The sequence below is a fragment of the Coloeus monedula genome (assembly GCF_965178545.1).
Source record: "Coloeus monedula genome assembly, chromosome: 3".
NCBI lineage: Eukaryota > Metazoa > Chordata > Aves > Passeriformes > Corvidae > Coloeus > Coloeus monedula.
In genome coordinates this window covers 92,208,757-92,322,188 of record NC_138783.1, presented here as the reverse complement: position 1 = coordinate 92,322,188, position 113,432 = coordinate 92,208,757, and the positions used below count along the sequence as shown (strand labels likewise).

Genomic DNA, 113,432 nt, shown 5'->3' with positions numbered 1-113,432 from the left:
CAGCAAATCTGTTCTAACTAACATTGCCTTGCAACTATCCTCTTCAGAAATTGGCTTTTCTACAAGCATTTATAAAGGAGATAATAATAGGTAGCTCTGAACAACCCAACAGAGTGCTCAGCATTCAGCAGAAATCACCAGCCTAAATTAATTAGGAATGCAAACACAGTACAACGCTCAGAGAGATTATGATTCCAGCAACTTAATGGATAAATCATTACAGTGGTCCAAAATCAAATCTACTTCATAGGGAAGAGGGGGATGGTACCAAATTAACAGAAATACTGTTTTTACCATTAAACCCCAGTGTGCTGTTGCTAATGTCATTGAAAAGTACTGGTATAATGCTGAGTAAAGCAAGAAATATTGAGCAAATGGTGTAAGTTCTTAGAAACCACCCTAGAAACCGCAGTGACTTGGATACTGTAAGTGTTATCTTCACCTTCCTTCTTTAACCTCTTCAGTACTGAACTGCCTGGCCACAGGTGATTCAGAGCCCCACAGCTTGTGGGATGCAACGATGGTTATTAAAATTCTCTTAACCAAGCTGATGTCAACTTCCTAGCTGCCCTTTTATTTGTGTGTATCATTCACTAACCACTGTTATAAGGCACAGCACTCCTCCCCTGCTTGCTCTTTCCTGAATGGGTGTTCTCACTTTGTCAAAATTTAACTAACTGCACAACACCACCAGCCTTGGAGCAGACCCACATGTGCCCAAGAGATCCCCTGACCTCACCTCTGCCAGAGGCAGAGCCTGGCTCTCAGGGAGGTCACCAGGAACCCCACATCCCACAGTTCCACGGACATCAACCCCACTCCAACCCCCACCCACTTGCAGCAGTAACCCCACTGCCAACCCAGAGCTCAGCTCCCTTTCAGGAACACAACTCACTTGCTCTAAAATTCACACCACAGAGGGGTGTGACTGAGGACTCACAAAAGCTCCTGTGAACAGGAACCTCCTTCTTGCTTACCCATCCATAACCACTTTGTTTGCACCAAAGAACAACATGCAGGCCACCACCAAGTGGCTACTGGGCTAAAAATGTAAATTAAATGATACCAGTTAGCAATACACTGGGTTAATACACAACTTCTTTACACTCCACTGCATAAGACTGGAAACTGTCATTTGGGTTCTGACCCTCTGAGCAAGCAGACCTGTGGTGATGTGACTCGCTCTGCTTTTCCGACTTCTGTTTTCTTTCACACATTTACATGGCCATTTGCCAAACTATACAAACACAATTATATCAAAAAAAAGAAGAAGACATTGTAGAGATCTGTTGAAAAACACTGTAAGTAAAACTATAGGGTCATATATGTATATAGTACAATGATAATTTTTTTATTAAATTCAGGTCTTTTGAATGAAAAAAAAAAAAAGGCTGAAACAGCCTTAGTCACTATTTATAAAAACAAGACAAAAAGTATGCAAAATATACTTTGCTAGGTATCAAATCCAATGTATGACAACTGAAGGCATTTATCTATAGGCACAGGGATGTGACACTGGCCAGGCATGCTGGACCCATCTGTCTCACAACCAGCTGCTCTTCTTTAAAGGTGAGAAATCAGAGATTAGGAAACCACCCTTCTCTTCGGAGGTTGACCTTACTGCACCATCCATACAAAGCTAATTCAGGACAGTGGCGGTTTTGTCCCTATACTTCAGACACAGCAGCAAGGTTTCAAAGCTGACAGAACTAGTTTCCCAGTACTAGCAGGTATTTTGTCTCATTTGGCCATTGATGTTCCACTTACAGACCCTTAAGATTAAATCAAGCCCCATTAAAGAGGGCAGTGGAATTTCAATTGGCTTTGAGGAGAATTGGGAAAGACACTGCCTTAACTGTATCAGTTTAACACACTAACCTCTAGAATTTGCATGTTATCAGAAACATTACACAGTGACAGATCAAACATGTGGTCATTTCATCATTCCAAACAACATGCGGAAGATAATCAAACTGGTGTAGAATTCCCCATTTATATGCATACATTCTTGAGGAATTCTCCAGGAGGAAAACCCCACTAATCTACTTCTATTGAAGTTAATGACACATCCCTGCAGATTTGAAAGGAACTTGATTGCGAGTAAGGGGCCATGCAGGCGGTGACTATGCGAGAGCTCTAGTGAATCGAGCAGTAGCACCCTGGCCAGCTAGCTAGAACTGAGCTCAGTTTGGCTCTTCATAACTACTGAATAAGCAAACAATCCCTGACTTCAGCAGTTTCCTCTCTTCTCCCCCCGTACATAAGTTATGAGTGCAATTGGTTCACAGCACAGCATCGTGCCTCTGTGATGAAGGGAAAGCCCCTGTTGCAGTGCGGATTGATGAAGGACTGAATACGTGTGTCCTCTGTAAAAGTGCACATTTATTAGCACAGAAAATGCATTATTTACAGAAGCAAAGAAACAGGATACACCTGAGCTATTAGGAAATCAAACATCCTAGTATGCCACGATAAGGTAATAAAAAAATGATAAGGTACATAAGAAAAAAACTCTTCTGGTGTTGAGAAAAGACAGGAGAGGCAGAATTACGACCTAGTGAGGTGACCAGGAGGGCTCCCACACCTATGTTACTGTGCAGGCTGCCAACTCTTGCCTTCTGTTTGGATGCTCCCAGATGCTGATACTTGTTTCCCTCAACTCCTTTGTTACATATATGGAACAAATTTTGCGTTGTCAGTGCATGAAGCCCATATGGCAGGAAGGTCTGTAACCTTTACCACCCATCGAGCAACCATTCGGGACTCCTCCCTGGCTGAGCTGTGCCATGCCACACCATCAGCTTCTCCTCTGGTATGCAGCATCCTAATGAGGGGCGGCCACAACTTCCCAGCATCCAGGACAAAAATGTCAAATGACCATTTGTGGAGGCAACAGGCAGAACCAAAGCACCCGTTGCCACAGTGCTTTTGGTGCCACACCATCATCTGCTGAGGTTTTAAAGTCTTAATTCCTGTTGGTGCATTTCTTGCTTCGGAAGAAACACTTCAGAACGGGCATCCTGTCTTCATTTATATGCCTGACCAGGCAACTGCTAATAATAATTTGAAGACAACATCCTATTGCAACACCTGCTTGTACACAATGAACGGAGTTAAGGAAAAATTTATGGCAGAATCACTTAAAAAAAAAAAAAAAAAAATCTATGTTTTCTCCTGCCACTCTTCTTACCTATGTGGTTGGTTTAAATATTTTACATGCCAGATAGATGTATGGTACCAAAAAGCTTATAAAGAGAATACAGAACACAGATGCACTCAACCCTCACATAAGCCACAACCTGTGGGAGTGAACCCAGGTCCTGTTAACTGAGGATATGTGTCACACACTTGAATTCTTGGCTTCAAGGAAATTACAATTTAAATTCATAACTTGACCTGAGTGAACTTAGGAATTTAACTTAAGGGCTCTGCATGAGCAGGACTGTATTGTCTTCAGACTAAATAAATTAATCTGATTATTTTTACTTAGATACATTTCACTGTCTGTCAATTTCTGAAAAGCAAGTGTGTCCTTTTTAAACATCTTTAATGTTCACTTTAAAGTAAGAATACTTGAAACAAATATGATCTCCTTGTCCTTCCTGATGTCTCTTAATATCATAAGGAAAAAAACACAGGAAAAAGTTTTCAGTAAATGCAATTCTGTTAATGCCCTTGCAACACTTCCACTCGACAACCAATTCAGCACCAAAACATGAAATATTAGATATTGAAAGCACCAACGCTTTTGCCTTATTAAATTTTAAATCAACATGAACTTTATACCATGAAATCTCTGTGGTATAAAGAAAAGCATTTTTTAACTATGAATTTCCTTACAATTAATTCAGGTAGACCCTGCCTTCCATGCATTACCAAGACCAGCTCCAAAAGCATTACTATTTCAATCATCAACACAGAGTCGATATACTATTCTTTCCAAGTTTGATTGAAAACCTTTTGACTTGGAACTAAGGCCCTGCTCATTTTGCATTTGCTTTCATGACAAAGGATTAATGATAGGTTAGAAAATTTGGACTCAGCAGCTTTTCACTATATTCCTCTCCCACTGTGGCAGGGACAACTAGTAAATACCTGGAAACGCAAACCAAGGAAGAAGCATTACTCAATGTATAAGAGAAAAATCCTCTGCTTGACATTTGTACCATCAACACCCTCCATGCCCACACACGCTGGACACTAGAAGACAGCTTTCAGCGGTGCAGTTCCTCCTCTGGGAGAACAGAGCCCTTCTTCCTGCACAAGACCTCCCACACCATATTACCACCACCTCAGCCACGCTAGCGACGGCTGTGGTGGCTACAGCTGCTCCGCTGGGCACACAGTGACTGAGATCCCAGCATCTGCCCCATCCCATCCCTTCTGTGAACCCTGGCACTTGTTTTTGTACATGCATGGAAGGAACACCACTGCAAATTTTTAATTGTGTGCTATTTGGACTTAATAGAAAATCCATGATTGAAATCAAACCACTATACAGCTAAACATTATCAAAACCCATCAGGTAAAAATGATTAGACCGTTTTGACCTCAAATCACACAAAATACTCATTTTGTAATTCTGCCTTTGTTGGGAATTGGTCCCAGGTGAAACTGCCCTGAAAAGACATGAGTATCACGCAATGGCATTAAATTTATTGAATGTCTCCTTCAAGTACAAGTTGACAAAGCTATTCATAAATTAATAAATGGCCCAAGGTGAGCAGAAAGATTTCTCATGAAACCTGAGCAGTAATGCACTATTACTGTTCCTGGATCCTTTGCCATTTTATCATGTGGTAGTAATTCTCCCAAGGGTGATGTCAAGGATCCCCTTAACTGTACTGTTTGCCCATCTCTGCATGGTAATGATAAAAATATTGATTTTCACATCTGTGACTCAGATGCAATTTGACACAAGAAGTCCAAATTATTTCCCCCTTGCAGGGCATCAGCAATCACAAGCACAAACAGCTTCACTCACATCAAAATGAAGCAGCCTCCTTAACATGTGACACTGAAAACAGTGCTTCATTTTCTCTGTACTTTTCAAAATGAAGGCCTGGTCCAGCAGTAGATTTTAATACAGGCTGAGGAGGAGATCATAGAATGGTTTGGGCTGGAAGAGAGGTCTACCTTGGGCAGGGACATCTTCAACTCAGTCGGATGGGTCTGAAGAGCAGCAGTTGCAGGGTGAGATTTGCCTTGGGTATTTGCTGACACCAAGGAGCATCCTGCCTTTCCTTGAGAACCTTGACACATGAAACACCCCACCACCCCTGTAAGCCCTAGGATCCTCTCCAGGTCCTGCTGGAGAGGACAGTTTGATAAGTCCTATCCTGCATGTGACAATAAGGAAAATGTGGCTTTCAGTCTTGGACAAAGTTTGGAAATTTTGACCTTTAAGCTTACACCATGTGTAGCCACCTGCAATATTCCAGCCCTCCTCCCTCACTTCATCTGACTGCAGAGCTATGGCACAACTCATCTCTCTACCATCCAAAGCTAAACCCAGCCTAGTGACCACATGGCCCTGTGCCAGTGCCTGAAGACATCCAGCTTCCAGCAGGGCATTAAGTGGGGCTGTACAAAGCCATTTCAGAGAGGACATAATGTGAGCAGGATGCCCATGAAGAAGGGGAGCCTTTTCACTTCGAAAAGAGAGAAATTGTAACTGTGAGAGAATTCAACAGAGGGGGATTCATCCCAGGGCTGCGAGCCCTTCAGTTTCCCCCAGAGACTGTCCTGGCTCTGAGAGTTTCTTGCATTTTTTTTTTTTTTAATGTAAACCTGAAACAGTTCTTCAGTGTTGGAAATCAGCCAAAATAATAAGACCCACTGGCGTTTTATTGCAAAGAATTAACAATAAGCTGCTATTCTCTGATATAATTAGAAGTGTGAAATCACACTTCCTTGATGCATGACAGCAAATGAGCCCACTGAAGGGGCAAAAGGAGGTAGATTTTTTTCTGGGAGATAAGTACTTTTCTAAATAACACCTACCCTCAGGACCATTATTTATACAACTATTTCAACAAACAACTTTTGAAAGTCCACTATAATCCACTAACGAGAAAAGATCAAAGAAACTAACAGGAAGGCCAGCATGCAATCAAAATATTTGATACCTGAGCAGTTTTGTATCCAAGCCATAAACTCAAGGGCATTTCAGTGGAAGCTGTGGGAGGAGACGCTGCTGTGAACACCTGGAGGTTGTGTGGCCATGGTAGGTGGAGCCCCTTAGGGGACTCCTCATGCCCCACTGCCATCCCCGCATTGCTCCCCACACAGGACACCACCAGCGCCCACCATCCCCAGCCTCCCACCATTTTCAGTGAAGCTCTGTTAAACAACCAAGGGTGGAAATTTTACTCGTTCCCCTAAATCCCACCACCTCCCCCGCCAAAGTTAAATATTTGGCCTTTGGTTAAACTAAATGGATTTTTGTTTTTCCTTTCAGAGCAGTCTCACGATCTCCGTGTGACCCCGGTGGGAGGACAGAGGGAGGCAGGGAGACCCCACCGTGCACTCAGAGCACTGCTAGAGCCCAATGAATGTCAGCCCACTCAGTAGCAGAGATGGGTGTAATAAGCTTTTAAATACTTCCTTTCCCCTTTTTCTTAAAAAGAAAAAAGAACAAGGGAAAAGCTACTGGGATTTTCTGATTTTCCTTCTCACACCTTTTTTTTTTTTTAAATACATATATAGAAAACATTAAACAACTACATCTTTGGATGCAACTCAAGTTAAACAACTGCTTCGATAGTTTAATTTTTGGAAAAAAATAGCAAATTCTCACTTTCTTGAAAGGCTTTACTTCTACTTATTTGTATATTCCCTAGGTTATCAGCACATTTCCCTTGGCTTTTCTGACAGCAATATACATGTCCTTGTAACCAGAGAAGTATGGGAAATTCTGGAAACATCCAACTGTGTATAAATATTTAAAGCTCAGACACTCTAATACAAAACAAGTACCTCTCTGAAACAAACATCTCCAGATGTTTTAACATTTTTATATATAGATAGATATATATATAAGATGTGACTCAGGCACGGAAAGCCAAAAGAATGTTCTCATTTCCTGAGACTGGCTAACAAAAAGGAAAAAAAAGAGCATGAAGGAACAAAGATTTCAAAAGTCAGCTTTTTCTTAACAGCAGCAGCTTTAGAATGCTCCACTTCAAATCCTTTTCCATATAATCAGAATATTGCCTCTCTCTTGCAATTGCATATACTCTCAAAAGGAAACACAGAAAGGAGAAAAAAATGCTTTCTGGGTTGTTAAAAGTACTACAGAAATGTCTCATTAGAGAAGTGCCTGTCCTTGTTTCAGTTCCAGTGAAGCTTACCGACACCTCCCAGCAAGCCCCTCTCCCACAGCCTGCCTTGTCTCCAGGGCACAGTGGTCGAGAACAAGCCAGCAGCCACGTGCGCTGTGCTGTCCCTCAGCTCTGTCTCTGCATGGCAGGACTCAGCCTGCAAGACCTCACAGCACATCTTGCTCCATTTTTTTTTCCCCCGACAGTACAAGCCGGTATAAACAGCATCCAGTTCCTCTGGGACCTGACAGCAATGGGTGAAGAAAGCCCATGGACATCATCAGATCATGAAGTCTTGTCCTACCAACAAATGTCAGGTAGATTTAAACAGGCACCAGATGTGTCCCTATACTCTGTGCCCTTTCTAACCATAACCTACATGTCGGGGGGGCAGGACATGGGATTTCCTTCCTCTGAATCCTTTGAAGATGAATTTCTGCAAACCAGTTCTGTGAGAACGATGACAAAACCACTACTGGGGTGGTTTCCCTTCAGGCAGAGCAGTAGGAAGGGACAGCAAGCTGCAGAGAGAACATACTCAAGTGCACTTTCCACAACAGAAAGCAAAATTGCTCAGACAATCCTTCTGCAACAACCTACAGGCAGGTGATCCCTCTTCCAGTGCAACAGAGCATGGACTCCGAATCCTGACACTGCACCCAGGGCAGCCACAAGCAGTCCCCAGACCACCACCAAACACTGCTCCCTCTATCTTTAAATCCCCAGCACCCTGTCACAGAACCCCACTTTTAACACTGCTCTCTGGGCCATAGCTACATGACCCATGCACAAATGCTTCTACCGAAATGGGTATTGCTACCTTTCCCAAGTTCTTTCCCCTCGACATCACTGCCACTCACAGGATCAAGGAATCGATGATGGAGATAAATGCAGTTTTAAATCTATGTACCTACCAATCTTTTTCACCATAGGTTTTCAGCTGGCTCAGGTCCCTGGTGCTGGCATGAGAAATGTTGGGGGATGGGAATGTGTGGGTCACCCCAGGCGGCTGTAGCATAACCACACGCTTAATTAAAACATCTCTGTAATCATCACTGCCTGTGGGGAGAGAAGCTGCCCTGGCAGGGCCCACAGATGGTCTGTCCTGAATCGTAGCACTGGCCAGAGCTGGGTCTGGGAGATGGCCATTGCCACATGAATCTCAGCCCACTTACAGCAGACCCTGGCAAAAGTAAGTTACTTAGCACAAATGTCAGTCTCTCTTGCCATGAAACGCAAGTCTGTCTTGCTACCAACACAGCTCAGAAAAGCATGGTGGTCACATGCAAAGCTCAGCAATATGTGCCTATTTGCAAGCATTTCCTCATGAAAACCAGAGGGTTTTGCAAGCAGAGGCTGCTGTGCCAATTCAGCCCTGAATCCACAGGGGCCGCCTTCCCCCGGCAGTGCCGGCAGCATCCCCTGCCGCCCTGCTTGCCAGGCTGTATTCTTCATTCCTAAATCAGAGGTGGAGTGTGCCAGGAGACACCAAAGGAGGGCTCGTGGATGCTGTGGCTCTGCAAGGCAGGAGGCTGACAGCCAGTTTCTTGCCCCTGCCAGGCAGTGCCCAGACCCAGTGCGGATGGCCAGGCTCCCACAAAGAGTCCTTGCAAAGTATCGAGGTCTCCTTTTCCTTCCCAGGTTGAATTTGAAACTAATTCTCTGCGCAGTTCCCTCTCCCCACATCAATCCCACAGCTGCTGCACATCAGTGTGGGGTCTGGACTGAAGCCACTTTGCCATGTTGTTGCCTCCCAAATATTTGCTGGTGTTACTGCATTGCTTTGCTGTGGTCTTTCCCAGTGCCCCCAACTACAGAAAAATAACATATTAATACAGAAAACCCTTTTAACTTTGAGCACAGCAGCTACCCCATGCTGCTCTGGCCACCCAGGAAATGTTCATAAAGTCATTACAATGCCTTAGCTTCCCAGATGATCCACATCAATTCCCCACCCATGATGCGAGCAATAAACCCCCCCTCCTCAGTTTTAATTCTACTGTTCGCACCAGTTTAGGTGTTACTCTGAGACAACAGCCCATCCACCAGCGTGTTCTCAGTTCTTCAAGCTATTTGATGCAAGCAATGTTTGAAACAACCCTAAATGAACCATGTGACTAAGGACCCACCTTCTTACTGAAATCTACAGAAACAGCTGATGAAGCTTTTTAATAAATCAAAAAGTGATGAAAAGAAGGATCATCAGAGCTGGAATTCAAGAACTTCTTATTTAAAATATAAAGAAAAGCCACAATATGAAAAATACAGAGCATAAAACCTCCTCCTGGGTGTCAGCCATGTTGTAACGCTATTTTTCATGCACCCTAGGGTGCCCCAGACTATGCCATTTTGGCACAGGAACGTGGTTTCAGGCTGCAGAGGAGGTTCACTTTGTCCACAGTTTGTCATCGGCCACACCATCAGCTTCTGGCACCCTGGACATCACTGACAGTCTCCAGATGCTGAGACAAATTCAGCAAACTATTCGATACAAAGAGTTACTAAGGCACACAAAACCAGCCAAGGAAATTACAGTATCTTGACTTTTTTCCCCCCCACTTCTATCTGTTTAAAAAACAGAAGTCAGCATTTTCATAAAGACTTACACACCACAGGAAGGGAAATGCTGAAGTAATTGCAAAGGAGTGTCCTAATTTGAAGAAAAGTATGAACCCCAGGGCACAGTCCCCTGCTACATTTTCCCTAATTGTCAGACTGAATTAGGACCTTTCACCCTTTCTGCCCAACACCAGCACTTCTGCACAGGCTGTTAAGGGTGACGTGCTCTGTGACACATCCTAACATGACAAGGACAGCAGACCACGTACACGGCTGCTTCGTTCACACTGTGCAGCGCTTAGACAAGGGAAGGCTTTGGCTATAAAAACGTGACTGTCGGTTTCATTTTCCTTGTCATCAGCACTAGCCATCATGGAAAGACCTGACATGAGAAATTACCCCACTGACTATCAAGCTGCTTTTAGCACAGCTAATAATTAAATCCTCCCTATATTGAAAAGTAGTAAGAGACTGCATTATGCTATGGAGTGAAAAACTTTTGAACTGGGCTTTGGAGGAGAACAAAGCACAGACAAATCAGGATGTGTAACCTAACACACAGCATGAAGCCACAATTGCAGGAGCCGAAAGGCTCGCCTTAAGTGCTCCAATAATAAATATTTTACTGCAGCTTGAAAAAGAATTTGTTAACTGTGCAAACCACCCTCTGTATATTGCAGACCATTAATGGTTCCCCTGCAGTAACTGCATGGAGGCAGTTCTAAGAAAAAGACCTGTGCACTACAACTGAGACCGAACTGCAGCATCACATTTAGCTTCTTATTTAGAGTCCCCTATCAAAGCCAGTAACACCACGAAGAGCCCCCATTTTTCAGCTTCACAGCCTGCAGTGGAATAAGAACTGTAAATCCAATGAGTCTGTGCTAGTTTTTCAAATGTAGTTATACTTGGAACAGAGAGGAGCTGGCTTTGTCCAGTATTTTGCTGCCTGCTGGCCTGTATTTCTTGCTACAAAGAAAAACTCAGTTTGTTCTATGGAACTGCAAAAGCTTAAGATAATAATGGTTCTGAACTGAGAAGCTAATGTTTTTCTCTGAACCACATATGAAACTTATTCCAATGATAATATATCAAGATGAGTTCAGCACAACCAACTGAAAAAGCTGCCAACAAAACTCAGAGGACATTTATAAAGCAAGCAGGCATTGCCACGACGAGCTATCAGCCCCAGGCAGCACACCAAGCAATCCTGAATGACTCACCACTACCCAGCATCAAGCCACTTCGCATCCCTCCTTACCCAAATCCCCCTCTTCCAGGACAGAGTCTGGTCTCCCAGCATGATGCTGAGTGAGAAAGCTGTGCCTCAGTAATGACTGCTCAAGTGACAGCACCAGCCTGCAAGTTCCTCTAGTTGCAAAACAAAAGCCATAGGAGTAACTCAAGTTCAAAAAGCCTCCATAAAAAGAAGAGGAAAAAAAAAAAAAGGGTTAAAAAGAAGAGTATTTCCTTGTGCATACCTGCTGACCAGATGTCTGCTGCTTTTCCGTGTACCAAATCTGGAGAGGGACCTCAAATCATTCTTTCCTTTTTTGTTTTCTTCACCAAAATTCAGATTACTTAAACTCTCTAAATCAGACCAAAAACTCAAGACACAAAACCCCTTAGGAATTTCAGCTTGTGGAGACCTTTGGAATCACTTTACATTTTGTTTAAAAGTAGGTTTGAATGACATATTCACATTTTTAGTGGGGTTTTTTTAAGGATCAAAACAAGAAAACACACCAATTTTAAATTTTCCCTCCTTGTATTTTACAAAATCAAAATGCATCTTTCAAGAGCCTTACCCCTTAGTTTTAGCTTCAGTGGACTGGAATCCTCTACAGAAAACCCCCTCAGCCAGAAGGCTTGGAAACAGTTTTTCCGGAGGAGCTGACTCCACAGTCTCTCGCCACTGTGCCACCCTGCCAGATGAACAGCCCTGCCTGTCCTGGTCAGCACCTCCCTCTGCTCCCTCGAGCTGAGCTTCTGTGACAATGAACTGCACAGCACCTTCACCTCCTTAACCATAGCCCAGCCCCTTGTCCTCCATACAACGATTCACCCCAAAGGAATGGTGAGAGGAACAGAGGAAGCCAGCCAGTTTAGGGAATGGGCCCCATATCCAGCCTTTACTGGGAAAACAGTTCTCATTCAGGGCACACCAGCAGTAGCAGGACTCCAGGCTGACTCTCAGCCAGGGGAGGATTTGCTTGGCCGGGAGCAATGATTGTTCCTGCTGCTGTGAAAGGATACTTGAGCCACCAGCTGTACCCTGGATGGCTCTGCTGCCACCAGTGTTTCCCCAGATGTGCTGGCCAGACACATCCTGCTGCAGGTAAGCTCCCTGCTACTTCATCTCTGCAAGTTTCTGCAAGCATGGGCTCAAGTCTGACTTTGTCCCAAAATTTCTCACTGTGCCAGGGGTGTAGCCTAGTTCATCTCCTTGGAAGCGTGTACCAGCAGGGCAGCTGGCCTGCTCCCTGAGAATTTCAGCAGAACAGATGCCAAATACGTAATTGCTCTGTTTACCTGGCCAAAGAGGCAGCTCAGCCAGAGCACCTGTGTGGGGCTGAAAGACACAGAGCTACACGCAGTCACAACAGCCTGACACTGGCAGCACAAATACCAACAACTCGGCCACTTTCAGGAATGAAGAAAGAATCCCGACCTAGAAGCAACCACCACCCACTACGAAAGCAAGCGGCTTTTGGAACTTCTGAAGAAAAAACAGTTACCTCAATACATACAGACACCTGAATCACATTATCATGTTTTTCTAAGCATGTGGCTGCACTGCAGCTGGAGTGAAAGCTGGTCAAGGCTGGTGAGATCCTGACGAGGGCATCAGGGCACTGACCCTGAGAGCAGAGCTGGCTCACATGGCACAGGATGCCACCACTGTAGCCCAAACTCAGCCTGACTTTGCAGCTGCCACAGCTTTTTTCCAAAGGTATGGCGCAGAGCTGGAGGAGCCTGCAGGAGAAGTTGGGCACAGGAAATATAAGGTGGTTTGTGAACAGGCTAAAGTTTGTGTGCCAGAAACCGTCCTGTACCCGCAGTCCAAGACAGCTACAAAATCACTCTTTTTCCTTCCTTCAGCTCCAGGTTTTGACATATCAGCACAATAGTTTGCCAGGTGCTTTAATTAGGGCCATTTCTTCCCAAGAAACAACTGCACAGGATGAGGCTTTGATACGCCGGGCAATGAGCAGAGCAGCCCTTGCTTTCCATAGTCCACCCCCACTAGACAGGACTTCTCGGTAATTGTGGGATATGCATAAAACATCACGAATCTCACCACATCAACACCCGAGGTTATTTAGTATGATGCTTTTAAAACAACTACCACCCGCCCAGGACAGGGCGTCTTTTAATGCACTGGGCATCAGACCGCGCTCGGGACGTGCGAGCCGCAGTTCTGGGTGTTACCCCCGATCGCTGAAACAAGGGCACAGGAGCCGCCCCAGCGCTCCGTGCGAGCGCCACGCCGCGGGGGGAATTGCGGGGAGAAGGGATTCCTGCAGTGCCCCTCGCTGCCGGGGCTGCCGGGGACAGGGGAAAGTTTCCCCGTGGAACGGACACTTCACAGGGGCAGCAGCCGGGCCACCCTGCACGGCTGCGGGCCGCCCGTCCCCTCGGCGGGACCCCAGCCCGACTCCGCCGGCGCCCGTGGGAGCAGCGGGAAAGCGCCTTTCCCGGGCAGCAGCCGGTGACAGCGGCCCGGCCGAGACAAAGCGCCGCCCTCGGCAGCCGCCCGCCGCGGGAGGCGGGACGGGACGGCGCGGGCGGCCCCTGCTCCTCTCCTACCTGTTACAGTTGATCCCCGCCGCCGCCGCCACCCCCAGCATCCCGCCGGCCGCCGCTCCCGCCGCTCCCGCCAAGCGCTGCCCACCGGCGGCGGGAGGGGCCTCGCCGGGCCGCGGTAATGGCGCTGGGCGGCCCTGACGGCACCCGCCCGCCGCCGGGGGGCGCGCTCCGCCCGCGCCGCGCCCCGCTGCGCCCCCGCGTGGGCAAAGAGGGGAGGCACCGCCGGGAGATGGGATCCCCCCGCCCCCGGCCGGGAAAGAGGGGAGGCACCGCCGGGAGATGGGATCCCATCGCTCAGCCCGGGAAAGAGGGGAGGCACCGCCGGGAGATGGGATCCCCCCGCCCCCGGCCGGGAAAGAGGGGAGGCACCGCCGGGAGATGGGATCCCATCGCTCAGCCCGGGAAAGAGGGGAGGCACCGCCGGGAGATGGGATCCCCCCGCCCCCGGCCGGGAAAGAGGGGAGGCACCGCCGGGAGATGGGATCCCATCGCTCAGCCCGGGAAAGAGGGGAGGCACCGCCGGGAGATGGGATCCCCTCACTCCCGGTCGGGAAAGAGGGGAGGCACCGCCGGGAGATGGGATCCCCCCGCCCCGGCCGGGAAAAAGGGGAGGCACCGCCGGGAGATGGGATCCCATCGCTCAGCCCGGGAAAGGGACGGGAGTCACTGCCAAGAGCTGGAGTCCCCCGGCCCCATGTGCTTCCCGCCGGGCCCGCGGGAGGGATCGTTCGGCTCTCTGTCAGCCCTGGAGGGGCGGCGGCCGGAACGCCCCGCAGAGTTACGTGAAATAGGTGCCTGGAAGCGGCTGTTGTTGGTTTTGTGGTTTTTTGGATTTTTTTTTTTTTTCCCAGAACAGAAAACTGCTTTCAAAACAATTCCAAGTATTTTCACTGTTTCCTACACGTGGTTGTGTATTGCAGGATAATTTGTAGCAAGAGAGCTGTCGCCTCACCTTTGGGCACCAAATATGCTTTGGTTAATTTTGCTGGAGCCAGAATCCGGTTTTAATCAACATTATTTAAACATGTAGCAGCAATAATAGGAATGGCTTGGGGAAAGGCTAGCACCTCACTCAGGCTCAGCAGTGCAGAAAGTAAATGTAAGAAAGTTACCTTCAGCGCTGCTAAACCTGGGGTCAAACCTCTGCTTCACTTGGAGAGAAGCGACCTCATTCCAAACCAAGCAAGTTTCAAAGGCAGACCTATGGACAAATGAAAACAGCATAATAGAAAAGGTGGGATTATTGACCTTTTCTGACCCATTGCCGTCCTTAATATCAGAACAAGGAAGTGGCATGTTGGAATGAAAAATGCAAATATTTGCCTGCCAGGATTAAGGAAATACCTATATGGTTCCAAGAAGACAGCTCAAGGAATATGTTAAGCCAGTGAAAATCAGCATAGAAATGTATGAGTGAGCACAGATCAGAAAGAAAAATTCAAACATTGAGCACATCTACTTTGGTATCCATCAGAACCAGGAAAAGAATGTAAATTTTTTGGGACTATGATGCACAGAAGGTATTTGGTGGACATGCCACAAGCATGATTCTAGAGAGAACTACAGCTGTAGAAACACAGACTGTCTGTAGTACTTCTGTTTGTTTATTTGTTATTTTGCGCCTTGGCAGGATTCAGTTTTGCTTGCCAGGTTGAGGAATCAAACACAGCAAAACTGTAGCATCACAGGGAATACATTTCTGGGAAAAGAGGAAAATAAAGTATATGGCTGAAGAGGGAAGGGATGATATGCCAGAAGAAGGGGATGGGATCCTTCCCCTTTACTCAGCACTGGTCAAGCCACACCTGCAGGGCTGAGTCCAGTTCTGGGTGTCCCAGAAAGAGTTCATCAAATGGCCACTGAGATTATTTAGAGACTGAAGCACTTCTCCTACGAGAAGAGACAGGGAGCTGGGACTGCTCAGCCTGGAGAAGAGAAGGCTCAGAGAGATCTTGCCAATTAATAAAAACATATGAGAAGGGCGGGTACAAGGAGGGCAGAGCCAGTCTCTTTTCAGTGGAGTCCGGTGACAGAACAGAGGCAGGAGAAAAACTGAAACATAGGAGCTTCCCTCTGAATATCGGGGAAGAAGTTTTCACTGTGACAGTGACTGAACGCTGGTAGAGGTTGTCTGTGGAGGCTGTGGAGTCTCCACCCTTAAAGGTACACCATAGCCATCTGAATGTGATCTTAGGAATCTGGCTGTAGGTGGCCCTGCTTGAACAGAGAGGTTGGACAAGTGACCTCCAGAGGCGCCTGCCAACCTCAACAATGGTGTGATTATGTTGGAAAACCAATCACACCCCCCCTCAATTAAAATAAAAGCAAAACACAAAACAACCAAACCTAACCCCAAAACACTCACCCATTTTAATGAGTCTGTCAGCAAAGCTTCCTTATATCATCTAAATAAGTAAGTACTCATTCTGTGCCAGCTGAAGGTAATACAACCCTTTTGGTTCTTTTCTAATCTGCTTTGGGCAGTCTGCCATTACTTGTAGGCAGCTTCATGAATGTCTTTAATTAACCTCAGCTTATCTGCAAGGATTTCAGGGTCCCTCCCATTGCCAGTTCTCCTGGGGAGCTGTAGGAGGTGGTTGTCCCTGGCTGCTGAGCCCAGCTGAAGAGCAGCCCCTCTGACCAGCACAGCCTGAAACGGCAGGGAGGTGGCTGGGCAGGCATGCAACTACCAGGGCCGCAAACTTCAGAACAGTAAATTCTGGAAATAATTAACAGGCAGTGCCAGCCAACAAGCGCAGCCATCGTGGCGCTTCCTTTGGAGAGCACATTAATAGACTTAACAGCAAGTGAATTGCACCATGTGCAGTTTTCCAGTGCTTTTAAAGATGAAATCCCTAAAGCCTAGTCTGCTAGCAATATAATCTCAAAGTAGCAAAGCATTTTCATAGAGAGTGGGAGAGCCTTCCCCAAACATGTACAAATGCCAAACACTAAGTACTAGCAGCTTTTGGAAACGCTGTACCAAGAAAAGCCAGGAATTCAGTTTCACAGTTTGCCTCCCCAGGCTCTGTGCACTTTGCAGCAAGTTTGCGCCTTGGGGTCTGATTTAAATTTTTGTTTTGTCTTGCTGTACAACAGAAATAACAAATCTTAATTGTTATTAATTGTCCATTACATAGTATTAGAGCATGCTGGCATTCTAATTAACTTGTAAAATTCAGTCCAGAATATTCTTAGCCAAGTAATGTAATAGGATTCACAAAACACACACCACAGACTCAAAAGATCATTCCTCCCATTCCAGTGTTAGTGCAGGCTATAACAATTTTCTTCCTATGCAGTTTAAAAAAATATGGTAATCTGCCTACTTATTTCTGCTTACAAACCCATCACAAAGTTTAATATTCTGCTGCTAATGTACTTGGCATCAGGTAGAGAAGTGCCATTATCCCCAGCAGGCGAGTCAGGAAATAGAGGCAGAGAAACTGAAATTAAATTTACAAAGGAAGCATGTGGCAAAGCAGGGAATTTGGACTCTGTGTCTCCAGCCTAGCATATTAATCACAAAATTAATGTGTTTGTTTTTTTTTTTTACTCTCATCTCTCCCTTTAAGACCGAGTAAAATGCAGTTTTAAGTAGGCGTCTGATGTTCTGTTTCCAGAGCACTTTATATTTTCCATCACTGTTGAAATGCCAAACTTATTCTACTGCAGCTGGAAGTGGCACTTTAGTGACATGGACTCAGCAGTGCCAGGTTAACAGCTGAACTCTTTGATAGTCAAGGTCTTCTCCAACTTAAATTATTCTGTCACTCTTAAGTGATAGCACAGAGCCTTTACCTATTTAGAGCTAAACGCATGATCAGCTTTGCTGACATTAAACAAGGCCATTATTGTAGGCCTCAGGAAGAAGTGAGAAAGGAAGGATTATTGGGGACAGATGAGAAGGCAGCTGCTTGGTCAAAGGATTTGACTGCCTGTCTCAAATCACAAATATCTTTACGTCAAGTTCTTCTTCTGGAAATGAAAAAGTATTTTACGATTTTGCCAGAGTGGTATGAAGGGACATGAGTAAGTAACTTCTAACTGTGTTATTTGCTCTAGCTTTTGCTTTCTACCAGAACTTCATGTGACTACAGATGGTAGATTCATAGAAGGGTCTGGGTTGTAAGGGAGCTTAAAGATCATGTAGTTCCAACCCCCCCGCCACAGGCAGGGATGTCTTGCACTAGACAAGGTTGCTCAGAGCCTCATCCAACCTGCCTTAAAACACTTCCAGGAATGGGGCATCCACAGCTTCTCTGGGAAACAGTTCCAGGGCCTCACCACCCTCACAGTACAGAATTTCTTTCTAATATCCAAACTAAGCCTTCTCTGACTCAGAGCGCCTGTTAGCAGAGCAACCCCGTGGTTGTTTTCCTTAATATAATCAATGGATTTAAATTGTAAATTGTCAGTGTTCTTCATGTCACACTTCCAAAGCTGTGAAGTTAAAGCAACAGTGAAGGAAGCTTTGACCATGTAAGCAGGAATAATTTTTGAACACAGGGTGTCCAGCTAAATATTCTTGGCAAAGCTGTTAATGAACTTTGCATTTTTGCTTAGCATTAATAACTTCACTTATCAGTTGAATAAATAAGTTTCAACCACTATTTGATATCTCTATAAAAACTTGGCTATTATTAAAAAAATTATGTAGTATTCTCAGAATACTGGAAGACTTATTTTAGTGATCATTCTGACATCCATATAAAAGGAGTCAGATTTCTGCTTCATGCATTTTAGACACACCTAGTATATTTGGCATCATTGTTTCTTGGAAGAGGGAAGGAGACTCTGCAAAACCAAGGATATAACTTTTACTGATCAATCTCAAACCTCTGCAAAATTTATCAATAAAATTCCGTATTTAGCAGCATAAATTTCTGCCTCATGACAAGATCAGTACTTGGACAGACACAGTAAAGGCTAAAGAAAAAACTTATGGCAGCACCACAAAACAGGTACTTTAAGAAATAATGACTCTTGGAGATCATGGTACTACTCTCACATTTTTAGTAAAAGTGTGTAATTTTTCTGTTCCAAGCTTTTTGTCACTGAAATTCCCATCTTTCCCAGAATGTTAAAACCCTATAATTAGCTTTTTTGTGTTTTCTGAAAATCTTCTTCCTGTAAGATATCTACTATCCCCCACCACTGCAAACAACTGGTTTAACCAGTTTCCAAGAGAAAGGCTGGTGGGTAGTCAGGGCAGGGACAGGGAGCTGCCTCATCAACAACAGGAGATGGTTCAGGTTTTTAACACCACCATCTGCTCTTCTCCCCACTGTTCCTGAGGCTGTAGCCCTCTGTCCACGGAGCAGAGGGGCCACCCATCTGTCCCCTTGCAAAGGCGGGCAGCCTTCCCCTGGACTGCTACAGCTGCAGGTTTAAGTCAATGCTGTGACTAGAGGTGAAAGGAACATTAACGAGTCTGTATAAATATTTGGCTGCTAAAGCCAAAATGGTGTGATTGGCCTTCTCCCTTGGCAAGAATAGTGCTGAGCATCAGCAACTTAACTCCACAAAGGGGAGTAACAACAGTAAAACAGTATTTGGGTAACAGCCTTTTTCTGGAGCTCTGTAATGGCTTCTATGCTTTTTATTTTTGAGATGCTCTGCATCCTGCAAAGAGCAAGAGAGCCAAAAGCTAATATGTACTGCCCCTCCGGAAACAGTCTGAGTGTTCTCAGAACAAGCTTCGATTTTCAGGCAATGAAACAATAAACCCCACTTAAATTCTACATGCATACAATAACTGCTATCCAATGTCTATCAATTTAAAACACTTTAAATGTGGAGGACTGGGATTGTGCCCATGCCCAAAAGTGCACACTGTATTTTACACTGATTACATTTACCTTGGATTCTTAAAAAGCCTTCAGGCATTCAACTGACAGGGAAAAAAAAAAAAAAAAAGGATTTGCTAATACCAAGGCATGGTGAATTGTTGGAACAGTAACTGATGAACTGATGTGCATTTCCATACTTGTTTTACTATTCTCAGTCTTCACTGTTCGATCCAGCCTGAATCCTCAGGACGAGCCTGAGAGACACAGGACACGAAGGAAAGGAAGGAAGCTCCTGAAAGTAAGATGCATCTTCTCATCCTTTCACAACCATATAATAAATTTTAATCAAATTCAGTTTAAAAAGTAGTCAGAATATTATTTCCCTTCCCCATAGCACATATACATTTATGTGAAAGCTGTTAGTGGTTGACTGGAAGTATCAGGCTCTCTTATAGGACTGTTATATCCATTTATTATGTCTTCTTTTCACAGCTTATTATCCCCTCTCTGACCACATATTTACGTAATAAGCACGGTCTAAGAAAACTGGTTGGCAAGAACACCAAACTCTCGCTTAAACCAAACCCAACACTGCTTCATCTACTGAGCATGTAATCTTTGCACTAGGACAATTATGCAGATAAAGAAAAATTATCACAGGGTATTAGGGAAGATGTAATTTTAAAGTTGAGTGCAATTAGAAACTCATGCTGATTTATAAGGTAGGCAGTACCCGTACACAGCGCATTCCGGCTAACAAGGCCATTAATAGCTTCTGCATCCCTCCTCTCCCTCATGTCCCATATTGCCAGATTGCTGGTGACAATCTAGTAATACAGCTGAAGTTTAAAGATGAAGTTGAAGATTTACATGAGCTTTTTTTAAATTTTCTTTTTTTCTAAAACCCCCTGTAACAAACCAATTTCTTTTCTGTTCATCCAGAAGAATCCATTGCCGTAGCTGTCTTCCAAAGTAAAGGCTGTGGATACTATACCAGATCCATAAAATCTCTTCAATACAACGGCAGACATTCCTTGTTTTCTACCTTGCACCTGAGTAGCATTTTCTCAGGTAAGAAAAGGCATTCAGGGAAAAAAAAAAGGCACTCTGTTGAGTTAAGGTGAATTTTATTGATGCGATGGCCACATGAAAAGGCCATCAAAGACATCATTTCCAAACAAAATACTTATCTATCCAGACTAGAAATTCTGAAATTACTACAACAAATATATTTTTACCTCTTCATACATTTGGTTTCTCATCTTGTGAGTGGCGACTGCTATTTGCAAGGTTTCTAAGGGAGATATTTTCACAGTACCAACAACAGCAGAACTAGCAGGTAGTTTAGGAAGTATTGGTGCACTGGGTGAAGCCAAGGCATAAGCCAAATGAAGCATGTATTTTTAAGCTGCCTTCAAAGTCACTTAGTACAAACTAAGGAGAGTTTTTAGGCATTCCTCCACAATGTCACAATATTATCATCTGTTATCACAGCAAAAGGATGGAGAGAGATACACAAAGGAGGATTTAAATTTAGAAAATAATCTAACCCTGTATTCTCAGAGTTATACTTTGGGGAAGGAGGATCATGAAAGAAAAAAAGCAACTTTACTCTCATGTATAATTTCTAACACGGTTCCCATTGGCCATCCTGAACCCCAGATTCAACTGGCCACATCTATACAACAGCCTGACAAGCTCTCATCTTCCTGTCTTTCATCTGGAGCACTTTTTGCTTGCACAGATGACTCTCCCTTCTGGATAAAAGGAACACGAAAGATATATAACCCATTTCTAAGTCAGCATTAGGTAACTAAAGATTCAGCCACAGTGCACATGCAGGTCTGGGAATGTTGAATCACTCCCATTTTTGGTTTTTAATTAATATATACTCTGCATAGTGACAGTAGAATTATTATTACTACTACTATTATTATTATTATTATTATTATGCCCTGCTTAGGCTTGGGCTGAAGCCAGGCTGTTAAAAGATAAAAATTGGTCCTAAGCTTATAAACATTTTGGGCAAGGGTGACATTTTCTGTGAAACATTTTAACAAATGTGGCACTGTAAAGAAAACAAAAAGAACCAGAAAGCAAAGTCAGCACAGTGCTCTTCCAAAAAAGAGCACCACAGTATATCAAGAAGCAGCAGTACTAGTTAAAACTTTAAACTGCTTTTTGAAAGCAAATCACAGCTACAGTGCTGTACATTACAAATGCAAATATATGACATATAAAAAGTTCTCTTTGCAAAATAATCCTGTTTCCAGTTCACATTCTTCTATGCCATTTACTGCAAGTGTCTATTAAACTCTGATATATTTGCTTACAGTCAGTTTATTGCCACATTGGTAAGTTCTGGCAATCCTACCAACAGAACACAGTTTGGTAGCAGTTACTAAAATATTTTTACATTAATTAAGATCTCAATCTTCCATTGTAAAAAAAAATATATTAATGCAAGTTGTTCACTACATTCATAAGTATGGTACTCAAGTTTTACTAAAAACAGTGAGCATGCAACTCAGACTTGAAAGAAGTCAATAAGCAACTGGTATTTAATACAGCCAGTGATATATGTTACTTGCATACCTTTATTCACAGCTTACAATGTTAAATAATTTACAGTTCTGAAATATGTGCATTTTAAGAGGAACTTGTCACAGCTCTTTAGCAACAGTGGAGACTAAATCGGGTCAGCTGCAAAGGGAGTGCGAACTAAGACAAAGCCATACCCTTCCACTCATGTTTCCATTGTTAAAATCACAGCAGGAGGATGACTAGCACTTCGTTTTATACATACTTCAAATCTCTCCTGTTGCTGTGTTATGGCATTCTTTTGAGTGACAATAACCAAACCCAGCCGAATAAGGAGTTAGAACTCAACATCCAAGATCTGGTCCAAATCATGAATGCTGAAGATAGGCTAAACCACTCCAGAAGCAAATGAAAGAAAGCCTAAACAGAGCCTCCTGCTTGCCACCTACAGACACCTAAAGACTCATCCCTACTGTCATACTACCGTTGATCAGTTCTATGTTCTGAATATTCACAGAGAATGTTTTGCCCAGTAGCACAAACCATAAAGGTTCCAGTTAAAACACATATTGGAGGGGAAGAAAAAAAGAGTGCCTAAGGTGGAGGAAAAGAATTAAAATACCTAAATAAAGCCCGTTGGCTTTGTTGAGTGTGTACTGAAATATATACAACAAGCAAAAAACTAAACCAAAAGCACACTTACTGAACAGTTTATTCTCAACATGTTGCCATTCTGCTGTTCATATGTTTAGATTAATCTCAGCCTGAAATAAGGCAATATTAAAGGAACAAGCATCATTTCCTCAGAGCCTGAGCTAAGGTAGATAGAGAGGAACCCTATTTAGTATTTGTATGTGTACCAAGGAAAGACTCTCTGTAAAACAACAAAGAGGACATGAAAAGGTGAGTGAAAAAGACAGAAACTTCCGGTTTAAACATAAGCAGGATTCAAACCCATGTGTATGCTTTTTAAAACCTTACAAATAAATTAAGATGGTGAAAGGCATTATGGGAGAAGACAATTGAAGATAAAAAAAGGTGCTGTGTTGATAATAGAAGCAGAGATGGTAGAAATTTATTTTTCTAGGAAAAAAACCAACATTCTGTTGAGGAATGTGGAACAGAGATCATCTCATCTGTGCAAAAGATCTGTGCAAACAATGTGCACACACACAGGTAGGTGAGAGAATGGTGTAAGATCTTCAGTCATTAGAACACTTAAGAGATGCATCTACTGACAAAAGCTTCATTCTTTTCTCTCAGAAATTAATGATAGGAGTCTGACCTGTGGGCTCAGATTCTTTCTTAGTGTCTTCAATATGATTAAGTCAGTATGAGTAGCCTTGTCATCCCAGTACAGACATCACTACAGTAATGAAACATTTCTCCCTGGTCTTTTCTACAAACTTCCAACCTCAGGTTAAAAAGCCCTAGCTTAAGTTCTTTCTGTCAAAGCTTCAGCTCACTTAGGACCTAAGACCTCTGAGTCTTGGAGTACTCTCCTAAGGCTTCCATAGATGCCATTAATCACTGCTACAGTACCATGCCCAGATGTGACAAGCACTGTAATTCATATAGATTTTTGCACTCTCTACATTTTGTGAACTGTTGCCTTCATGGTTTGCAAAAAAAAAAAAAAAAAAATTAAGAAAGACTACAACCTTAAAGCAGAAAATGCCCTGTTTCTTAATTATCTTACATTTTGTAGCCATCACAAGAGAGGAAATAATTTTAAGTTTCTTAAACGTGCAGAGGATAACACTAACCATATAGATTAGCCAGCTGACAATGATATGTGAAAGCAACTGTAAACACTTTAAAATGCTTTAAATCTAAAGTCTAGTTATTCCAGTTAATATATCAGATCAAACTTTTTAACTATCAAAAGAGCTATCACAGGTTTAACAAATTCTGCTTCCAGGCAATTTGCAATTAATTTGTCAGTTCTCATAGTTCTTATTATCAGCTTTAACATTTACAAGACAAACAGTTCACTGCTGCCAGAGCATAAAATAGGACCATCTTTCAGAGCTACTGCAGGCTTCTTTCTTAGAAGAGCCTAAAAAGCTGAAAATAACACACAAAAATAAAACCCTGTAGTTCAATGCTACAACACCAACAGATCTTCTACAGTAAGATTTCTTGGTTTTGCAGTTGTGGAATGTTTTTAAACAGTGTTTCCACTGTTTTATCGAAGTCCTGACCAGCTGTGGAGGTACGAAGCCCACCCAGAGGGCCGTGAGGTACTCTCTTCTTCACCTGAAGGAGGAACAAAAACATACTTTGTATTATGTTAGACATTGCATCACTTGGTTACATGATCCTGTCCCACTCCTTGCCTTTATCCTTTTTCAAATGCTGTCCTCAAGCTTGCTGAGAAAGGAACTCACTCTTGGGCTGACATAGATATAAATTGTACCACCAAGTCCACTTTACTTTGGGTACTTGAGAATGTCTGAAAAAGGTAATTTATCACCATTCTCCAGAAAAATCCAATCAGTCTTCATTAGAGGGCCAGAACAACATCAACATGCTATGGACTTGACTTGCATCTTTGTTCAAATGCACAGCCTATCATGGAATGCAGTACTTGAACACTTCCCTTTCTAATGTAATTTTGTTCACAAGTTTTAAGTTCTTATATGTACATGTGTTGCTTATTGTTTATATTAATTTAAAAATAAAGTATAGGTCAGTTCCTAATGAAGTACAAGAAGCTACTGTTACTGAGAAATGACAAACAATACCTTAAAAAGTATTTCAAGGGAACAAATGCTCAGAGTATTTGAACGAGAAACAGAACATTATTGTACATGTAAATCCTGTGTTCATTTCTGGCAAATGCCTAACTCTTTTTATTTCCTTCCCTAGTTTTTTTATTTCTTCAACAAAGAGCATATTTTCTTTCAGATATTTTTAAAGGTACTGTATTGAAACTAATATTAGATCTGCAGTACTGCCTTGAGAGGACCACTTCAGTTATCTGTTTAGAACATCTGCAAAGAAAATAATTCAATTATATTAACCTCTATTTTGACAAAAATTTTTTAAACTCTACTCAAAACATGAACACATTAAATTTTTACAACTTACCATTGTCTTCCTAAAATGTGAATGTTTCAGAAGAAATGATATTTTATCTCAATTTTATGGTATTTGTTCTGTTTACTGAAAATTGAATAGTAACTTCCCAACAAAGCAAAATCATTTTATGACTAGCTCACTGGCATTATGTTGCTAAGTTTTGTTTTTTCTCACAACAGACAGCACAGAACTGTCCTTTTCCTTTTTCAATTCTCCTTCTTTTTGTGACAGTATTTTGAACACCACCTACCTTGGGCAATTGCAACCAGCTTCCCCTTCTCTTCAGGGCTGAGCTGCAACATGGTGTCTATTACTGGGAGCAGCCGCTCTTTCTCGCTTCCTGATTTCAGAAATATGAACTGCAACAGAACATTCTTCAAGTATTCTAGATTAGCCACAGACTTTTCTCTCTCTTGATTTCTTTCCAATCTTCTTATTTCATTCTTAAGAAGCTGCAGATGAGGGAAAAAATATGTAATGCTGTTTGTTTCATTTAAAGAGTAATTGAACAAAGGTCTTTTGAAGAGATAAAAAATGAATTGCACAGCTTGCTTCAAAAGGAATCATGCATGTACAGCAATATATTCAGGACAAAAAGCCAGTGAAAATTAAGTATGTGATAATGTTGTAAGAAATAACTTCTTATTGCCTAAAAATAACCTTTTTTGATAAAATTTGTGCAGTACAGAGAATATCAGTGATCAAAGAGTAGATAACAGTGGAACAGTTAAATAATTCAGAAATCTGATGATATTCATTTAGAAGTATTTTATAAAACAAAGCTTAATACATTTAGAAATCTCTTCAGAGAGCTCACTCATATATTAGTTCATGTATCTTCTTTTAACTTAAGACAGCTAAAACGGGTTACAGAAAGAGAAACCAGACAATACTCCTCTTGGGATTTGCTGCTTTTATCTAAGTGAAAATAGTATAGACCCTTTAGTAAACATTAAACTTCCAGACTCCTGAGGTTTTTTTGTAGAAGCTTTTACTCCACACTGCTTCTCCACCTCCCCCACATGCCTACCCAACTACTAACTGTAGTGAAAAAGAAGCCCAAAACTGAAGTAGACACTGGAAGCACTAATTAGACCTGTGGAATAAAAGTCCCTCCAAAATTAGGTTTCATATCACCAAAATTTTATAGACTGGTATTTTCTGAAAGATATTTGGTCTAACAAACAGGCCATGGAAATGAGAGCTGTCCTCATATCTCTTGTATGTTTGCTAACCTTGATTTGTTCCATTAGGATTGCATTGGTTGCTTCTGATTCACGAAGTAATTCATTCAAGTGATCAGCACTCTTAGTTGTTGTGTTTAGTTTCTGAATCAGTTCATCCTTGGTGAGATCTGCTTGCCACTGAGATGGTTCTGTAATTAATTGGAAAAGAAAACTAAGAGAAGGAAAAAGCACTTGTATCTAATTCATACTTACTTAACATCAGGACTTGAATAATGTAGTTTCTTATGAACAATTCATGCAAAGTCAGACTGCAGACTTAACAGCCATCAATGCTGCTGCTGCATGCTTAATTTTCTGATCTATTTTTGTTTATATATTAGATGGGGGCTGGCAAAACAGTTCTAGAGTACACCAAGATACCTTATTTCCTACCCATAAACAGAGATTTTCAATAGTTATCCACAAAGTGTTCAGTAGGCCTTTAAAACGAGATTATATGCTACCACGTATTTTACCGTATTTTGGGTGACTCCTAAAACATTCTTCTTCATGCTGGATTTCAGTTTCCTAGAAGAAATCCTATGAATAAAGACCTGTTCTAATAAGCCTCATTAAGATGAACAGAAGTTTTATCTTTTCATTAATAAGGTTAAATCTCCACTTAATTGTCCCTAGTAGAGACTCATCCAGAATACAAAAATTTCTGTAACTATTCACTGACTTGCTCATCCAGTCTTTTCCATTTAAAAGCTCAGAAATACGACATCTTTAAATCACTAAAACCTGTAGGAATGTTCTACTGTTAGTCCTTACTCAATGACAAAACTCCTACAAAAGTTCAGAACTATGTAAACTCAGCAGCACTTGACTAGACTTGTCAAGTCAATTGTGTCTTGCACCTAAAAGCATGAAACACAATGCTCTAAAATAGTTTGAGGGCACAAACGTCTGCAACCCATGTAGGCAAGTGCTTCTGAAAGCCACGTTCTACGTACCAGGCTTTGCTTCTGACGAGTTCAGAAGCTGCTCCAAGGATTGAACATAGGTGCTGGCTGAGGAGACAGACTCTGTGTCTGTTGTTTCCATACCTTCTCCCTCTTCCCTAGCGACAGTATGCACATCGAGGACAGGAAGGTCAGCGCTCCGCCGTTCTCTCAAGTTCTTCGTTGCCAGATTTGAAACACCTGGACCTGAAAGACACTTACTGATGTTCGTATCAGAATGAAATTGGGAGGGCTATGTCTGTGACTGTCTTGGATTGAGAGCAGTACATAAAACAGTTTTCAAAATGCAGGGGAAGGTGAAGCAAAAAGAGAGAGCCAGATACACACGTAAGAGTTATAATAGCAAAATACAGCCTTTCACTTCTAAATGAACATTCCAATCAAAGTCTGGTTCTAAACCCAAACTTGACTGGCAATTTTTATTTCAATGACTATGAAACCTTCATGCTCATCTCCCTGAAGATGTGTTTTAGCTACGGTAACAAATACTTTCAATGCATAATAGAATTCGCTTTTATTTCCACCAGTCCTGTGGGAAAGTGTAAATTCTTCTGCTTCAGTAGTAACATAGTAACTTCTTAAACTGTTACTGCTGCTTGGCAAATGTCCAGCTACCTCCTTATTAGTAACTTTACAGATACAAAAATAGCACTTGAGCTTGAAGACAGTAAAATCTTAAATTCGAAGAAGGATCAAACAGCAAGTATACTAATAAATAGCATGTATACAAATAACAAACATTCTTAAAACAGCTTTCAATACACTTTTCTTTAGCTTTATACCTTGTACTTGAGGCAGATGTACAGCATGCTCCAAAACCTGAGACAACCTGATAAGAACACCAAATATTTACCAAATAATTTCCCTCCATCTGTCTGACAATGCCGATACTGCAGAATAGATAACAGTGATGCAGATTCTAGAACAGAATAGTTCCACTTGGAAGTGACCTACAAGTATCTAGTCCAACTGCCTGACCACGTCACAGCTGATCAAATGTTAAAACATTATCAAGGGCATTGTCCAAATGCCTCTTAAAACACTGACAGGTTTGAGGCATCAATCAGCTCTTTAAGAAGCCTGTCCCAGAGTTTGACCACTCTTTCAGTAAGAAAATGCTTCCTAATATCCAGTCTGAACCTCCCCATGGCAGCTCTGAACCATTCCCATATGTCCTATATGGTACCAGGGAGAAGAGCTCAGCACTTCCCTCTTCACTTCATCTCCTTCGGAATCTGTAAGACAGCAATGAGGTTGCCCTCATCCTGCTTTCCTCCAAACTAGACCAACCCAGAGTCCTCAGCTGCTCCTCACAGGACAGTCCTTCCAGCCCTTCCACCACCTTTGTTGCCCTCCTCTGCATGTATTCAAGGACCTTGGGATTCTGAAGTGACAGTAAATAATAACAAAGACACATTCCTGACTTGGTATCTGTGGACTGATACAGCATGCTGCAGATTTTCCAGAAAAAGTTTCAGGTGATTTTACAGAATCAAACACTGTAAGCATGTTTTAGCTTCAGACTGGGGTACACAAATCTGTAACCAATCCATGAAAAACTGGTATTCTGCCTGGAAGTTACCTCTAGTGCTTGGTTCACTTTTGAGTTGGAAGAGCTGAGCTTCTACTCTGGAGAGTTGCTGCTGAAGTGTCTCTACTGTCTTCCTGTGCTCCTCTTGCAGGTTCCTGACCTGATCTCTGAAATTGTTCCGGAGAGCTTCATTCTGGGCTGTCAGCTGACTCAACGCCTGGGCGTGCTCTGTTTTGATGAACATGTTCTCAGACTGTATTGTGCAGAGTCTGAAAAGAGTGCATGCACAAACAGTAAGACACAAACAGCAAAACAATGTCATTTTACATATCAAAATTTTTACGGTTTGAGGCAGTTTTCCATTTTCATGTGTATGATTATCTTAGAATGACTGTGTGCAACTGTTTTTCACTTAAAGTCCTCTTTTTACAGGGAAAATCTGAGACTGAAAAAGTTACACTTATTTCCTATCATATGAATGCACTGTGCTATATAAACTCGACTTCTATTTCAGAACAAAAAATTCAGACATCTTTGGGAAATAATGAAAGACTTAACAGACATGGTGGTCTAAACATTCTTAAATTCTAAAACTGCATCATGACTCTTTATAGTGTCATACAGGGCATGCCACTTATAGTCCACTTCCTATAACATCTGCTTACCAAACACTTATGCAGGACTTCTAAAAACACAGGTTTCTAAGAAGGTAAGTTTAATTTTTTTAAACCTCAACTTCCAGTGCAGAAGAGTGTAGCTGTTAGCAAGAAAAATGTCAGTAACTCATCAGTTGTACCTAGTGTGGAGGTACTCCAGAAGCATGACAGAACTGTCACAAGCAATTAAATATATTAAATAATAATATATAATATTAAACAATTAAATATATGCAGTTAAACGAGTGCATTAATGGAAAGACTAAGCCCAGGACTTGCCTTTATAAGCACACAGACTTAAACAGAGCCAGAGTAGCAAAGACCAGTGTCTAGGTATAAAGGGAACCTATTGTGAAATGGTTTGTTTCCAGGAAAATGCAGAACATAATTTCGTTGACTCCAGTGAACCATTACGTAGCTATGAGGAACAGATAAAACTGTACAAAGACAGTGACAAGAAGTCAACAGTTCCTAATACCAATTTGTAATTTCTAATTAATACCTCATGTGAACTTCTTTGTACCCTAAATGGAGAAGGAAAGATGAGGACAGACTCTTTTTGAGGAGTTCAAGCATCAGGTACTCATGTGATTTTTCAAGATGTGATACAGATTAAACAGATTCCTTTCATTTTGAAAGAAACAGAAAATTAAGACTGTGGCAAGCACAAACTGAAAATACAGTACTTTCTGTAAGAAAGGCACTTGGTGGACAAGAACTGGGTATTTTGTCAGTGAACTTGTTTGCTTTGCATATAAGTATCTTATTTTTTTTTTTAATAGGAAACATCCATAAAATTTAGTAGAGCAGTACAACACAAATGTAGTGCTGGGCATTAGACTTAAAAATAGTCAATATGCTTTAAAAATGTTAATTTTTAGATTAGTTTAATTAGATTTAATGAGATTAGATTAATTTAGATTTAGTTAAGAGGTAGAAAGCTTGCAGAAATCTCAAATTCCCTCATCAGCTACTATTTCATTGTCATTGTTGAGACTTCTGATGACTCATGAAAAATAGCTAACAATTCTTTTGAAAATTCCTTTAACTTTCTCAAGAACATGCCTCTTCTTTGTTAAGTACATTTACAGGCTTCTACATGCCAAGATCTTAAAGTTCAAACAAAATAAAATATCTGTATCTATTCATCAGCGGACCATACTTTTCACGGAGTTCTGCTTCTTTTGCAACAGTCTCTTGCAGAATCTTATTGTGTCTTTCCAGCAGGGTGTCATGTTCAGACTGCAATGCCTGGAGTTCAGATGCATTCATTTGTGAATTATGCTGAGCATCCTGCAGCTTCACCTTAAGTTGATCTATCACCATCTCCAACTGTTCCCTGCACATGGAAGAAAAAGTAATATGCAACATGCATTTAAAATAATGAATTATTTCAGAACCTATATGATATCCATAACTTTTTGGATAGCTGATCCAAATTGCATATTTATTAATTAAATCAACACAGCACTAAGACCAAAATAATCTTAGAATGTGGCTACAAGCAGAAACAACCAGATCCTATTTCAATGTAGATACAAATAGGTTTGCCACATCCCATCAGAACTGCTGGGAATGCAACTATTGGTGTAGAAAGCATGACTGATAGCACTTTCCACTTCAAGAAGAGCCAAGACAGAAGGAAATAATATATGGGATTCAGATGGCAGAAAAAATTTCTTCTTAAAAGTGGTGAGGCTTTTTTTTGTATGTTTAGTAAATGCACATCAGTTCAATAAGACCAAATACAGGGGACAAATGGTTGGAGTAGATTTTGAGCAAAGAACTAGAAAGCAACATCAAGTCTGTAACAGACAAACACAGTTGGTCAGAAACAAATCAAAATCAGATATATCAGGAAGAAAAAAATCTTAAGTCACACACATTCTATTTTTACTGATTTCTGTATTTATATATGCAGACACCTCCATTATCTCATGAACTGCCCATCTCACTAATCCTTAGGGTTGATACTTGTAAATAATTTCTTTGGAAAACATCTGTCATCTGTTTATTGCTTATCCAATTTGTTTCTAAGATAGGTCTCTCTCACAAAAACAACGCAAAACAATACCAGAACTTCTTAAAATTCTGCAAAAAGGAGAGACAAAGAAATGTAACTCTTGCAGCTTTGTTGCTTCAAAGGCAAGAATGTTTCAAAAACCCCAAACCAACCCTAAACCCAGGTCTCTAACAAAGCACAAGTCGCCCTCTGGTGGATTTTTGGCTGCAGTTGTTGGTACCGACTGAAGGTCTATCAGAAATGAATCCTGACATTCCACCCATAAACGCCCAGTCTGTCACCAAAGGCAGCCATCAACGACTTATAAAAATAACTTGCAGGAACTGGTTGACTTTTGCAGTGAGTTGAGACATTTTCTGAAGCGAATCTGAATTCACCTGGCTTATGACCGTACTTAAAGGATTTTCAGGGAACTTTCGGTTGTGTAACTTTTTTCTTCCAAGTCTTTCCTCATATGATACAACATATAGGATTTTGTAAATCTACTGGAACTGATGACTGAACTGGCATCCAGAGCTTTACCTATACTAAACCACTAATTCCTGAAAAAGTTTGAAGTGAACTCAGCTGAACCGAACCAATCTGCTCTTTTCTTCTTAGTTGCAAATGGCAGTTGGCTACTTCACATCAGAGAAATGTCAAGTCTACACAGAATGTGCTGGCTAATTTCTGCTCATTAGAGTCATAAAAAACTTCTTAAGACCTTACTTTTCCTTCTAACTGTAACAATAGGTAATCTACATTAAAATAATGGTTAAAAAGACAAACCCAGCTAGAAGTAATACAGCACCACGACAGTAGAAACTGGCATTTCTTCTGTTCAGTTAGGCAGTGCCACAGGCAGATTACAGGTCAAGTAAAAACGTTAGTTTTACCTTTCTTGTTTGGCTCCTTCAGATTCTGTCCGAGCAGCAGATTTATTCTTTTGCTGTTTTAGAACATTATGAACACGGACTTTGTAGCTCTCAAATTCAGATGTAACAGATGCTTGTTCAGCCTATCACACAGAAAACAAACCCATAAGTTTTACTATTGATTATTACTCCCTTATTTCTTGATAATGAAACACATCTTACACTGAAAAAAATGAAAACCACCTGCTGCATTTCCTTCTTTTAAATAGATAATTAAAACAGTGACCACCATAACAGATAATGTTTCTTTAGATTTTAACTGTGTATCATAACATGTGAAACTTGAGACATTGATTTTCAACATTCCAGTGTTCAAGAAATGAAAGAATACTTGAAAATTCAAAAACTGCATTCAACTGAGAGATTCACAAGCCAGGGGTTCTATCAACATCTTTAAATGAAGGCAAAAGTGACAGAAAATACAAAAGGAGGTATAATTCTGTTTCTCTCCAATACTACAAAGGTGACAAAAATTCTAATGTGCCATAAAGTTATGCATAATTCTGAGGAGTTAAGTCAGTCTTGCAGTGGTATTACACAGCACAAGATATAATATTGTAGTTGACTATAAAGGTGTTTAGTGTGTCTTTTCTTCTAAATGCAGCTGTTACATGAGTTCCTGTGGACATACAGAAAATTGCCTCACATCGTAGAAGCTTCATCCTTGACTGCACACTATACAGCAAATATTATTCCATCCTTACAGTACTCATGTTGTACATTTCTCTAAAACAACCCAAAACACTGATGCAGGTTTTCTTTCTTGGGTCTTAGGACAAGCTCATGGATTCATTAGTCACTCCCATTTACAGGTAACTAAAATGCCCTCATTCCTAAGAGGAGGATTTTGGAAACTTTCCCTTCAGCTGAACTGGTGAGTGAAATTCTACAGAACTGACTCTGACTAGCCACTGCTCCAGATTTTCAGAGTCTATAAATTTGTGGTCATTTCTTTAAATTAATCCTTTGCTTTTCATTCTGTCATACTATGTGAGCTAGAATATTCCTAAGTCCTCAGGTACACAGCCTTAAATGTCAGCATGACTTTGTTCTCTACTGTCTGCTTTAGGGTCCACCTTTCCTTTAGATGGAGTTTTCCTTTGCTAATAACCTTGTAATAATATCTATTTTCCAGATGTAGGGCATCTGAATAGGAAAGCTGATCTTCCAAGAGGTTCAAGCCATGCCAGTATGGAAGATCTACAACCTTGCTGATGTCACAGCATCACAGACCAAGCCACCACAGACAGGTATGGTAAGCACCCAGGTATGAAGAATATATTTGTAAAACCACGATCCACGTGTACCAGCACAACTAAGGCAAACCTCCTGAAGCAGCAACCACAAAGTTTGTCCATTTCAGTTCACCTTTTTAAAATGTAGAGGTTTTTTTGAGAGGCTGCATTCAGCTGTTACTTACCTGCAGGATGCACACCTACCATACAACAGTGGCCATAGAGTAGTGTAGTAATCACCATAAAGGTGGTTTGAACATAACAGTCCTACTATATTCTTAATCTGTTTGCCTCCAATGCAAACACTGCATTCCAGGACCATCAAACAGTGTTATATGAGCAAAAAAATCCCAGAAATAATAATAAACTTCAGCAATAGTGTCAGTTTTGCATGTAGTTCAGCTGCCAATTAAGAAGCTGCTCATATTTCAGCATATGAAAAGGTGCTTGCAAATATATTTCTCACAGCTTTTTTTCTTTAAAGTGGTATCTGTGTTAATTCATTTTAAAGGAAGCAAGTCCTATTCCTTTATTTTGTTTGTGCTCTTTTCTTTCAAGACTTTTCTTTTCCCTGAGTGTATACTTACTGATCATCTTAAATAAACCCCGGCTCCCCACTACCACAAGTTTTTCCCTACTGGAAACAGAAGTATGCAAATCCAGATGCGTCACCCCAAGTGATACACGTCAACCAGGACAGTCTGGCTTGTCCTTTATACCACCACTCAATTACGGGGGTAATTCTTAATTCTTGACAGACAAAAAGGGAAGAGTGAAAAATCTGCAAAATATTTTTCAAGAAGCAGAGAGTGCAGTAAATCTCCCTTCGTAAGTCTCTAAGATTACTTCTTCCACTGGAATACCTGGGCTGCTCTGCACTCTTCTTGCAGGGTTGCAATTTTTTGCTGGCAAGTACTCATCATACGCTGGTGCTGCTCTGAAGATGTTCGCAGTTGTTCCTGAACTTTATGCTTTTCTGATGTCAGTACAGCCACTTGAATCTGAAAAAGTCAGTTGAAAACTTCACTATTACAAAAACTTTTCTTCCTTCTCCAAGGGACCATGCCACCTAGGGCTCTATTACAGTAATTCCTGCACAGAACTGGTAAATACCAAATCAAATCCAATAAAAATAGAATTAAAAAAAATAGACATGGGTTACCATGTATTCATTTTTAAAAAGTGATGTTGTTTTAAAGAAAGAATTGAAGATAAAATTACAATGCTGGTGTGGCAGCATTTAAGAAAGCCAACCCTTCCCTGCTTATTCCATTCCATTCCTATTCCTATTCCTACTCCATTCCTATTCCTGTTCTGTATACAGATGGACAACACTTAAGACTTTTGCGGACAATGTTGTGCTCTTCTGTTTTAAAACTGAGCAACTTCCATTTTTAAAGAATCATTTAAAAATATATTCCCATTACAAGCTTCAAACTCCACAGTCCTCTCCTCTGCTGGAAAAGGAAAGACGAAAAAGACAGAGTAAATCCACTTAAAAAAAATCACTGGAAAAAATACTTGGGGAAAGCAGCAAACAGAAAAAACTCATTTAAGAAAAACAACCAGTAACCTAGAAGTAAAAATAGCACCTCTTTATTCTTCATGTGCCCAGTATAAATCACACCCTTAGTACTTAAATGAGAAAACTTGTACTAACAAAACAGTGAAGTTTCTTGCCTTATAGGCTTCCACTTGCTGTTGACTGGCTTCCAGTTCCCCTTTCAATGAGGCCTGCAACATTAGATGGTCATTTTCCTGCAAGATAAAATTACCTGGATATTAAAAAAAAAACCCAAACCTCAGCAACCTAAAAATTCACCTACCATCTGTTTTTTAAAATTTAGTTTAAAAATAGAATACACAGTCATTAGCATATGGACTTACAGCTTGTTTTGAATCAGCCAGTTCTTTTTTGGTTTTTACCAGGAGTTGTTTTATCTTGGCATTTCTTTCCTCATCCTGTTGCATAGTTGACTGAAGTGACTCTAATGCAGAAAACAACAATTATATGCAAAGGAAACCTCCCCACTTGTATTTCCTTAAAAACGCTGGAAAATATTTAAACAAATTCTAACAGATTCCTTAAGAGCTGCAAACAAGTAGCTTATAGTAACGTTAGCATCCTTTTTCAAAGTTGTCCCAAAGATCTTCAAATAAGTGAAATGGTTTTAAGATTTACACTTGAGGATAGGAAGAAATGGAATTTTTAACCACATGGTAATCAATAAAGTTTTATGAGTGTGGTATATAAAACCCTTGTCAGTCACCAAAATTTAGAACTTATGAATAACTTAATCAGGTAAGAAACACAGTATGTCAGGCAGGCAAATTGGCTTTTAAGCGCTGAATTCTGGATTAAGTGATACATAACCTAGTAAAGGTTCCTCTAAGACAAAATTGCTTTCCTGATGCAACTGTTTAGTATTCCCTGCAAAGCTTACTCTCACTCGCTGACTTAAGAAGTTGCTTCTGAATTGTATTTTTGACCACTGCTAACTATAGCATTGTGACTCTTGCTGTTTATAGTTTACTCACTTATTTCTTCCTGTAGGGTCTCTTGTTTCTGTTTCTGAATCCCTGTTTCTTGCTCAAGATCTTCTATTCTGCTGTCTTTATCAGTAATCTTCTGATTAAGTTCTTTTACTAGCCTTTCATAATCAGCTATTTCCATATCCATCAGTGTACTCTTTTGAGCATCCTGCAAGGTACACAAAATGAAGTTAGAGCTTACAATTTGTCTTGGCCGCTATGACTTTTGTAATTCTGTAAAAAACTACTGCTCATCAGACAAAAATTTTGTCTCTATTCATATCCGCAAATACCACCATCCATTTGGTTTCCATATCCTCAGTAAATAATCTGTTTTCAAACAAGAACCAAAAGCTTTGAAAAACCTGTTGCCAGTTTTATCAGTAGGTGTTTTGTATGTATTAGTTTCTGTCATCTTCAGTCCTTACAACCAAGGCAATTTCTTAACAGTGCACTATACATGTATTCCAGACATCTGAATTCTATTCCTATTTCTACTCATGAAAGGCCACATAACCAAAGCTAAACAAACAAACAAAAAATAAAACCAAAACCAACCCTAAAAGAACATTTCAGCTCTCCAAGCACACAAGCAGGGGTAAAAGCCCTCACATTTTCCCTTCTGCAACCCTCCAGCTTTAAAATCCTCAGACCAGAAAGGGAGGCACTCTACACACCCAGATGGGCCAAAATCTTTGGTAGTCCATTAAGCACTAACATGGACAGCAACCCTACCTTTCTGGCCAGTTCTAGTTCTTGCATAGTTTTCTGCAGGTTCTTCTTTTCCTTCTGAAGTTGCATCTGAAGCTCCTCCATTTCTCGGAGAGCACCACTATGTTCCTGAAATTCAAATAGTTGTCAATTACGCAGTCCAATTTCAAAACAGATGTCAGCATCTTTTTATACTTAGACACACACACACTTGGGTTGTACAGATAGTTGACTCCATTTTTAGGAAATCACTGTAAACAGGAGAAAAACCAAAAATCCTACAAAGTGGTTTTCACATTCTGTAACTACCCCCAACCTACTTGAATTGACAGCCTTGCAAAGTTCTTTCAATGAACAGACCAAGTTTTCAAAAAGGACAGTCAAGTAACAAGGAGAGAAAGCATAGAACCTGATCTATGAAAACACAGTTTACAAAGGTCTAACAGAAATCACATCCAGTGAAAGCAATGCTTCAACCCATTCACCATCTCTACAAAGTATTACCTTTGTTTTCTGTTCTTTTAGAAGCTTTTCAGCTTCTAGTTCTTTGTCAACCTTTGCCTTGGCTCTTTGTATTTCCAGTATCTGAGTTTCCAGCAGCTTAATATTATTTTGCAGTGTTTCAACACGAGCCAGGAGGTCTTCATTCGCAGAGTGTAACTGATCATGCTGAAATTAGCACAGTGGAATGATAAAAAGCATAAGTTGAATTCATGTGCAATGTTAACAGATAAAATATTTTCTATATTTAAAAAAATTCCCAACATTGATTTCTATCCAAATCCCTAACAAACACCACTCCTACAGATGAGTCTTTTCTAGCTTAATTCTTTTAAATCAGATTAATAAACAGGTGAAATTAAAGCTATTAGCACATTTTGGTTATTTTGTTCAGTTAATTTGCCCAGCTTTCTGTAAAATGGCAAGAATTGAAAGAAATCTGAAAAAAATACCTCAAAACTTATGCTTTCTGCAAGAATCACCTTCCCCTTGCAACAATACAATACTTCAATACTTATTGCCACACTTCAAATACAGGTGCTGTATTTATAAACAAATGATCATAGTATTAACTCCTAAAAAAGGCTGAACTGCAAGCTTTGACTGAACCACCAAGTCTTCCACCAGCACATAGTAAGAACTCTACTGCATCTGGAATACTTCTGCAGTGACTGTAACAGATTAAATTTTGACATTTTCAGTGATGTATCTTAGTCTTTATTTTGCCTATTAAGAATGCAGTATAAGTGAAAGATGTCAATTACCTAACCAGTGGTTTATTTACAAATTCTTTATAACAAACTTGAAAAATGCAATGCCTGCATAATCAGCAGAATATATACTATTATTTCTTATTTCTTCCTATGATATTCACTACTGGCTTGTGTTTGTAAGGAAACAGTGGCCTAGGTGGATCTTTGGTGCGTGGGGCCCGGAAGTTTAAATCCTAAATACCAAACCCATTGCAGCTAGCTTTGCAAAAATGTGTCTTACAGCTCCTTAATTACCATCTCAGACCCCTCTGAATGCCACTACAGTACTCTACAATGCATCTTAAACTCTCATCGTTGTAAAAAATGCAAACTCCATAATTCATTTAGTATATTTAAACACTCCGTTGGTTAAACAAGAAATTAAAAAAACCCAAACCCACATTTTGTTTGCAAGTTTGATACTTGCAGCAGAGCCGTAGGTCCAAAATCACGTCAGAGATGATCTGCTCTTTTCTGTGAGTTGACCTGGGATAAACTAAACTCCTTCTATTGACAAAGACAGACATTCTAGATATATTTATCCTTCTCACGGCCCAGGTAAGATATCAGATGTTGAAAAGGAACAAACAAACCACTCTGAATTTCAAGTCACTATTCAAAATACACTTAGGTTATGAAACTATAGTAACAATTACATGATTAAAACTTGCACCCAACAGGCAGAATTAATTTTTATGGTACTTATCAATAGATCAGACCCACATACAGAACTGACCTGCTCGGATGACATCTGTAGCTGTCTTGTGAGGTCATCTACCTGATGTTCAAGATTATTTGCTCTGCCTTTTTCAGAATCCAGCTGCTCTCCTTGCTTGTCGTATTCCATCAAAAGATTCTTAACACATACAAACACAAAGGCATAATTTTTTACAAGATACATTGCATAAGCACATTCTACACCTCTGAGGTGTGCTTACCTAATATTTCAGTATAGGAGTTGTCTTACTGCACATCAGAAATACCAGAATGAAATTAAAGCTATGATTCCACTACAGGCTCTGGGAGAAACCCCTTCCAGTTCATGAAATTCTAGAATTCAGGTTGGAAGACAGCTCAGTAGGTGTCATCCTACTGCTTAAAGCAGGGTCAGCAGTGAGATGAGCCCAGGTTACTCAGAGTTTTGTCCAATCAGGTCTTTCCAAGGACCTGTCTCCAAGGGTGGAGATGGCTACTCTACTGGACAACCTATTCCAAAGCTCAACCATTCTCATAGCATAAAAATCCAGGTATCCAGTTGGAACCTCTCATTTCAACTGAGGACTACTGTCTTACCTTGCACCCCCATTAACAACCTGGCTCTATTCCCGTCATGTCTTTGTAGGTACTGGAAGACTTGTATTAGGTTCTTTTGAACCTTTGAAGTCTTCTCCAGGCTGAGCAACTTCTCATCGCTTATTCCAGTCTCTTGACCAACCCGGCCATCCCTCCACTGAAATCGCTTCAAGTTATCAATGTCTTTCTTGTATTTGGGGGTAGAAGGAAGGAAAAGACTGGATGCAATACTCTCAATGATGCCACAAAATCATTTAGATGGGAAATGACCTTTAAGATGACTGAGTCCAACAGTAAACCCAGCACTGCCAAATCCACCACTAACCCACGTCCTTAAGTGCTGTGTTTACTTTATATACATGTATATAAAGTGCTTGCTGTGTTTACTTATTATACTTTAAATACCACCAGGGATGGTGACTCCGTTGTTCCCCTGTTATAACGCCTGAGCACCCTTCTTGTGAAGAAGTTGTTCCTAACATCCAATCTAAACCTCCCCTGGTAGAACTTAAGGCCATTTCCCTCTGTCCTATCACTTGTTGCTTGGGAGAAAAGACTGATCCCCACCTGGCTACATCCTCCTTTTGGGTGGTTGTAAGAGAGCAATAGAGCCTCCCCCAGGGCCTGCGTTTCTCCAGACTACACAACCCAAGTTCCCTCAGCTTCTCCTCATAAGTCTCATGGGGAACAGCTTTCTCTTTGGGAAGCAATGCTGACTTGTCACCTGCTTCTGCCTTCATGTGCCCAGAGGTGTACTCCAAAAAGACTTGCTCCCAAGGAATTACAAGTTCGTCTTCATCATTTAAGGATTTTCAAATGGACCTTCAACTTTGAAGAATTCACAGGGATTTATGTTTTGCCTCAGCAACACATTGCTTGGTATGTATGCTAGATTCAAAAGGTTTAAAAATAACATTCCAGTAGAAAGGAAGTGCCTCATTTTCTTCTGACAGCAGCTGCATGGTTCCATTAAGAGAACCTTACATTTCTGGATTCTGGTATTCAACTGCACTGACACAATTTTTTTTGCCAAATATAGTTGTGCAAGTAAATAGCAATGTATATCCAGGCTAGGCTTCAAACCTGAAGTATTTTCTGACAGTTTACTGTCTTTTGTGAATGCAGCACTACACCTACCTTATAGCTTTCGGCTCCTTGAATTACATCTTTCATTGATGCAGACAACTGTTCTTTTTCTGATCGAACCAACTCCAACTCTTCCTTCATAGCCTGCATCTTAATAAAAAGAAGTGTGCGTCATTAAAACAAAACCCCTCATGCAGAATCTTCTTCATATTAGGAAGTAGTCAGGGTACCTCTTTTCGGCTGGCATCTAATTCTTTCTTTGCTTTCACAGCAACCACTTTAATTTTATTTAGCTTCTCTCCTTTTTCAGCAGATTCTTTTTCGAGCATCCCTAAAATAAATACATAAGAAAATTAAAAATTACATCTTTCCATTTCTTCCCAAGAAGTGAAATGAAATGAAATTCAATTAGAACACAAACATCAGCATGATTTTAAAACCAAACAAAATATAAAGCCGGGGGGGATGTTCAAGTGTTTCATTCAGTTAAGCATTTAATTTGAACCTAAAACATCCAGACACAGAGAGAGCTTAGGGGCAATCCTTCCCTGGACAATCTTTCCCTGTTTCAGAAGCTTCCATCACAGTTAAGAGCCATATTCCTGTCTACTTCTACATAAATTTAACAACTCAGAAGCATTTTCCTGCTAATGTGCTGGCATAACTGCAATAAAGCAACAGTAGTTTTGGCAGTGTTGCTTCCCTTTCCTTCTGGTAGCCTCAAGGATTCTTACTGACAAATTACCCACATTTAAAAAATAAATATTAAATCCACTACACTGTTTATCGACATGTACAGAGGAAGAAAAAGCCTTAAAAAGTATCAAATCATATTCAACTTAAAATTGCTAACAACATTTAAAATTCCCAATGGAAGGAATATTGCAGGAAGCTGCATTAATACCTACTTCCCCATCTTCCTCGACTTGTGGAAATACAGGACAATTATGCAAAGAAAGAAAAAGTAACAATCCAAAGAAGCCAAACCATTTATATAAAAAAAAATGTGAGAAAGATACCAATTTTTTCTTGAAGCTCTGCTACTGAAGACTGTTGATCAGTTTTCTCAGTCATTGTCTCCATTACATTCTGTATTATAAAGATAGATATAAGAAGTATTACAAAAATTTCTTTGTGGTACCTGTATTTTCCCTAAAAAGCCACCAGAAGTTTTAGCTACAGCTAAAACTGTCTACGTTCTTACTACCAAGAAAGCCTTTATGAGCAACTTCGTATCAGCTTGGTGAAAGTAGTTATGTTGAAAGCAGAACACTCCAACCTTTTAAGAGCTGCTTTCCATCCTGTCAAAGCACAAAAAAAAGGGGAGACACCCTCATTCTGGAGCTGTCAGCTTTACATAACCAGCAATTCCCAAGACCTGAAGTTAATGCAGATCAAGCAGTTTTGTTTCAGATGGAACCACAGAAAGTTAGAGGTGAAAGATTATGAAGTCAGTTAGTCCATCTAGTCAATTGATTGCTTTGAGGGGTATTGATAGGAAGAAAGGTTCAACTACAAACAACTTTTGTCAAAAAAGCTTTATGATTGGTTTTGTTTAATTTTTTTTTCCTGGGGGAAAGAAGGGAATTCTGAGGTGCTAGAAAACTCAGAAACACGTGCTTTCTAGAAGGGAAACTCACTTTCAGGCCAAGGGAAAAAAAAAAAGAAAAAAAAAAGAAGAGAGAATTGAAAGTATTTTTTGAACCTTAATTCTGAAGACTTTAGAGGTTTAGTCTTTATACTTCAATAACAAAATATAACCTTTAGAGAACTCAGTTCGTCTTTCACATTTCTAAGCTCAGTTTCCTTTTGTTCCAGAATGAAATTTAAGTCGTCTTGTTTTTCAGATCCTTTTTGCTGTTCTTGTATTTGATTTTCATAAAGAGCAAGTTTTTGACTGATCTCTTCAATATTAGCTAAAAGATCTTGATTTTCAATCCTTGTTTTTTCACTGACATTCCTCAGCTCCTGGATATCATGTTGAAGCGCCTCTTTTTCAGACAACACTCCTTCCAGTTCTTCTCTCAAGAGGTTCTTTTCTTTTTCAAAATCCTCAATCAGGGATCTATGTTCTCTATGTTGAGCTGCATTTTCTTCCTCTAATCTCTCAACTTCCTGCTGCAAATGAACTACTTCCTCCTCCTTTTGTAGAGCAAGGCACTGCTCTTCTTTAATCTTTGACAAGCATTCATTTGCAATTTTTATCAAGTTAAGAGAATCATATTCTTCATTAGAATCTGAAATGCCGAACCCCACTTGCTCAAGTAGGTGGTACAGCTGAGTTCTTACATGGGATGTGTGCACTTGTTCATTTTCAAGTAAGGTTGCTATGTGGTCTTTTTCTGCAGTCATCATTTGTAGTTTCTTTTCTAAGTTTTCAGACTGCTCTTTCAATACTAAACAACCATCTTTTTCAGATGTAGTCTTTCCCAGCTCTTCACTTAATTCACCTTTTTCCTGAATGACTTTCTTGTTTTCCTCACGAAGAGTGTATACTTCAGATGAAAGCTGCTCTTTATCACGCATAAGACATTCAATCTGTTTTTCTAGTTGCTCTAGCATTTGAGCATTTTCACCCTTTGAAGTTAAAGCTTCATTCAGTTTCTCTGTTAATTCCTCTACCTTTTCCTTCAGGTCATTATTGTATTGGTTAGCAACATCTACTTCTTGCTGAAGTTCCTGAATTTTAACTTGTTCTTGCTTGCACCTTTCCTGAAGGGTTTCCCTCTCTTCACCCAAGCATTTCACATCATTTAAAATATCCCTGTTTTGATCAGTAAGAGCAATGATCTTCTCTTCCAGTTCTCTTACAGTAATCTCTTTTTGGTCAATGGAGCTTGTCATTGTGTTATTGTCCTCCTCAAGACTAACAATTTTAGATTTAAGTTCTTCTATCTCTAACTGATTAGATGACAATTTTTCTACTTCTTCGTGTAGGCGATTTACAGTTTCAAGAAGAACATCCTTTTCATTGAAAGCAGCCCGGAGTTTCTGTTGCAGTTGACTGACATCAGAAGCTTGCTGTTGTTTCATTGATTCAAACTCCTGGCTGATCTTTCCAGCAGATTCACCTAGCTCAGCCTGTAGAGTTTCCATTGTTTCTCTCAGGCTGTTGTAATTGGACACAGCTTCTTCTTTCTCCTGAGTTAGCTTTTCAAGTTGTTCTCTAAGTTCCTGCATTTCAAAAATTAATGCCATCTGTTCTTTTTCAGAACCAGCTAACAAAGTTTCATTTAGTTCAGAAATTTCTCTCTTGTGTTGATCTCTCAGAGTCTGAATCTCTAATTTGTGCTCTTTTGCAGCAGTTTCAGAGTGCTGTTCTGCTCCTTGAAGCTCCAGTTTTAGTTTTTCAATTACACAACAGTAATCTTCTTTAGTAAGCTGCAATTCATTTATCTTAAACTCCAAGTCTTCCCGCTCATGAAAGTACTCATCCTTCATACGATGGATTTCCTCTTCCAGTTTTATCTTGACATTGCTCATGTAAGTTAACTCATCTTTTAATATACTATGTTGAGACTGGAGTTCTTCTAAACTATGTTCCAGGTACCTAACCTTTTCTTCCATTCTTGCTTCTACACAAGGTTCTTCTTGTGTATCTGCAACATCTATCTTGTTTTCTAAATTTTTATTTAAGACTTCTCTCAGCTGCTCCAAGTCATATTCACGCTGGTCAGTATGAGCATGCATTTCATCCTTGGCATTTTTCTCTGCCAAATTGTGCTGTAACTGATTTATTTGATTTTGCTTTTCTTTGTTTTCTTTAGATGATACTTCAATCCGATGCATCAATTCTGACACCTCTTCCTGATGGGCACTTTTTAATTTTTTAAGCTCTTCATTCAGATTTTTTATTTCATTATGGTAACACTGAGAGTTGCTTTTAATAGTTTCTTGCAGATTTGTCACTTCTTTGTTTTTGTCTTCATTCACAGTTTCCAACTGCTTCTTCAGACACAGAATTTGCTCCTCATAAGTAGATTTAATTCTTTGGACATCATCTTGTAATCTTTTAACTTCTTTTTGACTATCACTGTGACATTCAACCTGTTCCACCAGCTCAATTTGTTTCTTCACTTGTTCATCTAATTCCAACTTCAGCTTTTTTAAATCCTCATTGTGCTTGCATTGTGCATTTGCTAATTCACTCTTCAGAGCTTTTATTTCTTCCAGAGAGTCAATACTTGATTGTTCCAGTTGTTTTTGCAATTCTTCTGTTTTAGCCACTGCAGCCTAAACAAACAAGAACATTATTAAATAGTGGTAACTTAGCACACAGAATTTCCAAGTGAACTGTTTACAAAAATGAATGAGAAAATGTTTTTTAAAAACTGTTATAGCTTTTAAATATCTAACTGTATTACGACAAATAAATTCAGAAGACACTGCACAGAGTACAAGAACATTTGCAAAATGAGAAAGGAAAGCTAAATCCTAAATCATGTTTACCAGCATAATTTCACAAAACGGTCATGATAGACTTCAGCTTTAGCAACTATTCTGATAATGTATTAAAGATCAGATTAGTTTTAGTGCAACAAATTCAGGTATCTGGAATATAACAATATCCATCAATTGCAAGCAATTCAGTCTTCACTTTATTATTAATTGAGATTATTGATATAATATAGGTGCCTTGGCTGACAGGATCCTTCTTACGAATATCTAAAGGTAAATCTCGTATCTCCCATGGAAAGGCAGAGCTGATGGATTGAAGCCTATGTAGGCTTTTAATGTACACACTGAATTCTTCTCACAGCTGTGGATCTAGACAATGTATGTAAGAATTTTATATTTATTACTATGGACTAGGGGGTACAGAGAAATATGCTTTAATATATAAAGCCTTTAGATTTTTTTAGATTTTTTTAAAAGATAGAACAAAGGTAAGTGAAGAAAAAGATTAAAATTAGATATACAACAAGTAAACCTAGAAAATAAATATAATTCTGAAATATTTCAGTAATGTTCTGTGGCTCATTTCAGTACCTCTGCTTCTTGCTTTATTTGAATATTTTCTTTTTTCAGAGCTATGCACTGCTGCTGACTTTCAGCTTTTTCCAGAAGCACAGCATCCAGCCTTTCTGTGAGAGCCTAATATTAAATGAGAAAGATCATTGAAAGAAGGGTTTCTTAACAATGGAAACAATGATTTCTGCAAAATGTAGGAACTCACATACTGATTACGACGCTTTTTGTCAAATAAACACATCAGTCTGGTTTTAAAAACTGCTTTCAGCCCAAATAAAACTGATATGCAATAAGTAGACTAAAACAATGACTTTGGGTTCTTTTAAAAACTGTACTTGTGATCAGCTAATTTTTATTATCAGGTAGTGGTGGTGAAGTTCCCTTTCTGTAGAAAAGAAATCTCTACCCAAATTATTCAAAACAATTCTACAGTTGAGAAATTCCTCGTCCCTACCAATTTGCACTTTCGTATGCTATGACCCTTACCTTGAGAAAGACAGATCCCAAAAGTACTTCTTGTGACATGCAACTTGAATTATGTGTTTCTAATCTCATCAAATGACTGTCAGAACTTTTGTAAATAGCTGAAGTCTTTCTGCAATGGTCACTCCAAAATGAACAAAAACTGGTCTAACCAGCCACACAAGGAAAAGTCTTGGTGGGGACATTCATAGAGTCATAGAATAGTTTGGGTGGGCAGGGACCTTTAAAGGCCATCTAGTCCAACTGCCCTGTAGCAAGCAGGGACATCTTCAACTCCATCAGGTTGCTGACAGCCCTATTCAACCTGATCTTGAATATTTCCAGGGGTGGGGAATCTACCACCTCTCTGAGCAACCTTTTCCAATATTTCACCACCCTCTGTGTAAAAAACCATCTTCCTTACATCTAATCTAAATTGACCAGCTTTTTGTTTAAAACCATTATGCCTTGTTTTATCACAACAGGTCCTGCTGAAAAGTTTGTCCACATCTTATAAGCCCCCTTCAAGCACTGAAGTGCTGTGATAAGTTCTGCCTGGAAAGTGTACTACTCTGTACTATTCCTCACAGAATCAATAGTGTTTGCTGGCAAGTGGAGTAAGGACATGAGGGGAGAAGGAATAAAAAAGGTTTTAGGAAGTGTCTTGGATTCCTGCAGATTGATTCCATTCAATTTGAATAACAGTTTTCAAGCTATTTACTATTTACCAAATTATTTCTGTGGATGTATGTAAGCTAGCTTTATGTAATACAGTAGAAACCCATTACATATTCCTACCTGAATAATATCATCAGCTCCTGCAGTAGCTGCTTTAGATCTGAGTTCTTCAATTTCTTTCTCCAGTTCTTAAAACGTAAAGAAATTTCACAGTATGAATTGATGCAGCATCACAGTAGCAAATTTCTAGTAAATCTAGTGCCTGACAACACTTTTGTTCAAATCAGAGATGTCTTTTACTTCATCAGTTTTTGTTTGTTACTGAGCGATAGACAGGACTAACAGAAAGAGACCAAATATTCAGTACTACTTCTCCAGTCCTGACACTGAGCATGGCTCCCTGAGGAAGCAAAACTTCCTTCTTTGGATAGAGGGACAACAGATAGAAATTCTTTTGAAGATCATCTTACCTTCTATTTCATGGTCAATTTAAATCAGAGGAAAGATACTCAGTTTCTACTGGTTCTCTAAAAATAGGCAGCAAGCAGAAGAACAAGATCTTATGAATAACCACACTGAGGAAAAGCCTGGTATAGCCCATCCCTATATCCTTATTGTTTCACTGGGCAGCTACCAGCAGTCAGCATAATTGTCATTTCAAACAAGGGGAAGTGACACCAGTCCAAGTAGTGGGCCACTGGAGGAAAAGGGACAGCAGAGAGAAGGACAGCATGTGAGAGCACAGATTTACACATACTTTTTGTTGTTAAGCATAAAATTTTGTTTGGTATATTTTACAATTTCTTGTTAAAGCAACAAATGTTCAAATATAAAGGAGCAAACTATCTTAAAGAAGCCATTGTACTCTACAACAGTACTATTCATGAAAAAAAATATCAGACATTCTTCCTCCCATCTGCTGCCTGAAAAGCAACCTGCAGGGGGAACAGACAATGACAAATCCCACTAAAACTTTTACACAAGCTACACTGTTCCATCATGCCATACTGTCAGACCAAAATTAATGTAATACCTGGCAAAAGCAATACTCCTTTTCCTCTCTTTCTTAATCAAATTACTTCAGCCCTTATCCTCCCACCATAAACAGCAAAATTGAACAAAAATAAAATCTAGGATTTTTGCCTAGAATTTAGATCTACTTATCAAAACCACACAGTGATATTTGAAAAGGTCAGGTAGTGTCAAGCATTCAGCCAGAAATTGTTCTTTCCAGAAAGATACCTGCACATCTTGACTTCACTTTCTGTATAAGCATCATTTGCTTTTTTGCAAATTTGATGAGGTCTTCTTTGGGCAATGTGTCCAGCTGTAAAAAAAAGTATGTATCAGAGAAACTGGTTTCCTTTAACCCGGAGAGAAATAGAGATAAGGCATTTTAGCATCTCACTTCCAAGAAGCTGAATTTTAGGACAAGAAACTCTTACCATACATTTGCAAGAAGAACAACATTTCAAAGAAGAATAACAGTACAAGTTACTGCTATTTTGTTATCCAATTCTGTTATTTCAAGTACAGTAACAGAAACTACTCCTAATTCTGTACTTTTCTGAAACAACTCTGGAGCAGACAATTGGGCAGCATCAGTTAGGAAAATTCATTTGGGAAGGATGGCAATTCAATAATACAATTTGAACAACATTTTGAAATTAGCTGTTGACCTAACATTGTCATTATTTAAATTTACTTCCAACATATGCAAAGATGTCTGTGTCCATTATGAAACATGCTGCCAAAACTGCATGCTATTAATTTATCAAATATAACAGGAAGTGAACATACCAAAAAGACTTTTTTTTCCTCATGGTTTCCAAAACACTTTATCTTAATGTTTCTAAGTTAATTTTTCCTGTCTAGAAGAAATGTTAAAAATATCTTTGTCTTCCTATTAGTCATGGCTCGCAGGCTAAGCTGTAACCCTTGCAACTACTGGTATCCAAATAAATTAGGTTTGTGAGGACTGATTACCTTTGATTTGCCTGGTCCTGGTGTGCCAGAAGACGCCACCATCTCCTGCCCAGCATCTTGAACCTAGAACAAGATAAAGTACAATTTGCAGTAACTAACTTTTCAGTGTAAGACTACCAAAGGAACTAATTGAAAGTCTTCAAACACTGAGACTAACTGAATATAGCAAGAGAACAAGAAAAAAATTAAAATAAAATTTTAAAACAACAAATATTTGTAGTATTAGTCAGAAGCATAATGGAAAAAGATCTACTGTGATTATTAGAACAGCAGAATAGAAAGCTCCCAATGTCCAAACCAGTATGATCTTATGACTCCATTACTGAATTGACATCTAGAACTGATACAGTATTGCAAATTAATTTTATTTACAAGCCGTTTCAAAAGCATGACTCACTATCTTGTTCTTAAAAGAACCATTTAAAAAAAAAGACAAGAACAACAACAACAAAAAACTTGTAGAGGAGTTGCAGTTAAATCAAACCTTGGGAACTTCTGAACCACATAAACTCCTAATCTTTTTTTGTTTCCTTCTTAAACACACTGGTTTATCACTACAATTGTTAGCATATCAAATATATTCCAAAAGACTCAGCAAAGTCAGGGCTCATTTGAACAAATTATAAACCCACTCTTCTTTCTTTTTTCCTTACACATACTAGTTCCCACTAAGATTGCTGGCCTGACAAACATATCTGAAAAGGCTCTGCAAATTCTGGGTTTCCTGTTCCTCACATACACATAAAATGTGCGCGACTGTAAACTTCCACAGATCTAATCTGGGAGACTGTTACTTTACAGTGGTTTATATGGGATATGCTTATGTATCATCAGGAACACAAAGAAACATATACAGCCAGAATGCTGTGAAGGAAAAGGGAACAGACACTTCCAATATATTAGGAATAGCATTTCCAAGCCTTAACCTTTACCCTGCTTTTTCCTTCATACTATCATATGTGCATAGGTATAAAAGTGGAGACATGTATATAGAAATCTTTGTACTTTTATATATCTAGATGTTTGTGTGTGTGTGTGTGTGTACGTATGTATACACACATACCTTCACCTTTATTTTGCTACTCTCTTCATTCTGCCAAAGAAATCAAAACCCTTATGGTAGAAACTAAGGAAGAACCACACTAGATCTAAACACTATGAGAATGGACAGTCACTAAGAATTTAGAGAGAACAGGTGATACAGATAATAAAAAGCATCACCTTTAGAAACATGAGTTCAAGTACAGACAAAGGACAAAGGCAGTTATAGTTATCTATGTAACACCTGGGCTAAGTGTTTGGGGTTTTTTTTTGAGATGGCAAAAGCAAACTTATTAGAAAATAATGTGCTGGTACAGCATTAGGAAAAAAAAGCTATAAAGTTTCAGATTTTCTTAGCATGTAAAACTTTGTCAACATTTACACTCCTAATATTTTAGCACTTGGACAGCATAATGAATTACAACAAACTGCATGTACTGTTCAGAAAATGACAGCTCACCGCTCTTGATACTACAGTAAGATCAGATGAATTTTCTTCTCACAATACTTTTAACTCTTTTAAGCTAATCACAGAGAGGCAGAACCACATACCGTGTGAAACAATGCATCCAGTTTTGCTCTTCTGGCAACAGAAACCAGAAGCAGCTCATGTAGAGGACTTCACCCACTTGAGTTAGAAGAAAAATGAGGAAGATGAGCTACCAAAACACCCTGAATTTTTATTGGTTAGGTGCATTCAAGCTGCGAGCCTGCAGCTACTAAGTATGCTTTTAAGCCCAACACAATCCTGCATGGTTTCTAGTCCACCATTCTGAAATCAGGATGCTTCCACAGTATACCGATATATGTATATATATATATACACACCCAATCTTTTTTTTGGTTTTGTTTCAAGCCTACTTTAGCCCCTACACTAAGGGGTTTCCATAACACACTTCGAGATGACCTATGTACTTTAACTGCTATCTATCCCTTACTTTTGCAGTAGCCTAACATACTCTTAGAAAGCCTAACCAATGCATAATGCAATACAGGAGCCTTTGCTGTGAACTGTGGCAGTAATGGCCACCACGAACAGCAATTTTCTGAGCAGTGTGCAACTATTAGACATCACCAACTCTAAGTGTACCAAGTCCCATCCAAACGCATTTTGAATCGTGATCGCTTCAACAACCAGTGGCACTGAACCGCTATTAGAATGTGTCACGTGAGCAGCACAGATACTACCAGGAGAGTTAATTTAATGTGTGAACTTAAAACTCTTCAGTGTTGCCTTTGGATTTGCCTTGGTGTTTATGAAAGCTACACTAGATTCAGACACTTCAGTGGTTTTATTTGCTTGTGTTGGTAGGTGTTTCACAGTTGACGTACTGCTAACACATCGGGTCACCTCGGTGGAAAAGGAGCCCTTGTTCGCCCGTGGGTGCTTCCACACAGTAACCACTCGACGCCCCCGCCGTGTGTCACCCGGGTGTCGCTCCCATCGAGTCAGCAGCGCCTGCTCTCCCCAGCCCGAGCCAGCAGGGCAACGTCCCCACCTTCTAAGCAGGCGGGGCACTAAGCAACCTCTCTTGTAGCCCTCACCGGCGCTCGCATTTCCGCAGGGCAGAGGCAGCGGCAGGGCCTCCCTTCCCTTCCCACCCCAGCCTCCCTTACAGCTGCCGTCCGCCAGGGCTGCGCCACCCGCGGGGGCTGCGAGGCGGCGGCGAAGGGCGCCCAGCGGCCCGCGGGCTTCTCCGCCCGTCACCGCGGGAAGGGAACCCGCGGCGTGTGAGGGGCTGGTCCGCACCTTCCCAGGTCCCCCATGCTGCATGCCAAGGTCACGCACCGCCCCTCCCCAGCTGCGGTGACCCCCAGGGCTCCGCGGCCCCTCTCCCCCCGCCGCGCCGCCCGCCGCGTTACCTCCATGGCGGGGCCGGTCGGCTGCAGGGGCGGGGAGATCGCGGCGCCGCAGCCGCTGCCAGCGCCGCTACATCCTCCCCGACCCGCTTCCGCCTCCGTCATCCCGGCACGCCGGGCTCGGCCTGCCCGTCACTGAGCACCGCCCCGGGGGCGGGCGGGGCTGGGCTGAGGGTCTGCTGTGTCGGCGGCCGGGTGTAGCTCGGCCGCGGTGTGGGTCTCAGGTGTCGCTGCCGACCTCGTGTTTTCCGCCTTCTAAAAAGGGGAAAGGGTATGGCTACAACACGGTTGCACCCTGTTATTCTCTGTTCCTGAAGGGCTCTTGAGGGCAACGCAGTGCCGTAAGCGCGGGTGTCTCACTGCCGCCATAAGGAGAGCGTGAGGTGAGGAGTAACTGCTCAGGCAGAAGCTTAACGATTTAAGACCCTGTTTTTAATACTTCGATGGAAACACAAAGTGATTAAGTTATTTATCGAATAAATGCAGCGGGTGCCAATAGGATGGTGTCAGACTTTTCATGAGATCCCAGGGACGAGGAGCAATGGCCTTAAACAAAATCACAAGAAGTTTCAGTCCAGCACTAGGGAGAACTTCTTTACATTGAGAGCGTCAGAGCACTGGAACAGGCTGCCAGCGGGGTTGTGGAGTCTCCCTCTCTAGAGACATTCAAACCCCACCTGGATACATTCCTTTGTCACCTGCTCTAGGTGACACTGCCTTGGCAGGGGCGTTGGATGAGATGATCCCCCTTCCAACCCTAACAATTCCATGATAAAGTAAATTCAAAAATGGATGTGAAGGACTACCAGAGCTAATAGAAGAACCCAGGTGTTATGGCTTGTAATTACGTGTTTTGTAAGAGATGCTTTTATGCCGGTTTGAGGGGAGCAATGCCTACTTTAAAGGGCACACATTTTTCATCGTAACCATGCGTTCACTTTGGTAGTGCCTGAATAATTTTTCACATTTTCTGATAAGTAATTGATTTTTAATGAGAAGTTGCCTGGGAAAAAAAATTTAGGCATATTATTCTGTTTATGGTTCACTGGATGAATATCACCAAATTAATTATAATGTCATGAGAGAATATGTATTTTAATAAAAAGTCGCATTAGTTGAAATGCTCATCTTGGAAGAATAATTGCATTTTTTCAAGTGCACTTACTGTCATTCTTCTTGTAAAATTCAAATGGCAAATATTGACAAAAGGCAGAAAGGTTCTTCACATATACCTAAGAAAGTGTTTATTTTTTTCCCCCCTGAAATGCATTCACAGGCCATTATGTATATATTCATGTATATTTATTTATGCAGGTACACAGCTATAGAAGGAACATATGGTTCCATGCTCACAAAGGTTGCTGTCAAGGAACAGATGTCCCTAACCAAACAGCATGAATGTGTTGTTTCTTCATAACTTGTGTTACACTTTTTAGAAGCCTCAGAGGGCATTAAACAGATAATTCTTTCTTTCCCCTTTTACCTTGGGATACTCTGAACTGTTTACCTATGCCTGTGCTGCTGTGATCTAACATGGGGATTTCACACAATTTCAAGAAGAGCCTCTCAAGAAAGAGTCTTTCCAAAACCATTCCTTAGCAAAAGCTTTTACCCCAAACTATGCCGTGCTGCACGGCTCTGTGCTTCGAAGTCAGCCTCCAACTGAATTTTGATATTTGAGAAGAACATTGTAGGAAACTAACCTTCTCTTTTGGAAAACCACAGAGAAAACAATGTTTCATGTAAATTTGTTCCTCTGCCTATCTTCAGACAATATGTATTATGTACCAATTCTTGGGTCATCTCATGATTTAGCCTACGAGGGAATTGATTTTGGAGCCTGTCCAAGGCAGACACAGAAGAGTTTTCAGAGGTGTTTGTACTGAAGGCAATGAGCTACTGGCTCACTCATGGCAGGCTTTCTGAAGCTGATTCTGGCTGATTCAGCCACCCCTCCCTGAGCTCCATGTTCCTGTGAGACAGGAATAGAGCCAAATCAAATATTTGACAGAGACAGGCCAAATCTCCATTCCCACCCTCCTCCATTTTATGCAACAGAATTTAGGTATATTGTACATTTGTCTTAACAGTCTTTTATTCTGGTCCTGAATTGCAACAGCAATTGTAAAGAATCTTGGTTAGGGAATGGTAGAAGAATTTTAAAAAGTTTATAGAATAACTAAAAGAAAAACAATTGAGGATTTTGACTGTTGATTATTTCAGTTTGTTACAATAAAGCACAAGTTGCTCTGAATTTTGTGGGGAAAATTGTTGAAAAATTTGTACCTGCAATAGACTGATAGAGTTTTCTTAAACAATTTAAGAACTGTCTTACCTATCTAGAAGGAGACAGTAAGCTGATACATAATAATGAATGCAGCTAATTTGAGACAAGATAAGTGAGAAAAACAAGAATAATTTACATAGTCCATATATCCCATGATTTTATTATCTTTGTAAAAGATAATTAATTCATATTTAAAAATAGCATTGTCTATGTAAAACAAGATAACAAGATAAACAATAAAAGAGCATAACAAATTTTCTATCCTGCTTTCATTGAGAAGCCAAGTCCCACAGGGCTGTAATTAGCCCTTACATCAAGGCAGGGCACAAATGCTTGTTCACTAGCATTGGAATTATTAGACCTGCAAGAATTTTCTGAAGAGCACAGAATGAGAAAACGCCTGTAATTTTGCTACTGAAGAATGTGTTTTTGGCATAAAGGAGCAGATGCTTTAAATACTTACCGCTGTAGAATCTGTCTTTGCAACAAGTTCTGAGGATTGCAGACTCTCAGTTGTGACCTATGCCAGGCCAGTCAGAGTTCTTGCTTTGAGCTGCTTCTATACCTTTTTTACATGCCAGGTTAATATAAGGGAAAATGGCATATGAATTTATGGTATGTTAACTATTTTCCTCTGTTTGGAAACTTAAAGTACAGCCCCTGCCCTGTGCAGATGAACTGCAAATTATTTGGCTGACTATGTTGGGTTGAAATTCAGTATGTTCCCACAGGAGTGGAATGATACAGTGAAAAAAAGAGTTATTTATCTCAGTACCATTTTGTGTGTGAAGGATTGGTTAGGTGTTAAATAATAGACTGTATATATAGTCCTCAATTCTGGTCTTAAACTGCAACAGGAAAGAGAGGTGAGTAATTTGATATTCTCACCAGCAAAGGCCAACAAGCCTGTTGACAGATTAGTGTAAAACTCACAGGAGGAACCATTTTCTTTTCACACCTGGGATGAGGTCTGGCTACAAAAGACTTCCATTGTTAACAGAACATGGAGATCCTCTAATTGCACACAGAGATAGTAACAAATGTAGCTTAGTGAGTGTTATTGGTACAATAAAAAATTACTGTGAATCAAAAGGCCCAATTTTAACAAATAAAAAAAAACTAGTTACCTTAATTTTTAGGTGCCTGACCTAAGAGTCTACCTGTACTTATATTGCCTGTACCAGAGCAGGACCCAGTGTAGCTTGCTTTTGACATGATGCCTCTGTCTCCACAGTCATGGTAGATGGATATAATTAGACTGTGAGCCTTCAGACAGTTGAAAAAGCAGTCTGAGCTCACGCAGCTGATAGAAACCAACTGCCCTTGTAGCAGGCGATGCCAAAGCCCTTCTGCAAAACAATCCGTGAGTAATTTGCCTCTTTGACATTAACCATGGAACACTGTTGAATGACAACTTTCCTGATCTACCTAGACAGTGCTTGGTCTGGAGGGCAGGCAGAGCCTTGTTATCCAGCCTAAGCCCATTACTTTCAGTCCAGCAGCACAGTTTGGTTGCATCTTAGAAGTATGAAGGACTTAACTCTCACTCTCAATGTGCCTCTAGGCTCACCTACAGCCTCCATTGAGACACTGAGGATGTGAGGGAAATGAAAGCTTCCGTCCAGGCTTAAAATATGTTAATGCACTTCTGAAAAATGCCAGAATTAATGATTAACCTGGTTGTAAAGATAAGGCTCTTTGTGAACATGTTTACATAAACCATTATAAAAAACTTATATAGAGTAAGGTGTCCATATCCTATATGGATAGGACAAATTAAATAAAATCTTCTTCCTCTGCATGTAGTTTTTTTCCTAACTGGAGAAACAAAGACTTTCAGTTCAAGTATGAAGCAGATCATCTGCAGTTAGTTTAGTGGAAGGGAAAGCAGTGTCCCTCTGCCTTTGAATTCTAGCTAGGAAGATAGAACAGCTCCCTTCTCTGTTTCTTTCTTTAATTTTTTTGAAGCTCTGTGCTTCTTTCATTCTCTTTCACAAATGGTTGCGTTCCATGTGAAAGTAAAATAGTAGCTGCTATTGACAGCCAGGCTCAAGGGGGATTATGACTACTCTAGGATTAATACAGCAGTGTCCTTTAAACAGTCTGTATCGAAGCAGGAATCTTCACTCATTCCCATGGGAGGATTTGTTTTCGTAGTCGTTAATGCAGAGCTGCAAAACAAAACCCTGTGAACAGTTAACATGTATTAATCAACGCTGATCTTGAAACATTTTTTAGAGATGAATAACAAAGTTTCGCCACTATCAGAACCCAGCAGGCACACTCTCTTGCAAAAGAAGAAACAAGCAGCATTGAAGAAGTTGCTGTGGGATTGCATTAGCTAAACTGACACAAGTTCTTGTTAAGCTGACATTGAAGATGTTGCACCTGAGAAGGTTAGTAAAACTGTGCATCTAGATAACTGGATGAAAATAAAGCATGGACATATATTCAGAATTTATGTCTAATACAGTTCTGTACAGTTTTATCTCCATGGTAAACAGAGTCATGTGTTTGCATCAGAAGTGTGACAATAGTTTAAATTACTTGAAATAATTTGGCTGAACACATACAATCTCCTTCTGCAGTTGCTCATTGATTTACAGTATCTTATGTAAAAATATATTAAATCTATTACCAACTTCCGTTGATATTAGTAAAAAATCTCCGTATACAAACACATCATTTAAAGCTCTCCTGTACATAACAACTGACAGACCTAAAGATATGGAAGTTAAAGGCAGTCTAGATGAGGGCACCCTCCAGTCATCTGCCCAGAAGCATATGCACATCTCTGTTGACATACATTCAAAATAAACATCAAACCATTGTAGAATCTGGGTCCATTGCGGGATGCTTACAGCCCATTAACCTATTTCCCAAATTTTCTTCATAACTACAGATCAAATAATTTTCACTGGTAACAATAAACTATTCCTTGTAGTTTTACACTAGTACAATATGAACATTCTGCAAATCATGATTGAATCCATAAGTTGATCTCTCAGCTATGGTGGCTTGAGAAGGAATAAAAAGCAGAAACTCCCCACTTTTCTATCCTTCTGCCAGCTACATTTTTTCAAAAAAGTTAATATTTTTGTCTTTGAATATATCAAAGGATAATATCAATAGCATAAGAGAAGCCAGTTTTTATGTAGCCACACATCAAGTGTTTGTTTCTCCCCTTTTTTATTCTATGATTGCAGTCTGACCTGTGGTCCTTTTTATCTGTTGTTTGTAGCAGCTTAGTTGCAGCTGGGTGAAAAGTTACCTAAGGAAGTGAGAGCAAAGGTGGCTTTTCAATGGGATACAAGTCCCTTATTATATGGTTCCTCTATCCTTGCAGTTGCTATGCAACTCCCTTTTCAAATCAGGCTTCAGCCACTGTCAGCATTTTGCTTTTCTGATAGTTCAGAGATTTCAAGGGAGAAGTAAACAGGTCATTTGTGTGACCTTTTGTACAGCCTTGCTCATAAAATGTCACCAAGCTACTGAGTTAAGCATGTTTTCCATTGAGTGATACCTCTTGTGGCACTGAATGAGGATTAGATTGACAAGCTGTGCTGACTCGTGGTTTCATAGAGCAATGCAAGAGAATGGAAATATCTGAGAGAGCAGGCAGCACCTATTCCTTATACTTGCAGTAGTGAGACAGTAAATGAAGTTAATCATAAACAAAAACCAAACAAGTAGCGAAAAGCTCCTCAAGCTGGTATTTAGCCTTACTGTGATGAACAGCCGTGCCTGTGACAGATAATTTTTTATGAGGTAGTCATTTTACTGAGTCATCCTTTGTTTGTGGACAGGAATCTGTTGGCCTGAAGTCTTAAAAAAAAAAAAAAAGTTGCGCTAACGTAATAAATATGTTTCCAGTTTCAGTGATTCCTGCATTTTTGGGGAGAACTCAATGGGCCAGGACAATGTAACTCCTACATTTAACAGGCAGCTTTTTGATTGTTTTCAAATTGATGCAAGGTATTCCTGCCCTTTATGATCGCATTCACTTTACATATATGCTGCCCTTTTTGACTGTATTCATTTTAGATATGTGAATTAAATAGGTAGCCTGAATTGAACTTTGCATTTGACAGCTGCTCATATTGCTACAGATTTTTAGCTCACTTTTAACTCTCCATGAGCCAAAGAGAAAATATCCCCAGCAAACATTTTTTTGTATTAAACTAGACTCAGCTAGATTAAATGAGACTAAATGAGACTGAAACGGTATTTTCCTTTAGCTGCTGTAATCTACATTCTGTTCCCTCTGACATCCAGAGTGAAAACTCAGTTAAGCAGGAAGTCTTTATGGCCTTTTTTGTGTGCCAAGCTCAATGATGGAACTTGAAATCCAAAAGTGGATTGGTAACAGTTGCCTATAATTAAATGGGTTATGAATTACTTTAGTTAATTTTGCGCAAGCTCAAAGCATGGCTGTAGTTATGGTACTAATGCTGAAGCAGAACTGGTTTTTATTTTCCTGTGTCTACCAGGCCCTGTTGCAACTAAGAGCCCTCAATAAGATGTTTATATATTTGATTAAGAGTGAGATGAAGGAGAAGGCAATGGCGTGAGGCATCTGATGAACACTTTTACAAGAGTGAAGAGGTTGCAGCACTGTCTCTTCACCTGGTTCACACCAACTTTCAGAATTTTCCAAATGTTAGCAGAACACTGTGATATCCAGTTCAAGAGGCAAGTGTGAGATGCAATAAGGACTACTGTGTCCACAGCTAGACTGTAGATAAATGCCTCTGTTCAGTCCTTCAGCAAGTTTTATCAAAGGAAGTAATGGGTATTCAGTATTCTTGGAAATACTGCTTTCATCCCAACAGCATTTATAATGTCCAACTTAAAATGAGACCAAATTAAATTTATTCTACTTTGTGGACTTCTGTTGGTCTCTTTATACTTGACCATCTTTAAATTTGTTTATTGTTATTTATTGATTACGACCTGTTGCACTCCTTTAACACCTTTTTTCCTGTTGGTTCCTAGTTTCTGTTAAGAGTTTGATTTGAAAATGCCAGCAATATCAACTGCAGCTTTACAGAGACTAAAACTCACAGCATGTCTGAAATATTTTTATTAATGCTGAAAGTTGCTGTGGTAGGGGTGACCGAGAAGTGTTCAGTGGAATTATTTTCTTCAGGGAGACTTAAACTTTGGCATAATTTGGGCACTCTCTCAGTAATGAAAAATCAGTGATGTGTGAAAGAGAGATCTTGGATTCTTAGGGACACTGACATTTTGTGAAGGAAAAGCAAAATATATGACATGGAAAAGGCTGAAGATCATTAAGTTCCATTGCAAGTAATTACAGTTCCATGCGAAAAACAAGAGAGGTATCAGACATTTTCTTCTTATAATCTTCATCAAATTTCTCATTCTGAGCCACAGTGAAATGATTCTTCCAGTCTGCAACAGTCCCTAAGAAACAGAAAAGCAAAAAAAGAGAAAAGATTAACTTACCAGTATTTCCTGAAGCTCATTATCCATAACTTATCAGATACTTTTACTTCAATGCTTATTTCAAAACAGAATGACAACCAGAGTTGATGTCACTAACAAACCTCAGTACCTTTTCTCATGAATGGGGAAATGGAGTGATCCATTATTCCTTGAAAGTCTTTAGTGTAGTTTGCCATGGGATTGTTCTTCATTACCTCAAATGAGGTGCTATGGACTATTTTGTTTAGAACCTCCTGGCTCAGATCCTTCTCGAGGAATTTGGCAATCTTCTGAATTTCTTGCTTTGGATTCTGCAGAGACAATTACAGTGGGATAAGATGGAGAGCTAGGAAAGGCAAAGAAATCAAACATAGTGTTAGAGCTGCAGTTCTCAAACAGAGAAGATCAGGTCTGATAAGAAGATCAGGTAATACAAAACTGTTGCTTGTAGTAGTATCTACTAGACTTACATACTTCACAGCTCTATAAACATATGTTCTGCCTTTTACCTCCTTCATATCTTCATAGAAGAGATAGAGAATACGGTGCTTGTCTTTTGCCTTCCACCATCCTTTTACGTGGTCATACCAGGAACCCCAGAGGACTGAAAAAGAAGTAATAGCAGCAGCAGCTATAAATGCCCCAACTGTCTTTAACACATGTAGCACTCATGTTTCCCTCTTAACCAGTACCTGTGAATTTCCAAGCTGGTTTTGAATCACTATGGCTGTGATAATAAGCACTGCTGTGCTCTGTGCTTATTACAGCATTTTTGCTATTAATCCCTCAGGTGTATGGATGCTCAGAGCAGGATTCATGTGTAGTTTTAGAGGGCAACAAATGCAAATGCATTATGGTCAATGGAAATACACATTTCCAGTATTCATTTGATCAGCTGGACAAGGCTTGTCTTAATTGTCCCTGCTTTGAGCAGGGCAGGGGTTAGGATAATACGGACAACAAAAATCCAGTTCAGCTTGTGTTATTCTGTGATTCTACCTGGTTTAAATATTTGCTATGCTGTCAGAACTGCCTGCTTCTCTCCAGCAAGTGTCAAAATGATTAGCTAAGACAGAAGTAGATATGTTCTAGATGTCTGCACTGGGACAGATGGCTCCCAAGCTGATCTGGTCAAACATAAGATATAAGGTCTCCTTTGGACGTGAGACTCTTACGCTGGCCCAGCCACTGGTATTTCTAGGCTTACATGGTGGTAAAAATATTAATGACCAAAGGAAGCTTTAATGACCCAAACTGTAAACTGACACACACTTGACTAGGTTTTGTTTCTTGGATATCCTGTGATATCAGCACCTCTTTTAGAGACGGATGAATCAGCTTCTGGGGTTGCCTGCCCTTAGTTAGATAACTGTCTTTGTTCAGATGTCTGATTTTTAGATACATTAATTTAGGTACAAAGACTCCCTTATCTCAAATTCACACTGCACATTTCTAGCAAAATTAACCCTCAATTTCTTTTTAAAATTTCTAATTTTATCAGGTTAGAGTAAAACCAATTAAACCATTGTTCCTTTTCTACTGGCTTCTTTTAATCTCAGAGACAAGAGATTAAGCCTGAAAATTGCCATACATTTTTCTGAATGATAACCGAATAAAGAGTAGTTGGTTTTTTTTCTCAAAATGGGAGTATAAAGGTAGATTGAATCCTTTGGGCAATAATAAAAACCTGTGAATGAAGAAAAATTATGACTGAAACACCTTCAGCATATATCCTTCCACAGAGTCAGAAGTGGATTTCAAACCAAATTAATAAATCAATGCCATGCATTCTTAAAATGATCAAAATCTCTTATACAACTGATTGCAGTTAATCACCTTTTCCAGTCATGAATTTCTCCACAAACTCCTCCCAGGTTCCTGGATCAGGCAATCCTTTATTCATTCTGTGGAAATGGTAGTATGACACCAGGTTGTCTTTTGCATTTCTTGCCACGTAGATTATCTTTATTGAGATGAAAAGAGAGAGAGAGAAATTAACTTGCACATACTTATATAGATATTGAGCATCTCCTGGAGTTTTCTCTTGGAGCCTGCTGGTAGAGGTTTAAGAGATTTTGCTTTGAAGCTGCCATTTTCTAAAATCCAGCTCAGGTAACTTAGTCATGACTTTAGATTTGCACGGACTTTGCACATTAAAGGGAAAATATTTTTGGAGACCTTTTGTTTTCACAGAGATTCTGGAAAACATATTCTGCCCTGGTTTGTGTCACTTTCTTTGCCCTCGAAGTAGAGTATGCCTCTTCAGCCTTACCTTACAGTTTTGTTCCCAGAAGGATGGAGGCAGCAGCTGCGCAGGCAGATGAGTTTTTATTGTTCGTGGAGATGGCATGGCTTCAGCTAACTCCAGACCTGTGGGATGTTAATTATAAGATGTGAGTTGTTCTCTAAATTGCACTAGCACTTCTTTCCTGTGCTTATACATGTAATTGTGACTGTGACTTTTCAGCAGTTCACCTTGCATTGATCATTCATATCCACTTACATAGCAGTGTAACATATACAACATTACATAAGCATCTTCAGTGTTTCTAGAGAAAGTTTTATGTATGTATTCGAGTAGAAAAGGGGAAACACTGATTTATATCTTCGTGCTTTCTTGGGCCCATACCTAACTCCTGCTCTCCAACGGATAGTGATGAATACTGATTTATATTTATCCAACCAAAGTTTGTCCTTTGCAGTATTTAGTGATCTCCTTCCACCTTACAGGTAAGAAATTTTTGTTTCTTTCTAGGATACAAGAATATGACTGGCTGACTAGACTTTGTGAATAGCACATAAAGAGAAACTAAGAGAATGACTGGATTTTCAGTAGCTATGGATATATGGGACTACTTGGGAATATCTGGTGATATTTGGAGATGTGCTATCTCCTCCCTTCTCCTTTTTAAACATCTGTCATGACCTCCATAATTTTTTTCCGTCATCATCTATCATCCTCTGTCATCTGTCATTTTTTTGTCTCTCTCCGTGTCAACACATTCTAGCTTATAAGACCAAAAGTAGCACTTCTGCAGAGCTAGTCAAGCTTTTCAGCTTCAAACCTGAGAGTCTGACTTAAAGATTTGTGTGGAAATGGAGGCCTTGCTGGGGGAGACTTTTGTAAGAAACTGCAAACCAGTGAAGCCCGCTGGTTGCCTGAATGTCCCACAGCTTGTTTAGATGACTAGACCGTAGAACTGAGCAGTGGTTACTTGAAACAGTAGCAAAACCACTGAAAACATTATCCATTGTAGGGTATGCCCATCCTCTGCCCTGGAGGGGAAGCCTGCTGAGATAGGGAGATTGCACAACCTCCCAGCAGAATCCCCCTGGAAAAGGCAGCCGCCTTGCAATTATGGCGAGAGAGGACACAGACCCATGATCCTCTTGGAGACCTATGCAGATCCTTTGTAACCCATTGGCTTTTACCCTCTCACACCCACCCCTGTATCCCTATAATATCTAGCCCTCTGCCCCTGTGGGATCAGAGAGCTTGTCCCTAGCCTCTCCTTCGCAGGGTGTGGACTGATAAAGCTGCCCCATGTGGAACTGCTGTATGGGTCTCTCGTCTCTCTCCTCCTGGTCTGGCCTGGGGTTTGCCTCGCAGGACAAGAGCTGAAATCACTCCTGCTGAATCACTGAAGAGCTGACAGCCTGCTGAGAAGGCACCCCCTGTGAAGGCACCCCGGCGGTCAAGGGATCGCTGCAGACCTCTGAAGGACTGTTCCTTACGGGACACTTTCTCTGGAGCTGTCTGTTTCCTGGGTCTGAGCCACAGACCCCGTCCTGGGTGCTTTAATCAACCTTTTGGAAATATGTCCATGACATAGTTTTCTCTTCCATACAGGCTGTAATCACAGAATGGCATTCAATTGCCCCCATGTTGCCATTTTATAGGTATCTGCTGCTGGTTTAGGTACTGTGGAGTATCAAACACAGCTTCAGATACCACTCCAAAACATAATGGTCTTCAGTAGCACCTGAAGCTATCACATCTGCCAGTCTTGCAGCACCTTGAGTAGCACTAGACGTTTATGTTAAAGCAACTGAACTGGTCCTTAGTAGCCAAAATGGTGCTTAGTTCAAGAACAAAGCAAGTAGGACCTTTCCCAGGAAATTTGTGGCATCAGCACTAAGTGCTTGTTTTGTTTCATTTTGTCTAAAATATAAATAATATTCACCTGAGTAACGTAGAGATGGAGGCTCTGGGATAAACCACTCAAGGAAAGGCTGGCGTTTGTAAGTAGTCTCACGTTTACACTTCTCAGTGTCTCCATTTTGTTGAACCATATCCACTATCTCCTGTGTCCACGTGGTACCTGAAAATGTCAAGTGTTTAGAGGTTTCCCTCCAGGATAGTCAAGTGTTTCTTCTTCCACAGAACTGAAAGCCAGAAGGATAGACTCTGTGCTAATGGGGGAAAGAATAGCATAGAAAATAATAGACGAAATGGAAAGAGAGTGTAATAGAGGCAAAATGCCTAATTAAGCATACAAAGATAATTCCCAAAGCACGATTTAAGGAATTCCATTTTAGACAGACTTCTTCTTGCTTAAAGAAATAGCCCCCACCAGTACTGAAAAAACTACTGGGATAAGCTCACTATTGTTTGCAGAGAGGAATAAAACTCCCTTCTTTTATCCCTCACAAAAATTCATGTATTTCAATTTTGTTTTCATACTGAATTTGAGCAAAAAGATGCAATACCTGAACTTCAAGTGAGTAAAAATTTCATACAGCTTGAAAATATAAAAAAAGTGGCAGTATTTGCAAAGTTTCCATTTGAAACATGTTTATGAAAGTCTGAACAACATTTCATCTGCCTGAGCGGCTTCAACATTTTATAAGAGTTACAGCATAGTGTATCTTGTGTGTTTCTTTCCTTTTATGGCTGTCAACACTGTGTTAACTGCACCTCCTCTGAGGTACTGTGGCAGGTCAGCTAGAGAACAGGCTAAGGGATAAATTGGAAAGCAATTTGGGCAGGAGATTCAGCCCTTCTTAAGATGCTTGTGTTGTTCATCTCAGACAGGTATGACATAATGTCAAATGGAATCCTAACTTTAATTATTTTCAGGGTTTTTTTCTTTCTCTCGGACCCATCTTAAAGACACAGAAAGGCACAGGATTCATGTCTGGCATAGGACAGGTGATAGGGAATACAGTATCATACATTCGCTCCAGGACAAGTGGCTAGAAGGTTTTAATCCCAGCTGGATAAAATAATGTGGTTTTGCCTTCAGTATACAGAGAGCAAATCAAAAGCTTTCAAGTTTTACAAAACTTATGGTGGGGTTTTTTGTTAAAAACATTTTTTTTTCCCCCTACTGACAAAAAAGAAAACCCTTAAAAATTGTTGCTAATTCAAGTAATTATTTTTTTATGATGATCAAATTCTCCCATATCTGTTCCTGAATGTCCAAAACAGTACATGTTTTTATTCATACAGAATTAATATCGATGCTTGTTATTTGTTGTTTTCTTGTGTAGTAAGTATAAATGGTCTGATGAAGAGGAGAAATATTGTCCAGTCACTGAGTAAAATACCAGAGAGCTAATATTAATGGTGGTATTTTATTTTATTGGCCAAAATTACTAAATTAATTTGGTTATTTTAAAGAATTAATCAATTTTCAGAATCACTACAAGCTTACACAACAAATCTTTCCCCAAATACATGATATATTCCATAGTCATACAGTCAGTTTTTATTATTTCTTAGTAATGATCAGTTCTTTCTAGGCATTGTTAAATCGCTGCATATTGGTGGAAAACTTCTATTGACACCATTACTATAAATGCATATAATCTCAGTTAAGGGAAACAATTATAGGTCATTAGACTTTGGCCATTTGCACTTCAGTAGTAACAGATGGTTGTTGCATCTGCCAAAGAAGTCAGAAGTTACTAGTCACAGCTGACACAGCTTCATGTCTTTAAAATATGTCCTGTTTGGAGTTAAACAAATGTCAATCACAATAGAAAAACATAGATTTCAATGCCAACAATAACCACTATGCCAAACTTTTCTGTTCTGTTTCCTACCCACACCAACCTGCTTTTGCATAGGTTGCGATGAGCACATCGTCAGGTCTGGCTTTGAACTTCCACACTTGGTCCCACCTGCTGCCAATTGGCGGTGTGAGGGGAACACCTTCCACTTCAAATAATTCAGATCGAATCACTGTCTCTTTCAGACTCAAATCTTTCATTTTATCCATGGCCAATGAGCACTGCATGAAGAAAGGCTTAGAATTAACATGGCTGCTCCAAAAAAAAAATCTGAATTTCCTCATCTTGACATCTCTCTTATTGACTAAATTCCATGTCCTCTGATTTCTTTGGCCATGATTTGGCCTATCTGGATCCATATATAGACTCCTTAAAGCTGGATCTCATTTTCAGAAATGCTTGGTGTATTGCTAGTAGTAGTTCTCTGTGTCTCTAAAAATCACTCTGTTTACTCAGGTAAAAAAAGAGAAAAAAGTCATTCTCATATCAAACACGTTTATGTAAAATTCTGATGGTTGGTATGAAGCCTTCTAAAGGCAAGAAAAAGTATTCAGAGGTGTGATTCAAAAGAAGGCAGAGAATAATAGCTGGCAATGAAATCAGCATACAGGACCCAACCCTTCCTCTGTGAAGAAAATAAACAGAAATGCCTGCTACCACCCTTTGTGCCTTGTACTCACAAAATATTTGCAGACCTTTTCTGTGTTTAGTTCCTGGATCTTTTCACTTGCGGAACTCTTTGCTGTATTTTGAAATATGTTGCACATAAATAACCTGAACTAGGTTGATAATTAACTAAAGGTTGTTTGACTTCAATTATGTAAATCAATCTGTTTTACAATAACTAGTTATTGATTTCTGGATTTCTCCCAAGGAGACCTCTTAGGCATAACTTTCAGAGCTCCAGAGTCTGGTTAGAGGAAAGATCTGCTTAATGGGAGGCTACAGAAATAACCCCAATTAAAAATATCAGCCAGAAAAAAAGACATTTCGATCCCGACAGCAAACATTGCTAGAATATTTTCTTTAGTTTTCTTGTTTACTCACAGCAATTTTATACAGATTCAGTTGAGCAGAGTGAGATGTTGGATTGGTGGCTGAGCAGTCACTCGAGAAATTTTTTAAAAAGTAGGAAAAAGAAACTTGCCAGATAATTTTTCCTGCTAAAATGTCTTCAGTCCTTGGCTGTATTGATAACTACACAGGAATGTAAATCTTCAGGCATAAGTAGGCTGAAAACTTGTGTGGGTGGAGATTTCATTCTTCCTATCAGTGTGAGGAGAGTAAAGGAGGAAGTGCAGCAGCAGCCAACAGCTGAGCAGTTTTTGTGGCAAGGTTTATGAATCCTTTCTAATCCTGTGAAAGAAAAACACCTGGAATTCTCATCTAGAATCTCTCAGATTCTTTACTGGCAACAACAAAAAATGTCAGTCAATAGCTCCAGCAAGATTATTTTAATTTGTCTCTGTCATTGTCAACAGTCTTGGGATAATTCATTTTCTTACTAATATATAATCTAAATTGCAAAGATCCTGTGTGTGCAGAGAAACTCTGCACTGAACTGTGGCTCAATGGGCACAGGTCAGGCTCCAGTACAGTGCTAGAGACTGCTGATTCTCAGTCTGCTAGGGTCATTTGTCTGTTCAGGTGTAAAGTCCCAGGTTATGGGAGGTGGTATCTGTCCAGGGAATCTGCCCAAATCCTTGCACACACCCTGCCATGCAAGGACTGACTACTTTAGGGCGCATCAGAGCTTTGCCTCATCCCAAAAATGTTATTCTCTACTTCCCATCAGCAGGTGATCCAGCCACCTCCCGGGAAGCAGGGCTTCAGCCCACAGGTGGTTGCTGTATGTAAGCCTACTGCACTTATACTTACTAGCACTATGAGGGTGCTATGGGGAGAATGAAATCCATCTTGTGAATGGGGCATCCCCAGTTTCTCTGGGCAACCTGTTCCACTGTCTCACTACCCTCACAGTAAAGAATTTCTTCCTAACAACTAATCTAAACCTGCTCTCGTACAGTTTGAAGTCATTCCCCCTTGTCCTGTCACTACATGCCCTTGTCAAAAGTCTCTCTCCATCTTTCTTGTAGACTCCTTTCAAGGTACTGCAAGGCCTCAGTTAGGTCGCCCTGAACCCTTCTCTTCTCCAGGCAGAGCAATTCCAATTCCCTCAGCCTTTCCTTATAGGAGAGGTCTCCATCACTCTAATTGTCTTGGTGGCATCCTCTGGACTCGCTCCATCAGGTTGATGTCCTTCCTGTGCTGAGGACCCCAGAGCTGGATGCAGCACTCCTGGTGGGGTGTCACCAGTGCAGAGTAGAGGGGCAGAGTCATCTCCCTGAACGCGTTTCCCAGCCTCCATTGGATGCAGCCCAGGACATGTTTGGCTTTCTGGGCTGCAGGTGCACATTGCTGTGTCATGTCCAGGCTCTCATCCATCAGCACCCCCAAGTCCTTCTCCCCAGGGCTACTCTCCAGCTATCCATCAGGACTCTGAGCCATTGACCACTATCCTCTGGATGCTACTGTCCAAGCACTTTCTTATCCATCTAACAGTTCACCCATAAAATCCATCTCTCTCCAATTTAGAGGCAAGGATTTTGGGGGGACTGTGTCAAAGGCTTTACATAAGTCTGGATAAATGACATCTGTAACCTTTCTCTTTTCCACTGATATGGTCACTCTGTCTTAGAAGGCCACCATGTTGGTCAGGCAGGGCTTGCCCTTGGTGAAGTCATACTGGCTGTCCCTAAGCACCTCCCTGTCCTCCATGTGCCTGAGCACAGCTTCTGGGGGGGAAGCTTCACAGAAGTGAGGCTGACAGGTCAGTAGTTCCCAGGATCCTGCTTTCTACACTTTTTAAAGACAGGTACAATTTTGTCCTTTTCCCAGTCACCTGGGACTTCACCTGACTGCCATGGAGAGTGGCTTGTCAACTGCATCAGCCAATTCTGTTAGGATTCTGGGATGTATCTCTTTGGGTCCCATGGACTTTTGTGTGTTCAGGATCCCAAGATAGTAATGAACCTGATTTTTCCTTACAGTGGGAGGGACTCTGTTCCCTCAGTTCCAATCCTGCTGTCCATCAATTCAAGAGGTGTGGGAAGAGAGGTCGCCATTGGAGACTGAGACAAGAGACTGAGGCAACTGATCTTGATGTCCCTGATTAGCTTGTTTATGTTGGTGACCACCAGATGCAGTGTCACATCACCTCTTGTAGGGTTGTCTATTCCCTAGCTTGAAGCACTCAAGCACTGAGGCAGCCAGACAGAAATCCACTGACCTGGCCTGTGGCTGTAATCTTTCTGCATGTCTTGAAGTTCTGATGAGGCCAGAGACTGCGTTGCTTCCTCTTTCTTTTTGAATTCTCTCACTCCTTCCGCCAATTTCTTTGTTGAAAAACCAGCTTCTTGATAAAACCCTTTGTCCTTTCCTTGCCCCCTTTCTAATTGGTAATACAGATCCATTATTCTCCTTGTCAGCTTTTCCACAATTACTGTCGTTGTTTGGATCCCTGTCTCAACCACGGTGCTCTCCAACACATTTTGTGTCCCTGCCTGTCACAATCCTGTGACAGTACTGAACTGTGGCTCAGTGGGCACATGTCAGGCTCCAGTACAGTGCTAGAGATTGCTGATTCTCAGTCTGCTAGGGTCGTTTGTCTGTTCAGGTGTGAAGTCCCAGGTTATGGGAGGTGATAACTGTCCAGGGAATCTGCCCAAATCCTTGCACACACCCTGCCATGCAAGGACTGACTACTTTAGGGCGCATCAGAGTTTTGCCTCATCCAAAATTTTTCTTCTCTGATCCCAGGATGACACCAGATTCCTCAAGTTCCATAGTATGCTAACAGTGTTAATTATTAGTATGAAAATTCAGTGAGGGTGAACAGGGACCTTGTGAGCCTGACTAATAAACCATCCACATCAATCCCAGATAGGAGAGAGAGATGTATTCCTTCATCTTCTCCACAAAGCAGATACAGCACAGCAAGGCCAGCAATTCCCGGTGAAAACACAGAGACATTATTTGTATTAACACATTCGCAAAATAGAGAGAGAAGCAGTGCAGCCATCAAGCTCTGACCTGCACAGGAGCTTGCCACTTACTACCTGCTATAGCTACAGGACACTTAATACAAAACTGCTGTTACCGTGAGCCCCATGCTGGGTGCCAAAAGTGACTGTGGTGAGTTGATTTTTTCTGGATACCAGGTATCCACCAAGTTGCTCTATCACTCCCCTACTCAACAGGACAGTGGGGAAGAAAATAAGAGGGAAAATAGCTTCTGTGTTGAGATAATGCAGTTTGATAAATCAAAAGCAAAGGTCACGTAAGCGAAAATCAAAAGATTTTATTCTCTACTTCCCATCAGCAGGTGTTGTACGGCACTTCCTGGGAATCAGGACTTCAGAACACATAGTGCTTGCTCTGAAAGGCAAGCACTGTAAATTAGGAATGCCCTCTCTTCCTCCTCCTTTCTCTTAGCTTTTGTTGCTGGGCAGACATCATGTTATGGAATATCCCTCTAGTCTTTGGTCAACCACTTGATTTTTTCTGGCTCTTACACCAGGTTTTTCTTCTGAAGGCTGACAACACCAGAACAAATAATTAAAACACAACAAGCAGAGAATATATGGGTAAGATACAATATTTTTCTTTTTACTTTCAAGTTCTCTCATGGGAGGATGCCATATTCCTCTCTGTGTTAAGCCTGTACTGGTTCTGCTTGTTCTTCTCAACCTGGCAGTTCATTTACTGGTTTGTAATGTTATTCCCCACTCTTTCAGTTATGCAACCATCCTGATAATGCAGTAATCCCCAAAGCATATCAGCTGTGTGTATGACAAAGAAAACCCAAGAACTGCTTATTGAGTGGCTCTTTTTTATTGCAGCTGTGAAACTGAGTAGCCTTTGAACAATGCACTGTGCCAGATAAGCTGCAGTGAGGTCAAAAGTCACTCTGTGTAGCTTTAAAACTGCTTTTGAAATAGGCAATGAGTGATGAATTTCTCTGGTTGTGAAACAGGGAGATGACGGTAGAACTGGCTGGTCCAGGGACTGGATTTCTTGTCTGAAATCATGATTTACAGAGCCACTCCAAAAAAAAGACCAGGCAGTCTCTACAGAGAGCTTCTTCCAGGTTTCCATTGACCTTTTTCTGCATGCAAACTGGTGGAAGGTGTTTTCTCATGCAAAACACACTGAGTTTATTTTATTTTATTATTGAATTTGATTTTATTTTTGCTTTGCTGTGTTTTTTTTTTTATTATTTCCATAGTATCAGACTTGAAGTGGGATGAAGGCTACAAATCCTACATCAGTATTGAGCACTATGATATGGTTTTAGGTCTGATTTACTTCATATTTTGCCTACATTTAATGGTGTATATAATACAGGGTACTATGTCTTATCAATTAAATATAGGGTACTATGTCTTATCAATTAAAATCTGTGTACGATACATTTGAGTGAAAGAATGTGTTTCTGTGTTATGTTTAATGTTTGTATTACATTTCTCTAAAACTCTGGTCTCCCTCTGCTGGACAAAACACAGTCTCTTTATTCCAAAAGATGTTACAATATTTTGAGCTTAAAATTACATTTGATAGGTATTGGTATCTTTAGATACCAACGCGTATTCCTCATTCAGAAAAATGCATACTTTGGAGAAATGAAAGAACACTCTGCACAGACCAAGGTGTCACTTTGAGGGTTCTTGAATTTTAAAACTGCATTAATCTCTTTGTGACTGAATTAAGCTTGATCTGGCTGTGAGTCAGTGAGCAACCTTAGGCAACAAAAGCTTTTGGTACTATGGGATGCATTTAGAGTCAATCACAAATATTTCCTGTCATAGGCTCCTGGCTACCTCCATATGCTGTGGAGAACAATCCTGCAGGTGTCCGTAAAATAGGAATACTACTCCCAATCTTGTGATGGTTATTTGATGTCTGCCTTGCAGCCAGATACAGGTGAAATAATCATCACAGATATATTTATGCAATAACAAAGTAAGTACTAAAGGATATTTTAAGTGTAAACATGGAATGAAAAGTCCTAAGGCTTTAATTAAGCAACCCATTTAAGCACAATACCTAAGTGCAATCCCTATCAGTAAAGCATTTATGTCCCATTACCATCACATTCCAGAAATTTCTTTGCTTCAAGTATCCTCTCTTCAGCAGAGTTTCCTGCTAGGGGAAGTGTTGGAGCCTACAGTGTGTATAACTCTGAGCAGCTCCACATGTGTTGGGGTCACAGTCACATTAATATAAAATCTTGTTATTGTGGGCATGCATAGTCAAGTGATAAAGTTTAATTGGAATCCTGCAGCTTTTTAAAGTACTTTTCCCAGTAAAATATCCATATAAAGTGCTGAAGTGTCATCCTATCAGTGGCACTACGTGCTTCGGCATTGTTTCTGGAAATTATTTTGTAGAAATAGAAGGTCAGGTATTCATTACGCAGAATAACACATTCCCACTTGTACATGAGATTTGGTTCAGAGCCATGGGGAGGAAACCAGAAATTTGTAATAAAGAGTTACAGAGTGTGGTACCCTTTGTATATTAAATGATGGGATGTAGTTAAAAACATTACTTCACGTCAGTACATGATTCAGTTAGCTTCAGACTCCACTAGCAAGCTCAGTGTGGGCAATGTTAATACAGGCAGCATTGCTCAACAGAGATGAGATAGAAGCTGTTCAAGTTCTCAGGCTTAAACATGGGTGTACCAAAACTTATGCTTAAGGTTAGGCTTGAGAAAACCACAAAACCTAGAGCTCCAGGGACATTGCAACTACAAAAGGCGCTCAAGGGAGAGCACTTCACGTCATCTCATTCCATTTGGTTACAATCATTTCACTTCAGAATTTTCTTTTATTTCTTTCCATTGAATTTCATTTCATTTGAAGTCCACCCATCAGTTTGTTTGGCTTTGTTCTCTGACTTCGAGATTTTATTTCCTTTTATGAAAGGAAATTCTTCGTTTCATGAGAGGAATGAAATCTTGCGATTTCAATGAGGATCCATTTGGCAAGGTTTGGTCCATTTCCATGCACTTTATGTCATCCCATGCTATTTTATTGTTTTCACTTTGTTTCAGAATTTTCTCTTATTTTTTTTTTAGCATTTCCTTTTGTCAATTTCTTCTTCTGTGTCTTTGTTTCACTTGGTTCGCTGATTCTGGGATTTCAGTGAGTATCATTTCAGCAAGGTTTGGTCCATTTCACTTCAAAAAAAGAACACCCCACTGCCCAAAGATTGCACTCTCCACAGCTTTCTCCTTGGCACCAGACTCACAAGAATGCAGCTTTTACTGCTCCACTTAGGGTTAGGGTTAGGGTTAGGCTTAGGGTTAAGAAAACCACAAAGCCCAGAGCTCCAGGGACGCTACAACTACAAAAGGCACGCCAAGGGGAGCACAGCACTGCCCCAACATTGCTCCCTCCACACTTATCTTCTTGGCACCACCCTCACAAGAATGCAACTTTTACTGCTCTGTTTAGGATTAGGGTTAGGGTTATGCATAGGGTTAGGTTTGAGAAAACCCCAATGTCCAGAGCTCCAGTGACAATGAAACTGCAAAAGGCATGCCAAGGGACTAGTCTGAAGAAGTAAAATTCTTGGTCTTACAGAAATTTAGAGAGGAATTTGGCTAATGATCTCAATTTCAAGATCGCATAAAAATTTCTGAAGCTGCTTTCTGAAGCTTCACATCCAAAGAGATTTTCTTGTCTACAAACAGATGTCTGTAAAAAGGAAACTGGAGTTATAATTTGGTTGGATAAACAAATGTTTTCTGAGCTGGAAGAGGCAGTCTTTGTGCAATGAAGTCCCAGCTTGAAGAGCAGATGTGCCACTTAAACAAACTCCATTTAACTGTTCCACATGAAAGGTCAAGATGTTTCAGTTCCTAAGGTAGCAGAGGGTAGCACTTGGGCATCCTGCTGTATCACAGTTGTGCAAGAAGTAAATTTTCAATTTTCAGTCTTCAGCTGTAATGAACTGAATGTTTCTTCAAGGGAAATATTGAAAAAATCATTGTGCAAGTCTGACTGTGTTTTACTGTAACCTACCTTCTTATTTTCATAAGAAGATATAGCCTCAGAGGGAACATGATGTAGCCTTTTCATATGAAGGCAGTGGGGTGTTCTTTTTTTGAAGTGAAATGAAGAGACAGGAGAAGAAACTAATGAAATGCTAAAAAAAAAATAAGAGAAAGTTCTGAAATATTGTGAAAAAAAATAAAATGTCATGGGATGACATGAAGGTCAGGGAAACAGACCGAAACTTGGTGGATTGATAAGCATTGGAATTGCAAGATTTCAATTCATAAAAGGAAATAAACTCAAAGTCAGAAAAGAAGAGGAAACAAAACGAGGGGTGGATTTATAATTAAATGAAATTCAATGGAAAGAAATTAAAGAAAATTCTGAAATGAAGTGATTGTAATCAAATGAAGTGAGATGACGTGAAGTGCTCCCCTTGGCATGCCTTTTATAGTTGCAGAGTCCCTGGACCTCCAGGCTTTGTGATTTTCTCAAGCCTAAAACCGAGAATTTTCTCAACCCTAACCCTAAGGGGAGCAGTAAAAGCCGCCTTTTGCTGAGGTGCCAAGCACATGAGTGGTGCCAATCAGAAAGCTGATGAATGTTGGGGCAGTGCCGTGCTCCCCTTGGCATGCCTTTTGCAGTTGCTGTGTCTCTGGAGGTCTGGGCTTTGTGGTTTTCTCAACCCGAACCCTAAGCCTAAGCCTAACCCTAAGTGGAGTGGTAAAAGCAGCCTTTTGCTGAGGCTGAGGTGCCCAGCTCATGGGTGGTACCAAGCAGAGAAGTGTTAAGGGAGCAATATTTGGGCAGTGCCACTAGTCCTGCTTGGTTCTGGTAAATCCTTAAATGTGTACTTCATAACTTAAAGAATGGAATCCAGATGCTACAAAGAAGAAAAATAGAACATACATTCTTTTTTTTCCACTACAATAGCTCTCTGTGTCACGATTCTTATTAAGTAGCAGAAAGAACATTACATACTAAATACTTGAGGTATAAGAAACTCCTGTTTATAAGGCTTATAAAAATTTCTCTCTTGGCAGTGTCTGTCTTGATGCACAGTTGTAAAAAGATCTTTCTCAGTTAAACACAGTGCAGTGAGGAAAAGCAAAGCTGTAAAAATTATTAGTAGGTTTTCTTGTGAGTATAAAAATTAAGTTCTTGCCACCAACATTTTATCAGAAATATTCATTATCAACATAAAATCTGATACTCTTCAGAAGTAAAGTCTATGCGTCTCACGTGGCTCTGTCTTCTGATACAGGAATCCAGCTTTAATTTACAAGGGTGCATCCTTAAAGGTTGGCATTTTAAAGATAGTTTATGTATTTATTTTGGAAAGTCTGTTCATATTTTCAATCACAAAAAAATTTGTGTGGTTGAAGATTCCTGAAACGTGGTTTGAAACAGATTGAAATCTGCACCCCTTCCCAGTCCTATATCAAAAGAGCACTTCAACAGTTGTGGATGAATACCAGGATGAAGCTACCTGGTGTTAGCAACAGCTGGAATTCGGATGCCTCACTGTCCTACTGAGCTTGTCTGTTGTGATGTGAGTGGAGCTGATTCTGGTGGAAATATTTAAGTGGGAAATTTGTTCTCTCTCTTTTTAAATATTCCTCTTGATTTTTTCTTCTTACAGATAAAAATCTGCTCAGAGTTTAGTGGATGTGTTTCACCTCTCATTTGGACATTCTTTTGGGGACTATACCATTCGTATCAACAGAATTGCTCCAGTATATAACTAGGAGGAGAGGAGTAGATCTAGGATTCATAAAGTCTGTTGAGGTTGCCAAGTATTTTTCTTCCCAAAGGTCAACAAAACAGTTAACCTGTTTCCTTCAGGCCACTGGCATAGAAACAAATAGCAGTGTTCACATTTTCTGAAAAATTAACACTGTTCTGAAACAAATGACCCATGTTTCAGTGTTACACTGTAGGCTAAGGACTATGCTATTCCTTGTGGCAGCTTTAAGGGGGAAGAAACTCTCTTGCTTTTAAGATGTAACTTTTGGGCTTAAAATGTCTGTTACCTTTCCCTGAAGATGCAATGGCAACAAAAACAAATGCTGAGGTGTTGCATGCTGTATTTACACAGCCTATGGGTGCATTTCTTCTGTTCCAGTGTAACTCTTGTATAGTGAAAAGATGATTAGAAAAGCCTTTTCTGAACAGCCAGTTTATTGGTAGAGTCTGACAGGCTGTCTTTTCACATCAGGGTACTATAGATGTGAGACATCAATCTCGGACTGTCAGGATGGATTACTACACAGGTAAAGTTTGCACTAACTGATTGAGACATGCTGGACAGGACTTTCTCCCTATATTAGTAGCAACTGGTTGTTTTGTCAGGTCTAAGGTTTCACTCCGTGTGTGTAAAACTCCACATGCAGTGTATCATCACTCAGATGCAGCTGAGTTGCCTTGGTGGATGTCTACCTCTCTTCATTGACAAGTGGGCCAGCTAAAGCAACTAGAATTCTAATGTAGGCACCATTTTGAGTTCCTGAAGGTAGGCAAACTAAATCCAGACTCAACTATGGCTATCAATAAAATGGATTCAGAACTGCACATATTAAGTGATCGCACCTACAAGTCAATATATGAGGAATAGTAACCTATATAAAAGCAAATGTCTATCTAGAAATAAACAAAATTCTTTAGTCTACATCTTTGTTGTCCAGCCAAATGCTGAACAGAAGGTCTGAAAAAAAGCTCTGTACAAACAGCATAATTTCTAAAGCGTGTGCTAGAGTCCTGCTTCCAGAAAAATGTAGAGTAATGTATCTATGAATTTAAAGAGAGAAGAGCTAGTTTGGAATACTAGCTTGGTGGGGGATTAAAAACTATTATAATGTGTAAGGCTTTAAAAAGTCTTCCTGGCATCTGAAAATTCTGCAATAAACAAGATACTTTTTCAACTGTGCTTAACAGCATATCTTGTAGAGAACAATCCTCTTGTCCAGAGATTGTAAAGGAGGTACGTGAGGTTCTGGCTCTCTGTGTACTTCGTGTCATACTTTTGTTCCCGTAGGTCCAGCCTTGTTCCTTGGGATACATGGTTGCACATGTCGTCTGCAAGACAGAAAGACAGGATCCAGCTGTCAGTTTTTCCCAGCAAGAAAAGTAGAGTTTAAAGTCAAAACAGATATGAAGCAAGAATGCTATAGGAATAATAATTTAAAAAAAGACCAGTCAGGTATTTGTGCTTTGATCTAAGATGTATGAATGACAAAAGTGTGACAGGATGGTTTCTGAGTTATTAGAAATTTCTTACCTTTTAACAATGCTCATTTTTCATTTTTCTAGTTGTCTTGAAAAATGTCTTCTGGAAAGTCACTACTGATGATTAGATCTCAGTTCAAATCTTTTAAGTGTACCTTCAGTACAAAATCAAGACAATGTGGCCTCTTATTCTTTTATAAATTTGGATAGGTGTCTTTCCTTAGATTGCTTATATCTGATCTAAAACTCTTCTGTTAAATTTGGTGAGAGTTCATAAACTCTGCTGTTTGCAACTTTCCAAATGGTAAAGAGATTCAACAGCATATTAATAATCCAGTTTCATGTGATTTTTCTTTTTCAAAAAGAATGATGTCAGACATGAGGGTTCATAATGAAATTAAAGAACAGAAGATTGCAGATTAACAGCAAATATCTTACAAAGCAATGTCCTTATAAACAACTATAGCTGAATTTCAAGAATTGGGTAATTATGACCATTAATATAAATTTCATTTTAGATGCTGAGAAAAATTCCTTCTGTCACAAGAAATGACAGTCCTAATACAGGATGAACACACTTAATATTTGTGTGCTTAAAAATAGCTATTTTTCAGCATATTTTAAAATATGCTGTTCATCAGTGTCATTAAAGTGCTATCGTACTTTTGTACTGTATGTAAGGACAGTTTCTAATGCTATCCACTATAAGAATAGTTTATTTTTGTTTCCTTTAATGAAGATGTTTCTTCTAAAGACAGGGAGACCTACATAAAAGAGATGTGTGAATTATTTAAGGCTATTATGCCAAATTAGGGATTTTTAATGTCAAAGAAATATTTTGGATGCTTTGACTGCATTCATCTTAGTCTCTTTTGTATGCATTGAGTATGGAAGCTGTCAAAAGTGTTGAAAGTCTGACAGATTTTTTGAGCTAAGTATTTTCTTTTTTGACAGAACAGTTTGGTTTCTTGCTTCACTGAGCAAGGATGCTGTTATGTTTGGCTTAGTTCATTTTGAAGTCTCCAATGGTCATAACCCATAAACCAGAGTGACACAGGGCCATCAATCAACATGCAAAGACTCTTGTCTAATCTTTGAATTCTTGAGGCCATCTTTGCACTTGATGTTCAGAGTTCAACTTGTGGAATATCAATCATTTTTATCATGTGATTGTGGAGTGCTGAGATTGGAGTTCCTGCCCCCTTCTCCACGTTCTGAATATTTAACTGCTCTGTGACCTACCTGACAGCACTGCTTCTTCAGGCGTGGTGTTTTCACACGTAAGAAAACCTCTAAATGTTTTTGAGTTATACCTAAATGACATGGCATTCAACCAATGAGCCATGACTGAGCCTGTGTTTTGGTGGCTAAATGGCCACTGTATGAAGGTGATTTTCTTCAGGCTGATCATTCATTTTATTCTTTCTGCTGTAACACTAGCTAGTAGTTACAAGATAAATACTGACATATATGCCAAATTTACAATTTGGCAAATTAAAATAGTGAAATAATCTGCTTCTCTGTACCTGTATCTATGCTTATTTCCAGGTTTTATGTATGACTCTGTGCTTTGCACCCTTTCCATACAGTCAGCTACTACGAAGATTTCCTAAATTAACTGAGGGAAAACAGAATCTTTTAGCTCAACTAAACTATTAAGAAACCGTAATCTAAATAGTACTGGTAATACTGTTCTCCATAAACTGGACCTGGATTTTGCCAACATGCTAAATTGTGGTTTTATCATACCAAGAGATTTGTGACTTTTAGTGACCACTCAGTTTAGGGAATTCTGAAAACCCGTATTTTACAAAATTGCTGATTCAATAAATTTATTTAGAAATACCAAAAGCAGTTAAAAATTCCCTTCCCATGACCTTCTTATTTTGTGATGAAATATAACTGAAACAGAATTCAATGAGAAATTAAGTTTGTAGCTGATTCAAAACACTCTGAAGTCCCATTATATTTTATGTCACTGATTATGGTGCCTTCAGCATATGATTGAAGCCAGGCATTTGCATAATTGTTTTGTTGTTTGGGGGGGGGGTCAAAAGTTTGAAAATAAAACTCCTTATTTTTTTCTCAAAGAATATATTATTTTTTTTTCTTGCATAGCCAGTGAGTTTTAATATAACATTTATTGTAAATAGCCTGCACAACATGACCAATAATCACACCTTTCTATTAAAAAGTATTCATTTTTGTAAACCACAAAGACATACCTCTTGATAACTGCAGCTACTTGTTTCTCATCACTTGAATGACTTTTTTTGCTCATTGTGCTCTCCTAGTTTGGTCTCTGCTGTAAACTTTGTAACAAACTGGAAGATTCTGAGATTAATTTACAGGAATTTCTTGTGATTCACTGAGGGTTGCAATACTGTGTGAAGATGGCAGCTGCTGCTGGCTCCAGGGAGTTTTGTGGTTGGTGATGAAACTGTGGAGAGGCTGTTCCCAGGGTGGAGGGATGGGCTAATCTGAGACCAAAATAGCATAAGGGTTATGTGAATTTAACTGCCTAAGTAATAGGGGTCTAATCCCCTTGGACACCCCAATCTGACCCCTGGTTCCTTCTCCACAGGTAAGGAAATCTGTGGGTCATTCCTGTCAGACATGGGCAAACAGCTGGGAAATATGCTAAATTAGCATCTGACTTTCTTGAAGGACTCTGTGTATGGAACTCAGCGATCCCTTAGTGTGCAAAGACAGTGGATACATCCCAATGCATGTAGGAAATGCAATTATGTGTGATAGTTATAGACAGAAAATGTAACAAACCCCCTCAATTATCTTCTAAAACTGCACGGAGCCAATTTCAAGACTTAGCACCTGAAGCTGCTGTCCCAGAACAGGCAGTGCAGGAACAGATGACTGGTTTCACTTGTCAGCTGGCAGCCAACATTTAGCAAACCTATTTCAGAAAGTAAGGTCAGGAAACACTCATATGAGGAGCCTTCTCACACTTGTCAGAAGTGTGGGCATTTCATGATACAAATGCAGAAGTAGGTAATAAATGAACATTTATTTTAATGTTAATGCTCATGCAAATTTTGAAGCCAAGTGATCACCTCTATTTAAGCAGCTGGCGTTGGCAAGCCTTCCACCAGCATTTTTATAGGGATCAATATGTGGACTTCGTTGTTATACAGTAGGATTGTGTACTATATACTATTCGTTTCCTTTTCCAGTATGTAAAAGGCAACAGCACTACCTTATGAGCATTCCTAGTGTGTCTCTAGATCTCTCACATGTCAGAAGTGGGTTGGAGCACTATCATGAGGACTGTTGCAGAAAGAAGCATTCTGTCTAAATTAAATCCAAGGACTCCATCTCACCTGATGTCATCTACAGTGACCTGAGCACCCACCAGCTGCCTTGTCCTGTCCCTGGTATCTGCAAGAAGCTAACCCAGTTGTGGGCTGCTGAAAGAACTAGAATTCTGTAAAATATCACAGCTGGATATGTGATACTAAATCCATAAGCAGATTTTCTTGCAACCTTTATGTTGTATTTTGATTGTAGGCTTATTTAAATTCCAGTGCCGAGGGAGTACAGAATTAAGTAAAAGAGAATGAGAGAGAGATTCCTGGCCCAGCAAATACAAGCCTGCACTCAAAGCCTGAATTATACTCATGGAGGAAGCCAGGTCTGCAGTAACCCAGGAACCTCCACGTGCCCTGGATCCCATCATCCATCCTGCCTTCATCCCAGAGCTGGGCCAGCAAGGCTGCACCAGGGAGTGTTTGTCCTTGGTCCTTGGCTGTGCTCCCTAAGATCCATTCAGACTGACTGTCCCTCAGCATCGTAATTTGGATTGTTCAGATTTTCTTGACCCCAGGGATCTAAAAATTATTCTTAGCGTCACAATACTCTGCCTTGGGAGTGGAGTAATGGAGAGCTGGTAGGGAGCTAACCAGGCATTGCGTTCAGCACAAAACCTTAGGACATCAGTGACAGGCTCACTCGTTTTGAAGATATAATAACGCATTCAATTCTCACCTGTAGATGTCTCCCCGTAATAATCCTATCAATTTGTGGCAGGCATAAAAATTACATGTGATTAAATTCTGCATGGAGAGTGTAACTGTACAGTAGTGTGATTTTCCTTGTGTTAAAAAGTCTGTTGCAGCCATGTTGCACATTGCAAAAAATTAACGTTATAAATAAATTAAAATCTTACCCTTTTGCACTAGAGTCAATCCATTAATGCTAAGAGATACTGTCATATGTATTTATGCAGCTCAAAATATAGGCATATACCTGTATGTGTATAGTCATTTATATGACTATGAACGTGTGTGTGTGTATGTGGTGTATGACTGAAGGATATCTCAGGACTCCCATCGTGCTTACATTCCAGACAAAGATATTCCTGTCAGATCTGTGTTGTAGTTCAGAATGAGATAAAGCACGATATCATGCACTTTACATGTAAAATACAAAATGAGAGGAAAGGAATGATAAGCGCATTTTTTCCCTCTAAATTTCTTGGTATTTTGTCAAATGGACTTGGTTTTCCCTTTCTTGGTAAAAAACCACTGTGCTTCAGCAACTAAATGATTCAAGCCTGTGCAGTTTGCTTGGGGAACAAGCAGCAAAAATGTCCTTTGAGCAGGGCTCTGTGAGTGCTCAGAACTGTTCCAGCTGGTGGACTACTGTCCTCACTGCATGTTCACGTCTCTCACTCAAAACCTAATTTTGTATTACCTCCCATGTCAACTGGTCACTCATCCAGCTCTCTTATTGTCTCTCAACAGGGGTGGCAAGCCACAGGAGTAATCACATCCTCCAAGATTGAAACGAGATAACTTTTGTTCCAATAAGAAAGACTGGCTGATCTCCAGAGCTTGTCTGTCTCTATCTGCTTCTCTGCCAGTCTTCTCCTGCTTGCACTCTTCCTCTGTTCTTAGATCAGTGCAGATGCCTTCATAACCATGAAGATGCTTTCAATGCCTTATTATTTCATAATGAAATTTAGTCTTTTTTGTTTACTTTTATCTTTAAAAAGCTCTTGAATCATGACACTGGATGCTGGGAGAATTGATATAGGAACTTGATAATGAGATGAAGACTTTTAATCCCAAAAACTGCAATGCTGCACCAGGCCCTGATGGATCTGGTACAGACAGCAAGCATTGCTGGTTGACTCTAGCATGGCTGGGAATAGGTGTTTGTGGGCCTGCTCACAGCCAGGACAGGTATTAGATGCTTCTTATTTCTCTCACTTTGTACAGCTTCCTGTGCCAGCTGTAGCCACTCATCAGGTCCTAAAGCAACCAGCCTAATTTCAGAAGGTTTTTTTTCTTCCAAAACAGTGGCTCCCCTTTGAAGCAGGAAGCTTCTCCTAGCAGAGTGCTCTGATGCTCTCTGTTGGATTAAATGTTGGAGAGATCACCAGCACCTGAGGAAATCCCATCCTAGTGAGGTTTAGCCAAATGTGCTGGCTAAAATTTCATACCAGGGATTTAAGCAACTTCCACTGCTCTGAAGGAGCTGCGTGGCTCTTCAGAGACTCCCTGGCGGCCAACAGGGGCCATCACACCACACATGAGTGCTCAAAACCTTTCTGTAGATGTGGCAGTAAGCTGCAAGGCAAAACGATCACAGCTGGCCACTAATGACGTGTGTCACATTGTCTGGAGAACAGTGGGAAAGACCTAGGGATAGATTGGAGGTGGTGCTGGGCACACTCACAACTGATCAGGAGCTGATTGCAAATGTGCTTTAAATAGACCTAAGACTATAAAAAGTCAGTTTTGAGAAACAGGAATGGGGTACTATAACTCTTTGATGTAGTTATAATCCATAAATTAAGATAATACTTTTGGAGCATATTTCTATACTTTTGATATCCTTAACAAAACGTTACATGGAAGTCCACAAATCAATTACAAGTTGTTCTAAGAATTTATTTCTTTAAAAATATAAGTAGAATACTTTCACTGGAGGTCCTTTATTTTTCTTTTGAAAATTATTTCCTTATCAGCTTCTTTGTGCAGTCCATAAAGTGGAAAGGCAAACACCTTCTATATTTGCTAGAGGTAACAATCTGATAACTCAGATTGATAACCCAAGATTGATTTGCACATCTTAAGTTCTAGCTTTAGACACTTTCTGTGTCTGAGTTTCTCGAGTGTAAAGCTAGAGCTTGTATACAGGTTGTAAAATTTGCATTATCATTGTTCCTGGTGCTCTTAAACACACAAGTAGAGAAGATTTTTAATGTATTAAAAAGTCCAGAAAGAATTTGAGGTTATCAGCATCAGTTCTGCAAAATCTATAAATAATTTTAAAACATAAGAAAATAATTTTTGGATTTCTCAATACTAACTTGTTAATGAATTTAAATGCTCCATTGTCTATTTGTTCCAGTTCAAGCAGTAGAATGATTTTGCAATATATATATTTTTTCCATATAAGAATTAAACTTTTACTTCACATGCTCTTCTCATTGCTTTTTTACCCCCCCCATGCATGATTCTGAATTAATTCTGGGTAATTCCTTGGTAAATAACAGACAGATACTTTTTCTTTGACAGATAAGAGGCAGGTACTTTTAGAAGTATGGTTTTGTTTTTTGTTTTTTTTTTTTTCCCCTGATCTCACTGCTTGCTCTACAGGACTTTGAGGACCTGCATTTATTTTCACCACCATCAGAGAAATCACTTAGGTGCTTAAAGGCTTAAGTGCTTTACTGATTGAGCTTTTATTGAGCTGGAGAGTACCAATTAAAAAAAAAAAAAAAAAAAAAAGTCCCGTGCTTCCCTCATGATTCAAAACATCTAAAGGAACTGAGCACCATACAGAGAAGTTTAACCTTTAGAAAACATTTTGTGAGACCATGCAAAGGGTACTTCTAAAACCCTTAGCATTCATCAGCCGTTGTCTCGTCTATCAAAACACCCAAGTTAATTAAAAGCAGGAACAAAACCCAAGAAAAACAAGGATCCGGCCTTCGGCAGCTGGCTCCGGTAGATGGCACTGCTCTGAATAATTTGAGCAGGAACCAGCGATTTCCGCAGGATGCTCCTGGCCGGCACCTGAGCAGCAGCGCCGAACCGCCTGCAGCCACCGTCACGCCGGCGGGAGAAGGCGTTTGCATTCTCCTGAGAGATTTTTTCTATATTTTGTTAACGTAATCAAGAGTTTGTTGATAGCGAGAAAAAAATAATTGTACCCACTGCTGTAATCGTGATTTGCTGGCTGCTGCTTGTACCTGTTGCTCCACTTCGTAATAACTCTTCCTCCCGCTTCACTTCATGATAACTCTTCCTTCTCCCCGTTTTGGTTTATCAGCAAACTCAGCCTTCATTCTGTCAAGTTACTGGTGGTGGTGTCAGCGATAGGAAATGTCCCTTCCTGGTACCGTGTGGGTTGCTTTGAGAGATTTTGTCTCTGCTGAGGGGTGAGTTCGCTGTTGTATGTGCGTGTACTGCTGATTTACTTCCACAAAGGGAAGCAGGGACCTAAATGTTCCCTCTACAAAGGCCCTCAGGGACTGGAAAATTTAACTTTCAGATACCTTAGTGCCTAGAAAAATCCTTCGTCACGGAAGCTCAGGCTTCTTTGAATGAGAGGACTTTGGTGTTAGACTGGACTTGGTGTTCACGTTTGGGGTGCACAGAGTTCCTTTTCTGGTTTTGTTTCCTATTTTTATCGGTGAATTCTCTTCTCAAGTTTGGTGCTTAAATCACACCACTCTTTTCAGGTTAATAATCAGGGACATTTTTTGGATCTGGGAGCAGTTTTTGACTGCTGGCTTTGGCTATTACTCTGATTTCTTGGGTGGGGAACTGTGAGTGCCCTCAGTACCTCTGAGCTGTAGGGGAAGTAGACTATAATATGAGGAATGGCTTTGATATGAACTGCTGAAGGGAGTACACATCTTTCCTAGGATTCTGTAATTTGAGGGACCTGACTTTTAATTAGTTCTTGTTATCAAGCAGATGAGAACTCTGAAAATAGACCCCTTCCCTCTTGTTCCCCTGGGTATAGTAAACCACAGACATTCTGGGTCCTTGTGCTGGAAGGACCTGCAATTTTTCTGCAAGTTGCCACAATCATCTGGGATGAACTCTCTCTACGGGGTAGATCATTCTCTCCAGTCTGAGAACAGCATGACGAGTCCTTGTCTTTGTTCCCTTCTTTTGGATCCGGTCCTCCTCAGCTGGGAAACAAGTGCTGTTTTAAAGTGTTTTTTTTTCCTGAGGTAGTCATTGACCCGTTGACTAAAAACTGGACCTGAGTAACTGGTGTAATCACTAGCCTATTGCACAGATTATTCTCTTAACATCTACTAAGACAAATTATATAAAGTGGAATGAGTAGACTGGGAGGATCACAATCATACAGCCTTGTTGAAATTTCCATTACATTGTTGGAAAAGCAGGAAGAAATCTTCCCAGGATTTGGTGCTCCAAGAAAGTGGAAGGAGAATATGTTTGGAGGTGAGGGTAGTCCCCTCCCTTGTAGGTTGATACACTCTTTCAGGAGAGAGCAAGGCTGCTGGCAGTAGACTAGATGTCAGCCCTACCTTTCTCCATCAAGCCCCTGTTGTGCAGTTCAGGCAGCTCCCTGCTCAGTATGCAGGTTTTCATAGTTCCTACTTTTAGCCCTGTGTAAGATCCAGTTCTCTTCTTCTGCAGGTCCCAGCCTTCACTGTATCCATTGTCCTTTTTTCTTTTTTAAATTTTTTTTTTCTTTCTTCTTGCCATTATCTGGTTTTGTTTCTGTTCTTGAATGAAAGACTTAGAAATCCCAGTTTCCCCGTTTTTCCCCCTTTTTTGTCATCTTCTGTCAGCAAACCCCAGGGGCAACTTGCTGGTAATGTGCTGTGCAAGTCCGCAGGGTCTTGAAGGAAACAGCATTTTTTTTTTCTCCTGATCAATTTGAGTGCTAGGAAAAACAAAGTGGAGTGAAACATCTCTTTAATAGACACTCAAAGGCCAGACTCTTGGAAGGACTCATCCCCTGATTGTGAGGTTCTGGGGATAATATCCCTAACAGGAGAAACCTGGCAACCATGTCCATTATTTCTTTGACACAACCTTATTCAGCTATTTGTGAATTGTGTCCCATCTTGTTGATGCTGGCCAGACATGGAGGTGGGGCGAGTGTTGGCTTCACCAGCTGTGCTCGGGGTGACTGCATAACCAGAATTGGGTAAAGCACAGACATTAGCAGATGAAAATGAAAACTTAGGCACTTTTTTATCACTTTCTAAAGGCTCAAGAGAAACAGCTTTCACTGAGCAGTCTTTGTTCCTGCAACATTTCTATTTCTAAAACTTTCAGTGGGAATTTGAGCTGGTGTTTTCCAAGTGCATACAACAGCTGGCTTACTGTGCTGTGTGTCACTCTTCAAAAAACCAAAATAAGACTGGCCAGAGACTAGGAAACACTGAATTCTCCCCCATCTCTTACCCCAGGCAAACAATTCCCTAAAAACAAATTTTCAGACAAGTAAATATGAATATTGTCCATTGCCATTTCCTACTGAGGTAAGTAGTTTGAGGTCATCTTTTCTGTATTTACAATGTATGGCTTAAAATACAAACACCCTTTGTGTTTTGTTATTGTTTGCATGACTGAGTGCTTTCATAGATATATGCAGCAATAAAGGATGGCTTAGAAATTAAATATGAAAAGACTGCCACTGGGGAATAGAGTGCTCTACCAACCAAGACACAGCCTCCATTGACCAGGCTTACAATGTAATGCTCTTTTTAAAATGTATTTAATGCAGGGCTGAAATTTATGCATCATAAGGGATGATGCAAAACTCACCATCCAGTCCTTTTCAGCCTTTGGTAGAAACTTTGATCATTACTTTAATAATATATTTAGTTGTCTAAATATGTAAGGTCTGCTGCAATTCTGCCTGAATGTGAAAACAGACCTTTCTGGGCAACCTGTTCTTACTTTTTTTTCTATACAAGAATGTCATGACATTTTAAAACCTATAGGTACTTTCTTTTCTTCTGTTCCTTAATTGAACAGCAGGGTACATTTTTAACTGCTCGTTCACTGTGGTTCTGGAACATGCCCAACACAGATGTCTTTCTTTTGTCGTTTCTCTTCCTTCCTCTTTAGAAATTTTATTGCCCACACAAACAGGTGAAGCTCAAAAGGGTTTTTCTTCAAAGAAGATTCTAATTCTTGTGTCTATGTTTGCCAATTGCAAAATGTAATAAATGTGTTTGCCTCTGGGCTTGACATAAGCCTCAGATATTAATTTTGGAACAAGCATTTTCAGAGTTACTAGGCTGCAATTATAGTTGTGTTAGCACATGTGTATTATTTAGTTGAAGTCAGAAACCAGTCTTCCTTAGAATAAGCAGGTTTCAGGTGCAGTTTGGCTGTTCAAAATGTGTTAATTGCTTGACAGAGTAGATTATCTCATTATGGATTGGATTAAATTTTGTTGAAATGAGTAGATCTTTCATTTAAGATAGGTTTATGAAGATCATGGGCATACATTTCAGCCTCAAGGGGAGGCAGTCAAGGCAGCTTGCAAATGTAAGTGATATGTGTGGATGAGCCGGGTCTATCTATTATTTTGGCAGTATAGGGTATTTGGATGAGAGAATAACACTAAATGATAAAGGAAAAAACCACAGTGAATATTGTATAACATCTGTGTGTGGTCATGACAAGAGTGTACAGTGTTGAGGTATTGGATTGAAGGAGTGAGAAAAAACCTTCAGCGTTCAGTCTGCCTGACTTTCGTAGAAGCTTGATGTTGTACATCACTGTGAATGTACAAAATCACAAAATATCCCAGAGTTCCCTGATGTGATCACCAAGTTTTGCATGGAGTAAAACATCACATCTGTTTAACAGGATCCTGGTGACCTTGGCCCTTTTTGTCCAGGGCTCAAATGCCTTTTTCTAACCTGTACACTTTTTGTAGCTCAGTTTTGCATGCATGTAATGTCCATGTCTATGTTAATATTCAGTGTGTATCCAAATTGCCGTGGTCCCAGAAAAGCAAAAAATAACCCAGCATGATTAAGACCGGCTGTAAGGGTGGGAGTGATGGGGTTTGAGGGTATGAAGCACCACACATGAGATGAGCAGGCTGAAGCTTTGTGGCTGGCTGAACTTATCTTGCACAGCTCTCTTCTGCTTTAGGAAAAAAGTCTGCTCACCCATGGCCATGTCCCTTTCACCTGGGTGTTTGGTAAATACTTAGCAGATGAATGTGCAGAGAGAATTTTACTGAAGGAGGAGTTAAGGGAGAGATAAACACTGAATAGGCAAATGTTGGAATTAGAACCTAAAACATCTTCAGAAATTACCCTGGCAACAGCATCCTGAAGTTCAGGGGTGGAGAGGGAGAGAGAGACCCTGTCCTGAGGCTGAATCAGTGAGTTGCCTAATCTGGGATAACCAGCATCAGGGAAGGTGTTTGAGGATGGATTGTCCTCTGGATCTGCTGCTGTGCAGCTTGACTGTTGCACATTATTCATTCCTCAGCTTTTTAATGAGTAATTTTCAGTAGCCCAAGAAGGGCTCTAATCAGGTTCAGTGGAAGTCTTTCCACAGATTTTGCCTCTCTGCAAGGATAAGGTCCTTGAATCGTGCACTGCTGGCTGGTAATTCTCAGAAGGAAGAAGTTGAATTAGTTTTCCTTGTTCTTGCAGCCAACAGAGTGGAAACATTTTATGTCATCTGCTTTGGACCTTGAAATGGGAAAGGTAAAACAAGAGCAGGATGCAAGTAGCAGTATGAATTATAAGGGAAGAGTATTTAGGGTTTAATAGAGTCACCTCCATGTTACTTATGTAAGGGTGGAAAAACAAAACCAGAAACTTAAACTTCTTCTTTTTGTCTGGGAATTCTTCTAAACAAAACATTGTATCAATGATGACTCACCATTCTACTGGCTTCTCTTTACTGGAATCACTTATAAAACCCCAACTCTTGGTTTGTCACACAAGAGGCCAGAAGATGTAACTGCCTGCATAAGGGGAAAGAAAAAAGGTGAAATGCCAGTAAAAAAATGAATGAAGTCTTGCTGCAGTGGAGCTAACTTGGCATCTCTATTCTGTTCTCTTTAATATTTCCAGAACCATGCCAGCTCTGTGCAGGTGCTCCAAAGGTCACCAGGCTTATATGGTCTCCATGAGATGCACTGTCTGTGTATCCCCATGCAGGATGATCCACCAGCAGCTGGTGGCTATGTGACTCATGTTTCTTTGAGCAATTTACCAGGTACTTGGCTGAGATATTCTGAAAAGAGCTGATAAGGGAGTTTGGTTTTCCTCAGGAGACCAAAGTGCTTTGCTACTTTGTTAGTAGAGCTATGAGAAATAAACAACCCCCTAAACATTACAGCCAAGAGAACTACACACTCTCAGCTTCCTCCATATGATGCAGGGACTGTTGCAAAATGATTTTGGAACTGACGGAGCTTAGGAACTTTGTGGTTTCAAAGTCAGTCCTAGTCAGCACTGATGACCAGTTATTTGCAACTAGCTGGTGGCTGTTCCTGTTTATTCCTTATGAAAGACATATTCCTGTGTGTGAGATGAGAGAGGGAAAACACTTTCCTATTGCCATCTCTAATAAAGCAGTAAACATTGTTGAATGGCAGAGTAAAGAATATGAATTTGATTTGTCCTGCAGGAGCTTTCTGATGCAGAAGTGAATCTGTCTGGTGGCTGAATTATTGATGAAGGTTGTTGTTTTTAACCCTAGTGCATTGCCTGTGATGTGGTAAACATAACTTCTTCACAGGTTCTCATCCTGACTGCTGGCCAAATGTTATTCTTGATTGTCCATCTGTGGCTGCTATTAACTTAGACAAGAGTCACTGCCATGGCTCCACAGGTAGTAATTAGGCACAATTTATTTTTGTCCTAGATACATCCTTAGTGGTAAGTATTAAAATTTGCATAGAATAATTTTTCATCCTTAAATGTCAGTTCTTCTCATAGTTTATAACCAATAGATTGTGGCTTGCACACAGCCCACGCACACAGAAACAACAAAGGATCAGAGTAAGTCTTCCTGCCTTCCCTGTCTTCTTACCCTTTGATGCAGTTATTTGTCGTGCAGATACATCAGAAGCACATCCTGCGTCTGCCTTCTTTAGTCTTTGCCTACACAACTGAGAAAGTATGTCAGGGGTAATTCCAAAGCTATGGATTTATTGCACACATTGGATAGCAACAATCAAAATACCAATATGCCATCAGTGAGTCTTGAGACACAAGCCAGATGGAGCTGTGACTACTTAAGACACCTTTCTTAGGTGTTTAGCTTCATCTTCAGATCAGAGATCCATTCTTGACTATTCAGCCCAGTAGAGATGAACTGTTCCCTCTCTCACTGCTGCATTGGTGTTTATTGCAAAATTGTATAAAGTCCATATTTTTTGTTTGACCCACCACACTACACTTAACAAAGCAACTCGTAGTGATGATGCTGAAAGGGAGTTATTTTCCAATGATGCCTTTTCCACAGAAGCCTTTGGACACATTCATAAGAAAAGGAAACCCAAGTGTACACAGCCCTATGAGACTGTAGGGTACAAGATAAAATGAATGTGGGTGTGGGGCACATAAACCAAAAATCAGAGCATGTTTACAGAAAAAAATTCTAGTCTGGTGAGAAAAACTGCATCCTCTGTGGCAGAGAGCCTTGCCATTGTCATCCTGTTTCTGAGCACAGGTTTGCAGCAGCTTTCTGATACAATGTCTACACAGACTTCCATGAAGATGCGCTTATTGAAGCCAAGGTCCTTCCTGTGAGCTATAGTGTTTTGACATAAAGGGTCTTTTTGCTGTTTTAAACAGCTGGGAAGAATTTTTTAAAAAGCCAGGCTTGTGGTTGATGAATAAAACATGGCTCAATGTGATGCCATTCAGCAAGGGAAGCTGTGGAATAACTTAAATTTTTGGACACATGGATTTTGTATACTGGTAAGGACATGAGGTTTCATTGTGATAAGCATTGAAATCTATTATATAGTTGTGAATATAACAGGGCACATAAGAAGTAACTATCATTAAAAATGAGAGTGAATTGTTCCTGTTAGAGGCACATTGAGCATGGCTATTAGAAATACTTTTTGCCTGTGGGAGATTTTTCTTTCTCATTTTTCCCTCCCCAAACTCATCAAAGGATAAAAGCAGAAAAAAATTGGTGTAATGGGTTTATTCGTTCTTTGTGCAGTATTTGTGGAAGCTAACAGTAGTAAAAACCCTTTGTAGGTTAAAATAATAGTTCTTTAAAAAGCATTCAAAGAGAAGTACATGGGCTGCATTAGAAAAAAAAAGAAGGTTGCCTGTCATTTATAGGCTGGTTGGGTTTCAGTAGGCTCCCTGAGTGCTCCAGAAACATGTGTTTAATCTGCCACATACATACCCTCAACTGATAGCAAGATAGACTTCATTAGAATAGCTGTTTCAAGGGAAATGCCTTAGATATTCAACAGAGCTGCATTTTTCAGTTTTGTTTTCAATTTTACAGAAGTCATGGATAGTTCCTCATTGTCCTGGAAGACAGTCTATATTGTGCCACTACTTTGATGAGCTGGTTACTAGGCCACTGCTGCTAAAGGTACCCTGCAAACCTTTTTTTTTCCAAAATCAAGCCAACTGTAGCACTGCATTGAACAGGTTGAGTGGTGATGTCAGCAGATGCTTAAAACTGGTGATGGCCTTGGGTGGTTAGCTTTGTGTGTTCACTCAGGCATAGCCAAAATAATTCATGTTAAATCATGTTGCTTTCTTCTCCTTCTTCCTTTTTTTTTTTTTTTAATTTAAGTACCTCTGCCTTAAACTTGCTCATTCCACCTTTTAAATATAGCCTTTGGATCGCTAGCAACTTATGAGACATCCAGTATATTTACTATTTAGTTGTAGTGGTTTATGATCTTTCCTGGACACTACTATATTTGGAAAAGTATTTATGAATTTATCTAGACTCCACCTATGAATTGAAAGGACAGCTGCACAGAGCTATTCAAAACTTTTCAAAAATGTGCTAATGAAAAGCACAATCAAATAATCAATAAACAAAGAAATGGCAAAATTCAATACTGTCATTTTTAAAGAGCTGTGTGTCTGGCAGCAAGACAGTATTCATTGCTTTGTGAACACTGAGTCAAGTTGAGGACAGTGTGTTTGGGTTTAAGTAGTATAACTTATTCAGGTTAAAGTGCTTGCAAGATGGGACCTGTGGGGTCATTTTCTGTAAGTGAAAGAAGAATTCCTAGTTAAGGTCAAGTCGTGTCTGGTCTTTCCAAAGCAGTTAGTGTACGTGATGGCTCCAAAGAGTCCTGAAAATTGCCTTGGGCTCTACATGAGCTTTTTTTGCCTATTTGATCCCTGGATTCTTATCTGGTCTCAGAATACTCATCACACTGAAATTTGTTATTTAATGTCTAATTTAAATGGCCAGAAGAATTAAGTAGATTTATATTAAGTTTCAGTCCCAAGTAATTTGCCACAAATTTAGTATTACTTTCCCCCATGGTGTTTTGACCCTGGCTGGATGCCAGATACCCACCAAAACCCCTCTATCACTTCCCTCCTCAGCTGGGCAGACAAGAGAAAATACAACGAAAGGCTTGTGGGTCGAGATAAGGAACAGGGAGCTATCACTCACCACTTACCATCATGGGGTCCTCCAGAGGTTGCAGGTGGATCTCTACTTCACTGTGTACTTCCATGGGCTGCAGGGGCACAGCTGCCTCACCATGAGCTGCACCACGGGCTGCAGGGGAATCTCTGCTCTGGTTCCTGGAGCACCTCCTCCCCTTCCTTCCGCGCTGACCTTGGTGTCTGCAGGGCTGCTGCTCCCACATACACTCACTCCTCTCTCTGTCTGCAGTTGGTGTTGTGCTGTAACTTTCACCCTTCTTAAAATCTGTTATCCTAGAGGCGTTGCTGTCGCTGATTGGCTCGGCCTTGGCCAGTGGTGAGTCTGTCCTGGAGCTGGCTGGCACTGGCTCCACTGGACATGGAGGAAGCTTCTAAAAGCTTCTTACAGAAGCCACCTCTGTAGTTGCCAACTATCCAAACCTGGCCTTTTCTCCCAGGCAACCAGCGACAGGACAAGAGCATGTAGACTTAAGCTGCACCAGGAGGGGTTTAGGTTGGACTCTAGGAAGAAGTTCTTCACAGAAAGGGTGATTAGACATTGGAATTGGCTGCCCAGGGAGGTGGTGCAGTCGCTGTCCCTGGAGGTGTTTAAGGAATGTCTGGATGTTGCACTCAGTGCCATGGTCTTGTTGGCATGGTGGTGTTCAGTCATAGGCTGGAGTCAATGATCTCAGAGATCCTTTCCAGCCTCACTGATTCTGTGATTCTGTCCCATCCTCGATCCTTTCCAATTCACTTTCTATCTCTCACACACTGCTAAAACAGCTCCTGACAAAACCTCTCATGAATAAGTCTTTTTAGCAAAGGCCAAACCAGCAACTTCTCTATTTGACTAATAAGTATCCCACTGTTCCTGAACCAGCTTGTCACTGGGAGGGGACATGAATATTTTACAATTACCTGCAGCCCTTTCTCCTCTTATAGAGTCTGCCTCACCTGAGATAACTGTAGGTTGCCAACTTAAATGGTAGGTCTACATGGCTCCGTTAATTCATTGCTGTCTGGCCTGTGGAAGTTTTGGGGAGAGCGTTTTAATGGGGAGCTGAGAAAGATCTTGTTACTTCATGAGACGTGCACGGTCTTTGTCAAACACTTGGTTTTCATCAGGCTCTGGGTTTGTTTACTGCAATTTTACAGAAAGGAAGTAGTATATATTCCGTGAGAATATGGCCATAGGTAGTGCCTGGATGTTGGTTTGGTTTAGAAATCTGGAGAACAAAAACAAAATAGGTGAGCAAATCAGGGTGCCTAGGTGTTTGGAGAAGAGAGATTCAGGAGCAGTGATTTACTTCTGCATTGATTAACTGTATGTGAAAAGGCTTTCAAGAAGATACAAATAGTGAATTGCCTGTCACTGTGTGTTTGGTAATTAAGTTGTTTTATTTTGATGTAAAGCAATGATAACATGGCTGGGCAAAGAGAAAGAGGACTGACTGTGACTAAGAAATAAAATCAGACCAAAGGCTGAAAATGCTAAACCAATGAGAATATGATTGTAAAAGATCAACATCTCTAGGAGGCACCTAATTTCTGGCCACAGTCTCCTGCAAGATGCTGTTCTTTCCACAGAGTTTAATTTGCAAATTATCTTTCTTTCTCTGCTAATGTCCTGCAGTGTAACCCCCAGCCCCATCAATAAAAGATGTGGTAATGAGTCACACATTCATTGCAGTCATTGCACCCGCAATAAAAATACAGTCTCTGACAGTTCACAAAATACAAATCATATCAGCGTGCTGTTAAGGTTGAGGATACCAAGCAGTAATTTAGGGGAAAAAAGACATTAGATGGTGTAATAGTCTTGAAATTGAGTATTAGACACAGATAAAATTCAGATTTCGGTTTATAAATAAAAAACATCTGGGTGTGGTAAGCCTGGGAATGTTGGCTCTGCCCTACTGCAACAGCAAGATGCAAATGCATTGAGTGTAAATGGAGGAGCCAGTTAGGCTGTGTTCAGGGTGACTCCATTTAGGGCTGAACTGAACAGCTGGGTATTTATTCCACAGGTTTCCAAGAAGCAGGTTCTGTTTGGATTTGAAGCAAACTAATAATGACTTTTAATAAACCTTTCCCTTTTCCTGCTTGTTACCTTTGACATGTAAAAGATTAAACCCTCATTTGTAAACTGATAGGCAAACAGCTCTGAGCAAACTTTGCCCATGGAAATCTTAAAGATTATTTATGCCATTTTTGCTTGTGTGTCATGCAGAAGAAAGAGACTGCTTTGCTATTTATTTTATTTATGCTGTTTAGTTTCTGAGAGGGAAATGAGAAAAAGCATTCATCAGAATTTCTTATTCAAGCTCTCTGCGGGCCTCAAAGTGTTCTGAGAGGAACCAATACACAAAACGAGATGCTTGTTTCAGTTTTGTATACTAAAAAATTTTGTATTTTTTCTGCCTGTAAAAATGCTGTTAGACTGGTCAAACCTTTTAAAATGCTAGGTATTGAAAAATAAAAGGAAGTGTTCTGTAGGGAAATGAGTAGCTTGCATACTTCTTGTGGATACCAGTAAATGTATTTTCTGGAAAAAAGAGGGATGTATATATAGAAGAGACTGTCATTATTGTTAGGTTTCTTGAATTGGGACTGTTTTTTCTTCTGTGCACAGTTAGTATTCCTGTGAAAGCTAAAATAGTGACAGAGGTGTCATACTGCATGCATAGATATCAGCACCTGTGGACACAGGAACAGTGTTGCTTTTCATGTTTTGGATCCTCTATGGACACAGAAAAAGGCAGGGCAGGAGTGTACCTCCAGTGCAGAGGTACCATGGGTAGATCCTCATGAGCCTTAATCAGCTCCAGACTAAAACACCTACGTTTAGGTACAGGCAAGCAGTTTTCCACATGAACCAAGGGCATGGTTGTCTAAGTGTTGGTGAGATGCCCTAGTTATTCTGCTGGCCTCTGGTGGCTGCCCTGGAGTGGTGTGGGCCTCTGGCAGGTCCTGTGCCTGCTGTATTTGCCAGCCCTCCCAGGGAGATCTCAACAGCAAGGCTTTGTAACAGGCATGGTGTTTGGGCAGCTGAATTAAGCTCAAGGTCTCCACCTACTCAAAGAGTACCTGCTTCAAATCCTTGCTCATATGAATACATTTACGTGCAAATATTTGTATTAGGTGCATCTTAAAATGAGCTCTACCCCTAGTCTGGCTCCAGGTGAGCTAACTTGGCCAAGCTCTTTGGGTAGCCAGTCACAGCAGCTGCTATATCTCACTTCACTGTGTTACAAACATGCTTGGAAACTTCTGTCTCCATTTTGTTCAGGACCACATGACTTTCTTCCTAATGCTAGGCAGCTCCCTCCTCTGCAAATATTTCCCCTGAATTCAGTAAAACTTGCAGGAGGAGACACCCCTCCAGGTTCAGAAAAGTTTGTTACCTGTTTCCTGGGAAGTACCAGCTATCTGAGGGATTTTGGCTCATTGGAAAGAGCAGTAGATGCTTCAGAAAGGTAAATATTTATTAAGCATTTCCACATATTCATGTTCTACCTACCCTGCTTTTGAATTAGGAGCCACTGTGAGCCCAGGCAGCCTGTGCCACTTGTTCCCAGCCAAGGGAGTGTAAATGGAGGAGCTGGTTTTGAGTTTATGCATGGGTTCAAATGAGTTTCATAAGCAAGCACAGGATGACCTTTTCAAGTAAAGCACTCATTCCTGGTTTAAGGCTGAACAGAATTTGAGAACAGAATGACATAAAATTAATTGTTTTGTTAGTTTGCTGAAAACCTATAATTTGATTCAAAGGTAACAGTTTGAAAGGCATTGGATTGCAACTTCATAAAATGTAGTTGTATTTAATATATTTAAATACACACACACACACATATAAATCTAAATATGTGTGTTAATAGCAAGAGGTAGTGCAGAACTAACATCAGCCCATTACAGAATGAGGATGGTCACCTAATAAACAGGGACATAGACAAGGCAGAGGTGTTTCATGCTTTCTTTGTCTCTGTCTTCCACACTGATGATGGGCTAAGGAGATCACAGGGCCCTGAGCTGGAGGACCATGGCTGTGGCAATGATAAACTCCCAGTCAGCCCTGAAGTTGTATGGGATCTGCTGCTCCAACTGGATCCCTAGGAGATTTCAAATTTCCTTTTTGTGTGTATATAAAGTGTCAAATTGCTGGTAATACAAAAATCTGAAGAATACTTTTTCTTACTAATGAGTGAACCTAAAGAATTTGTGGTTGAAGTAGCCTTGGAAATTCCAAATACTCATCACATAACATCAGGTGACCACTCATCTTTTCTTATTCACGGCTTTCAGTGTGGGGAAAGCACATACTGAACTTTCCCATCCACATTGAGACCCTGAGTCAAACCCCTTGCAGTATCCCCATGTTTGAATAGAAATGATGGCTCTGTACAGCATTTCCAAACTAAATGGCCAATAGCAGCAATGTTTTTGTTGTGCCATTTAAAAAGATTTCCTTGGCCAATTATATGAAACAATTATTATGAGAGAGATACTCTGTTTTTACAGATGTACTTCAGCTCTAGCTCCTACTGACAATTATACTGTGTCTCCAATGAAAGGCAGTGGTGGGATTTGGTAACTGTAATGGACAGGCAAACAGTGGCACTTACTGATAAATGCACATTTGTTAGATGGTCTCTGTTTCATCCCGTGTAGGTACATTGAAAGCCAAAGGTATTTCACTGGCATGCTGGTTTTTTTTTAATTCTTCAGTAAAAGAATTTAACATATTGAAATTAGCTTTGTTGAACCATATTTATTGCTGTTGTGGGGATATTTTTGCCTAGCAAATATCCGAATCTTTTTTTGTGCATACATTGTGAAGCCATACTTGCTGTATTTTCATATTCAGGAGATTGTGTTCTATTTGCTTAAATTCATTAGTGCTTTTTGGTAGCAAACTGTGTGGGAAATACAATTCAAATTGCTAGACAGAACCAAACATGCTGAAAAAGCTCATAAATTACCTGTTGTCATCCATCATCTTTTATCTTTTTGCTTAGATCAAAGGAAGAGGGTTGCAGATTGTCCCAGTCAGTGTGTTAGTATGCAGAAGGAAGGATTTATTGTTAGCCGTCTCTGTCAGGAGGTCACAAATTGGACTGGGAAGGTTGTCCTAGGGGAGCATTAGCTGCTGAGCTCCTAAAATGGTCATCAGCCCTCAGTTTGAATAGTGACCACCTCTGTGCAGAGGATGGGGATACTGAATAACCCCACATGGAGGAGCCTGGCAAGCAGCCTGCTGAGCCAGTCTGTCCCCTGCCTGAGAAAAGTGCCTTTTTCCCCTGGGGACTCCTTGAGCAAAACTCATGAAAGCCGTGCTCATTTTCAGTCTAAGTACAGCGGGGGATCATGGTTGTATAATGCCACCAGAAGAAGTATCTTTCCTCCTCCCTAGCAATAAGCTCAGTGTTCAGGGCAGTCATCTGTGATGTGATAGACAGAATTTCAGTCCCCTCTCCTGTCTGATGGGAATTCAAAACCACATCTTCCATTTTTAAGGAAAGTCCCCGCATAGCCCATTGGCTGTACCAGTCCTGCCATGAAAAACATTTTGTACCTCTTGTATAAATACTATTCATTATAATACCAAGATGTGCCGAAACAAGCCTCAGAGGAGGGTGAGTGCTCTGTTTAGCATAATGCTTGTTTCTTTTCTCTGTGCTGGTTTTCCAACGAGAAGTGGTAAAATTGTCTGTCTTCTGAAATGGCTTCTATGTTAGCGATGCGCAAGGAATGAGGAATGAATGTTTGAACCTGCTTAAGTCATTGGATAAATGATTGTATTTATTTTTCTATATCCTAGATGAATGCTTTTATTACTAATATTGAAAGGAATTTGTGTCTGCACTGGGTGTCATGAAATTCGTGGTTTTGATGTATTCCTTTTAGCTCAAACGCATCAGAGATGGAGAAGAACGTGAACATAGGAAATGCCCTGACAGATGTGATAGGAGTCATGAGGCCCAGGGCTTGGGCTGGGAGCTTGGTCTCTTATATTTCCATCTCCCCAGGCTCCCGGCTGTCCAGAATGGCCTGTGTTAGGGATGTTAGAGAGTACCCCTGCTCTCAGGGTCCATTTTTGGATCTCATTTCTTTCAAACACACAATACAGTCTGGCCTCACCACCCCCTGTGGCAGAGCCTTGCAGAAATCCTCTACCAAGCAAGTGACATGGCTTTCTTGAATTCAGTCTGGGCTACATGCTGCTTCAATGGAGCTCTGCCTGGCTGTGACAAGCTGCTGCCTGTGAGCCTGTGTGGACAGACAGGCATTGGGGTCCTGGGGGCACTGATTTCAGCAGGTAAAGCACAGACAGACTCACTGTGATGTGATGTGATAGCAGCTGTGGGCTGGTGGCTGGGTTGCAACTTGTCTTCTTGAAATCTGATTTCCACATCAGGCCTGGATCTCTCTGAGTTTCTCCCTGCTCTCTTTCCTCTCTCAAAGAGTGATGTCATGTTTCCAACTCTTCTTTCAGCAAAGGGACAATTACAGACTCCAAACACATCTGATGAATAAATGTGTGGGTTTTTCTAGCATGGACTGTCTTGTGAGGGAGAGAGGAGAAGTATCTGTAATCAACATATCGCGAATTAGACCTTGCTCCCCAGTCAGCCTCATGTGTCTGTCTCATACTGCTCCACGTGCTTATGGGCAGCAGGAAACAGGAGGGAGAATGTAAACAAAACATCTGATTAACTCACTCTTCCTTTCTTTCTGTCTGTAACGGAATCAGCATGCAAATGCCATCCCATGTTTTTATTTTTTTGCATTGACAGTGTAGCTACACAAAAAATATTATGATCTTCTGCTGCCAAATGCAACTGAATGAATTATTCTGAAGCACTCTGAAGCCTGTCTTTGTCACAGTCTCCTATTTCAGTCCCTGTCATGCACTGTGCCTATCATTCATTATAGTTGATGGGTTGAGGGCAGAAAGGTGTCTCTCGCCTTGTTCTCTGGAGAGCTTAGTCTTGTCTGTCTCACCTTCAATCACTGCTAATAGCTCTGCTGGAACAAATTCAGGAAGGGGCTGTGAGAAGATGATGAAAATATTTCACAGGGCAGTTTATATTTTAATAGCTAGTTTAAAAAATGAATTTGCTGGAGCAGACCAAACTGAAGATTGCTTTAGGGAGATTTTTCTTACAAGCATTTTAATTAATTTTTTAATTGTTATTAATCTTTAAGCCCTTCGCATTCTTGTTACATTTTTCCTGTGAATTGCCATGAAGGATTGGGTTGTACTTTGATTGACCAATGACCATTTATCTTATGAATTCATTAGGACGAGTTACTGTTCAGCAAACATTGTGTTGGAGGAGAGAACAAAACAGCACTGCAGCTTTAGGACTGTGTTTTTGTAGGATGCTTTTACGAATTTTCAATTGCTGCCTCTACCTTGCTTTTTAAGCACATTGTGTCTGTGTTTGTGCCAGTTCTTCTGTCACTGTTCTGATGTCCTGCAAAGGTCATAGTGGAGGAGTGTGACAGAGCTCACCATTTTGGCAGGAGCTCTGTGGTACACAAGTGAGGGTGGAATTGTGGTGGACTCTTCTTAAGGTTTTTAGATTGTGTTTACTATTGTTTCTTTGCAGGACTTTCTGACCTCTCTGTTCCACTAGAATGTCTATCTGAAAAGACAGAACTAAAATTCTACTCCAAGAATTTAAGAAATGCCATAGTATGTAAATATTCCTAATTATTTCTGTGAGTATTTTTCAAACAACTGTAGTTAATTGCATGAGGTAAGAGATATATTTAGGTATTCTTAGGAAAGGTTTATGTTTCAGTCAGCTGTACAAATAAGTATCAAGTGATCAAGTATCAATAAAAGGAGACACCTCTTGACATCAGTAGTTTGAATTACTATTTGCTTTTATGTTGCTCTCATTTCTGTTAGCATGCTGGATACAAGCTTTCGGATAACAAGAAGGGGTTATAACCCATTGCTGGAACAAAGGCAGACATCTCTGTTGATATTAGTATAACCTGTGATTTAATTTGATTTTGCATCTATATCCCATAATTTTTTCAGAAATAGTAAATTGTGATTGTGCAAAAACTGGATCAGAAGGATGGTATTAAAACCCTGGAGTGAGACTGAGAAACAGGCTCCATGCCTGGCTCTACTGCAGGCTGTCTTCGGCAAGGTGGGCAAATCATCCTGCATGGCTCTTGCAAGATATGTCCTCTAGAATAGATGTCCTTTGGGACACCAAACACACTGAAGACTCATTCCTCCTGTCCCTCTCTGTTCATAGTCTCAACCCGAGATGCCTATGGCTCAGTATCATTGTCTTCTCAATATCAGGAGGCACAATGAAAATAAAATACAAATCTGTGAATTATTTCCAGAGTGGTATGAAGAAATTAAATCTGATTTGAAGATACTAAAGGTACTAAAGGTGATTTTTCAGATTACATCAGTGACTAAAGTAACACTCTCATTATTTGCTATGATTTTTTACAACCTAATTGCTCTGACACAAAATAAACACTGTATGATGAAGGCTTTTAAAATTCACTGATTGAAGTGCTACCTTTTCACACTTTATTATTTTCCCCTGAGATTACAAGATTAGGATTTGTTTGAGAAGAAAATAGGGCATTTTGGTGCTAGACTTGATGAAATCATTGTCTGCAACTGTCAAGACAAAAATGACTTGAAGACAGATCATCTTGTTATATGAGACTTGCTTCAGCAGTCTGGAGCTTACAACCAATTTAGTTATGTCAAGGCATTAAACCACCTTTTCAGTCAAGACCAGGTATGAAGTAGTAAATTAAGTTTGTTTTACCAGATTTTAATGATGACTATTTTTAATTAGTTGCAGGAACATGCAGTCAAGTAATTGCGTTAAACGTTGTAGTTGAGGAGTTCAGAGATTAAAATATTCATTTCATGACTAATGGAAGTGCTAACTGAACCTTTGTCCCCTATGTCACTAATTTTCAAGGGTCTATGAATGTTGCAGTCCTTTTGCTGGCCTGTCTCTGTCAGCTGTGCTGCAGGGACACACCCAGTGAGCTCTGGCTGCCCTTGGGCTTTTGGGTCCTGGAGCTGCAGCAGCCCAAAGCAATGCCCTGACACACAAACGGTGTGGGCAGGGGCTCCTCAGCAGCCTCTCTGCAGCCCTGGTGCTGTGCTGTGCTGTGCTGCTTGCTGGTGCAGATGGAGCAGAGCTCCTGCCACATGTGACGGGTGTCTTGGCTTACTACAGGTGAGGCAGGTTACTGTGGTTTCACCCTCATGTGGTATACACTGTCCTGGTGCTGTTTTCTATTCTTCCTTTGGGGTACTCACAAATGAAGGTAAAAAGGAAGGATGCAGAATGAAATCTCCCTGTCTTATATGAAACTCAAGAACCCCAGTATAAAGACTGGATTATTAAAAAATATGCAGATTAATTATCCTCCTTTTTGGGCCTTTTGGATAGTAGAAAATATAGCAAAATTATTTGGGAATTTATTTTTATTTTGACTTCAAAAAATGCTAATCTCTGAATAGCTCTTAAGTCTTAAAGAAACCATGAAATTATGAGACAGATCTTCTAAATAATTGCTGTTTAACACAGTGTAAAATACATTTCTTTCCTTACTTATGTTGTCTGAGTAAAACCCCATCTCTGTTACATCCAGCTGACACAGAAAACAAGGCTACTCTTTGATTAGCACAGTAAAATGTGGATTCTGCCTGTATGAGTAATGGAAGGGGTGCCTGAGTCTATGTTTATCTAGACTTAGCAGTCATTAAATCGTTTTATTTTGTCATGTGAACTTATCTAAGAGAATTTCATTCACAGTGAGATAGGCAGAGGTTACAATCTCTGGAAAGCACCAGACCATCACTTCTAGCATCTTCCACCCCACACCCCACATTTCCAATCTCACTACTGGTATTGTGACCATTCCAGCTCTTGTGGAGCTCACAGCTGGAAGACTGCAGAAATTAATATTTCAGGTATGGGCAATGCTCCTTCTATTCTGATTCCATTGGAAGGGACTCAAAATGAGTTATTCTTTTCCTTTTCCATTAAGCATTCCTCTGCTTAGTAGCATAAATGTAATTAAGATTGTCGGCCTCATGACTCTTTTTAATGGAATTAGATCTCGTGACTCACTCGGGCATTATCTGAAGAACGTCTCCCTATACAAAATGACTCAATCACTAAGATTGCTGTCTGGCAGCATGCCAAGATATTAGGACCCAAAGAGCTAGCACTTAATCTGATTCAGGGACATCTTTAATATTTTTCGAACATACATGCAAGTGTATTCCAAATATCTTTCCCTCCAAAAAAGAAGTTAAGAATTTATTTCAGGCACAGTCTTTACTCTGAGATGTCTTACAACATTATCGATCCTTTTAAAGTAATTGGATTTAATTCTGAAACATTTAGCAAAATTTCAGATGAAAAAATAGTGCATATAAATCAGGACAAAGTTCAGGGCCATGAGGAGGTCACCAAGCACTGAAGGCTGCGGCTGCTGGCACTTTCATTTGTTTAGCCATTTTTCCTTTTTTTACTCTCTTGATCTCAAGATTGAATAAAAGAATTGGGTCAGACGAAATATCCCATTATTAAATTGCCACCATTATATTTATTCAAAAATGATCAGGAAAATGTGATGGGGAGCAGCATGCTTTCTTGGTCAATGTCAAGTTGAACCTGAGTCAGCAGTGCCCTGGCAGCCAGGAGGGCCAACCCTGTCCTGGGGGGCATCAGGCACAGCATCGCCAGCCGGGCAAGGGAGGGGATTGTCCTGCTCTGCTCTGCACTGGGGCAGCCTCACCTCGAGTGCTGGGGGCAGCTTTGGGTGCCACAATACAAAAAAGATATTGAACTATTAGAGAGTGTCCAAAGGAGGGAATAAAGATGGTGAAGGGCCTTGAGGAGAAGCCATATGAGGACCAGCTGAGGTCACTTGGTCTGTTCAGCCTGGAGAAGAGAAGACTGAGGGGAGACCTCACCGCAGTCTTCAATATCCTCATGAGGGAAAGTGCAGGGGAAAGACACTGATATCTTCTCTGTGGTGACCATTAATGGGACACAAGGAAAAGGCATGAAGCTGAGTCAGGGGAGGTTTAGGTTGGATATCAGGAAAAATTTCTTTACCAGACAGTGTTTGGGCACTGGAACAGGCTCCCCAGGGAAGTAGTCACAGCACCAGCCTGACAGAGTTCTAGAAGCGTTTGAACAATGCTCCCAGACAAATGGTGTGACTTCTGGCCCTGCCCAGGAGTTGGACTCAAGGATCCTTGGGGGTCCCTTCCAACTCAGAATATTCTAGGATTCTATGATTCTTGTAGTATCTCTTTCACATTCTGAGCATAGGTAGTAGTGGGACTTCTTGGTCTGAAGGGTGTTTGTATTTAAAATCTCGCTGTGGATTAATCTTCCCTGAACTGGTTCAACCATTATTGCTCCCACTTTAATCTTCTTTGGCACTCAAAATACATTTATGTACTGTGCCAAGCTCTAACCTGTTTAAATCTTGCCTTCCAGTGAAATTAGAAGAAATATGCTATAACCATATTCTTAAAATCAGTCATTTATATCTGAGACAATACTTGCATGACAAAAGGCCTAATTTTCAAGCATGATGATTTGTTACCAAAAGCCAATGTAGTAAAGAGGAAGTTCAGGTTCTATCTGTACCTCTGCAGAGGTGTTGGATACGACTTATCCAGTTGCTAGTATCTGGACTTAGATATGCTGGTCAAGATTTTAGTGTGTTCTTCTTATTCAAATTATTGCCCCAATTTATTGTTTCTCTGTTCATTGCCGGAATGATATTTTCTCCTTGTAAAAGGAAGAGGGAATAATTATTAAATTAACACGATGAATCATTATCAAAATAGTTTCTATCAAGTATAATATTTCTCATGGTGATAAACAGTGAGCAATGTCATTCTTTATATTTGTTCTAGCCTGACAGAGGCCAACTCATCTTCATTTATGGTAAGCTGCTAGATGCCATATGGTGTTAATGTCAGAATGGGCTACTTTCAGTCATCTAAAATGAAGTTGTGTGGCACCACACAGAACTTTGTGAAACCTCAGTGGATATACAGGAGTCTAATAATACCTATTCAGTGATTGTGCAAGATCCTTTTAATTGCTGAAAGAGTTTTCCCACATGCTGGTGCTGAACCTATACCACCGTCTAAAAAGATATTAAAACATTGACAAAACTTTCTGGAAGAGAAGTTTTTCTGAGGGTTTAATGTAAGCACCAACTGCATGCATACAACTTTAATATGTCAGTTCAAAAACCCACTGTCCGCTGCCTATTACATCTCTACTAGGATGTGTGGTTGCTGCTCCAACAGACACTCACCTACAGACCCACCTGAAACATGACACTCTGCCAACCACTGTAAGTGTTAAGCCTGTGCTTATCCACTGCTGAGATAGAATTGACATGGCAAGTTGTTTTGTACTTCAAGTAAATGCCAACAGATTTAAAAATAGTAATAATTTTTTAATTCTGTCTTAGCAATAAGGCCTGATCTGTTGTTCAAGTCAGTGAGTGAAAAATCTGTGCTTTCTGAAATAGACAGGCGCTTTCCCATGGACCTCAGTGGGGCCAGGCTACAATATGGCTTGTAGAATTAGTTGCCTGTAGATAAGGCCCATAATATTTAAAATGTTTCAGAAAAAAATGGTGGCATTGTTATTTCTGATTTATAAAGCAGAAGATTAGAGCCACCAAGGTGAAAGACTGATAATTCCCACACTCTTAGCCATGAGCTTTTCTGGCTCCGTAGGCGGAGAATCATGGGCATGGTTGTTCAAAACAATGTGTGAAGCAATACACAAATATAAAATATTTGGAAACTTCACTGCTTGGCCCCAAAAATGCAAGAGACAGTTATCTAACACAGGGTCATTTGTTTCTTTACTTCATGACTTTACAAAATGCTTTGGATACCTGTGGATAAACAGTCTAATTAGTGAAAACTTTTGATTGCTTTGAATGCTCCAGCCATCTGAACACACTGAGTGAGTGGTTAAATGATTACTGATGCATTTACCCACAAATGCCTTTGCCCACAAGCTATGGTTAATTTAGTTTTCACCCCCTATTTTGACTTAAATCCTTTCTTTGCAGTGCTCATAATAACTGTTAATATGAATGCTTCTTAATTTTCTGAACCAGTGGGGTTGTCACAAGGAAAGCAGAATCTTGGTTAAGCAGAAGGCAGCTGCGCATGTGATAAGGGATCTTTCCATACACTTTTGACAATTTTTTCTATATCATTCCTTACCAAAGGGGTGGAAGACGTGAAAGGTCCAAGTCCTACTATTGGAATGCTGGACCCCCAAGTTAAGATTCTTCTCTTGGGCCAGTCTTGGTGTAGCAAAGCTTCCTATGAACTGTGCTGAGGGATAGTGCTGAGTGCTCCATCTGTCCTCCTTTACACTCTGCTGCCAGTAAAGCAATACAAAAGAAATATTGTGTGCTTTCAGGTAAGTGGAAGAGATATATTAGGGAAAAAAAAAAAGAAACAAAGAAAGAAAAAAACGGAAATTTATCTTTCAATTATGAGGACTTTTTAAAGATATGGAAGAGAAAATAAATTTTCCTCACTGTAACGTCCTCTCACAGTCAAATTTTTGCCTTCCTGAAATATCTATGAATATTACTTTCTTTTTTCTTCTTCTTCTTCTGTGCAGCATGTAGTCTTCACTTGGAGAAATTAGTCTGGTGTATCTTCAAAAGCTGAACTTATCTGAACAACGTCCATCAATCTGACAGATACACTGCTTTATTAAATTACTTAAAGACCCTGGAAAAGCCCATAACTATGAATCTTAATCTTAAGGATCTCAATTCTAATTTGTACAATGTCTTCCACTAGATTAGCACAGGGAAAAGATAAAATGAAAAGCTGACACTGTGTACAACTAGACAGTGCACAGCAAAGCCCAAAATCAATAAAAGCAGCAGAAAGTCTGCTGCTCTCCTTTAGACATTTACTCATGGAGTGAAGGCATTTTTATCATCAAATTACCTGGATTACAGAACAGACTTTATTTTATATGGGATTTTCCCTTTCAAAGAGGAATAATTTTATTGTGGAAACTGTAGTTTTCTTCTTCTTCTTAGCAGAAAAAAGACACAGCACATTTGTAAATATAATAATAAATTCTTGTGATGCATTTTGAACCTTCCTAAGAGAAATTCCATGGATGGAGAAAGGGAATACATGGTTTTCAGGTACTGGTGAGCCAGAAAACAACTCCTCCCATGTAGGCTCTTTGTCATTAGGGCATTCAAAAATAGTATTCTGTGTAGTGACTGAAAGCTTGAAATGTCATTGTATTATTTTTTTCCTTATATCCAGTTAGGTCTTCCTCTGTTTCAATTTGTGATTACTGTCATTTGTTCTCCTACATTCCCTCATTAAAGACCCTCACTCTGTCTCTCATCTTCTCTTAACTATAGGAAAATTGCTATTAGGTTCCCCCCAGGACTTCTCTTCTCCAGACAAGAAAGTCACAAGGGTGTATTTGAGACATAATACACATTTGTGACTCAAGTCCAACACCAAATTGTTTGTTTTATTGCTATGCTTATAAAAAGGCATCAGTGAAAATTAAGTGTCATTTTATGAAATAAAGTGCCAGCATGGAACATGGAAAGTCAAAGCAGCATTAATGCACTAAAAAAAAACCCCTGAAAACTCCACTTCTTTATGTAAATATGTTCTGGGCAACAACTTGATAAGCAATGGTAAACTGAGGCTTAAATGCACCTTAAAACTACCTAGTCTTTAGTAAAAATTATGGCTTTTTAAAGTAACAGTAATCTTATTCTTTCCACATCTGCACACAGAACTCCAGCCTAAACCAGAAATCAAACATTACTAAATTTATATTCCCTTGAAGAGGGAATTTGCTTTTTCAGTGACAGCCTTTGCAAGGAAGGCACTTTTATAGTGACTGCCCCTGCTATGGCAGTTAGTGTGTGCAGGACATGTCCAGGCTCATCAGCTGGTATTCCTTTGTACTCTATTTAGATGTACAGCTTTTTCTTTATCTTTTCACTACCCAAGGAAACTCTGACTCCTGTAAATGGAAAGAAACAAACTTCTTCTGTAGAGAAGACTCCTTTCCAAACTAGGTGTGTGTTTGTTTTCCTTGGGGCAGAGTTAATTTTCTTCATAGTAGGTACAAAGGAGCTGTGTTTTGGATTCCTGCTGGAAACAGTGTTGATAACAGAAAGCATGTTTTAGCTATGGCTGAGCAGGGTTTCACAATGTCAAGGCCTTTTCTGCCTCTCACCCCACCAGTGCAGGGGCTGGGGGTGCACAAGGAGTTGGAAGGAGACACAGGCAGGACAGCTGGCCCCAAGTGACCAGAGGGACATTCCATACCATATGATGTTGTGCTCAGCATATAAAGCTGTGGGAAGAAGAAGGAAGGGTAGAACATTTGGAATAATGGTGTTTGCTTCCCAAGTCACTGTTGAATGTGATGGAGCCAGGCTTTCCTGGAGATGGAGATGGCTGAACACCTGCCTGCTCATGGGAAGTGGTGGTTAAATTCCTTGTTCTGCTTTGCTGACATGTGCAGCTTTTGCTTTCCCTGTTCTCAACTCATGTTGTATCTCAACTCATGATTTTTCTCTCTTTTCTGATTCTTTTCACACAACCCACTGTGGGGCTGGGGGCTGACCTGCTGTCTGGGCTTAAACAGCAAGTAACAAAAGTATGTGTGGTAAGCCACCATTGCCTTGTGCCTGTCTTGTTAATTAAAGCATAAGGAGCTCAGGACAACTCACGTAGATGTACGTAGTCAAGGTTTAGATAAAATAAATCATCTATCTTACATTTAAGAAGAAACAGGCAGATGTTTACCTTATGCAGTTCTAGTTCAAATCTACAGGCTTAATTTTTACAACTCCTATGGAGGAAAAGAGATTGGGCCTTCCAAAGAAAGTACCACGTGGAATGCTTAGGACAATAAGGGTTACAGCATGTGCATGTAACTTCTATGTTCCTCACCTGATTCCTCATTAAATGTCCAGACCAGAAGAGTGTTGACACTGTATGGATATCCTCCTGTAGAACAAGATAATTCTTCTAAGTTATGTTCCACAATAGATGGAGTAATTCAACTCTTTGCTACTGTGAAAGATTTAATGGCTTCTGATATACTGCCTCCTACTAGCAGGAAAAAGAGGTTTTATCTCATATTCTTATCAGGACATTGCATCTTTCATTAGTGTTGGCTGAGGAGCTGCAGTAGTTCAGGAACAAAATGCTTTTGTGATGAAAAATAGGCATCTGGGTTTTGGGTGGAGTAGTAGAAAAAATTGGGTTGGTAGGCACTTGTGGAAGTCAGTTAGTCCAACCTCTTGCTGAGCACTGGTCACCTCAGAAAAGCCTGAGGAGATGTCTTTAAGAAGAGAAGAATCCTGAGCTTCTTCTTTTTTCCACTGGCTGTGAGAGGAGAGCAGCTCAGATATTGATATTGATGCTGGTGGTACTGAGGTGCAGGGTAGAAAGATGGAACAGTTTCTTAGCCCCTGCTAGAGAGAGCATTTCATTTTTATCATATCAGGCTCTTGTGGAATTAGGTCACACTGTCCATAATGCTGTCTTCAGATTACTTGAAAAGTCCCTTGTCACTTGTTTAGCCAGGATGTGAAGCATAAGAAGTAAGTTCAACTGCTTGTGTTGAATATGTTGTGTATGTATAGCCTGGTGTGGATGGTGCCTTGAAAGCATACAGCATATCAGCAGCTGGTTGGAAAGTAATCCAAACTGCTTAGGCTGAACTTAAAAGCTGTGTGCTAAATGGGTCTATAGTTATTAGTGGTATGACAATTCCTATGTTTGCACCATGAGAAATAAAGAAACTTAGCAGGTTCAAGTTACCTAGTACTGAATTGCCTCTTTGTAAAAAAATTCCCAGCCACCTGTGTGTTTTCTGCCCCTATACACTTACATGTATATTAATATTGTTTGGTGAAAGGCTTCCATAGATATGCAGGCATTATGCTTTTGGTACTAATTTTTTTCTAATTTGCAAGTCAGTATGAATTTCCTTTCTCCATTTTTGACATGAAGACAGTGACTCAAAGTCACATGCAGGTTCAGAAGATGAGTCATGTACTTGGATACTCTTGTAGTGCAGAAGCTGTTATGGAACTTGTTTTTTGGTAAATTGCATTAGAGAATAAGCTTTATTTATTTGATTACATTGCCATTGTAGGGCAATTTAGAGTATTAAACTGAGGCTGCACAGAAATGTGAGAAGTCTATTTAGGGCTCTCAAAGTTTGATTCTTTTGATAAGAGAGTATCTTGTGCCAAATGAACATTGGAGTTGCCTTCTGATTACTTTCAAATGTACTCTGTAATTTCATTATGTCAACCTTGAATGCAGAGTTGTATCAGTTCCTTACAGGCTGATTCATCTCTGCTACACTCTGCTACTCCATAAAGGGTCAAATCTCCACTTCTTATTTATCCCCTACACAGAATTCCCATGGGCATCTAAACCACATATGGTTTTGAGACACAACACTTTTTGGGTAGTACCTTTATGAAGTATTCAATGGCCAAATTAAAAGATGCAATGTCTTTAAGTTCATTGTTGTGTATTGACCTCTGCATACAGCCTGGAGGGCAATGCTATTTCGGAAGACTCCATTTCCCAGAGTGAGAAGAGGGTACAGATGATGTTTCAGGCAGTCTGCAATACTCTTGTCTGGCTGCAAAGTATATGACCTTGCTGGTGCGCTGAGCACAATGACTGTAGAACGTTTCTGAGCACAAGATAAGGCATTTGAGCATTTCTCTTATGTCTGTGAGCCATGACTTAATCGTGAGTCATACCTTGTAGTTTTGTATAGACTGAAGAAAGGTGCTGTTGTGCCTGCAATTTATAAATAAATCTCCAGTTTGCATCTAAATTATGCAGTAATGTACTATAAAGTTTGAGCAAAAGTAACTTTCTTCCTGCCTTTTTTTTTTCTCAATTAAATTGGAAACATACTGTATGAAATGTTTAGACATTAAATAGAAATAGAAGGGGAAGAGTGGCTCCAGAGTTGTAATCCATTACCTGTATATAAATCAATCTGAAGTAATTATATAGCACATCTTAGACAAAGAGGATGTAACAGGCAGATGACCATCTATCATCTTTTTGCGGCAAGGGAAGGGTCACAGTCTAAAAAGGATATCTCTTTGAGAAGATTGGTAAGTCAGTCACAGCACTGACCACTTCATCTGCTTGGCTATGGCTAGAGCTGGGGTCATCACCCTCTTTTCCACCTACATGGGAGTTTAACTGAGACTTAACACTTCCTGCACCTTGTTACTAGTACCAAAGGATGTCACACACAGGGAACCTGTGAGACCATGTAATGTCCAGAGCTCTCACAGTGCCCCTAGAGCAGTCAGTGATTTCTTCAGGGGTTTCCACCTTTTGATAGAAATGGAGTGATAGTCAGTGCTTGAACACTCAAATCAATGCCACTGTCTCTCTTTGTACCCAGCAGTCTATACCTGCTCATATGATGATCTGCCCCAGTTCCTTAGGAAGGGCCAGGGTTACCTCCTTTGCCTTGGAAGCCAGAGGGTTGATACTTGCTTGCAAAGAGCTGCCTTAGTGGTATGTTACTATGAGGCAGCTCATCGCTGCTGGAGCTTGTGTTTGTTGCTGCTTTACTTGATAGTTCTTTGAGCGTGGATGAGACAAATCACACTGGGGAGTGGCTATCAGCTTGCATTAGGAAAAAAGTAAACAATGTCCTTGGCTTTTCTAATTGTTCTAGACAGTTTTTTTTTAAAGACTGTGCTGTTTTTAATATGCCACCCTCTGGTCATTTTTCTGCTTTCAGAGAGAAAACTTCAAAGAAAGAATCTCATCCATCTTGTCCTGAATCTGCCAGAATGCTGCAGACAGCTATGCTACCTGATGTTTACAGGAGAAGATTGAACCATTGATTTTTCACATGAAACTCCCCATTGCCCTGAACAAATTCTAGTGAGGTACAGCTAATGGCATAACTGCATCCCTTACAGATGAACAGGACCGGGTTCATCCAGCATTCTGTTTTGTTTTAAAATCTCCGATTAAAGCATTTCTCTGTTAGTATGCATTTCATTCTTTAACTTGCTTTCAAACTGTTTGTAGTAAAACAGTTGACAGAAGAGTGTCTCAACTATATATTATGCAACAAATGTGTTACTGCTATTCTCATCTATGACAGAATAATAAATGAAAAAACTACTTAATGAATTTTTTTTTCTGTGCCAGTTCAAACGTCTGACACTTGCAATTTCTATAATGCCTTTGAGAAAGAAACCCAGACTGGAAACTGAGTTGCTTCAGAGTGAGATTGTAAACAGCTACTCCCACATCTCTGTGCAAAAATGGTTCTTAATCACTGGTGATTTCTCAAAGTTGAGCAAGGGACATGAGGTTGGCTGACTGAATCCTATGCTTGATATACAAATGGAGTTCCCACCATTCCCACTCTGATTTGTGAAAAAACATTATCTCCAGGAGAGATGGAAAAATGTGTGCCAAGGGTGAAGCTATGTGCTTTATGTTTAGAACAGATAGTGATCCTAGCAACTCAACTGTACTCCAGATGATAAATTATATCTCCTACTCTGTAGGGCAATGAGTAGATTTAACCATCTTTCTCACACACAACGTGGCAATTCTCTAGCACTTCTGGGCACAGGTGTGATAGCAACATAAGGCTACTGAGGACCAGAGCTATCATGTATTACAGAGAGAAGCTTCTGTAAAGTAACAAGCATAAAAATATGCAAACCCAATTCCCACTTTTCACTCCAAACGCAAATCTATAATAAATGCCAGGAGAGCAGAAATATAAGACAATGTAAATTAATGGTTTACTTTAAATATAGAATTTCAAAATAGAGGGCTACCAACCATGATTGAAACATTCTCTTGGAAAATAGAAAGATTGCAATGTGTTTTTGCTTTCCCAGCAGCTTATAACAGGAACACGTGGTACTTTGAGACCGCATTCAACTAGAAAGAGATTGAACTCTGCCCCCTTAAGGTTTTGCTGCAGATTTCCAAATTTTGCACCCACAAAATGATAGATGCCCTCAATTATGGTCAGGGAATGTTTTCTTAGTAATCTGTAAATGGTTTTATTACTATGTGTGCTACTGGGAGTCTTTTTCACTGTTTGATCATAATTATTTCCTTCTGTTTGCCAGTATTCTAGTGACTTTTGCATTCCGTATTCATTCTAACTTCCCTGCCACTCACTGCAAGGATTCGTTTCACTATTTTATTTACTTAAAACATTTCTATAACTTCACGTATTTTTCCTCAGGTCATTTGCGAATATTGATGCAAAACTCAGATGGGGGAAAGAAAGTGTTTTGAATACTTTCAGCTCAGGGAAGGGGAATAAAATACATAACCATGCTGGCTTTTGATTGACTAGCTGATTTCTTTCCATGTGAATAGTAGCGTACTGTGATTCTGCTGTGTAGTGTAGAGTATATTCTCCTTGCAGAATATACTCCTAAGGTCTCATGAATTATCCCTTAGTGGCACTGAACATCTGAGGTTTCTTTTGATCCCCCTATTTCTCTTTTTGTAAGCCCATGAGAGAAGCAGCTTGCTTGTTTTATAAGCTTGGAGTCTGATTTCTCCCTTCAGGGATGAATCATGTGTTTCTGCATCAGCATCCCTGAATCATTGCCATGTTTTTGTTTTACTTTCAGGGTAACCTCATAGAGGCTGGCTTGCCCCATGGAGAAATGTGGAGGGTGGAAGACTGAAAAATTATTTTTTCGAGGGCTTATCACTTTTAGGCTGCCTTTCAATGGTCAGCATGGTTAGCTGTGTGTCTGGGATAGTGGCAATTGCCTGTTGCTTCCAGGGCTGATCTGTTTGATCTAATCAACTGCTTTTCAAGCTTTCTGTGTACTAGCTGAACACAACAATAAAAATGACAAAGGCAGATTGGCTGCCTTTGAATTTGCCTGTATATATTTCCTGCTTTAAATTTTTGAAAGTCTCAGGACCTCTGTCTGGGACCAGAGATATCAAAATTGTCCTGCTTAAACAATCAACTTTGAAATTTATTACATGCTTTATAAATATACAGTTGGAAAACTACAATAAAGAGTAAAGGATCTCATGAATCTCATCCTGCATCTAATGCATGATCTGGAAAGTTTCCATTGTGTTTAAAGAAGATGGAATGGAGCTGCTGCTTTGAAATTG

General features: G+C 40.2%; 2 protein-coding genes across 2 annotated transcripts; both read right to left on the bottom strand.

Annotated features, from left to right (window-relative positions):
• Positions 1-20,593: 20,593 nt before the first annotated feature.
• Positions 20,594-51,636, bottom strand: GCC2 (GRIP and coiled-coil domain containing 2; the record flags this gene model as incomplete). The annotated part of the gene is made up of 23 exons (XM_082277498.1): positions 20,594-24,283; positions 25,359-25,560; positions 26,344-26,483; positions 27,291-27,485; positions 28,882-29,099; positions 30,649-30,825; positions 32,385-32,506; positions 34,522-34,659; positions 35,339-35,416; positions 35,546-35,646; positions 36,197-36,359; positions 36,926-37,030; positions 37,406-37,570; positions 38,891-39,010; positions 40,585-40,683; positions 40,764-40,864; positions 41,553-41,622; positions 42,295-44,766; positions 45,523-45,627; positions 46,765-46,832; positions 47,887-47,971; positions 48,631-48,693; positions 51,535-51,636. 23 exons carry the CDS (start codon positions 51,634-51,636, stop codon positions 24,213-24,215), a joined length of 5,160 nt encoding a protein of 1,719 aa, XP_082133624.1. The 3' UTR covers positions 20,594-24,212.
• A 7,496-nt stretch (positions 51,637-59,132) lies between these two features.
• SULT1C4 (sulfotransferase family 1C member 4) lies at positions 59,133-65,490 on the bottom strand (the record flags this gene model as incomplete). Its single annotated transcript, XM_082277995.1, has 7 exons — positions 59,133-59,245; positions 59,397-59,577; positions 59,776-59,870; positions 61,103-61,229; positions 61,539-61,636; positions 63,451-63,588; positions 65,325-65,490. The coding sequence occupies 7 exons, from the start codon at positions 65,488-65,490 to the stop codon at positions 59,133-59,135; spliced, it is 918 nt and encodes a 305-aa protein (XP_082134121.1).
• Positions 65,491-113,432: the final 47,942 nt, after the last annotated feature.